We start from the raw sequence: 123814 nt of genomic DNA, 5'->3' as shown, positions 1-123814 counted from the left end.
CATGATGCATTTGTTTATTCAACAGTTAATTATACTAATACATGAAATTAAACATATTATTATTTATTATTAAATCTATGAAACAAGTTGCATAAGAAGTTGACAACCTTATCTTTGTCTGATTGTCTTGTCAACCTGTGGGTTGCATCTGGGTCCCAATTTCTGTACATGATCCCCATCCAAAGCCGAAGAAAAAAAAATAAAATAGTATTAGTGGATAATGTTTAATGTGATAGTTTATCGTTTTGTTAACTACTGAAAAAGATATTTGCATGGGGATCATTTAGCAAAATTATAAGATCAAAAAATGAATTTTTATTTGGTTTCTTCAATCATTCATATTGCATTAATAAGGAAGAGTGATGAGAGAAAATATAACAGTACTCAGTACTATATTTAGAGATCAAAGTGTTGACAATATCACATTTTTTTAAATATTTTATTTATTATATAATAAGTTAAGATCTACTATCTTAAAAAATTACTTTATCTATATGTCAGTTATTAATATACTAAAAATTATAAAATTTAAATTTAAAAATTTAAATTTAAAAAAAAATTAAGAAAATGAATCTTATAAGTAAAATTGTTAATAAAAACATGCAGCACTACCCATCCTAAATATATAAAAACAACTAATTACTATAACTATTTTGGCGTCCTCAGAGTCTAATAATATGATGGTATGGCCCAAGATTATTGTTTGGGCTTTGATACGGTACTTAGATACTCATCTATAAAGTAATTAATAAATAAAACATATAAATAAAGAGATACATTTACGTGATTCGGCACGAAAGTCTAAGCGGCCCTGGATTGCTTGAGGGTAAAATTCATTATGTTTTGGTAATGGAAAATGATAGTATGACTATTAAATATACCCACCAAATGTGCCCACTCATATATTTTTATTTTTTTATTATTTTTTTCTTAATGGTTAAGGAAGTGACTAATAGTAAATTTATATTTTTTATTCTTTTCTTATTAGTTAAGGATGTTTAAAATATTATTAAAGAAAAATAAATAAATAAAACTCATTTGTACTAATGTATACATTTGATAGTCACCCTAACATTGTCTTTTGGTGATTGTTCAATTTCTCATAGCCTCTTATAACTTCCAAGACAATAGAGAAAATAAGGTTAGGGAGAGATTGAAGGAAATACTATATATCTCTATAGAAATCTAGAGATCTCTTTTTATAGAGCTATCCAAAAAAGTAGTATAATCTTACTTATTTTTTGTCACTTTTACTTTTCTATACGTCAATCAATCTCTTTCGACTTTATCCCTTCCTTATCTTATTTTCCTTTTTTATTTTTGATAATAAACTTTCAATAGATTGAACTCTTTTTCATTTAGACCCTCGTAGAGAGACGGGAGGAAAAAAACCTACCACTCGATCAAGCTCGGTTCACTTAACATTTTCCTTTTCATTTTATATACCAAATATGAAAGATCCTATATATCTCCTAATAATAATAATATTTACTAATTCTGTAATCTCGTAAACTTAAATGCCGCAAGAACGTCAAAAAGAAATTAATTGCAAGATAAAATGTACTGTCTACGCTTTCATGATTGCTTCATCCTTCCTTATCCACTTGCCAGTAAAGACCAAGTCATAAAGAAGTAGACAATATAACTACCATCAATCCTTTTTGGTGCAAGGCAACCATCATTCACACGAAAACAAAATCAAATTTGTTACCTACTCATCAATCTTTTATTTAAAACGAAACGGTAAAACAATATTGTGGATGCCATAGAATCGGTGGATTGCAGTCAATTTCGTTGCATTTTCAATATTCGAAACCCTACTTATGCAATAATTGTTAAATATTTTAACATAGATATTAATAATTAGAGTTTTTATGATTTACGATAATAAATAATAACAGTTAAAAAACGTACTTCTCTCCATTACCGTTTGATGAAGAATCTGACTTGACTATGAGAGAATGATCACTTTAACAACTTTATCTCTAAGTGTCTCATGATGGCTAGAAACACAATAATGTTGTAAGTGAAAACCCTTAACCCTTCAGTAGTACTATCTGTAAACTTCTGTCAATCAAATAATCTAAAGACTTTATGTCTCATTGTGATTAGATGTAGAGTTAATATTATCTCATTAGAGTTAATCTTATCCTATTGTGACTCATCAATTAAGTGATAAGTATTGAACTACGCTAAACACATCAGAATATGAGTGTGCGAAACATAGAGTTTAAATAAAACTCTTACAATAATCTCTTATCATGTTCAATCTAAAAAATCCAACATAACCTTACAGCAATTATATACTTTTTATCATAATTTTATCACCTAGCTCTAATTACATTCGTTGATACGATATATTTTTAAAAATATTTATATTTAATGTGTTGACAAATAAAATTATTTAAAATGTGTCTTATTAATATATATATATATAATTAAAAAATAAAAGAAAACAAATCTAAAATGACCAATTTTATTTCTCTATAACTTAAGGCCTCATTTGGTTGTTAAACTCATATGAGTTCAGCTCAGTTCAGTCTAATTTTAATCTAAGTTTAACATCCAAACACTCAACTCTCAAATTATTAAACTCATCTCAATTCAAAACATATTTACATATGGGATCCATAACTTTTTTTCAATTCAATCCTTCTTTACATGGAGGGCCCATAACCTTTTCCAACTTCTCATAAATATATTTAAATTCATCTTAACATTTAAACACTTTTAAACTCATCTTAGATGGATCCCACAAAACTCTCTCTATCATCTCAACTCACTCTTATTTATAAAGAACTTAACTCAATTCAGTTTAACATTCAAACGTAGTTTAAATGTCCTTGTGATCACTTTCAAGGAAGATAATTTGTGTCAATTTAGAGCATGTAAATCCCGTATGATTTTTTTTTTTTAAAAAAAAAATGAATTACACCATAAAAAAGTTATTAAAAAAATCATATTTTCATGATGGAGTTTATTATTTTTTAAAAATAAATATATACAAGACTTGCGCACTAAATTCGTATATAGCATTATTCTTTCGTAAAAAGCAAGAAGATTTTTTCTAAAGCATGGTAAGACTTCTTGTAGCCAGAAACGTGATAATTATTTCGCTCTCCTTTTCTTGGTATTTTGCCATATATAACCAAACATTCTCTCACATATTATTATTGACAATCATGAATGCTCCATTGACAAGAACCGAACCCCACTTTTTCTGCTGTCACTTTCTATCGAATGTGCGTGGGCAAATTCTAAGGATGTTTACTGTTGAGATGTGGAAACATTAATAAAATCTAATGTTGAAATAAGTACGAAACCCAACACCAAAAATTCAAGCTGAACGATTTGTCGAACTGTGAAACAAAACGGTTGCGAACATTCCAAGACCGCTTTCATTAGAATATGTCGATAACCCATGTCGTCTCTCATTGTGTTTGTGTTTGTCTCCATAACTTGTTTGAGTTCTTGGTTGCTTGTTAAGTATCTCTGGCATTGATTCTTGAACCTGAATTTGTATAATGTTTGGTTTTCTTCCCGCCCCTTTTAAGTTTTTTTGGGTTTGCTCCCTTTTCTGTGTTGGATTTAGAATGGGGATGCTTGGAAAATGATATAAAATGATAAATCTGCTAATAGTAGTAGCATGGGTATTTTTCTCCATGGGCCCGGCCCGCACCTGGGGAGTCCCAAGGCCCAAGGTCTAAGTGAGCCCAGCTTGGCTTGGTCTCTTGTGGGGGAGAATTGGGCCAATACAGGCACAGGTAGGGCCACGACCCGGATCGTGTCAGAAGAAGGATAATCACATTAAATGTGCCGGCAAGGTATGCAGGCAAGAATCCCAGCAAAAGATTCAGTTCTCGACAAGGGGAGTAGCTCCATTAAATGCAATTGCCGAGCAGACTGGGGGAACGAGACCCGAGGAGGGGAAGTCAGAAACAAAAGAGGTGACACGATACCCGTAACTTCTGCCATTTTTAGGACTTTGGTCTCAACTTCTCATTTTTTAGGTTATTCCTTGGAGGGTGCTAACTTTGGCATCAGAGGTGACACGACCACCTCCTGCCACCCTTCCTTCCTTTCCACAAGTACAGGAGATTCGTCATGGCCCGGCTACTACAAAATATGCATCAACAGTTGGCGTCGTCTGTGGCATCGAAATTTATTTCGGTCTAACAGGGTCAACGTACCTTTTGTGCGCCGGCCACAACTACACAATTAAAAGCCACGATCGTAACCAGGGAAGTAAGCGACGAAGCCGCCCCAAAGGGAAAGGGGGCCTAAGCAAGCCAGGAGGGGGGAATGTGCGATGGAATAAACCCACACTGCACTGATAGATCTACCCCGCCCCCAAAACTTATCGATCGGGAAGTAGAGATTCGGGACAAGCAGAATCTAAAGCAGAGGGCGATTGACAAGCTCCTCGAACTGGTATTCTTGAATGTCTCCCACCCGAAGAGGTGACTGAGAATAAAGACGAGAATGGATAACGAAACGAGTTCCCAATTAATACAAACCCTCATCGAGCACCAGGACATATTGACTTTGTGTCATGTGGATAGCCTCGGGATCGACAGAATCAAAATCAGCATCACTGAGTGTGAGCCCCAATGCGAGGAAGGTACAGTAAAAGAGACGTAGTTTCAGCGTGGAGAAATATGTTGCAATAGTAGGGGAGGTCGATTGGCTGCTGGCCACGGGCTTCATTCAAGAAGCCCACTACCCGGAATGACTTTCCAACGTGGTCCTGGTGCAGAAGTACAACAGCAAATGGGAGATGTGCATAGATTTCACCGACCAAAACAAGGCGTACCCAAAGGACAGCCTCCCCTTGCCGCACATCGACCTAATCATCGACTCAACAACTGGGCACAAGATGCTGAGCTTTATGGATGCCTACTCTAAATACAATCAGATCCAGATAAGCCGGGATGTCGAGGAGAAGATCACCTTCATCACAGGCCAAGGTCACTACTACTACCGAGTGATGCCCTTCCACCTCAAAAATTTTAGGGCCACCTACCGGAGACAAGTAAACCGGATGTTTAAACAACAGATCGGTGGTTCTCCAATTTTATTACCTCCCAAGTGCAAGAGGTGCAGTATTGATGTGTAGTGAAGAGCCCAAGGTCGATTTCACAAGGATTAAGACAACTTATACTTCAGGACTAAAAAGAAAAGAAATGAAAGATGTATCTAACTAAGAACACCCTCTTAGTCACTGTGTTGACCAAGGAGCAGTTCTTTAATAGAGTTGCTCTCTTCCCAGTTGCCCAAAGATTCAATAGGAGTGAAGTAAGATTGGCCTTCTCGTCTATTAAATCAAATCACTAAAGAAACTAAAATAAGACTTGTATCAAACAGACTCAAGCAAATTAAATGAACGAACAAGAAATTTTGATTACTTAAAAAAAATAAACCTAAGTCTCGGGGAACCCTCTCACTGTGAATAATCTAAAGAATTTCATAATCCCACTGTCTTCTACAAATGTTAACCCAGTCTAGGGTAAAACATTTGGAAAATGGATATAATGTTCGCACAGCAAAAGAAATAATAAAAGATATTCTTAATAAATTTCTATCATTCCAATTTTGATTAACACATTCAGAGAAATGGGAACCTCACCTTTCAAGCATCCAATGTGCTCTCAATCAACGAAAGATCAAAAAAGGGTGAAAAAGAACCCCAATCCATGACTTGATTTGGGAATGATAAACAAACTTAATGAAAGAAAACAAATCACCACAATCTAGGAATCGAAACCCTTAAAAATAAACATTGCATGATGGTTTCCTTTGACTTAGGGTTCAGAAATTACTCCCTCTTCATCTCGAGATTCTCAAGTTCAACCAAACTAAAAATGAACAACATTCCTAAAGAAAACTCAAGAAAGAAAAATAAACCCTAATTTTTCTCTTTTTCTCTTGTACCCTAAAAACCACCACCACCTTCTGATTCCCCTTCCTTTGCCTTTTATCCTCACTCTTTTCATCCTTTGCCGCGCCCTTAACTGAATCCTCTCCAATTCCATCTGATTCCTTCTAGAGTGTAGAATCTCTAAGCATAATGAGGAAAGAGTTAGGTTTCGAGTAATAGAGCATCTGAGAATATCCTAAGTGTAGTACGAATGTGTAATGGGAATCCAGAGTGTGAAACGACCATATTACCCCATTTATCATTTCTTATTGACTTCGGACTATCCTTTTAGTAAAAAGTGATGTATAGGTGAGTATTTGTAGTGATTTTCAAGTCAAAAGTCTAAACTTAAATACTCACTTTCTACAATTTTTTCACTTAATCAATCGGCCGCAATGTGGAAGTATATGTTGATGACCTGTTAGTTAAAACAAAGATTTGGAGGGACATGTCGGGGACTTGAGGGAGGCCTTCGTTGTCCTCTAGAAATACAGAATGAAACTCAACCCTGTCAAATAGGCTTTTGGAGTGGGATTAAGAAAGTTCCTATGATTCATGGTCTCAAAGAGGGGCATTGAGGCTAACCTAGAGAAGATTCAGGTTGTGATCAATATGAAGTCCCCTGCACCGTCAACGAGGTACCGAGGTTGGCAAGTAGAATCACGACACTCGATCGGTTCATCTCCCTGTCGAGCGATAAATGCACACCAATCTTCCAAGTGTTATGGAAGGCCCACAAATGGAACGAAGACTGCAAGAAGGCATTCGTCTGACTCAACGAATACCTCACCAACCCACCCCTGCTAAGCCAAATGATGCTAAGGGAGACATTGTATATCTACCTATCGATAATGGTTCTCAAGGCCTATCTATTATATCAGCCACGCACTAAGAGGAGCGGAACCGAGATACTTGCAAATGGTACTACTGGAGTTCACATTCGTAGCGATCGCACACCAACCTAGTAAACTGGTCGATCTAGTTAAGTGAGTTCAATATCAACTATGCGCCCCAAACGGTGATCAAAGGGCAGGCCTTGGCAGATTTTTCTCCGAGATGACAAGACCTATCAAGGAAATGCCCCAAGGGGCAGCTAGTGGCATATCTATGTCGATGGATCAACGTGCCGAAAAAGGCAAGGGTGTAGGGGTGTATATAGTATTTGACAAGGGTAAGGAAACCTACCACTCGATTGGACTGGAATTCAAGACCACCAACAACAAAGCGGAATTTGAAGCTTTGCTAGTAGGGTCACCATCATCGGATTCCGAGGTGGTGGTGAACCAGGTCAAAAGTGCATACGTCACAAAGGGTCAGAAAAGAGAAGAGCAGAGCGGTACTTTAACTGAAGGGTCAGGACCTGGTCATTCAAGGAAGACAATCTGGTACTGAGGGGAACTGGGGTGACATCCCAGGAAAAGGAAAAACTTGGCCCGAAGTGGGAGGGGCTGTACATAATCACAGCCTATAGTAGACCTAGAGTATACTGGCTTAAGTACACCGAGGGAAAGGAGTTGCCACGCCCATGGAATGCGGGACATCTTAAAAAACATTATGTATAAAGACTATGTAAGAAGGAAGTACACCCCCCGGATTGACCCTTCAAGAAAATAGTTTTGTTACGTGCATTTCTTTGACGTATCACAGGGCTCACTCACTTTGATGCCCTTAGGGCATCCAGGCACCAACCAACGCACTCGATTTCAAATCCCACATGCTTCCTCAGTATGATGCTTCGCCCTCGTGTCTCGGTAGACAAGGGCAGGAACACCTCTCATAAGTGTCTCAGTCCCCCATCATCATCCAACACGAACGATTTTAGATCCCACCTAGACCTGTAAAGCGATGCTTCACACTCGCACCTAGGCGTCCGAACACCACCCAGCGTAGTCGATTTCAGATCCTACCTGGATCCTTAGGGTGAAGCTTCGCACTCGGGCCTCGGACGACAAGGGATAGAATAGCTCTCATAAGTGTCCCAGTCCCTCCTTGCCACCCAGCGCGATCGATTTTGAATCTCGCTTGAGTCTTTGGGGCAATGCTCTGCACTCACGCCTAGGCGTTCAGACTCAAAATGCCACCTAGCGCAGTCAATTTCACAAGGGCGATGCTCTGCCCCCATGCCTAGGCGTTCGAAAGCAACGCAATGCGATCGATTTCAAATCTCACCTAGTTCCTCACGGTCAAGCTCCGTGCTCGCTCCTCGAAGGACAAGCGAGGGAACACCTTTAGCAAGTGTCCCTGTCCCTTCTCGGCAACCAGCAGGGTCGACCACAAATCCCACCTAGTCCTTTAAGGCGATGCTCCACGCTCGTACCTAGGCGTCTGAACGCCACCCAACGTTATCGATTCCAAATCGCGCCAGGTTCCTTAAGGCGAAGCTTGTGTTTACGCCTTAGCCGACAATGAAGGGACCACCTCTCATAAGTCTCTGAGTCTCTCATCGCCTCACAGCGCAGTCGATTTTAGAGCCCACCAGGTACTTTACGAAGATGCACCGCACTCACACCTAGCCGTCCGAATGCTACCTAACGCAGTCAAATTCAGATCCCGCCTAGTCCTTTAAGGCGATGCTCCACGCTCATGCATAGGCATTTGAATGCCATCGAGTGTGGTCAATTTCAGATCCAGCCTGGTTCCTCAAGGCGAACCTCCATGCTCACGCCTAAGAGGACAAGGGAGGGAACACCTCTCATAAGTGCCCAGTCCCTCCCTGCCACCCACTGCAGTCGGTTTCAGATCTCGCCTAGTTCCTCAAGGCTAAGCTCCGCACTCACGTCTCAATGGACAAAGTAGGGAACGCCTTTCATAAGTGTCTCAGTCTTTCCTCTCCACCCAACGCAGTCGATTTCAGATCTCTGCTGGTCCTTCAGGGCTATGCTCTATGCTCACCCCTAAACATCCGAACGCAACCCTGTGTAGTGGATTTTAGATCCCACCTGGTCTTTTAGGGCGATGTTCTGCACTCGCGCCTAGGCGTTTGAACGCCACCCAGCGTGATTGATTTCATATCCTACCTACTTCCTCAGGGCAAGGCTCCACTCTTGTGCCTCAATGGATGAGGAAACACCTCTCATAAGTGTCTCAGTCCCCCTACAACCCAACAAGGTCGATTTCATATCATACCTAGTCCTCTAGAGCGATGCTCCACCCTCATGCCTAGGCATCCAAACGCCACCCAGAGCGGTCGATTTCAGGTCTCGTCTGGCCCTCTAAGGACCTTCCATGATGGGATGTGCAGTCCTAGCCTAAGGGTGCAGTTCAAAAGCTGAACAGTGAAGAAAAAGACGAATAAGCGGGAAGGAGAGCAAGAGCAAATGGCATGAGACACAAGGAAAAACTTACTACTTACATTCATTGACATCAGAGTACAAGATATAAAGCCCCTCTCCCACAGGCGGGGTAAAACAAAAATAAAATAAAGGAAAAGATAAAGATAAACCTTCAACAAACGTAAAGCCCATGCGCAAATCCCAATAAGGGATCAGGGATGGGAATTCGAAGGAAGAAAGGCATTCGGCATTAAGTCGCGACCCAGAAAGTCGAGGAAGTGTAGCGAAAAGCCATCAGGCCATAGAGATCTTAAGTCAAGATCTAGAAGATTAATCACGGGATTCTCAGGAACGAAGCGTCGCATTCTCTCCAAGCCCTCCCGATAGTCGTGACCTATTGCCCGGTTGTGAACTACCCTCGCCGCCTCCAGCTGCGGGGATATCCGTGCCTAGTCGCCCTGTGAAATGAGGAGCTCAGATATCAAGGAGGCCACTCGTGTGTCTCGGACAGTAATTTCATCCCAAGTTGAATCCAGTTCATATCTAAGGAACTTGAGCTCCTCCGCCCATGACCTAAACTCGCCCTTGAGCAACTCCCGCTCTCATATATCCCGGGATTACTGCTTCTCCAAACTCTGAAGGGACCGTTCGATCCTACGAATGACCTTATCGTGACTTTAGCAGCACTTCCTCAGTCCTGTCAACTCGGCTTCACCCTAAGCCCCTAGGCTTCACTACGACAACGACTTAGCTCCTCGCCACTACAACAGTGGCACACCCCTCACAATTTGGAACCTCACCGCCATCTGTTCAGCCACCACTCCACTAGAACCCTCCCTCGACGGTGAACCCCTAACCTAAACCTCACCACAAAGGGGTCTCAATGGCCCACCATTATCGTAGCACCCGACGATAGCCCCCTTTTCAACCCCCCCCTATGGGCTGGTTTTTCCCCCAATACGATCCTGGAGCAAGTGGGGACAAAGAAGCCCTCGCCACCTAAGACCCTTGAGCAAGTGGGCATCTCACCCAGGCATAGACCTACCCGATGTGAGAGAGAGAAAGAAAGAGAGAAAAATACTTCTTTGACCAGTCATTTATGCTTGGTGTGCCTCAACTCAGGCGTAGACTTACCCGACGTGAGCCTTCTCCCAGGTGGACAAGTTTATCGCGAAGTCCTTGTCATCAGAGGCAATCCTCCAAACGGCCCAAACAGGAAACTTCCTGAGGATCATCTCCCAAGAGGGAAACTCCCAGCCCTGCCCCGACACGAGAGAGAGAGAGAGAGAGAGAGAGAGGAAAAAACACTTCTTTGACTAGTCATTTATGGTGTTATACGCTCCAAACAAGCAATGCAGAACAAGGGACGGGACCTGAAGCTGCGTACGTTGCCCTCACGGTGCTGGATCTAGTGGTTATAGAACAAGTCCTTGGCGATCAGATCTGGATACTCTTCATCCCCATCCCGCAGCACTCTGTGCCAGACCACGCCAGTGGATGTATCCTCCAGGCGTTGGGGTGAAGCTGCGCCAAAGCCAGCCTAACAAAATCTAGGACATCTCATACCGAACGGCAGAATGGGAGTCGCAATTCATTGGAAAACATCAAACTGTATAGGGCAACCATCTCTGTGAATCCTTTCGAGCCTAGTACCCCCTGCCTAAGTTCTGGTCTCTCCAAGATGATGTAGTTGGATATCCTAAACAAGGTGCGCACAGCCTCAATATCTGCCCAAGAAATAAACGATGACCAGTGATGCCCTTCAAACTACCACAGAGCATCGCGAGGAACATTCACGAAGCCCTTCAGCCCAGACCGCACCTGAGGACTCTCAAGGCCTAAGGTCTAAGTGAGTTCAGCCTGACCCATACTCTTACAGGGGAGAATTGGGCCAATACAATCACAAACAGGGCACTGGCCTAGATCTCGTCAGAATAAGGATAACCTCATTAAATGTGTTGGCAAGGTATGCAGGAAGGAGTCACGGGGGAAGATTTAAGTTGTCAACAGGGGGGGCAGCCCCATTAAAAGTGACTGCCTGGCAAACTGGGGGAACGAAACCCAAGCAGTGGAAGTTAGAAACAAAAGAGGAAGGAAGAACGGAGATTCCATAACTTCTACCCTTTTTAGGACTTTGCGGTCAACTTCTCATTTTTTAGGTTATTCCCTAGAAGGGCCTAACTTTGGCATTAGAGGTGACACGACCATCCCCCCCGCCACCATTCCTTCCTCTCCACACGTACAAGAGATCCATCGTGGCCCGGCTCCTCTGAAACACGCATCAACAATTAGTGAAATAGTTTTTGAATATTAGTGAAATGGTTTAAATTGTGATGTCTTATGAGGTTTTGAAAAAGAAGATAAAAAACTGAATAAAAATATTATAAAATTAAAACATTTTTGTAATATAATTTTTTTAATAAAATTTTTATTTTGAGATTTAAAAAAATTGAATTGTTTTTTTAATTTAGTTTGGAAGTTTGTGAAAAAAATAATAATTAGGTAATAATTCGATGAAAAAGTTAAAAATTTGAAATTGAAAAGTAATTATATTTTAGTAATGTTTTGGAAAAAAAATGAGATGAAATCATTTGAGATTTTCAAACAACCCCTAAAATTTTCAACTCCAAAACTATAACTAACCTTATTTGGGATCAAGGGTAGGGCTCTAAACAATTGGTCGATCAGTCCACCCCTTATTCAAATAATGAGTAGGCAAGTTCAAGAGGGAATATATATATATATATATATATATATATATATATATTTATATATATAGGATTGGGGGTTGACACAACACGACCCGTTATAACACATTAAGAAATAAATTGACACGATCTGACCCGTTCCAACCCGTTTACGTTAATGGGTTGAACAGACACGGTACGACATGACACGACCCATTTGACCTGATTATAAATTTTAAATATAAATCATATCTATAAAAAAAAAAATTAACTACAAGTCTAAAATTACAATCTAAATAAATATCCACACACATTGTAACAATATATTAAAATTACATCTCATATATAATAAACAAAACACACATAGTAAATATATTAATGTTACAATCCCAAATATAATAAAAACACAAATCTAAACAAATTTAGAACTTGAAAAATGAGATAAAGTGTCCTTCGAGTCATTGCCCTTGTTATTCTCCAACTCCATTGCATCTTCAGTTAACTCATCCAATTTAACTTCTTCTTGTGTTTCTATTAAAAAAAAGACATTAGTAAAATTTTATATTATTGAAAAATTACAATCATTGATTCAATAAAATAAAAATAATTTTACCTTACTCATCGCCATATAACCAATCTTTAGTGCAAACTAATGCTTCAACAAAATAGGCTTTTAGTGCACTCCTAAACTGATCAATGATATGCCCACCAACACTAAAAGTAGATTCAGATGCAACTGTAGAAATTGGAACACTCAAAATGTCACGAGTCATACGAGCAAGATCAGGATAACGAAATTCATTTCCTTTCCAAAAGGAAAAAATATCAATCTTTGCATTTCTATCTATCCTAGGTTTATCCAAGTAAAGATCCAATTGACTTTTTTTTCATATGGGCAGAAAGTTCATTTGGTCTAAATGTGTCAAATTCATGTACACAAAAAATAAATAAAAATATTTTCAAGTCAATATGTGATATGAAACAACAATATAATATAAATCATTAAACAACAAATATTATTTGATATTACCTGCAATAAAAAATTATCATATGAAGACTGGCTTTCATCTCTACTAACAATGCTATCAGAAGTTGTGGTAGAACATGTCATTGTGAGAGCAGTAGGAGAACCATATTCCATGAAAAGAGATGACATTTTGCTCCGAACATTCATATACTCTATGAAACATTCTCCATAAAATTTTGTATAAGAAAATCAACAAAATTAAGCTTGTATCGAGGATCCAATATAACTACTATAGCCAACAACACATTGAACTCGGACCAATATTTCTCAAACTTAACAAGCATTTTACAACACATTCTCTTCATGTAGTCATCTTCACCCTCAGAGTGCCGCTTTAATATAAAATAAATCGAAAACAATGATGGAAAGTAGAGATTGGCTGTAGAGTATTTCATCCTAGAAAAATTACAGGAGGCTCCATAAAAAACTCTCAATAAATCGTTAATCTTTGGTACTCTTTCCCACTCAGATATTGATGGACAATGCTTAAAATTGAAATCAGTCAACAACAAATGAGTAAAGGCGGGACGATAGAAAATAGCACTCTCAATCATAACAAAAGTAGAATTTCATCTAGTGGGGACATCCTTTTTCAATTCTTTCTTGCTATCCAAAGACATTTGATTTGTTGAATCTATAAATTTTACTTTCCTTGTTTGTGATCATTTGACATACTTAATACTTTCACGAAATTTTTGGATAGTAACATCAATCTCTTTTAACCCATCTTGTACTACCAAATTCAAAATATGAGCCCAACAACGAATATGAAAGAACTCACCATCACAAAGAAGAGCTTTCTTAATGTTCAATTGAGTTCTTAACAACTCTACTGAAACATCATTAGAAGAAACATTGTCTAAAGTCAATGCAAAAATCTTTTGTTGAATTCCCCACTCACATAGCAAATTATAACTTTTTTCAGACAAAGATATGACATTATGTGGTGCTGGCATAAAAGAAAAGTTCAAAACCCTTTTCTGCAGAACCCAATTCTTATCCAGAAAATGTGCTATAATGCACATATAACCACTCCACAAGTCAGATGTTAGACTAATTCTACCAGGAGAATCATTTAACATGCATTTAATCTTTTTTTTTTCTCGATTATACATCTTAACCAAATCAGCCTTGGCAGTATTCCTAGAAATAATTGGAACATCTGGATGCAAATATTATAATAAAAATCTCACTCCCGAATATTCAACAAACCGAAAAGGCAATTCATGCTTCACAATGGCCGCTACCAAAATTTCTCTATATTGTTCAGTATCAAATTTAGGAGTGCTTACCGAAATATTTCCACTATTTTGTGATAACATCATCTGACCAATATCTCGTGGACTTCTCCTAGGGCATGTGTCAATGTGACGCTTCATATGTTCGGTTCCATATTTGCTTGCTGCCATGAAAGTAACTCCACACATCTTGCACTTGACTCGTGGCTTGCCATCATTGACCTCAGAACCAGGAACCATTTCAAAAAAAGCCCACACGTTTGACCGTTTCCTTCTTTTTGCTTTAACTTCCTCATTTTGAAAAATTCCGAGTCAAACAGGTCCAATTAAATCAAATCATCATTTTCACTTGCTGCCGAACTCATATGACAACAAACGACAAGAAAAAATATAAAAGTAGGACATTATAATTTACATATAAGATTTACAGAGACATATGGACAGCTGTGGTGCTAGCTGACTGAGAAATATATATGAAAATGATGGAATGTACAACTACTAGTTGATCTCCAGAAACAAATATCTGTAAATTATTGGTCTAGCAGAATTGAATAAAAAAAATGGAGTATTTGGAAATGGCCTGGAATTTTCATTTCCATATCTCAAATGAACGTGTGGCGACCCCATAGACCCAAGGCCAATCGCAATCGTGGTTCTCTACGTATTTCTTTGGCTTCATATGTTCTTTTGTATAGACTATGGTTACATGCTACACATAACACCTTCATTCACTCTTATCACTAGGATCAAGTATCAAATATCCGTAAACTATTAAATTATTTTTAATAAAAATAAGAGATAATTCAAAGATAACGCAAAACTACTACATTTACATAAATGTATAAAACGTTATATATAAGGTACTTTTAGCAAAAACATCTTACTGCCAAATCTCATTCTCAATAATTAGTAGGCTTTCTTTCGCCATGTTTTGCTTTGAAAAGGGGAGGTGACAGTGCAAAAATCAAGCACCGCCAAACAACTTTAGTTTGTAGTCGTCAAAAAAGGTTAAATTAGTCTCAAATCTATTCCAAAAACTAAGAAACAATGAGCTTAGCCATAAGTAAATTTCGTTTGGCACGGGTCTCCAAAACAGTAAAACCATAGCATACCAATGAACGGGGAAAAAGAAAGCACAGGAGAACAAATGAAGAATGTGAAATATGCATTTTCAGGCATGTAATTTGAAGAATTCGTTAAATCCTATTATTTGGTATAAAGATTATATGTTAAAACTAAAAAAAATCGAAAAGTCATTATGGTTGTGATTGTGGGGATCTCAAAAAATCTCACTGAGTACAACACAACAAATATAGTAACGAAAATCAAATCTTCTTACAGTGGGCGGCGCAGCATGGGCGACGGGTATGGTGTCAAGACCCCTTCAAAAACCGCCCTAGAACATGGTCCTAGGCATGCATGGGCTAGCCAAGGCCACCAAGGGCTCCTATGGGTTCCACACCACTATCATTTGTTTATTGATTTATTTATTTATTTTATATATTTATATTTATTAAGGGACCTATTAAGGTTTCCACTTTGTATTCTCTATAAATAGGACCCTTAGGCATTTAGTTTACATCCTTTGAACCTTTGACAAATTCTCTAAGATGATAGACTTGTTATTGAGATCATCATTCGGTGCTAGGCACTTGGGCTACTTGGGTGAAATTCATGAATCCCTAGTAGAGAATCATCACCTTGCAATTCATGAATAGGTGTGATTCAACTTATCTTGTTCTTGCAACTTGGTGCAATTCGTGAATCCAAGTTGTGTTATCTTTGTTATTTTCAAGTTCATCAATATAAGAGGTTTATTCCATCTATGTGCAATTCATGAATCATAGTGGAATTAGCTATCTTTTGTTCACTTTGTTCATCGTGTTCTTCATTTGTTCTTGTGTTCATCCCTTATCTATCCTTATTCATATATGTTTTCCATCTTGTTCATCTATACTTTCTTGCATATCTAAATATCCATACAAACCAAAAAGAGTTTCCATATTCCTTTGTTGAGTCCATTCATCTTTGTGCACTCTTGACTTGGTGGTGAAGTTGTTCATTATTGTGTCTTGAATGTTCATAGTGTTCATCCATTGTTCATTGGCATCATCCATGCATTGCCTCATTTGATCCACCCAAACACTAAGTCTCACCCACTGTAGTGTTTGCCCTAGTCCACTTTCCATAAATTACCTAGCCGCCCCTATAAAACCCAAGCCATATTTCCCACTTACCATACTCGGCCACAACCTTATCCCACATACACCACTCGACTAACTCTAGTGTTGCCCTACTTTTCATAAGAGTCCACTTCCCATAATTGCCCTTCATACCTCAAATACATTGCCCTAGCCGTGAGTCATACTTATCATAAGTGGCTTACCCATAAATCTTTCCATATCCATAAAACCCTAGTCCATATACTCTACTTACATATTCGGCTACACCAAAGTCATCCATCCATAAAACCCTAGCCGACTCACACATTGCCCCCACTCACACAAACCGTAGCCGTCCATCAAGAGATCTATTTGGCAACTACCTTAATTCAAGGAAAGTTGACTCATTCCAATCACTCATCCAATTTCTTAAATCTCTTAACTCCTTCCATAGACCTAGTCAACCAAAGACTCCAACCTCTTGCCCTACTCAAATCCAAATCCTATCTTCCTTATCTTATCCTAGCCAATCCCTAAAGTTGAGGAGCAACCCTTGACTCATTCAAACTCCATCTCATCTACTATATTCAATCTCTCAAATCTCTCATTCCCTACAGGCACTCAAGTTAACCAAAGATCTCAATCCTATCTTGCCATATTCAAATCCTATATTCCATCTCCTAATTCCAAAACTCAAGGAACAACCCTAGACTCGTTCAAATTCCATCTTATCTCCTAAATCCAATCCCTAAAATCTCTCCACTCTTCCAATCCATCTAGTCAACCAAGATCATCTTTCTATTGCCAACACCGAACCACCCTAATATTAAGGGTTACCCAACCCCAAAGTCGGCCAACCCTAGCTACCAAACCCTAGGCTCATTCTTCCACATCATTCTCAAACCCTAGCATCTCATCCAAAAACTCCAACCCTAGTTCATCTCTTCTAATCTCGAAATCATACTTAGCTACCACACAAAACCCTAGCTACATTTCACCATACCAACCCTAATCATCATCCAAGAGGCACCAACATCAAGGGCAACTCTCAAGTCATCCACATTGTATCAAACACCCATAATCCTAAGCCAATCTTCAAAGACCATGTCAACCCTAGTTCATTCCCAAAGTCCACGGCAACCCTAGTTGCCTCCAACCTGTAATCCTAGCTCATCTCATCCACTCAACCCTAGCCTCCATCATCTTGGTGCCTCACTCAAGAACAACTCTCTAGCCACCCACATTGATTTGCCTTCCCCAAACACTTAGCCTACCCAAGTTCATCATCATCTCCATCATTCCATCACTCAAACACCATCCCTTTGTTGAAGGCCAAGCAAGTTGGCAATGTCACTCAGTCATCATTCACACCAAGGCGAGCTTGTGGTCCTTAGTGTTAGGGACAAGACCGGGGTCCCTAACATGTGGGCGACGAGGCGTTGGCAGTGGGCACTGCGAATCCGTGGCTTTAAGTCTGCGTGGGCGACGAGGCGTCACCGTGAAACTGGAGGGGGGCGACGTCATCGTGAGGCGTGAAGACTGAAGAAAATTGGAGGCGACATGGCATCACCGTGAATAGGACTGGAGCCTAGAGGGGGCGGCGTGGTCGTGAGGAGTTTCTGAAGAAGAAACGTCACCGTGAGGCGTGAAGACTAAAGAAAATTGGAGGCGACGTGGCATCACCATGAAGAGGACTGGAGCCTGGAGGGGGGCAGCGTGGTCGTGAGGAGTTTCTGAAGAAGCAAGAGAGTGTGAAACTGAGGGGGGCGGCTAGTTAGATTAGAGTTAGGGTTTTTTTTTTTTTTTTTTTTTTACTTTTTTTAGTTTTAGGTTATAAGGGTATAACGGTAATTTTAAAATTTTTAACCGGTCGTAACGGGTTAACCCATTAGTGACCCGTTAAGCAATCGTGTCTTAACGGGTCAACCCGTTTTGACCCAAACTCGTTAACACTCAACTCTAACCTATTTTTATCGTGTCGTGTTTGTATTGGGTTAACGGGTCGTGTCACATATTGTCACTCATATATAAGATGGTGCCACCTCATCAAGGCAGGAGGGAAAGGTAGGCGGGCAGTTACCCCCTACCCTTATTATATAATCGGGCAAATAGGAAGCTTAGTACTAAGAGACCGTTGGTATCGAGAGCAATTATATAAATCACGTAGTTAAATGGATATATGTGGGTTGGCAACTATGTTAGCACTAATGCCTCATTTGTTATTTTTGAGATGAGATAAGTTGATTTGAAATGAAAGTTAAAAGTTAAATAAAATATTATTAAAATATTTTTTTTAATATTATTTTTGTTTTAAGATTGAAAAAAATTGAATTATTTATTTTATTTTGTGTGAAAATTTAAAAAAAAATTGTAATGATTAAATAGAATAAAATGAGTTGAGTTGAGATGAAGTTTAAAAACAAACGATACTAACATGCCACGTCAACACGTGTTTGCAAGTCTCTTTTTCTATAATGCTGGTACCATCTTTTAATTAATGTTTATTATTTTTTATATGATTTTTTTATATAACATTAAACACTCAATAAATTTTCTAGGGCTTAATATGTTTTCATTCTCACTCTGACTTTAGAATCTATTAGGGCCGGCTCAATAGGAAGGCAACTAAGGACGCCACGGCCTAAGGCCCTCACTTGAGTAGGCTCCTATAATAAATAAATAAATAAATTATGATCCTTAAAAAAGAAATTAAAAAAAAAAGAAGATAGATTGGCAAAATGATGATATAACACTTTTGAAATTTTTTTAAAATATGATGTATATTTTGATATTGATACCTTGATTTGTTTTCAATATTAAACATTAAAAGAAGTATTATGGACAAGGGAACGTAATAATTGATTAACATCAAAAGTAGATTCTCTTTCAAATTGTACCGCTATAAGAAAAACAAGTATTTATAACAAATTATTTACGACGATAATGACTATTTACGAAAAAAATATATTCATTTTGACAGAAAATAATCATCTTTACAAGAAATAAATAATTATAAATATGTAATTTTCTTAGAGTGTGTTATATTCCTTATATATATTATTAAGTAAAACAATAATGGTTGTTGCATCTCAAAAGGTTTTAATAAATTCTCATTATTTTATATATAAATATTATTATAATTTTTAAATTAAAGCTGCCTCATCATGTACTTAATATCTCGTCTTAGGCTACAAAATATTTTGAATCACCCATGAAATCTATATATCAACTATCGAAGATCCAAATCCAATTATGATCATAAGGATATAATAAGTTGATGAGAAATAAATCCAACATATTTCTATAGCTTTCGACATAAGGAATATCAAGAGAGAAATTAGACAAACATGGAAACAAATCACCCAAATAAAAAATAATTAGATATATTATTTTACAAAAGTGGAGTTTATTTATATAAAAAAAAATGTAAACAACTTATAAAAGAGTCATGTATTTAAAAAGAGTTCTATTATATATAATTATTTTTATATTTTTTTTATTGATCAAAATAACTAATTTATATAAAAATAATAATATAATTAATTATATTAATGAAGTGTATAAAAAAAATATATAAAAATGACGGTAGATAGAATTTTTTATTGGAAAAAATATATAGGAGGGCATGGAAATCGCGTGTTGGGTTCGATATAGGATAGCACGTGGTTTGAAAAGAATGAATGCGTTTCACGAGCGAAGACAAGATCTTATCCAAATTCAGGAAGCCTCCAAGAGAGTGCTGTGGATGGAGGTGATGGGAAAGTTGAAGCAATGTCTTAAATGTAATGAAGAGGGCCATCTTGACTTGCCTGCCACCATCGATAAGACGGTTGCTTTGTCACTTTCATACCCTATATAAGCCTTTTTAACTGCACTTCCTAATTCCTATAATTGGAAACTGTTTTTTATTTCCTTTTCAAACCCTTGCCGCGTTTGAATACATAAATTATTTTATTTTATTTTATTATTATAAATTTTTTAAATTTTTATATAAAATATAATATATAATTTAAGTTTATCAAATTTTAAAATAATAATAAATAAGTTTATATATATAAGTTTTATATATAATGTATAATTATGTGGAATTTTTATATATAATATATATATAATTATATATCATATATAAAATAATTTCATATTATAATTTATAAATTTTAAGAGAAAATGTTAATCTTAAATATGAACATTTGTAATTTGTTTGATCATATGCTATTAATATAATTATATATAAGATAATGTTATTATAACATAAAAGTTTAATCTTAAAAATGTAAATTTAATTGATCATATATTATATAGCTATACTAATATATAGTTTATAACTAATACTAATATATAACTATAATAATAGTCTAATATTAATATTATTATATAGTCTAATAATTTATATAGCTATACGAATATATAAGTTTATAACTAATACTAATAGTCTAATATAGACTATAATTATACTTATACTAATATATTTATACTAAATCACTATAAGTTTATAACTAATACTAATATATAACTATACTAATAGTCTAATATAGACTATAGTTATACGTATATTTAATATAGTTATACTAAATCACAAAAAGTTTATAACTAATACTAATATATAGTTTATAACTAATACTAATATATAACTATACTAAAAATCTAATATTAATACTATTATATAGTCTAATATATTATACAGCTACACTAATATATATAAGTCTGTAACTATTAACTAATACTAATAGTTTAATATAGACTATAGTTATACTTATACTAATATAGTTATACTAAATCACTAAAAATTTATAACTAATACTAATATATAACTATAGTTACTATACTAATAGTCTAATATTAATACTATTATATAGTCTAATATATTATATAACTATACTAATATATAAGTCTACAACTATTTAACTAATACTAATAGTTTAATATAGACTATAGTTATAATAAATCACTATCACTAATACTAATATATAACTATACTAATAGTCTAATATATTAGACTATAGTATATTAAATGTATTACAAATATATATATCAATGATTCAATATATATATATATATATTATATAGTCTATATATATATATTACAAATATAATATAGATTATAGTTATACTTATAATTAATATAGTTATACTAAATCACTAAAAGTTTATAACTAATACTAATATATAACTATACTAATAGTCTAATATTAATACTATTATATCGTCTAATATATTATATAGCCATACTAATATATAAGTCTCCAATTATTTAACTAATACCAATATTTTAATATAGATCATAGTTATACTTATACTAATATAGTTATACTAAATCACTAAAAGTTTATAACTAATACTAATATATAGTTTATAACTAATACTAATATATAACTATAATTACTATACTAATAGTCTAATATTAATACTATTATATAGTCTAATATATTATATAGTTATACTAATATATAAGTCTATAACTATTTAACTAATACTAATAGACTAATAGTTTATTATAGACTATAGTTATACTAATATAGTTATACTAAATGATTATAACTAATATTAATATATAACTATACTAATAGTCTATTATTAATAGTTAATACAATTATATAGTCTAATATATTAGACTATAGTATATTAAATCAATTTTCCAAACCATCAAAAAAAGTTTTAATTACCATTAAAAAAAACACATTAAAAATATTAACTCAAGAAAAAATGGCAATGTTTCCCCTATAACTAAACCCTAATTCCTAAAGTCTTATTCCCCCTCCCATATCGTTCTACATTATTCTCTCTCTCGTCCGCTCACAGCTCACTCCCTCTTCTGCGTCTCTGCCTCACGGCCTCGCCCCTTCTCACTCTCAAGTCTCTCGTCTCAATCTCATCTATTAACTCTCTCATCTCTCACTCTCTCTTCTCTCAACTCTCCCGTCTGCTCACTCTCTCGTCTATGTCTCTGCCTCGCGGCCTCGCCCTTTCTCACTCTCAACTCTCTCATCTCTCAACTCTCTCATCTCTCACTCTCTTTTCTCTCAACTCTCTTGTCCAGCACTCTCTCTTCTCTTAAGTCTCAACTCTCTCGGCCTCACTCTGTCTCTCTATCGAGTCTGTCGAGTTTGCCCAGTGCCCCCTCAAAGGTTTTTTTTTTTAAATTACATACTAGGCTTTTTGTGATTGGATTTTGTGATATTAGGGTTTTTGAATCTGCAATTTAGGATTTTTTGTAATTGTGTTTGTTATTTTGTTTGTGATATTAGGGTTTTGTAATTGGGATTGTGAAATTATTTTGAAATTATGATAGACGATATTTGTGATATTATGGTTTTTTGAATCCAAAATTTACTTTGATTGTGTTTTGTGATTGAGTTTGTGAAATTGTGTTTTATGATTGAGTTTGTGAAATTACATTGATAGGATTTGTAATTTTTCTACTTAAATAACATCTGTTCTGTTTAATGTTTATCAATTGGGATTGAGGATTTGAATAAACTGTGAAGGCTCAACAATTAAACCAGTTTTTTTTCTTATAAACAAATTTTTAATGATAAACTGTCTAAATTTCATTTTAAAAAAATCGAAAAACTAGACCGGACCGGACTGAAAACCGGTAAAACTAGAAGTACGAGTTTAGGAGGATAACCGGAGTATAATCGGTTTTAAAAAATATAAAATTAGTACATACTGATTCGGTCTTAAATTTTATCTAAAACTAGATCGGTTACGCCCTAAACATAACAATTCTCAACTTAATGTATCTGTATGTACACTTTAGCTGCAGAGAAAGTTCATTAAAATAAATTTATAAATTAATATCATGAATTACGTAAATTAAAGAATTTTTTATAGTATTTTTCGTGGATTTATATATATATATATATATACACATATATAATCTAATATATGTAGTACAGACACTAGAAATAGGGACAAACATAGATTTTCGCAACCAATTAATAAATTCATTTGGTCCCGTTCATTTCTCTTTTCCTGGCTGCACCGTCCACGTAGCTAGCCTATGTCACTGCTTTTGGTCTATTCAAATATCATATCATATACTAAAACATAATTATATATAAGCTGTAGATTCAAAGCATAGTATTGACATTAATTCGTGTTAAAGATTGCTGAACTTAAATTTTATAATGTTAATTGGCACACAGATCAAAGATCGTCACGTCAACTTGATGTTCATGTGCTAACAAATTAACTTTAGAGGAAAAAGAACTGGAAATAATTAACTTTAGGGTATGTTTTGGTATTGAATTCATCTCAGTCTATTTTAAATTAATTATTGATGATAATTTTTTTCATTTTTTATAAAAAATTAAAACATATCTCAATCTATTTTATACATTTTAATAAATTTAAATGGACTCATAAAACCTACTCAAACATCTTAATTTACTATTATTCATAGATCCATACAAATTATTTTAGATCACCTCAACACACAGTCACAACCTAATGTATGTATTTATTCGTGTCACGGAATTTGTATTACTAATATGTGTATGTGTATATATATATATATATTATGATACCCTATATGATAAGGATAAATATAGATCCCACATTATTTGAAAATGAGAAGTTCTTGCTCTTTATAAGTTTTTAATGGGTTCCAATTATATTATTGATTAATCTTTTTAAGATATGAATTATGTAGTTTGGACTTTCCATTAGAACATTACAAATAGTATCAAAATATATTTCAATTAGAAATATGGGATATGAGTTGTGCCACCTATGATAGATTGATCACTTAGGTTCTGTTTGAATATAAAAAGTGTTTTATTTTATCTCATCTTATCATTATAAATTTATTAAATTTTCACATTAAATATAATAAATAATTTAAATTTTTTAAATTTTAAAATAATAATAATATTATAAAATAATATTTTAATTGTATTTTATTTAATTTTTAATTTTTATTTCAATTTATATCATCTTAATTTAATATCAAGGGACACTTTAAAGGGAGAAAATGTGATACTCTATACCATAAGATAAGAATAAATAGTATATGAAATAACGTGCTTCAAAAAAAAAATTCTTTAAATTTTTACCGTTTAGATTTAAAAATGAGATGAGATAAATTGAATTGAGATAATTTATAAATAATAATAAAATTTATAAATTTAAATTTATAAATAAAAATAAATAATAATAAAATAAGTTGACATAGTCTCTATACAAACTGGCTCTTAATAAGATTCCAATTATATCGCTAACAGTCTAGTCTATGTTAGCCATAATAAATGATTCATAAAAATGTCACGTCGACCACCCTTCCTTCACGAGTTGGGGACGTACAAAGTCAAAAGGGAGGTGACAGGAATAACCGGAACAACTCCCAGGAAATGTGCCTAACTTTGTCCCGTCTGTCCTCGATATACTCCCATGATTTAAGAACTCGTGACTCTTCTCGGAGCACTCCAATGTATTGGTTTTATCATTTAAAAAACATCATTAAAATTTAATACATCAATTTATCTATTTTTATATTATTTAAATATTATATTTTTTAATATATTTTTTCTTATCGAGTAAAATAAAAAGTAAAAAATACAAAAAGAAATAAATAAAGAGTAAAAATAGAGAGAAATGAATTAAATATTTATACAAGTGTAAATAATATTTTATAGATTTATAAATAATACTATATCAAACTAGATATTAATTATAAAATATATAATCTATTGGATAGACTATATTGAATTATTTCCTTCAAATTTTACAAAAACATAAGTTTTACAAAAAACCATTAAGAATGTTCTTAAGGGATTGACTTGATAAAAGCTATCTTTAAAATTTGATAAAAATTACATATTTTTTATAAATTTAAAATCTCTCTAATCATAATTCTACATTAAATTAGTTAAAATAATAATATAATATTATTTTTTAATAATAATATTTTTATTTTTTTTTCATATTTTATAATTATAATAACTATATATTAATTAATAATAATATTTCTTCCTTCATATGTATTAAAATTGAACACAAAAATAAAAGAAAATGGCTTTCGAGAGAATTGAAAATCATGAGAAATGAAAATTAAAAAGCAAAACAGTTGGGTTAATTTTTACAATAAAATATCACTTTTGATGAAGAACAGTATAATTTGAAGATATACTTAAAATTACAATAACTTATAATTCAAACTTTTACTTTTTAAAAAAATCAATATAGATTATTTTATCTATATTTTTTCAAATTTTAAAAATATATTAACTTTTTGAAGAAATTAATACTAATGCTTTGATTAGAAACTAAGGTCTTGTCATATTTAAAAGGACAATTAATGAATAAAATTCTATATAATATAGTCTAGCTAATATCTTTACAAGAGAGTAGTATAACTCAAACTTGGGTTGACGCATACGTACGTTTGGGTTATATATAACTAGGTAGGTACGTATCATATTATATAAGATCGATATGTATTATGATGTTGTTGCCTAATTACTACAGGTAAGCCCTTTAAAGCCGAAAGCTTCGAGATTTTATTTTTTTTATTTTTTATTCAATATATATAATATCTATGAATTCAGCTCTGAATTATTTATTCATTAAATTCCTCCAATGATATGAGACATCAAATTATTTAATACTACGTGGTTTGCCCCTACCCAGGTTATTTAGATCTTGGCCGCGTACCCCACACCTACCTCTATAAATATATATATATATATATATATATATATATAATCGTAAAATATATAAACATCGTGTAATCATTTAAAAAAAAATGAGATCCACATATATGTGTATGTATATATATATAGAATAATTCTATATACAACTATAAAATACGTAAATGTCGTATAATTATTTTAAAAAATAATAGAGTTAATTATTAAAAAATTAATTTTTTTATATATATCTTATACTTTATTATTATTTTTTAAATAATTATCTAACAGTTACATAATTTATAATTATATATATCTTTTCTCATGTATATATATATATATATATTATATGTATTAGGCTTGGCTTTCATTTTCCTAGACGTTGAACCACCACACAAATATCTTTCATTTTCTCTCATATTTTTATCCATATTCCCTATTATCGACTACGTACAACTTTCTGTCACTTTCAGCTTGCTATCAGCTCCTAGATCTTCTAAATCCATGTAATGTTGACAGCCGCCCCAATAGGATACCATTAAATCTATTTTTAATTCTTTTTATTAAGGCTATATTTGGAAATAAATATATATATATATAATTGTTAATATTTTTAAATTATTTAATTATTATTTATAAACAGTTCAGTTCACTATTATTTATAAATTATTTATTACTATTTATAGATAATTTGAGATATTCTTAACATCTAAAAGAACTTAAGACATTCAACATACTATGATAATAGAGCATTTATGATGAAATATTTGCGATGAAAATAATTATTTGTGATGAAAATATATTCATTTTGATAAGAAATAATAATTTAAAAAAAATAATTGATCATAAATAAATAATTTTTTTATAATATATTTACATTGAAATTAACGTACTTATATATTAATTTATAGTGAGTTTCACAATATATATTATATATAATATTTACGTGAGAAATTTTTTAAATAAGGGAATTCGAGTCGTAAATATGATTAACATCACCTAATTAGGATTGCCACAATGGTGAGCCGTTGAATTTGAAGGAACCAAAGGGAATTACAAAGCTATATCCTTAACAGGAATGTATTATGCATTAATTACTGTTTGTTTTCACATTTTATATCCATAATTTTTTTTATAGAATATAAAAATATCTTTTATAAAATACATAAATATTTTTTATAAAATATAAAATATGAGATAGTGAATATCAGCTGATCGAGAGGCCGTCGTATTAAGTATTTATTAATTACGTACCTTCCCATGCATGCTTTCTTTTTTCAGTCGCTTCAAACCCCTAGCTAGCTAGCTACCTCCGCCTTAAGCCACTATTATTTTAATAGAAATGATAATAATTATACAAAGGTCACATAATTATTTAAAAAATAAATAAATAAGTACATGAGTCAAATAAAAAATATTCAAATTTTAATAATAATTTTTTTTCAAAATAATTATACTATACTTACACATTATAATTAATCTTATTTTAATTAGTTCCTCGAGAAATCAATTATTAATTACAAAAATTCGGATATGATCTGATTAATTACTAGAATTGTAACCGGATTTGAAGAATAAAAAGCATACGTTTCATTTTTAAATTCTTTTAAAGCCTTTTTTCAAAATTTAAAATGATGTCATTTTAACTATAAATCAAGTTCTTTTTAAATGTTAAGTATAATTATGGGCATCCAATATTAAATTAATACCCGCGTTATATAATCATACCCATGCACATCCGGAGAGTTAGATACGAAATCCGGATTCTCTTTGAGATTAAAAGGAACCGACATAAATGCACAACCCTAATCGTAAATGAATTGAATTTGGACTGTTTCACTTTCATTATTATTTACAAAAAGTTTATTATTATTTATAAATTATTTTTTTTTTATTATTTATTATTTTTTCACTACTATTTACATATTATTTAATATCATTTAAATGTATAAACATAACCTAATCATTATTTGAGAAATTCATTATAAATGTAGTTGTTTTTTGGAATATTGATGATGGTATTTTTAAGCAATTCAATTTAATGTACAATTATTTTATTTTGTATGAGAACAAAATTCTTTAAAATTCTTCAAAGTTTAAAGAGTATTATAATTGTTGAGAAATAATCTCACATTATATGTAGATAAGATCTTAAATATATTTATAAAGAATAAATTATAAAATTAATTTTATGAAATAAATTAAATTCATAAATTTTTTCAGTGATAAACTTATGATCATAGTAATTTATTGAGCAGAATAAGAGCAGTTGTCATATATAATTGATTCCACCATTAATTAATGTGTGTGAGTGCATCAATAATAGTAAAATAAAAACCCTGCAAACTAACCTAACTAGATCTATGTTTCATTATATATACACGTGTCATACATCCGCATGCAAAACCTTTTGAAAGGAACTTGATCTAGGTCGTCTACTCGACCTAAAAGTACTTCATGCAATGACCATCAAGAGCACGATTGAGGTATGAAAAATTTAAACCTCACCTACAAAACCCTACTAGACTGCCCGTGGATGAACTTACAGATCTATTCTTTATAATCTCAGCAATGGCAGACTTGCTTTAACTGTAAAGATATGCAATGGCTTTGCCCATCCTTATCCATACACGTCCACGTTTTGGTTTAATTTTATTTTGGAGGTGGGGAGGGACAGAAAAAAATAATAATTGTATGTACAAAATATCACATGAACAAGTGGTATTAATAAATAAGTTAGGAATCTTCAGGATGTTTATTAATATATAACTGCAGTAGGTTTGAAGAATCCATAATGGGTGCCATTTAGCTGTATTTGAGAGATGAGTCAAATTCAATTCATCTTAATTTATTTTAAATTAAATATTAATAAAATTCATTATTTTTTTAATTTTTTATAAAAAAATTAAACTCATTTTGACTTATTTCAACCTATTAAAGACTTAATCATTAATTTAAAAGTTCTAGGAATGTTGAATACTAATTTAATTAAATTTTTAAACTTCAAGATCATAACATTCTACCACGCTTTCTAATTCGACATTCATGGCAGCCTATTTTATCGATACTAATCCAATAGTAGCCTTTTTCCTTTTGGTAATTTTATTCATCTATCAGTATTCAGTGACTTAACACTATGTCTATATATAGTACCAACACATTTTAATCAAGCCTATAGGTCGCCCCTTCCTTGACTTGAACCTGTGACGTAGTCATTCCTCTGATACTAATTGTTAAAGACTCAACCATTAAATCAAAAGTTCTAAAACTGTTGCATACTGATTTGATTAAACTTTTAATTTTCAGAATCATAATATAAAAAAGTTAAACTTATCTTAATTTAAAAAAATATTTATAATAGTGGAGTGAGTAAGCGTTGCGTAATATTTTTAAAAAAATGAGTACATAAAATATTTTAAAAAAAATTAATTTTTTAATAATAAATTTTTTTTTCTCAAAACGATTTCACGAGACTTATATAATTCATAAATTATGACGATATGTAACATAACTTTTAAAAAAATTATATTATATTAATATTTAATTTTTATAATATGTTTTATTCAATTTTTTTTTTCTTATAAAATATAGTAAAACGTATCAACTATTTCAATATAATTTACCTACTTTCTTTTTTACTCAAACATTACGTTAGTGAACTTTTTTGACCGAATAAAAAATTTAAAATAAATCATAATTAGACAAAAACAAAAAAGCGTCAAAGTGACGCGAATATCGGGACTGATGCACATGCGATGTGCCACGTGTTAAAATCTCGAGGTCTTGGCGGGACAGACAGACAGACAAACAATGGTGTCGGCTTCTGGTAAAGAAAGAATGAGGACACGTGTACGGTCAAATTCGGGAGGTGAAAAAAAGGGACGCGTGGGAGAGATAACCCATACTCTAGTCAGCATAGATTTTATTTTATTTTATTTGTCGTTCGACGAGCCTATTCTGTTTTGTCGGATGACTCTCGCGTGGCCGAATGTGAGAGCCACGTGTCCATCTATGTCTAATGCCCTGGCACCTTCTACGCCCTTCTTATTCCGCCATTCACGTGACCTTGTCGCCGCCGCTTACGAAGTTTTATTAGAGTTATTTATCATTTTTTTTAATATGAAATTAAAGTTTTGATGAATTATCTATCTATTAATAACATTGGTATTGAATTAGTCAAATATTTTTTTATTTTTAAATTTAACGAATATCATCTATATTTATTTTACATTAAATTAGTTAAATTATTTTCATCTAAAATATAAACAACAGTAAATCTATTATTCTTTTTAAATATAAAAAAAACTATGGCAAGTTTAAATATATTTTTTAAGATTATTATATTATACATATGAGATTTTACCATCTATATATATATGAGATTATTATATTATAGATTGTTAGATTGTGAAAATGAAAAATTAATATGATTATTGGAAGTTATTGAAGATTATGGAAATAAAATAAAAAATAATTAAAAAAATATAAATCATAAAAAATAATAATATTTTATTATTATAGAGAGTGTGATGACTAATCTAATATAGACTTCAAGTTTTGAATGATTAGCTAAAAGTGAAAAAATTACATATTAGTTAAAATTTGAAAAATATGATGACCAATCCAATGTTAATGCTATTTAATAGTCAAATTAAAAATAGAAAAATCCACTTCATTTTGTGATTGAAAAATTCTATACACCTTTTTACTATCTTATTTTCATCCCACTAAATAAGATATAACACATTTATTATCATTAAATAATTACTTATTGCATACTTTTTTATCATTTAATAGTAATAAATATATCACATATTACTTAATATGATTAAAATATGATGAGAGTGTGGTATATACCATTACTGTTTGTGATTATAGAAAACCCCACTTCTAATAATATTATATACAATCATGTGCAAACATCACATATTTATTTTTAAAACACGTAGAATTTATTATTAAAAAATTAATTTTTTTTATATGAATTTCATATTTATTTACATTTTTTTAAAAAGAGCGTGCAACATTTGAGTACTTTATGACTATAAATATCATTTCTTTTATCTATAATAAAATTGAGATTTTCTAAACTTCTTACTAATTAGAACGTGTGAGAGATAAACAGATGAAATGAGACACATAGAATTTATTAAATATTTAATAAGAATTTATTCGAGCGAGTGTGAATATTGTGAGACCTATTTTATTTACCGACAGCTTTCACAGTCCAAACTCTTAAAATTCGGTCAACATTTCTAAAATTATCTTGCTGAAAGTAATTTTGAGCTGATTTTCGTCTGTTTGGTCATGATGGTGCAATTTTTTCCCATATTTTTCAAGTATTAAAAAATGATTTTGATGTATAACAAAAGATAAGAATCGAGAGAGTCGTGGATAAGATCACTATCTCCCAGAATTTAATTCCTACATCTAATAAACTACTTATTAACCTTAAAATACTTTATATTATACAATATAGTAATCAAAATATCAAGATGGAGTACTAATATTTATTAAATTGGTCCACTGAAAAATAAATTAACATTTTAATTAAGGTCTAACTATAGCAATCCATTAATTAATGTTAAACTTACCATCTGAAGTCATACGATCACATGAGAATCTTGGCTTAAAAAATACAAAACAAGAAAAAAAAAAAAAAAAAATCTCAAGATCAGGTGTTTGTGTTTTTTAATGCACCCTAGCTAGAGCTATCTCCTTAACCAGAATTGCCAAGTGTAGCAGGAGTTAGGCAGCAAAGGACGACAAGTTTTGGCAGAGCTTTTGAATCCTGATGCTTCTGCACGGCCTCCCGACGACACTCCTCACCCTTTTGCACATGGCCGGCTGGCCTCACTGATTACACACTAAATTAAATAATTAAGATCAATCAAAATTCTATTTTATTTTATTTCTTACTAAATGTATAATGTTTGCATGAATGATGAGTAGATAGCATTGATAATGGTCTAATCTAAATTTTGACTAAAACTTAAGATTTAATCTTTAAAGATGTTAATTTACATTAGATTAGTTATTTTAAGGTCAAAATAATAATATAATATTATATATTTTAATATTTTTTAAATACACTTCATATATTAATTAATAATTTAATTTTTATTGTCTAAACAAATTATTTCACATGAAGAATAAAAGAAGAGAAAGATAATACTTTTTAATAAAATATTTTTTTAGTTCGTGAATAGTAACTCACTAAATATGACTTTTATTTTTCATTTATTATAGCTCGTAATTTGATTTGAAGTTATTTGACTAGTCCAATGCAATTGATTTTAGAAAAATTTAGATTTAGCTGATATTTTGTTAATTCAGGACTAATGCTCTAATAAGAATAAAACAGAAAAAATAAAAAATAAAAGAAATGTAATGTTTAGTATAAGAATGAATAGAATACTATAAAAGACTATACTATAAAAGTCTTTTGTACTATTTATTAATTAAAAGATATGATTTTTCTTTTTAGTTTTGCGCTTTTTACACAATACTATAAAAGACTTGGAAAAAAGACTGTATATTTATTATTTATATTTATTATTCATGTCATCAAGTCAAGAAAATTATATATGGTTTGTATCTAAGATCAGTACTAAGGATGTATATTAACTATTCGTTTAGTAAGTAAATTCATCTCAATTTATTATTATAATTTTTTTTAAATTCTAACACAAAATATAATAAACAATTTAACTTTTTTAAATCTTAAAATAATAATAATATTAAAAAATAATATTCTAACAGTATTTTATTATCTCAGTTCAACATTCAAACGCAAAGTTAATAGATCCTCAAATCAAAAGATTTAGATCTTTGCTCTTAAATTTAAATAGGCTGGAGTATTTCAAGTAGTTTTTTTTTTTCTCCCTAAAATGGACCATATATTCACTCAACTCATATTATATGCAGCTGACCCGAAACAATAGAGAGAGTTATGTAGAGTCTATTTAAATTGAGTTTAAAGTGTATTTGAATATTAATATGAGTTTAATACTTTTTATGAAAAGTTAAAAGAAGTTATGAGGTTTACGTATAAAGATATGTTAAGTTAAAAAAAATTATGGATCTCATGTATGAGGAAATTTTAAACTGAGATGAGTTTAATAATTTAAGAATTAAATATTTAAATATTAAATTTAACTTAAAATTAGACTGAATTAAGTTTCGTTAAATTTTACATCTAATCGGAGTGACACTGTTGGACTCCCATGTACGTAGTAGCTGTTCATGAGTTGTTTGACATTTTTGGATAATAAACATCGCATAAACTAAAACTAGAATACAATATGAAGAACCAGAAGAAAGGAGCAAGTTCCAAAAGTTTGCTAAAAGATCATTTTCAACACTGTTGGATGATGATGGGGTAAATGGTTGATATGTCTTTCTTGATTAGACGTTTGGTCAGAACCTACAACTCCAATCCAAGGTGTCATTACACCTAAACAAACCCTTTCCTATATGGAGATATTTGTTTTTCGAAATTTCGGCTCACAGTATTTAGGTCTTTTTTTTTTTTTGCATAATTTAGTTATTAATTAGGACAAAACTTAATTTTTAAGCCCCGTTTGTAAAATTGAGATTAAAATTAAAAAATTAAATAAAATATTGTTAAAATATTGTTAAAATATATTTTTTAATATTATTTTTATTTTGATATTTGAAAAAATATATATTTTTTATTTTATATGAAAATTTAAAAAATTGTAAGAATTATATAGGATGAGTTGAGATGAATTGTGAAAATAAATGAGGCTTTAGGCTAGCTTGAGGAGTAAGATGAGATGAGAATTTTGTGAATAGTAATAAGATAGTTTGCATTGAGTCTTTTTTAGGTTTTAGGAAAGTAGAGAAAAAAAATTAAATAAAAAATATTATAAAATTAAAATATTGTAAGAATATAGTTTTATAAAATATTGTTAAAATATATTGTTTAATATATTTTTATTTTCACATTTGAAAAAGTATAATTTTTTATTTTATTTTGTACGAAAATTTAAGAAAATTGTAATGATTAGATGAAATGAGTTGAGATGAATTGGGAAAACAAACGAGACCTTAGGCTAGTTTGAGGAGTAAGATGAGATGAGAATTTTGTGAATAGTAATAAGATAATTTGAATTGAGTATTTTTTAGATTTTAGGAAATGAAAGAGAAAAAAATTAAATGAAAAAAAATTATAAATTAAAATATTATAAGAATCTAGTTTTGTAATATTATTTTTGTTTGGAGATTTGAAAAAGTTGGAATTGTTTCTTATTTTTTATTTAAAAATTTAAAAAAGTTCTAATGATTAGTTTGAAAAAATTATAATGATTAGTTTAAAAATTTTGTATATAAATTATGTTTGAGAATAAAATGTGATGAGATAAAATGAGATCATTTGAAAATTTTATGTCTCATCTAAGACTCCAAATAAGCCCGTATGGTTAAACAAAGTCTTTTTAGATTTTGTAGGAAAATATTTTTTTAACAAGACATAAATGAATATTATAATATTTATTATTATTTGTATAAATATTTTAGATAGTATTAAATAAATAATAAATATCTGAAGACCTATTATATTTATAGAAATATATATATATATATATATATATTTCTATTATATCTCAAGTTTATAAATTCAAACAAAAACATGAGAGGAGGGGCTCATCCTAAAAGTAACCTTCAACCATAGTTATTTTATTTCTTCTTTTATTGTTCATGGATTGGATTCTATATTCAAGTGGAATGGTTGTTTAAAAATATAAGGTCAGTGGAATGGTTCCTTTGCCTTTTTCCAACTGAAACAGGACAGGGTAAGTTTAGATGATAAGGTGGTGAGGTAAAATGACTAATGACAAGATAGCAAGGTGTTGGATTATATAATCTGTAGCGAAGATTAGACATCATGCAATGTGATAAAAGAGAGATGTCACACTCATGCTGTTGGTTTTTAATATCTATGTAGTTGGAGATTAAGGCATTAAAATATTACAATTTAGGTTGAAGATCACCATGAATGTTGCATGCTATTTTACTTAGCATTTTTTTTATTGTTTATTTTACCTAATAAAACGTTAAAAACCTCAATCTATTTAAGATTCGATGGTTAAAACTTTGTATAAAGAGGTAGAGCATCTCATTTATGTGTATATGGAGAGTCCTTTCCTCGTCTCATCTTAATAAACTCTATCGCATCATCTATTTCTTATTCCAGCTAATTTCGAGAAATTAATACACTTTTTACTCATAAGATATCAAATATTTTTTTATTTTACACCTCAAATTATTAGAATCTTCGAATTGTATTCTAAATTATTTATATTGGTCCCTATAATTAACGATCCAAAACCTATCAAAAACACCCTTCTTAATTTTCCTCACTTTTTTTGGAAGAAAAAAAGCTTAATCTAACATCAATAGCCTCAATCATCATATATATATATATATATATATATATATATATATATATATATATATATATATATATATATACAGTAGAAATGAACAAAGACCGAAGAAGAAGAGAAGGAAATGAAGCATATAGGAATGTATGCATTTGCAACAAGTGACATTTTACTCATGGTATTGATGATTTCTTGTTCAGACAATCCATCAATATTCCATTCATAAACTTTGTCAACATAGTAAGAAGATTGATTTTGAAAAACTTTTTTTTTAAACTGTAAATCAGGAGGAGTGGGCCTGGAATACCAGTTCTTCATTAGACTCATTGGTTTGGATCATTTTGAAGAGAATTTGGCGATTTTAGGTTTTAAATCAAAATCTTAAAAATTCTTTTCAAATAATTCAATATCCTTTTATTCAGAGGAGTGATCATTAGAGTACTGGTAGAAGGTTGTTCTTTCTTAAGATCATCAATCATTTGATCAATCTTATCAAGAGTCTCCGCTTGAGGGGTTTTAAAATCAATTATAGGCCGACTTGATGGTAAGACAATCAAAAGTTGTTCAACTAGTTTAACATTTTTCTGTGGCTGATCTTTGGGAGGAATCAAAGGATTTTCACATTTAAAAACATGATTTGAAGTGAAAATAGGCTTTTTAATCTTTTCTTCAATCTGATCTAATTGTTGTCCGATCGTATGAAAAGCAAGATTTACAAAGTTATTTTGGAAAATAAGCTTTTTTGTTTCTTTTAAAATCTTATCATTCTCAGAATCTCTAGAAACAGTTTTAGAGATTTTAAAAGTAGAAGTAGTTACTTCAGATCCTTTATAAGGAATGAGTAGTGTCTCTAAAGGCGGATGGCTGGATTGAACTACTATTTTACCTTCTTCACTGACAAAATCAGTTTTAACAATATTTAAAATATTTTTAGGAACATAATAATTTTCAACAAAATCAAAGAAAAGAATATGCTTTTGGAGTTTATTCATTTCTTTTTTCTATTTTCGCTTTATGCGAGCTTTTTCAGTAGCAGTAAATTTCGCATGATAGACTTTACGCTTATCATGGTTTTGTTTGGAACTATATTCATCAACAAGGGCTATTAAATCATATTGAAACAGTTTGTTTAAAATGGTCAAACTGTGATGAATAGGAGCAACCATATCTGAAGCTGTTGGTGATAAGGAGGAATTTTCTTCTTCTTTATCAGCTTCTTCTTGTATGGGTTTACCACTAGAGGATTCACACTTCTTGGTAGAATAATAAGCAAAAGTAACCTGAGAGGATGTAGAAAGTCCTTTCAATTTTAAAACAGGAGTTACTGGTTTGGCTGTTTGTACTGAATCTTCCAGAAATTGTTTGAGATGGTGGTCTCGTCTTACTGAATTATCAGAAACAGAACCAGCAAAAGGAAGATGAATGTGAATCTTTCAATTAGTGCATTCTAAAAAAGTTATTGTACTCAGTAATCCTACATTACACATTTGTTAAGTAGAAGAGTTCTTTTATTTTATTTTTTTCTTAGCAAGTATGTGGTATAGAGCTGTTGAGTAGAATTTTTCTATTTTAAAAAGTTGAAATATCCAATTGTAGTATTTCAATCAACCTAACAGACTGTATCAAAACTGTTAATTAAGGCAATTCTCGCCTTATTTGGTCAAGAAATATAGAATAGGTTGTGAGATTAATTTACTAGTGTAGAGTCTAGGGATAAATTGGGACTAGTTTATTAGGAGCATTCTCAATAGATTCTTCATTCTATTCTTTAAAATATATCACTAAAATCTATTTTTTCTATTTTAGATAATAACTTTTACAATATACTATAAATCAGTTTATTTTTTTTTCATATCATTAAAATATTATACTTTTAAATATTTTTTAAAAATGAAAAAGTATAAGAATAGAGAAATTGTTGTGGGAGAAAAAAATACAAGAAAAGAGAGAAAATAAATAAAAAATGTTTAGATTCGGCACAGTTTAGCTACATCTAGTGGCAACACTATAGAAAAATTGAAAAGAGTTTTGCTATGTACAAATAAATTTACGTACGGATTTACGTACTAATATTATTGTCTTCGTATTCTATATTCAAATTAGCATTATTTTTAATAAAATCTACTTTTTGATCAATTATATTAAATAAATACACGTATTATTATATAGAATTTCTTATAATTAGATTTTTTCAATTGAAAATAAATTTTACTATGTATAAACAAATTTATATATCAATCTACATATAAATTTAAAATATATCATCCGTTCGATTCACTTTTAGACAACTTTCCTTCAAATATCAGATAAAAATGGGTTTTATAAAACCCATTGAGGATACTCTTAGGCCCATATCTCATATCCAGTTTACATTTATTTTTGCTTTTTTATGCGGTCATGTCTGGGGCTATCCATCATCTCTCTCTCTTCTTCTTCTTCTTTTTATTTTTTATTTTTATTTTTTTAAATTAGTTTAGTTGAAATAATAAAATACAAGCATAATTATTTTGCGATCTATTTTATAACTAATCAATCTGATACGGCCAAATCAAAATAACTAAAATTACTTAAGTTTGAGAATTTTTTATTTGTTTTTAAATTACTACATATTTATTTTTTATTTTATGAATGATTATACAATATTTTCTTAAACAAAATTGCATACTTGACAAACTATAGATAGGGGAATTAAAGAGTTTGTGTGAGCCGACTATAAGGTTGGTTTAAACGTTGAGTTTAGCTCAATTAAGTTAAGTTATTTATAAATAATAATGAATTGAGTAGTAGAAAAAATTATATAAAATTTATTTAAATTGAGTTTAAAGTATGTTTAGATGTTAAGATAAATTTAGTATTTTTTATAAAAAATTGAAAAAGGTTGTGGATCCCACGCATAAAAATGTTTTAAGTTAAAAAAAATTGTGGATATTACATATAAAAATATTTTGAGTTAGGTATTTAGATGTTAGACTCAATTAAAAATTAGACTAAATTCAACTGAATTTAAAAACTAAAGGTAATTTTGTCTGAAATGAATATGGCGTAAGGGGAGAGAAGCTTAAAAAAAAAAAAAGATTTGTGCAACTTTTAAATAGACAAATTACATATAAATACTTGTTAAAAAGTAGAGCTCACCTAAAAAAAATATAAAAAAATTATTCTTTAACAATGAGATTTATTATTTTACAAAGAGATTATAAGTGTCTATTTAAGATTGATTTGTGTTACGTAGAAGCCCTATACTCAATTGAAATATGAAATATAAGAATAAAAAAATAAAATCACATATTTTTAAATAGTATATTTTTAAATAGTGTATAAAATATGAAGTTTATGTCTAGAATTTTTATTTAAGATTTGCATCTTGAATTACTTAAAAAAAAAATACAAAATACAAAAGTGTGTCCATAATCAGAATGCCAGATGGACAACATGAATGCCGCTGTCAAAGCATTACGCTGACGGGCCAGTAATTTAAAATTCACCCAATATTTTAATTTTTAACGGCAGTGGAAAATCTAGAGCTCCTAGGTTTTGAACCCAACCACGGTTAAAAATTACTTGACCACGGTTAACTCCACTCATTCCTGCAGTTTATAAACGACCAGACCATGCCGGTGATTCTGTAAACAAATCCCATCTTCTGAACCCAGAGAAAAGAAAAAATGATGCTCGGTGAACCACACCGACACAATCAAGCGATCCACGTCCCTCCTTGGCAACTTCAAGACAATCCGACGGCCGATGCTTGCCCCCCGTTCTCCTTGTCTCCCCTCTCCATCACCTCCGAAGGCAATGGCAACGGAAACGGGGGCGACTATTCACCCTACTATCTCCAAGAAGCCCTGACGGCGCTCCAGCGCTACTTGCCCTCCAACGGAGCCGACATCGAGTCGGACTCCGAAATCCTTGGCCGAGAGTCTGATGCTCCGGTTGACGCGTACTCCTGCGATCATTTCCGTATGTTCGAGTTCAAGGTGAGGCGGTGCGCACGTGGCAGGTCACATGACTGGACAGAGTGCCCGTACGCCCACCCGGGAGAGAAGGCCCGCCGGAGGGATCCGAGGAAGTATCACTATTCTGGTACGGCCTGTCCTGATTTCCGAAAGGGAAACTGTAAGAAAGGTGAGGCGTGCGAGTTCGCGCATGGCGTGTTCGAGTGCTGGCTCCACCCGGCTCGCTATCGTACGCAGCCATGCAAGGACGGGACCGGTTGTCGGAGGAGGGTCTGTTTCTTTGCTCACACCCCGGAGCAACTCAGGGTTTTGCCTCAGCAGAGTCCCAGGAGTGCGGCCAGCAACTCGGTCGAGTCCTATGATGGGTCGCCTCTGAGACAGGCTATAGAGGCATCTTGTGCGAAAACACGGACGTTTCTGTCCTCCCCTCCGTCCATTTCTCCACCAGGAACTCCTCCAGCGGACTCTCCACCTATGTCGCCCCTAACCCAGCCGTTGAGTCGGTCCCTTGGCTCGAACTCGATCAACGAAATGGTGACGTCACTGCGGAATTTACAGCTTGGGAAGATGAAGTCTTTTCCATCTTCTCGGAATGTTCCAATGGGGTCTCCCGTTTTCGGGTCTCCCAGAGGGTCTATTCTCCGACCCGGTTTCTGTAGCATGCCAACGACCCCGACCCAGGCCCCGACTCGTCCAGGAATCGGATACCTTGATTTCTGGGACCAGGGTTGGGAGGAGGAGCCGGCGATGGAGAGGGTCGAGTCCGGGAGGGATATAAGGGCTAAGATGTTTGAGAAACTGAGTAAGGAGAACTCACTGGAGAGGGTCGACCCGGGTCCGTCAAGTAATGCTCCTGATGTGGGTTGGGTTTCGGAGCTGGTAAAGTACTGAGGCAAAACTGGGGTATTTTCTCTGATGATTGATTATATTTTGGGTTGGTTAATTTGGGTGGCCTTTATTTTGTTCCTTCTCTCTCACAGACTGTGAATAGAATCTGAAGCAAGGGAGTGATGAGGAAGATGACTCAGACGATGATGATTTTGGAAGCAAACAAGTTGAAGAAGATTCTGTACTGTAAATATGTTGTTCTTTATATATATATATATAAATATTATCAGATGGTATGGGAGATGGTATTGGTGATGAGTAGAATCTCTTTTTTTGGTGGAATTTTCTGAGAAGTTCAGATTGTCAAGCAAGCAAGGAAAAGAAAAAGAAAATGGTGAAACTTTTGTTTTATTTTTTTTTGTTTTATAGGGGTAGGGAAGGAGTGGGTAATCATTTCCCGTTTTCTTTTCTATTGATCATTATTGCTATGTTTATTATTACCATCCCCACTTACTGATCTTTTCTTTTGAAATATCACATTGTAAAAATTTCTTGGCATTGTAATGCTCTTTATCCAAATGAAATTATTACTGTATTGTATATTTTACTTTTCTTTGTCAAGTTCTCTATTTTTTTCACTATCTTCTGTGATTTGTAGGTATTGAATTAAAGAATAGAGATGTGGAATTGGATCTCAATATTAGGCTGTGTTTGGTAGGAAGTTTATCTCAACCCATTAATCAGGATTAAACGGGGAAATCTTGTAGGAACTTTATCATTAAAGTGTTTCAAGTTAAAAGGAATTTCAGTTTAGGAATGGCATTTTAAGGATAAAATGATGTCTGATAATTATATTTAATAACAAAAAGTTATGATTACTCTACATTTATTTTTCTTGTTCTTCTTTTTATATATATGAAGGAGTGGATTTTCATTTACTACTACTACTACTACTTTTGATGCTAAAAACGGATTCATATTTTCAGTTATTATGTATATAATTTTGTGTGGGGGTGGGGGAAGGGGAAGTTGCCGGTGACACTCAAAAGCAAAGGTAATTTTGGACAGTCAACTTCAAAATGGATGTCGTTATTTGAGGGGACACTCGGATATGATAGGATTAGGTTTAAAGACCTGACCTTTGCTTCTCACATTTCTTCAATTTTTCTTTACTCACCTGTAAAAGTCTTTCCTTCCCTTTGGATGTGTCTGGAAAATTTGACCCCCCCCCCCTCATTCCCCACATCTCTCTCTCTGTCTCTCTCTCAATTTTATTTTTTATATATCCTAACTTTTTAGAAAAGAAACTCTTCAATTTACGTAACATTTGATAAGAAAATTATTGAAATGTAGTCCGACAAAAAAAAAAAAAGAAAAGAAAAAAAAAAGTAAAATATAAGATTTAAATAGACAAGTCTTATATAAATTGTTTATAAAAAAAAAAATAGATCCTATTAATAGAGAATATATATATATATATATATATATTTTTACCTTTTTTGTTTAAGGTGGGATTCATCTTTTTACCATATGTTCGTGTAATGTTTGTCTATTTAAAATTTGTATAAATTATTTCAAAATAATAGTACATTTGGACGTTGGGTTCGACTGCTTTTCCTAGTTTAACCCATCTATGAAGCAAAGCAAACAAACACAAGGTAGAAAAAAGATGCTTAACAACTTCCTCAATCTTGGCATAGGATTGTCATTTGTTTTTATCAGGTTGCATATTTCATCAAATTTTCACTTTTTCCCTTAAAATATAAATGATGATTCGAGAGTGCTGAAAAGTATCATATTTTTAACACGAATATGATTTTTAGCATTACTCGATATATATATATATATATATATATAATAAATTATATGGAAGGAATCTCAATTAGGAATGATAGTCATTTTATCTAATTATTATAATTTTTTTAACACGAAATATAATAAATAATTTAATTTTTTTAAATATCAAAATAATAATAATATTAAAAAATAATATTTTAACAATATTTTATTAAATTTTTAACTTTTATCTCAACTCAACGCAGCTCAACATCCAAACACAGTCTTAAAATGTTGATATATAATGTAGTTCATACAAAAATATTTTTCTTCATTCTATATATTATAATAATTAGAAATACTCAATTGATGACATTTTTACGCTGTTATTATTTAAGTTATTGATATATGAATCTACTTAAATATATCACATTAACAAATATGATTGAGGTCAAGATCTTTTAGATCAATTGGTAATACTTTGATTTTTTACTAAGAGAACCAATGATTGAATCTCTCTCCTTATGAATAAAAAAAAATATATATGATTAAGGATGATAAGATGTAGAATGAAAACTACATTGTTCTAATAATTCAAAACAGTTCTATATTCGCGGAGCCGAAAATCATGGCAAAATCCACTGGAAATAAGCCTGAAAAACGGCAATTCTCCCAAATTATATGTTATATGGGACAATATGCACTATTTGATTATGACTTATTTGACTTTAAGTTCTTATAGGGGAGACCTAAAACGGTTGGTTTATCGTTTGGCCCGTTGGAAGTGAACAAATTCACGAGGTATTAAAAGTCTTGGTAAATGTACGTCATGGCTAATCTCAGTGAAATTTGACTACAATTCCTCACCACAAGCGAAAAAAAAGTTAAGTCAAATGTTCTAAATATGTTTTGAAAAATACTATTTGTATTTAAGAAAAACTTACAAAAAAACTTAGTACTTCTCGACATGTCAGTTATTAATATGCTGGAAATTATAAAATTTGAAGTTCAAAATTTGAATTTAAAAACAAAACTGACAAAATGAGTCTGGTAAGTAAAAGTATGAGTAAAAATTATAAGTATATCTAATATTACTCAATATGTGACTAATTATTATCTAATTAAAAAACACTCAAGGATGATAGATATAGACATTAGTAGGGGAAAGATTTTCTGAATTAGTGTTCATTTTCACGGGAGATCTCTTAAGAGATATTGCAAGTTTTAATTTTAATAAGAGATGATAGATATAGACATTAGGAAAATTCTGGGGATAAAGAGTATAAGGGTCAAGAGTCTCTTAAAGTTTTAATAATCTTGACAAGAGACATTGATATAAACATTAGGAGAATTCTGGGGATAAGAGTATAAGAGTCAAGAGATATTGCAAGTTTTAATAATCTTTTAAAGTTTTTGACTAAGTTGTAAGGTTTAAAGTAGAAAACTTAGGAAAAAGCTACGGTCACCGACGGACATCCAGATGATGGATCTGACTGACGTGGCTGTAGCCATATGGCTTTTTTAATATTAAAAAAAATTATAATTTTTTTTTTAAAACACGAATTAGACTCTTCGTCTCCCATATTTTGAAACCCTAAGATTCCTTCTTTGGCCTCCTCTTCCGCATCGATTTCTAATAGGGGACCGTAACTTTTATGTTAGTTGTTTTCAGGGCCACGTAAGATAAGGAGTTTCCTTATTTTGTAAGGGTAGTTTAGTATTTTTATGTTAGTTGTTTTAGTTGAGTCGTTAGTTTATGGTTGAATGGGTTTTAGGCTGTTTGTAAGTAATGGGTTAGTGGTGTTAATGGTATGCACGAGTCCATGCGTTTAGGAAGGATGTTTTCCAATTAGCGTCTATTTATTGTAATCCAATGTTGAATGAAAATAAACTTTTAGCCCAATTTATCCGTGTGTGATTGTGGAGGCCTTTGGCTCCTTGAATTGTCAGAAAAAACACCTCTTGTTAAGTTTGTGCATAACAAATTGGTCTTAGAGCCGCGTTCCTGTGACATGACTGAGGGGACTCGGAATGCAATTAGCTGAGGCGTTGGCCTCGTTAAGGGGGGAGACCTCCTCCTTAAAGGAGGAACAAGACATACAACGTGCTTTAATGGAGGCAGTTTTACAACAAATCAGCAACTTAGTAGAGCTAGTTATGATAGCTTGGTGCAAAACTCTTCCAGATCAAATTCTAGAGAAGGATCGTTAGGTAACAACAATATGAAGATGAATATTAATCCTCTTTTTGATGGATAGGCAGAAATCTAGGCGAGAACACTTCGTTTGGATTTCCCTCGCTTTGATGGTAGATACCCTAATGAGTGGATCTTGAAAGCATATTAGTTTTTCACCTACTGCCAAACATCTCAGGATCATAAGTTTCAGATTGCCTCTTTCCATTGGAGGGAAAAGCCATGTCGTGGTACAATTAATTGATGGAGTCCAGTTTAGTAGCAAGCTGGGAAGAATTCTTGGTGGCCCTTCGCATTTGGTTTGAACCTTCAGCCTATAAAGATCTAGTGGGAGCATTCACCAAGCTTCAACAAATAGGGACTGTGGAGGAGTACCAGACTAGTTTGAGATCTTGTCCAACAAAATCCATGGGGTTAGTGAAGAATTTCGTATTAGTACTTTCTTAAGTGGATTAAGGGAGGAGCTAAGGATTATTATCATGTTTAAGCCCCTTACCCTTTCTGTTGATTTTGGACTAGCACGTCTGCAAGAAGAGGAAATTTGGAGAAGAAAACAGAGTTATAGAACCCCTAACAACCAACCCCCTTCATACCCAACTCCTACCAAACCCCCTAACTTATGACTACCTAGTCCAAACCCTATACTCAGACTTCCAGCCCGGCCCTTACAACCAACCTGAAACCTAGTGCTGCCCCAAACAGAAGAAACACTTACCCTATTAGACGTATTATCCCTAACCAGATACATGAAAGAAGAGACAAAGGATTATGTTATTACTGTGATGAGAAATACCAACTAGGGCACAAGTGTAGCAGACCAAAGCTTTATTTACTAGAGGCTATGGAGTTAGCTCAAGAAGAGGATGGAGAGGAGGAGTCATCCCATTAACTAGATCCAGAAACTGTCACAGTAGTGTAGCAGGCCGAGTTGCTGGGTATATCATTGCATGCTATAGCAGGAGCTCCATCACCAAAAACTATGGCTCCGGTTGGGTAGTGTAGTGTTTTGATAACACTCTACCACTATTCATTATTTTATCATTACTTTTCACATATTTTTCATTAATATTAACTAATATTCAATACTTTATCATTATGTTTTCATTACTATTAATAGAATATCTGAGATCACCTTACTACCCAAACGCAACCTAGATTAGTAAGGAAACTCAATCTGCACCCCGTTATTATTTTGGTTGATACTGACAGTACCTACAATCTTATAAATATAAATATAGCAAGGAGGGAGGGCTAAGCTACTAGTTGAGACCACCCAACTGGCAGTACAAGTTGCAAATGGGGAAACCCTTCCTTGCCGTGGTTGTTGTAAGGAAGTTGCTCTCACTTTATAGCAATATGATTTTGTAGCTAATCTCTATTTATTAACCTTGGGAGGATGTGACATTGTATTGGGGGTTGACTGGTTAAGGAGTTTGAGAACTATTCAGTGAAATTTTGCATATCTTAGCATGAGGTTTTTCAGTCAATGGGAAGTAGTTATTGTTATAGGGTTTGAAACCACCGGAGAATCCATTGGAGGAAGACTAGAAAATTAGCAGAGCAATCCTGGTAGGAGGTAAGGGAATTTGGCTGCAACTAGTAGAGGCATTCACTTCCAAGGGAAAAAAACTAGTTGATCCAACCATACAAGCTATCCTGGACTGTTTCTTGGTAGTGTTTGTTGAACCTAGGGGTGTTAAAAAAAATCGGTGATCCGATAAACCGGACCGAACCAGTGGGTTTGGTCCGGTCCAGTACTAGTTTTATTTTTCAAAAAACTGGTAAAAATCGGTTCGGTTTCGATTTTTCTTTTTCTAAAACTGGATCGGATTGAACCGGACCAGTTCATATATATTATAATTTTTTATATTGTATATAATTTATATGTATATAATACATAATTATATATAAAATAGTTTTTTATTATATGATAAATTACTAATTAATATAATATTAAATTTTAAAATCTTATATCACTATAGTCTATTGTATTAATAGTTATACTAATACTATATTACTATATATTATAATATACTATAATATATCACTATAGTCTATATTACAATTATAATATATATTATAATATACTACAATATATTATCACTATAGTATTATATACTATTATATATATTATATACTATAGTATATTAAAACTGAAAAACTGGATCGAACCGGACCGAAACTGGTAAAACTAGAAGTACTAGTTTAGGGAGGTAACGGGTAAGGAATCGGTTCTTAAAAATGTAAAACCGGTGCATACTGGTTTGATCCCAAATTTTATCCAAAACTGGACTAAATTGGCCCGGTTACACCCCTAGCTGAACCAACTGGACTTCCACCACCCTGGAGTCATGATCACCATATCCAGCTTCAAGAAGCATCCAAACCCGCTTGTGTAAGGCCCTACAGGTACTAATATTATCAAAAGGAAGAGATTGAGAGGTTGGTCAAAGAAATGCTTACAGTAGGGATAATTCAGCATAGTCAAAGCCCTTATTCCTTGCTAGTCCTCTTGGTAAGGAAGGTAGATGGGAGCTAACACATGTGTGTTGACTATCGGGCTATAGACAAAGACACCATTAAAGATAAGTATTCTATCCCTAACATAGATGATTTGTTAGATGAATTATATGGTGCTGAGATATTTTCTAAGCTTGACTTGCAATTAGGGTATCATCAAATCAGGATAAGGCTTGAGGATGTACTCAAAACTGTCTTTTGTACTCATGGGGGGCACTATAAATTTTTGGTAATGCCCTTTGGACTTACTAATGCACTATCAACTTTTCAAGGGTTGATGAATGAAATATTTAGGCCTTATCTACAAAAATTTGTGTTGTTTTTTTTTATTTTTTATTTTTTATTTTTTTTACGACATTCTTATCTATAGTAAAAACAGTGGGAGATCATGTGAGTCATTTGAAGGCTGTTCTAATAGTATTACAATAACATCAATTATATGCTAAAGCTACAAATTGTATATTTGGGTGTAGAGAGGTGGAATACGTTGACCATATTATCTCTAAGGATGCTTTGAAAGCAGATCCCATGAAAACTTCACCTATGATTGAGTGGCCAACTCCTAAAACACCTAAGCTTTAAGGGGGGTTTTTTAGGACTCACATGGTACTACAAAATGTTTGTGAAGGGATATGGGAGCATTGTAGCACCCCTCACGACTCTCCTCAAGAATAATTTATTTATCTGGACAAAAGAAGCAAGTCAGGCATTTACAACACTCAAAGCTACCATGGTTACTCCCCCTATACTAGGATTACCTGATTTTTCTAAGGTGTCATGGAGTGTGATGTCAAACAGTTAATGGGCTAGGAGTAGTGTTAATGCAGGATGGAAGACCATTGGCCTATCTCAGTCAGGCAATTAAGGGGAAGAATTTATTTTTGTCCACTTATCAAAAATAATTATTAGCATTAATATTGGCTATTCAGAAGTGGAGGCATTATTTGTTGGGTCATCAATTTAAGGTAAGAACAGACCAGCGGGCTCTCAAGCACCTGCTAGAATAGAGAGTGGGGACTCATTTTCACTAGAAATGGATCTTAAAATTATTGGAAGATCCAGAAGTCTTGCAATTCACAGACACAGAACCTAACATGGAAGCCAAGGCTATGAGTACAGTAAAGCTACATGGATGGAAGGGCTCTAGGAAGCATATGATCAAGACCCCTAGTTGCAGTAGCTTCTTAACCATTACCATCTAGGTGATCTTGATCCCCAAAAATATCACTCATGTGATAACTTATTATTCTATAAAGGGAGATTACACTTGGGAACCCTAGCCCAACATCAGAAGCAAATCATCCAGTAGTTTCATAATAGCCCACTTGGGGGACACACAGGTACATAGAAAACATATTCTAGAATCAAGAATGAATTTTTCTGGCATGGCATGCACGAAATGATATAAAAAAATTCATTAGAGAGTATGGTGTATGCCAAAGAAACAAAATTGAAAATCTCAACCTTGCAAGTCTCTTACAGTCCTTACCAATTCCAAGCAAGACATGAGTCGATATTAGCATGGATTTTATAGAGGGGTTGCTTCTGTCAAAGGGAAACAATGTAATTATGGTTATAGTCAACAGATTTAGCAAATACATTCACTTCCTACAATTGGCCCATCCCCACACAGTAGTGGGAGTAGACCAAGTATTCATGAATCATGTCTTCGAACTCCATACCATAGGGTATAGTCAATGACAGAGATGCCATTTACTAGTCATTTCTGAAAGGAGCTCTTCCGAGTGAGTGGCACAAAATTACTATTAAGCTTAACTTACCATCCACAAACGGATGGACAAATTGAGGTGATGAATAAGTGGTTAGAATTTTATCTCAGATGCTTTTCCAGTGACAGGCCAAAAGACTGGGTTAGATGGTTACCATTGGCAGAATGGTCTTATAATACCTTTGTGCATGCATCCACTCGACTTAGTCTGTTTGAAGTCGTGTATGGCCAGGTTCCGCCTTGTGTCCTCCCGTATGAATAGGGATCCACTATTGTAGAAGCAGTAGAAGAAGAAATGAAGAGTGGAGACTTCATCCTCAAATTGGTGCGAGAAAACCTACAAGAAAGTCAAGCAAAGGTGAAACAATATGCAAATAAGAAGAGATCAGAGAGAGAGAGTTTGACGTCGGTGATTAAGTTTATCTACGGCTAAGACCATATCGATTGATGACAGTGGCGTTGAGAAGAAATCTAAAGCTCTCCCCAAAATACTATGGGCCTTTCCAGGTTATACAAAGGATTGGGAAGGTTGCTTATAAGCTCGATCTACCGAAAAATTTCAAGATCTACCCAGTATTTCATGTATCCAACCTTAAAAAGAAGATTGGCAGTGATGTGGTCTCGATCCCTAATTTACCAGCCATTATGGAAGATGGAACCCAAAGCCCCAAACCCGAAAAGATAATAGCAAGGCATTTGAAGAAAAAGGGGGACAAAGAAGGAGCAGAGTTATTAGTACAGTGGAAGGACACGACAGAAGAGGATGTGACATGGGTGGACTTGGATGAGTTACGACGAAAGTTCCCAGACCTTGAGGGCAAGGTCTTTTGAATAAAGGGGCTGTGTAATGAGCCTAGGTCGTGATGGAGAAGTATTGTTTTCAAGGTTACGCCAGATAAGGAGTTTCTTTATTTTGTAAGGATAGTTTAGTAGTTTTATGTTAATTGTTGTAGTTGAGTCATCAGCTTATGGCTGAATGGGTCTTGGGCTATTTGTAAGTAATGGGTTAGTAGTGTTAATGGGTCTGCATGAGTCCGTGCGTTTAAGAAGGAAGTTATCCAATTAGCATCTATTTATTGTAATCCAATGTTGAATGAAAATCTTTTAGCCCAATTTATCCGTGTGTAAATTTGGAGGCCTTTGGCTCCTTGAATTGCCAGAAAAAGCATATCTTGTTAAGTTTGTGTGTAACAAGAGACACAAGTAAAGCAAAGAAATTTTGCACAAAGACACAAGTAAAGAAACACTGCTGCCGCGCGGACTGGAGGCCGGTGGCGAATGGGGTTCAGATCGAATTCCTCTATTTTGTTCATTTTTTTTATTATAATAAAATAACGTGGCACATGCCACGTCAGTCGGGAGAATGCTTGTTGACAAACATTGGTGGCTGTAGAACTACCATAAGCATATAAAGTGGGGTTAAGGTCTCCCCATATTATGGCCTCAACTTGAGAGTCTCAAGTGGGAAGAGCTAGAAGCTAGACACTAGTTGTCCCTACATTATTTATTGTTCATTTGATTCTGCTTGAAAAATTACTAAAAAAATTATAAATATTGTGAGATCTACTTTTCTGTTTACCTCTTTCACACTCTCTGCCTTAGAGTACTTCTTGACCGAAGTCTAAGATATTTAAAAATTACTTTACGTGTTTATCACTATGACTCAAGAAAGAACTTTAGGAGACTCAAATTGATCATATAAAAGATTATGAGTTACAAAGAATCATATGTATTATTTATTTGTACATTCATAAATGCAAATTGGGGAGAGTAAGTTGGGTCCCATTGATGGGTTTGAATGATCTTCTAGAAGTTTTAACAAGATTTTAAGGTCTAAAGTGAAGGAGAGATAGATTGATGAAATAGATTGTGCAGTATTAATAGCTGTCTAGGTGAATTACTCAACATTAAATGTTAAATAATTAGTTTTGCATTCAATTTACGTGGCTATCTCTTTCTAACTTTTATGTCTTAGAGAGTACAGGTAAAAAAAAAAAAAAAAAAAAAAAAGAAGAGCTCGATCTATTCCTTATTGATGAGGTTCAAACCCAATATTGTGAAGTCGGAGAATGCTAGATGCATGGTATCGATCGTTGTTACGTACCTTGAAAGAGACTTCAAAGGTGAGGGTACTGATCATGTATAATTGAAGGGCCTCTAATTATATGGTCAAAAAGCAGGCTTTGGCTTCGGCTTCACTAATACCAACTGGGATGAGGAAGTAACGTATATGCAGCCTGTTCATAGACCTGCATGATTCATTCTCTCACGGTTAGGACAAACATAATACCTAGCTAGGCTACCAGACCCTAGATTCCTACTTGGGGATAATCATCATATGGAATCTCTAATGTGTAGTGCAGAGATTTGGAAAGGAAAGAAGCGGATATATTTAATAGAAAAATTATATTTTTAAGTCATGTCAGCGTGGATGATGCATGTTTTAAAATATGATTGATTTGACATAATTTAATTAAAAATAAAATTTTCTTGTAAACCATATCTTATTAATTTATTAACTTTTCAATGCATAGTTAGTTTTAAGAGTAAATTTAAATCGAAAAATTGATTTAAATTGAACTTTGAACTATTTGGTCCGGAATCGATTCTTATATTATAAAAATTGCTCGGATTTGATTCTGTAGTTTTCAGGATTAGATCGGATCGAATCGGACCGGTTGAAAAAAAAAAATATATATAAAAATTAATATATATATTATATAAAATATTTATATATATAAGTTTTATAATTATATATTATATATATTATATATGAAATAATTTCATATTATAATTTATAAATTATAACATAAAATGTTAATATTAAATATGAATATTTGTAATTTATTTGAGCATATGTTATTAATATAATTATATATAAGATAATGTTATTATAATTTATAAAATAAAAGTTTAATCTTTAAGATGAAGATTTAATTGATCATATACTTTAAACATAATATATATATTAAATTATGAAAAATATTTTATCATAAGAAGTAACATTTTATTACATGTTTTTTACATTTTAAGAAAACCGAAAAATCAGACCGGACCGGACCGAAAATCGGTAAAACCGGAGATACTGGTTTAGGAGAGTAACTGGGGTGTAATTGGTTTTGAAAAATACAAAACTGGTACATACCGGTTCGGTTTTAGATTTTGTCCAAAACCAGACTGGACTGGACCGGTTACACCTCTAGACTTGGCTTAGTAGCATGGCCTTCTTTCAACTAATTTTATTTTAAATTTAGTTTTACTCTTCCTAAAAGTTTGTTTATTTTCTTCTCATATGGCATCAAGTCATTAACAAATAAATAAAAAATAACTTTTTAATACTTTTGATGATATTCAAAAGAACGACGAATGATATCTTTAATTAGACAAATGATATGAAATATTGGCATATGTATTGTGAATGACAAGCAAAGAAGATTTACCAAGAAAATGGGGATATGCAGTTTGATTTGCAGGCACATTGAGGTTACTGTCAACCTAAGTAATTACTAATACGTCTTGATCAATGGTTGATGTTGCCGGCCATCATGCATGTTCCCCTACTGATCAATTCCCTAACCCTAATTTTATATTTTATATATATCTATATATATATATATATATATATATATATATCCCCATGCATTATCAAAAGGATGCATGACTGATATACATTTGGTCTGTGTCTTTCAAAAACAGATTCCCTAGCTATCATCGTCATATCTTAGGCTAAAATACATTTGCTTGACTTTATATAATACATTGATTTATATACATAAACGACTAGATATAGTGTTAGAGAAAAATCAAAAGCATAAATACTTGCCGTGACTTGTGCCGATCGACCTGTTCGTATTGATGCATAATTAATAGCGGCAATTTGAATAGAAAATTGGGTCAAAATTAAATTACTTTGAAGTCTTGAGCGTAAGAGATCAACACATGATGATGCAGAAATTATAAGTCTAGTATTTATCAAATATTTAATGTTATCTACGAGAAATATTTGCAACAATTATATATAAAGGTCCTGGATTAAGAACATTAATTAATCTTTATTTGGATGAATTATTTTCAACATGAGAAAGCTGAGTCTGCTAGCTGGGACTTCACAGGTGAATAATGATAGAATTACTATCAATGTTTTGAATATCGTACGGGAGGCCGTACCGGTCAAGGCACTTGAATAAAATATTTCGATACCAATACCGTTTCGGAATAATATTTCGATACCAAAATTCTGGTAGAATCTGACTAGCTCGTTTTCTATTGCAAAATTCTGAACCAATATCAAGCTCATCATGTACTGTGATATAACGCAAGGAAATGATGAAAATGATGACGATTAACATTTAGGTGATCACCATTAATTTCCATCAACTTGTTTCCAAGTTCACAAATTTCAATTTCATTGGTAATTACTTATATATTTTCGTACCATTAATGTATATATTATACGATGATGTCTGAAATTGACGACCATATTTTAAGACCAATTAATATTGAAATTTGTTTGCCTCCAACTCCTACCCAGAAAAACAAGATCATATAATTTATAATTAGCAGCTAGCTAGCTAGCATATGGAGTCCATGCAATTTCAAGGTGGTTTGGGCCAGAGCCCACATACATAGAACGATATGAGAATTTGAGAATGATCCAATCCTGGACTGCACTATAATTAAATTGAGGTCCAACATGACATGAGTGAGTAACCCAGTGTTCTGAGTGGGGTCAACCAACAATCCAGAATCATCAAATTAACTGAGCTGCATGCCCATGATCATGTGACCTTTCATCATATATATGCAAGTATCTGAAACAGATCATAAAAGCAAACAGCATGATCACAACGTGCCAGCGGCTTTAATTTTTCTGTGTCATCGTATACAATTGATCGACGATCATTTTTGCTTTAAGAACTGTTTGGTATGGAAAAAAAATTAAAAAAATAAGTTTAAAAATTGATGTAGTTTAATTAGATTTTTTTTACCGTACTGATATTGATGAATGGTGGCCAATTGAAAAATGAATGAGAAGGCCAAAGAATGGAAATCACATGCATGCACACGTAGTATTTGTTATTATATAAATTAGACAAGAAAATAAACGATACAATAATATATAACGTGCATGCATGACAACTACGTCTACGTCTAGGCAGGTCGTTTAATAATAGGGGATAAATGAATCCACATTCATGAAAATGATCAGAAGCTTACAATTAAAACTCCTAAACTCATCTACATCAATGAAGTTTCATGCAATGCAAGAGTACCCTACCCTCGATCCCCTTTTATGTAGTTTATCCTGATGACACTACAAGAAAACTACTTATTTGTGGTCAGTTAATACCAGCGAAATGACTATTTACTGTCAAAATGATTATGTTTTGGTCACAAATAGTCTTTTCACTGCAATTAATTAGTCACAAAAGTCTATTTTTCTTGTAGTGTGATCTCTTGCTTTATGCATGGAAAGCTAGGTCATCATGTATAAAGCATGGTCGACTATGGGCTTGAGTCAGAGATGGGTTTAATTCATGTGTACGTACGTTGGGTTTATAAGTTGGTGGGTTTATATTCCCAGCAAATTAAAGCATGTATTATATATATTTTTTCTTACGTACACATATATATTTCCTTTCAAATTAACATTAATGATATGATTTATGAAAGAGGGAACAAATTAACACTGAAATGAGATCGATCAATGGGGTGCATGAGATCATATATAGGTCAGAGGTGGAAAATATTGTTACTCTTTTTTTTTTTTTCTTTTTTCAATGACTCGTATTTAAGCTTCCAATTAGTAATGAAAATATTAGTAGAATTTGCAATGGTTGTATGCTAGAAGTTGCTTGCTTCACATTGAGATAGGATCTGTTTCTAGTAAGGAAAATTATATACACAACACTACACGTGCAACATCTACATAGTGCGATGAAAGTGGAATGAGAGTGTGGTGTATAACATTACTCTTTTGGTAATTACATTTTCTTTTATTTTTTTTTCAGATTTCATCTTCTATATACCTATTACTGCAGAGATTTTCCGAAGAGGTAATAATTAAGCTAGTCTGTGAATGCTATATATATACTATAAGAGAAGTGCTAGAGACACAAAAAGACCATACAAAAGTAAACTCATATAGTGATCACATGGATTTATCTGATTCGTTAAATCTATTTTATGATAAATATAATCTAACATACCACATCAAATCACGTCATTTTATGGATCTACTTTTATATAATTATTTTGTGGATAAAATATTTCTCATACTACAAATAAGTTCGTGAATGCTAGATAAAAGCAATATAAATGACAAATTGCTCTAAGTGATCATGATCTTTGTATTAATCAATGGCCTATTATGTTTGAGATGATGAAATAGTAAATCTTGGGTTTGACTTCGATTCCAAATTTATATATAGATAGAACAGAACAAAACCATAAAATTTATCATGTCAAGTTGATCATGACCAAATTGGTTCAAATTCAAATAAAGTTTGCTACAAAATAAAAATAAAAACACATATAGTGTAACGTTCTATACTCGGAAGTTCAATGAGTTAGTTCCTGTCACTTAAAATCGTCTTCCAACCACATAGTATATATACTCCAAAATTCTCTATCAAACATATACTCATTGTTTCATATTAACTACTCCAGTATAATTAATATAAGACATCATAAAGTCTCAAAACATCCCAATAACCCAAGTCAACAGAACAAAAAAATCTACAAAATACAATTTTCCAGTAATATTTCCTCTATATACTTAATCCACTATACTCACTTAGTCATGTCCATGCTTCATATCCTTGATCCTTAGTTGAAACATCAAAATTATATGAAAATATTGTGGAGATAAGGGGTGAATTATCAACAACTCAATAAGCAGAGAATATATACTAGTATGTAAACATGATTTTTTTCACATAGTTCGGAATACAAAGCAAAACATTTTTAATTTCAGAGTGCGGAATCAAAACATGTTCTCAAAATATCAGAACGACAGTTCAGAAATATTCATATTGAAAAAATCATTTGGCATAACATAACTGAACATCATCATCATATCATATTGTATCAGAGCATCATATTAGAATAGAGGCCATGCGTGAATGGTAGCTTCCGGTTTCACATTCATGAAGATTGGTCGTTACTTTGGTTTAGTGAACATATAAATAGGAGAGGACGGTTGGTTGTGTGCATGGGCTGAACATAGGTTTGTTGTGTTTTGCAATTTCCTTAATTTGTGTGGAGAGGTTGGGTGAGGATTGGAGTAACCTGTGGCAACCCTACATTTTGATTGAAGATGATACATGAATGAGACTATTAGCTGGAACACAATCTATACGTACTCGGGTGACGGGTCTAGGTATTTTTATAGCACACAGGTTGGGCCTTTCTCATGAGTTGAGTATTTAATGGGTTGAACTATGATATAGGGTTTGTGTATAATTTTATGGGCTAATTCACTTAATAAGTCTAACAGACCATCTTAAATTTCAAAATGTGCCCAACTTGTCCAATGATGGTTTTGACTTATAAAATAATAGTTGCCCCTATCACCAATTAAATAGGGCTCACTTGGTCGTAAATATTTTAATGGGCTTTTTTCCAATTATTGAGCCCAGTAAAACTCTTATAATCTACCACAATAATTTATGGGTTCGGTGTCTTTTCAATATTACCTGACTAATCTAATTTGAGCTTCTATAAATATTCACCCATTGATATTCTCAAAACTCAACATGAACTACACCTTCACAACTTTAAAAGTAAAATTTCAGGCATATGGGCTAGTTAAATTTCAATAAAATAAATTTGCAAACTTATCTAATATGGCCCAATAATTTAAAAATTAGTTTGATATAGAATTAGTTTTTTTCCTAATAAATATCGCATGATCAGGTCGTCACATATAGAATTAGTTTGATGGATGAGAGTGGTGAATATTAGCATAGAAGAAATTACTGTCAAACCGTAGGCACTGTAGACAACTCTGGTTGTTATTCTCTCAAGTTTTGTAACTGTTTTTTATTCTCTTCTGATGCTTTGCATCCTGTACACATTGTGTATAAATATACATGAAAATGTAATGGAAACCGCAACAGAGAAATCAGGCAAAGATGCCTTTCTGATATGGTATCAGAGCATCACGACTCATTGTCCCTCTGATCCATGGCACCTTCTCCCTCTCCAAATCCTTCCATTGCCCCTCCCTTCTCACATCTTGTTACCACTAAGCTCACAACAAAAAACTATACCTTATGGAAAGTGCAGATTAGTGCTTACCTTCGGGGCCAAGATCTCTACCAATATGTAGATGGCACCTTTCCATGTCCAACTGAATTTCTGCCCAACCAATCCAACTCTGCTCCTCAAATCAACCCAAAGTTTTCCTCATGGAAACGGACGGATCAACTCATCCTTAGCATTTTATTTTCATCAATCTTTGAATCTGTACTCGGCCATGTCCTTTCTTCAAACACCTCCCATGCTCTTTGGCTCTCTCTTGCTTCCATGTTCACATCACACTCACAAGCCAAGCAGTTTCAGGTGCGGTTCCAACTTGCTAACCTCAAACGTGGTGATCAAACCATTACAGATTATTTTGGAAAGGTGCGTGCTCTAGTAGACATCCTTGCGACAACAGGTACACCCTTACCTGATCTTGACTTTGTCACTTATCTTCTCACTGGACTTGGCTCTGCATATGAGGCGTTTATCACCTCTGTGACCACAAGGGCTGAGCTCATCTCCTCAAATGAGCTTTATCAATTGTTACTTGTTCAAGAAAGTAGACTCTCACACACTGCACAGAGTACTACCTCTCTCGACCCTTCAGCTCATCTTACCACAACTAGTAGCCGTGGTAGAGGCTTTTTTTGTGGAGGTCGTAATGGACGAAGTGGGAGAGGCAGGTCCAACTTTGTCAATCGAGGTGGTAGAACCTTCACACCATCTAGGCAATCAAACCAGTAGTACAGTCAAAGACCAACGTGCCAAGTATGTAACAGATTTGGCCATGTAGCTTTGCAGTGTAGATATCCGTTTGATCACAGTTATCAATATGGTGCTCCTCCTTCTTTCTCTGCAAATTTCACAAGCCCAAGCACTTTCGACGCCACATGGTACCCAGACTCTGCTGTAACTCATCACATAAATCATGACTTCTCAAACCTCAACCTCTCCTCTGAACAGTATGATGGTAGTGAACAGATTCGTATTGGTGATGGTTCAGGACTGTCCATACAAAATATTGGTGACTCTTCTCTTTCCTCCCCTCCATCTTCCTTTCTTCTTCGCAACTTACTTCATGTTCCCAGCATTACCAAAAATTTAATTTCAGTGTCAAAATTTTGTGGTGATAATTCTTGTTATTTCGAGTTTCATACCTTTCATTTTTCTCGACGGGGAAGCTCCTCCTCACAGGGCCAATCCATGATGGTCTCTATGTTTTCCCTTCTGCCATGGCCTCTACTTCTTCTCCATCTGCTCATTTAGGCGAGAAAACATCAGTTGCTCAGTGACATCATCGATTGGGTCATCCCTCACTCACTTTGTTTTCTCGCATTTTGCACACAAACTATTTGAAGTCTTCTCCCATAGCAAGCAACTTCAAATGCACCGACTGCCCTCTAGCCAAAAGTCATCAACTCCCCTTCTCCACTAGTTGGGCCTCTTCTACTAAGCCATTGGAATTAACTTGTGCTGACCTCTGGGGTCCAGCTCCTTTTGTTTCTAGAAATGGATATAAGTATTATCTTTCTTTTGTTGATCACTTCACTCGGTTTACTTGGTTTTTTCCTTTAAAATTAAAATCCGAAGTCTTCAATATATTCTTTACTTTTTTACCATATATTGAACGATTATTCAATACTAAACTTATCACACTCCAAATCGATGGGGGTGGTGAATTTAAACCGCTCACTCCGTTGTGTCAAAAACTTAGTATCCATCACTGTTTTTCATGCCCTCATACACATCAACAAAATGGGCTCGTTGAAAGAAAACACGGGCATATAGTTGAGACTGGGCTTGCTCTTTTGGCCCACGCATCTCTTCCGTTTCATTTTTGGGCTGAAACTTTTGACACGACAGTTTACCTTATCAATCTACTGCTGTCACCAACTCTCAAGAATCAATCCCCATTTTTTAAAGTTTATCATCATAATCCAGATTACAATTTTGTAAAGGTGTTTGGGTGTGAATGTTATCCAAACTTACGTCCCTACAATAAACACAAATTAAACTACAGGTCAACCTCTTGTCTGTTTCTGGGATACAGTTCTACGCATAAAGGATATAAGTGTTTAGACACTAAGACCAATAGACTGTATATCTCACAGGATGTAATTTTTCATGAACATTCCTTTCCATATTCACGAAATCGGACCTCAAGCTTGTCTGTCCAAACAACTGACCAATCTTCCTCTCCGGCCCATCTTCCCATTTTATCACCCTCCATTCTTGGCCCAAGCCCAGGCCCATTGTCCTTTTCTGCTCCCAATTTGCCTTCGTCTTCATCCAGACCTTCTTCATCCCCTCCTCGCAACCTGCCAAACTCATCTTTTTCTTCTCAATCAGTCACCACATCTCCCAGTCTACCTCCACCTCGTTCGCCGATAATCACAAGAGCTCAAACAAATTCTTCTCGTCCCCTCATTCGTATGGATGGAACCTGTAACGCCCGTCCTTGTGGTAAGACTTTTTATAAAATGATTTTAGAAAGGATGACAGGAATTACCGTTCGATTTAAAACTTTTTGCTTCCATACCCAGGATGCAAGACTTTACGTTATAAAATAAAATGTGCTTTGAGAATAAAAGAGGTTTACAGCGGAAAACATCAATTTTAACAATAAAAGGCTTTTCATATATTTAAACACTCATGCCTATACTTCCGTACTCTTTCCCATGGGCCGTGTCTGTCCTGAAGCGTACTTCTCATTCAGTTCCTATGGGGGGAGGGGCATACATAAAAACTAAAATGAGTCGATGACTCGTAAGCATTATTTCATACAATTAAAATATAATAACATAGGTTTTCATTCATGCATTCATCATTCCGTACATACTATACGTACATGCATACATGTATACGTGCGTTCGTTTGAAAACATCATTGGACGAGGTTTTTCTTTAAAAATGGTTTTCTCTTCATAAAACGTATCTCCCGTTAGTGCCTTCATTTCTTCAAGAATGCAATGCATTCATACATTCTTTCTTATTACTTTCATTGGCCGGTACACACTGTTATGCCCCGTGTGCTGGGGTTATTAATCTTCTTTCGGACCCGGACTCCGCCCATGGCCATGGGTTGGGAATCCCTTTTCAGTCAGAGGGCAGAACTGGGTGCACTACTGGTACTACTTACCGGGCATTGCAATCTGCCCATTCATTGGTACCCTTTCCATTCATTCATATGGGCGTTATGTATTTTCATACATTAAACGTTCAGTCCTTTCATTCAGTTCAGTTCTTTCAGTCATTTCTTTCAGTTCAGTCATTTCAGTCCTTTTTCAGTTCATGGAAAAATGTCATTTAAAAGCATGGGCTTGAACATCATCTTTCATGGCTTCCGTAAAACAATAGTTCATGGCATCCATAAAAGCATCAGTTTGTAGGGACCTTTTAAACAATATACTTTCTTCGCGTCGTTTAAAGCATCAATTAAAGCAACATTATTTTTCTTAGAAAATACATATAATAGATACAGGGTATAGTCATCCATTCACATGCGTACAATTAATACTTTGGGTGCATAAAAATGGGTTGCCAAGGAGGGGCTGTACATACGTATACCTTTAAACACTTATACTTAGCATGTTTTCCGTAAAACATTTTTCGTGTCGTTTCATAAGGAAAAGAGTTTCATTTTCGTTTCTGGTAGTTTAAAAAACTCTAGAAGAGTATGAACGTAATACTTACTTGGACTCCATGCTACTTTCATATCATGCAGTCCATTCATGTACGTGTCAGATGGAAACCTACATGCATATACATAACCTTAGCGTCATTCTCTATCTAATGCATAAGCAACTTAAACTATAAATAGAGCTACACTTCACTTGGAACACTCTCATTTTATCCCGTGCTCTTACGTGCCCTTTACTATGCTAAAACCTTAGGGGATCACTTACAGTCACTACCTTTTCCAAACTTGACGTTCTACTACAAGTGCTTATCCACTAAAGCGAACCCATGATTCGCCTTAGGATTAAGACACTAAAACCTTCGTCTTACTCTTCTTATTGACTACATTCTGACGCATAATTTCTACAGACGGAATCACGCATCCCAATCCTAAACAATACACCTGTCACTACCTTCATCTACCTTAGCCCATACTAAATCCTTATTCTCATTCATACAAGCCACACGACTCTAAACCAACTCAGAGGCTTAAGCACCGTGTAACTATGCTTAGGACAAATTATCCATTACATATGGTGAATCCGTTCGGTACACGTGTCTCACCAGTTTACACATGTATCTTATCTTTTTATCACCTAAGATCAACATATAATACGTTGATCACATGCTCGTACGGACAAGCGCCATACTCCAATACCAACCTTCTCTTAACCCGGCTAGTATGACTCTTCATGCTACCCGTCTCTTTTGACAGTTCATCCCAACACTTAACATGACAAGTCTCTGTTCACCACTGCACCTTATGTCACGTCATATAGCTCGAGACTACTCCCAAGTTACACCGCGACCGTGTCACATCAACTGACATCCCGCTACGTCATTTATATGCCAACTCCTAACTCATCACGAGTATGATCCCTCACGTACTCCTGTCACATTGTGACATCTCGTCTCGTTCTTGCTACGCTATTCCCACACTAACTTCTCACCCATCACAAGCACGACTGTTGGTAACCGTGTCACTTCCTGACATTCCCCAGTCATGCTTCCGCTGCGCACTCTTACACTTGTTTTGTCACTTCACCCATACTCCTAGCCATGAGTCAACTTCACAGTGACACCTGTCACCTCAGACTACAGGCTACATCATAATTACTTCGGGACACTGTTTCACAGTTCCTGACACTATTCACCACGCTCTACGCCCATCAACTACACAACCGTCCTTATCTCTGTGACACGCCATACGATGTATCGCTTTACCTCATGGAGTACATGTGGCGCCCCCAATCCCCCTTATATAAATACACAGGGATTGAGACACCAGGATGGTGACAACACGGTCACACATCCCAACGAAGTGCCAGTGTGTGTACATGCAACAGTGTACAAATAAAATAACGCAGCGGATAGTCAACTAAGTACCAGAATTTATTTACAATCAAACATCAGTAAAGATTTAAATAGCAGTTATACAGTCATCCATAAAATAATTTACAATAGTTCCAGATATACAAACGAGTGATCCCAGATCACTCCTCAGGCAGAGCCGTCTCCTCAGGCTCGCCCTCCTCCTCCTCAGCATCAAAATATGCGTTACCACAAAATGGTATCGCAGGTAAGTATAACCCAAACAACAACGTAATATAAAATGCATTAAATGCAACTAACATGCATGCACATGAAAAATATGCATTTTCCACAAAACATCATTTTCCCCGAAAATGATAATTTTCCAACACACACCAAAATCCCATTTTGGCCCAAATTATCCGTAAAACATTTTCCCAGAAAATGATTTACCCAAAATTCAACTCGCACTATTTTCCCAGAAAATAGTGCATTAATTCCAAATGCACCATGCATTATTTCCATATGCACCATGGCCTCCCCTATGGACCATCCGCACGTCCTGGCTTCGTAGCGGTGCTCAGTTCCTCGCCCAGCGCGTACATGGCCAAGCACCCACACTACGCAACGAGCGATGCCCAGTTCCGCGCCCAGCACGTACGTGGCCAGACATCCTCTAGTCCCCGCCAGCATAAGGACCACGGAGTCGGCACGAGACCATCTCGTCCGATCCCATTGTCGCCCGGCGACAATCCAGGGGACGTTACTCAGTATATTCCGCTCCCGAGTAACCAGAGGAGCTCCACCGAGTTAATGCCCCATCTCGGCTTGGGGTCGTGATACACATGCACCAAAAATATTATCACATAAAATCATAGCTTTTCAAAGCACATGAACATGAATGCAATACACAAAAACCCAGTTTTCTTTTACAAACATGATCATGCATGAAATGATGAAATGCACATGTACCAACACAATATCCAAACCAACAATTACCAATCCAATCAAATCCAACCAAACAACTCCAATCACAAATCCATCCGACCCCCGAACTCCTCGGACTCAGTCCGGCATGCCAAAATACAATGAAATGGGTTAGTGCAAAAATACATTTAAATTACGAAAGTTCTTTGGAGAAATACTTACAGTGCAATATAATAATTTCCGGAGGATCACGAAGCTGCAAGTGGTGATGTCTGAGCAACACCACAGTGTAAAATACACTGTGGCCGTGGGTCACAGATACCCACTTTTCAACGAGGACAAACGAAGACCCAAAAATGGTAGGGTAGGGCCTAGAGAGGTCGGTGAAGCTAGTGGTGGCGGTGGTTTGCCGTGGGTGGCGGCGCAAGGGGTGGTTTTAGGCCAAAAATGCACAAATCGGAAATGGGCTTGGTGGGGCTTCACCGGTGACGGATCGGAGCTGGGGTTGGGTCCAATGGGTTGCCAAGAGGTCGGGGATGAAGTGGTAGAAAGATGGTGGCCGAAGGTGGCGCGACGGCGGCGCAATGGTGCATGGAACGCCGCGGCTTCAATGGGTTCGTGGTGGTTAACAGCGGCGATGGAGGAGCTGGAAATGGAGGGGGGTGATCGCCGGCGGCAGGGGGAGCGGAGGAGCCGGGCGGTGTTGACCACCGCCGGCGCATGGCGGCGGGCTGGGGGAGAGAGGAATGCACGGCGAGAGAGAGAGAGAGAGAGAGAGAGAGAGAGAGAGAGAGAGTCGCGCACCGGGGAGGAAACCGGGAAGAAAAAAAAAAGAAAAAAAAGAAAAGAAAAGAAGAAAAGAAAAAGAAAAGGAAAAGAAAAATAGAGGGAAAAGAAATGAGGTCCAATCCTCATAACTTGGGTCACAAAAATGATCCAACGGAAACGATTTCAAAACCTCAAGTTAAATAAAATAATTTAAACGTAATGGTAAAGTCAAATTGAAATAATTAAATCCCACAGTAATTAAATAAATATTAAAAGCAATTTAAATGCATAACAATAAATAAATATTAAGAAAGCACATAAAAATAATTTTCACCAAATTAAAATCATAGAAATAAACTCATTAAAAATCCAACCAATTTTAAAATACGAGAATAAAATTTAAATAAATAAAAATAATCCTTTAGTAAAAATACACTAAAATGCGGGGTGTTACAGTACACTCCTCATGTACTCCCTTCACACACACTATGACACATCACCATTACGGCATACACGTCATATGGTGCATCACTCCATCACATAGAGTACACTCCATGTGTACTTCTTTCACACACACTATGCCATATTACCACTACAGTATACCAGCCATATGGCGCATCACTCCATCACATGAAGTACACTCCAAGTGTACTCCCTTCGCACACGATCCGCCACACAGAGTACACTCCACACGTACTCTTCCCAATCCACACAACGCCACGTCACCATTACAGCACATACTCCACAACCACATTACACAACACACTTCCCAACTATGCCCAACACTTCACTACACTGAATGCTCAACACTTCATTACACAGAACATCACATCTCCATACTTCACAGCAACTCCACAATACTAACAGCACAGTCCATAACCTAATCAATCAATTAATAACATAAATAACGAGAGATAGAGGGTTATACCATCGACGGGATAACCCATGCGTTGCTCGCTGATCGTCACAGCTGACGACATTGGAAGGGTCGTACGTGGTGGCTAACTCACGTACGGTGGCTATTTGGGCATTTGGATAGCTAAGTGTGGTCTTGGAAGGGCTCATGGTGGCCTCGTGGTGGTGGTGAGGGGCGGTACATAGCGTATCTAGCCGTGTACAGTGGCGGTTAGCCACGTACAGTAGCTGTCTTGGCCATTGGAGGTGGCTAGAGGTGCAAGTCTGGGCGTAGAAGGGTCGGGTCGTGGTCTTGGAGTGGTGGTCTCGTGGTGGTGCCGAGGTGGCACACATCAGAGACACGGTGGCTCGTGGAGGGGTTGAGGTCGTGGGTTTCAACTATGGAAATGGAGAGGGAAGACTTGGTTGGTCATGGCTGGCCATGGAGGAGTTGAGTGAGGTGTTGGGAGGCAAGTGGTGGCGTCTGGGAGGTGGCACAGCGGCCTATCACGGCGGATCTAAGCCAACGGGTGGAGAGGAGCCGTGGGAGAGAGAGAGGGCTTGAGAGAGGTGGAGGCCTTGGCTGGCTTGGAGGAGCTCTTGGAGGAGTCACTGTGCCCAGGGCTACAACTGGCGCATGGCGGCGCTAAGGCAGTCAGTGGCCTTGAAGCCGTGTGAAACCCATTTATGGGTTGGGTGCGTGCGTGTGACGGAGGGGGAGAGGAAGGTTGCCGTGGCTTGGGTTCCATGGGAAGAGTTCATCGGTGAAAGGGGAGGTCGTTGGTGGCGGTGCAGTGTGGTGGCCTAGGTGGTCGCGTACAGGGGTTGCGCACGGTGAAACCGTGCGTGAGAGTTTGCGTGCGTGCGTGGGAGAGAGTGGCCGTGAGGTGGAGGCTGGCTTCGACGGTGGGAGGTCGCAGGCGTGAGGGGAAGCTGCCGGTGGTAGAAGTGAGACCGTGCGCTGCCGGGTTGGAGGGGGAAGAATCTGGTGAGAGGGAGAGGCATATGTCATACGCTAGGGGAGAGGGAGGAGAGAGAAAGGGGAGGGAAAAGTGAGGGAGAAGAGAGAGGGGTCTGGGTATTTAATCAAGTCCCTTCATCTTGGGTTCTACAAAACGATCTAACAGTAGGAAATTAAAACACTGATTTGAAAATGTGCAAACATTAACTTAATTAAAGCACTGAAAGGAATTAAGGTAAAATATTATTTAAAATAAACTTTAGTTTATAAAATAATATTCATTCATCATTAATAAAATGATGAAGTCTTAGTTAATATCTTTAAAAGAATAAAACCATTTAATTTAATTAGAGTTTTAAACATAATTTAAATCCCATAATCTTTTAAATAACTGGAATCATTTTAATAAATAATATTAAAATAATTTTCGACAATTATAATATTTTTGGAGCTCTTAAAAAATATTATAATTGTCGAATTTAAAATCAAGCTTTGTTCAAAAACACTGGAAATACCTCATATAAATATTTCTAGCGCATTTAAAACACTGGGTGTATTTTAGAAATCACATAGTATATTTGAAAACACGCTATCAGGGTTCGACACGCATAAGGAGGCTCGCAGTCATTAGAGAGAAGGGGCAGACTGTTGCATAATTTCCATCCTCAAAATTTGCTTATGTCAGAAAGAATGAGCGTACCTAAGAAGGAAAGAGCGTGGTGTTACAGAACCATCCCATACCCCCCACAGCATTGTCTCACTGCCTCAGTATTAATTCCCGAAACCCCTACCAGCTACTCTGCGGCGTCCAAAATTCCACAATGGCGTGAGGCCATGCACTAGGAATATAATGCCTTGGTCCAAAATAAAACTTGGATCTTAGTTCCTCCAGACCCTTCCCATAATATACTTGGTTGCAGGTGGATCTACCGAACCAAACTCATGCCGATGGATCGATTGAACGGCAAAAGGTGAGGCTAGTTGTGAAAAGGTATGATCAGCAACCTGGAATTGATTTTCACGAGACTTTCAGCCCAGTGGTAAAATCTCCCACCATCCGATTGATTTTATCAATAGCAGTTTCTCGTGGGTGGCCCTTGCGGCAAATAGACATTCAAAATGCTTTTCTCCTTGGAATTCTTCATGACAAGGTATTTATGCGACAACCTCAGGGCTTCATAGATCCTCTGCATCCTACTCATATTTGTAGATTAAATAAAGCCATCTACGGCCTCCAGCAGGCCCCTCGGGCATGGTTTGCCCAATTGAGTTCTTGGCTTCTTAACTACGATTTCACAGCCTCTCAAGCAGATCCCTCACTATTTACTCTTAGCCGTGGTGATCTTCACATATTTCTTCTTGTGTATGTTGACGACTTTGTTATTACTTCCTCTGATGTCTTTGTTGTTGACATTCTGATCCGAGACTTGAGCACTGCCTTCCCTGTTAAGGACTTAGGTCCTCTGTCATATTTTCTTGGCTTAGAAATTAACTACTTGTCTGATGGCTTTATTACTTTCTCAACGAAAGTATATCGACGAATCGCTACTTCGCAGTAAGATGCTGAATGCCAAGCCAGTAATGTCGCCCATGGCAGTCTCTTTAAAACTGTCAAAGTTTGATTTACCATGTTTTGATGATGTTACACTTTTTAGAAGCATTGTTGGAGGATTACAATACTTGTCCCATACCAGGCCCGATATCTTCTTTGCGGTTAATAAAGTGTGTCAATTCATGCACACACCTAAGCTGCCTCATTGGGTTGCAGTAAAAAGAATTCTGAGATATTTAAAAGCCACCCTAAACCATGGACTCTTTTTCTCTTTCAAGTCTTCCTTCCAGTTGCAAGCATATCCTGATGCCGATTGGGGTGGATGCCCCGACGATCAGAGATCTACTGGTGGTTTTTTGTATATTTCTTGGTAAACATCTTATTTCATGGAACTCCAAGAAGCAACAGACTGTTGCAAGGTCAAGTACTGAGGCTGAGAATAAATCAGTTGCCTCATCTATAGCTGAATTAATTTGGCGTCAAAATCTTCTACGTGAACTTGGTATGTCCCTTCCTCAAGCTCCAACACCATGGTGTGACAATATTGGAGCTACTTATTTGGCTGCTAATCCCTTCTATCACTCAAAAACGAAGCATATGGACATTGATGTGCACTTTGTAAGAGAGAAAGTTGCTGCCAAAACACTCAATATCTCCTTCATCAGCTCCAGAGATCAACTGGCAAATGTCTTTACAAAGCCATTAGTAGCTGAAACATTCTTCAAACATCGGACGAGTCTCAATGTTGTTGACACCCCCTTGAACTCGAGGGGGCATATTAGCATAGAAGAAATTATTGTCAAGCCGTAGGCACTGTAGACAACACTGGTTGTTATTCTCTCAAGTTTTGTAACTGTTTTTTATTCTCTTCTGATGCCTTTGCATCCTGTACACATTGTGCATAAATATACATGGAAATGTAATGGAAACCGCGATAGAGAAATCAGGCAAAGATGTCTTTCTGATAGTGAATGTAAACAAGTCGATCGATCAAGCTAAACTGAATAGTAGATGGCCAAAGGTTGGATTGTTTAGTTTTTATTGTATACGACCCGAGCTCGTACTTATCAACAAGTCATATTTTATATATATTCACAAACAACTCACTTATTTTTAAATGAACTTGAACTTGTTCACGAGTTATTTGATTTTAATAACATGATTTATTGTTTATAATATTTATTAACTTTATTTACAAATTCCAATAAACAAATTTTGGGTTTTATAAATATCTTTACAAATTATAGATATATATACATCAATGATTATATTTGTAAGGATTCAAACAATATGTATGATATTATAATGAATATGATTTCTTCTTATATCTTTTAAATACTTAAGTGGCCATTTTTATTGTAAATTTAAAAAACTATAAAGAATCATAAATAGAAAGTTATTCGAGATTTATTTGAGTTGTCTCGTTTAATAATTCATTGATCTTTTGACATTCATAAATGTCGACTCTTTTAATATGCAAATCTAGTCGAAGTCGAACTTAACCGACCCAATCCCAAACATTTGTTAAATGAATTTGTTTATTTACAACCCCATACAAGAGACGTAGACGAGTTTGTTCGACGATTTTAGGCACCCCGGCCCGCGCGCGGCCTGCTACCTCTCTTTAAAGAGAGAGAAAAATAAAAATAAAAACATACAAACATTATATATAGGAATTTATTATACATTAGTTACTATTCATTCTCACATTTCAAATTTATAGATTTTTCATATTATAAAAATATTTTTTATAGAATATGAAAATATTTTTTATAAAATATAGAGCGCGAGATTATGAATAATAGAAGAAAAGTTTTTCATAGATATAAGTTCGTACCTTTAATAGGTTCCTATTTGACGGTAAAAGCATGAAATCTGTGTGCTTCCTCAAGCACCAACAATATTGACTGGGCCCGATCTATCTCTTAAACTTATAATGGAAGCCAACAAATTGGTTGAATAGTTTAAAGAAAAAGGTTAAAATGGAGGTCGGACCAAGTCAAACTTCCAAAAGCTCTACTTATCCATCTTCAAAACCATATTGCAGTATGCTCACTTCTGCAATCATCGATCTCTCTGTCTCTGTCTCTGTCTCTGTCTGTCTCCCTTAAGGTTTGCTTTTTCTACTGTTTAATTAATCTAGTGAGGTAATTGAACATGGGCAGAGCTCCATGTTGTGACAAAGCCAACGTGAAAAAGGGCCTTGGTCCCCTGAAGAAGATGCCACTCTAAAGGACTACCTCGAGAAACATGGCACTGGTGGAAATTGGATTGCTTTGCCTCACAAAGCAGGTCTCTCCGTTCATGTCCTTTCTCCTTTCCTCATGATCTCTTTCCAGGCCACAGAATATGATGTTTTTCTTAATTATTTCTTGTGCCTTATCTTTTCCCCTCTTTCAAAGAAACTAGCATATCTTCGTTATTCTATGAACGTTTCCTCCAAACCCCTTTCACCCTAAAGATGTTTCTTCTATGTTTCAGGCCTTAAACGCTGTGGTAAGAGCTGCCGGCTCAGATGGCTGAATTATCTCAGGCCAGACATCAGGCGTGGAAGCTTTACTGAGGAGGAAGACAAAATTATCTGCACTCTCTATGGTAGCATTGGAAGCAGGCAAGTCAATTGATCGATCACTTTTTATTTCCTAAAATAATTTTAATATAGTAGTGTTTTACGAATACATATTATGTTCTTGGGATCGAATAGGTGGTCTGTTATGGCTTCCCAACTGCCGGGTAGAACAGACAATGATATTAAGAACTACTGGAACACCAAGTTGAAGAAAAAGGTATTGTTGGCAGGAAATACTAATTGTGATCCCAAGAGTACTGACAATAACAATGAGAATACTAACAATATCAGTCATCTCAACTTGGCACAGTTTTGGGCTTCAATTAATCCTGCTGCTGAAACCTATGATTATGGGAACTCAGCATGTTTTGATACAAATTCCCATATATTCCCATATCCAGCAGACGACAACATGATGCAAAATTGTGATTTCCATGGTCTTGTTTCGGATCAAAGTCATGATCATGAGCTTATTTCAAGGCATATGCAAGTTTCAGATTTTCACAGTACAAGTCATGAGAATTACAGCACTAGTACTACAATATCATCTCGGGATCACCTGTCTGGAACTCTTTCAACTTCATCTACGTTGGCTTTGGAGACATGGTCCGGCATTAATAATGGAGGTGGAATACTCAAACAGGACGGAGTTAGTCTGGACTTTGAGTTTGACTCCCATATAAATGATGATGATGAATTTCTCAATGGTTTTGGATTTCAGGAAAAGATTGCTCCATACTTGGGCAACTCTCCCTAGATTATTACTTTGCCGGCTAGCTAATAGTACTTTATTCTGGACATTAACCTATCAAAATGTACCAAACTGACCACAATTTGAAAATTGAGAAAAATAAATAGGCAAGTAGCTTTTAGATGCTGTTTTAGGGTGCTGTTTTGTCCAGATGTTAGATCGATGTATGTAGGAAATTGGTGAAGATTATTATATATAATATTATACTACATTATATATGGAGAAGTCTATCATGTGGGCGCAGGGAGAAGCCTAGCTAGCTAACTTATTCTGTTAATTTAAGTTTGTTTAGTTGCATATAAGTGTGTGCGCATATATATATATATATATATATATATATATATATATATATTTGGGGTGAAGTGTTCATGATGAATGTGAAAGATGTGGTCAGCAATCTTTGTTAATTTGCTTGACTGGTCAGTGGTCACGAAAGGTGCATTGCCCTCTTGCCAATTCAAACATGAAGAAAAGAATACGTACGTCTCCATCTGACAAAACCCTTATTTCTCTCTCTCTCTCTCTCTCTCTCTCTCAGAGGGTACGTTAGAGATTCATCAGATCATATATATAAGCAATCTTATTATCACGTCAAGATATGCATGCATGTTAAATTGTCTCAGAAATTCTGGTTGTAGGCGTACAAGTCACATGGACTGCATGGTTTAGTACCTTAGGATACTAATATATACACATAATATATACCCTTTGCAGAGATGTGTAAATTGCAGCTGATTGATCATGAATATATGCGATGAAGCAATCCCATTTATTTCCATTGAAGTGGCCCAAAATACATCATAAATATAATCAGCAGAAAGTAGTACTAGCGCAGCATCATAACCTGTTTGCTGTTAACAATGGCTAGCTAGCTAGAGCTGTTTTAATTACCTCATGCTTCTTTACAAGTTGCCTGACTCCTCATGCTTGAGACACGAGGAATTACCTTCCGGGCTTTTTCTTTAACAAGTTGTGGAAATTGATCATCTTGGAAGATACGCCAAAGCAGTTCAATTTTTCTTTTCCTTTTAACGTATCTTATTCTGGTACTAGTAGCTGTGTACTTTATCAGCTAACTCCATTTTTGGCAATAAAGCATTTAGTACATGCAGGTATACAGTTCCAGCTTTTTAGTTTGAGAGTAAAGGGCTCGTGATTTAGTTATAGATGAGATGAGAAATTTATTAATAATAATGAGATAATTTATGAATAATAGTGAAATATTTTAAGTTAAGATTTTTATGAGATTTTGAGAGATGAGAGAGAAAATATTGAATAAAAAAATATAAATTTAAAATAGGGTTAGAATATAATTTTTTAATATAATTTTTGTTTTGAGATTTGAAAAAGTTGAATTGTTTTTTAATTACGTTTTGTTTGGAGGTTTGAAAAAATTGTAATGATTATATGAAAATTTGAAATTGAAATATATTTGAACGGTGTTTGGATGTTGAGATGATATGATCAGATGATTTCAAAGGTTTATGAAATCAAACCAAACCTTAATCAAAATAAAAAACTAGAGGAATATTTATGAAGCATGAAAAAACAAAACCGATGGTAAATGAACAATAATATTCTACTTATTAAATATTGTTCATATATTTAATTAAATGATTAAATTCATCCATTTCCATCATAAGTTCTTGCGATAATTAGTAAATGATCATCACGAATCATGTATACAAAAGAATTTAATCAGAAATTTCACTACTGCAGTCGTAGTATGATCATGACACATGCATGAATTCAGAGTACAAACAGTGCTCAAGAAATCATGTATCATGTTCATATTCTCTGACTAATTATGCAATACAAGACTATATATTCTGTGAAGCTTAGCTAGAGAGTTCTGCCAATAATATTCATATACCAATATTTCATTTATCAAGATTAATTTATATCCAATTTGGTTGCAATAGTCTTCGAATTAAGCTGCATTTTCGTAGGTCAGGATTTTGGGCTGAGCCTTTTCAAAAAGCAGTACTACTTCACGCAAATAGTCAGTTTGAACGTACGACATTTCAAGAGTGAGAACTGAGAGGCCAATTAGCATTGTAGGGGAAGGATCGTAATCTAGAAATTTAGAGGGCTTTGTGATAATATTGGCAAGCATTTTAATATGGAATGTGATGGCCATCTGCCTTTTTTGCAACGACTGTACTTGAAAAAATAATGTCCAAAAAAATTGCTAGCTTTTGATCATTTCATTATTGGCATTGCAGGGGGACCAGAAAAAAAAAATAAAAAAAATAAAAAAGCTATACAAAATATTGCAAAGCATAGAGTTCATTCATGTGTGTGTCCTCGAGTCAAGAGCTCTAGGCTTTTTGTCAACTCCTTAAAGCTTTTTTATGCTCCCCCACCCTCTTGATCAGCTTCCATGAACTTTCTTGCATGGGGTATCTTTTAAGTATTCAGACCATCCCACTCTTGACTTTTTTTCCCCATTTTCGTTTCCTTTTTGGGTTGATGAGCATGCACTTCTTGACTTAAATTTCATTCAAATCTATGAACATTTTGAACTAATTAAGCCTATGATCATGAGCATGCCCAATCTTGTCCTTTTGGTGGATAGGCATGCCCTTCTCTACCAAGATAGCTGCCACATGTCCCTTTTGAATTAGTTACTTAATCATCACTTATGATCTGTAAGCACATTAAAATCAATTAGAAGTAGAAGACTAAAAAGAAAAAGAAAGTCCTCCTCATTCGAACCAATTTTTTTTTTCCTTCATTCTCGTCTCATTTTCTTCTTAAACATCAATCAAATACAAATATGCATTTTTTAATTTACAATCTTCACTTTTTTCATTTAATTATTACTTAATCATTACAATTTTTTCAGACTTCCAAACGAAATACAAAAAATAATTTAAAATTTTCAAATTCTAAAATAAAAATTATATTACAAAATTATATTCTAATAATATTTTAACTTTATAATATTTTAACTCAAACTATTTCAATACTATTCACAAATTTTTCATATTGTCTCAACATCCAAATGATGCCTTAATTAACCCCTCGGCTTCACCCATATATGAATGAGTTCAAGTGAATTACTCAAGACAGCCTTGCTTGCTTGTTCTATATATTCACGAAATATATGCGCTTTGGATCCTAGGTCGAAAAATGTTCTTAATTCAGTCTTTACTGTAATTTATAATGCTAGCTAGCTAGTTAGCTAGATGTCGATGGATGGCTCGAAAGTATTCATTTTTGGCAGTACAACATGAGTAGTAGTGATCAATAGCTCAACCTCCAAGAATCAATAATGATCCATGTTAATAATTGTTTTCATTTTAAAAGTGGGCCTGAATTGAGATAGCTAGATACCAACATATACCACTCATTTTTCATTCTTCATTTTTTTTTTCTTTTTTACAGGGAATCTCTTTAAAATAAAGCCTTTCAAACTCATCCTTACAGATCAGTAAATCTCGATCCCGTATACCACATCTTCATAAGTTTTCCATACACGAAACTGGATAAATCACTGATTTTGTCGGGGTGTGGCCCCAAAGAATTATTTGCACAAAAAAAATTATATATACCACATATACCACTCGATCATTTTTCATGCTTCATTTACTAATTAGAAAGTACGTACTTTGCCAACAAAAATATTATAGAACATGAACTCATGCATGCAGCCAAATGGAGGAAAATTATATATACAAACTCCCCACAAATTATTATGTAATCTGTAATATCTCCTAGTTTGTTAATTTCAGCAGTGTTTCCCCTTTGCAAGTTAAAGAAATTGACACAAATACCCTTGATAAAAATGAGAAAAGTAAAAATGGAAAGAAATTATACATGGGTGAGGGTGGATTCCGGACCCTAGCTCCCAAGGTCGTTATAGGGTGGCCTAGAAGCCAGTCCACGATGGGTGCATGGCATGCCTCGTGAGCGCAGACCCATTTCCACCCATGCAGTGGTGGCTTGTCAAACAGTTAATTTCCTGCATGTACAAGCCATCTTGAATAGGTCGATCCACCGTGAGGTCGCAATATATAATTAGGTCACCAAGTGAGCGGCGGTCTCTTCCAGGGGTGGGTTGCTGGCCACCGGCCTACCACTCGCCCCGTTGCAGCCACCTGATCTACACCTAGTGCAATATTGGATCCAGGCCACCCCCATGCATGCATGCAGGTAACTATGTAGGATCGATCCAACTCTTTTTTTCAGCTTTTTAATTTTAATTGTATTCGATTACTTTTCTAGGTATTTAAGTTTTTAATTTTATTATATTTTTGTATTCATTTTTACAAAAAATTTATTTTTTGAGAATTTTTAGGAGTAATTTGTCTTTCAAAAGAGAAACTTTGTTGGTAGTCTGGAGAGGGACATTGCTGGAATTAATTAAAGTTTGAACGATATTGCATAAAAAGGTACTGCTGTTACTATATATGCTGCCCAGGCCGTTTGACCGGTGGTCGTGCCCTTAGTACAAATTGCATCTTTTAATTTTTTTAAAATATTTTTTAAACATCTATAAATATTTATTTTTTTAAAAATATCAATACACTAATAGTACTCATGACTTCCTTAACCATTAAGATAAAAAAAAATACATAAACGGTCAAATTAAGAAGACAAACTCAACCGAAAGAGTATCATTTTTCTTGCATGAAATGGCATCATAGTTTAATGGTAGTTTGTGCATTTTTCCCTATAAATAAATTATAAAAGAATCATTTTTGACATGAACAAACAAAAGTAATCACACGTACGTTTGAAACTCCTAAAAAAGAAATTATAGAAAAGGTAGATCATATATGTATATAGTCGTGATAGTCAGCACATACGTATTTGCTGAGGAGCAGTGCTAAATGATCTCCCGAGAGATGTAGCCCGAAAGTTTACCGAACAGGCAAAAAGTATTTTTTTATTTTTTATTTTTTTTATTTCATATATTTTTTTAATCATCATAAAAATTTATAAAAAAAATAAAAAAAATTCACAACATCATTAAAAAACATTTATTTAATCATTAAATAATAAAAAAAAAGATTTCGGAACACATCTTCGGGACATTTAGCATTTTTGTTTGCTGAGATTCCAGCAGTATTGAAAACTGGTAGGTTTAACTGATTCTTTGTTTAGAGTAGATTAGTTTAAGTAGCAAGCTGGTCAACCACCCTGCATGCACGTACGTAGATACTTTGAACCATGGAAGTATGCTCAAGATAAGTTAGCTTGCTTTAGGCAGTATTAGACTTTTAATTTTGTGTAGTTCTACTACTGTTCTTATTTTAATATAGCTTAATTTAGGGTCATATAGTTTTTTAAAAAAGCTTGATTTTAGAATTTGTGTAACCCCCAAGTCTCTCCCTTAGTATATATAGGGTAAGTACATATATATTTCTCTTATGAAAGCTGCACCCTTTGAGTGGTGAAAGAGAGTTATCCCAAAAAAAAAAAAAAAGTTTTTTCCCGATGATCTAGGCCGAATCTTACCGAGCGGATTGGAGTTTGCCCTTATGCCCACCAAGTCCATGCTATTTATATAGTCATGTTGACCGATCAGCCACTAAAAATGGTCTTATATAAATGGGACACATCGATCGAGGAGTCTCGTCCAATGATCAATCGAGTTGGGTGAATTTGATATCAATTAGTATTGCTAGAGAACAAAGATCAACGGACAAATTGCGGCTGATTTCATGGCAAGATTTATGGTCAAGAGAAGTTAGATAATAAAAAGGAACAGACTGTGTGTTGAGATTAACCAGTTATAGCGGTTAATTTGAAGTATAAAAGTGGAAGCAAACAAAAAGAAATAACGACAATCACACAAACAGAATACTAAGATTTAAGTAGTTTAGCTTAAAGAAAGCCCACGTTCATTGATGGAGTCGGTGTCAATGAACTCACTATCAAACAAAGGTAGAATACAAGGGATCAATCACAAAATCCTTAATCTCAAAGTCTCAATACACTCAATGAACTCTCAGGAATCTCATAAAAGGACTTCTCTCTCTCTTTTCTGGCTATTCAAAAGTACAAGATAATTGCTACATACATAAAGAGATTACATAAAATAAACCCACAAATTGATGTGGTTTCATCGGATTTGTTAGATTTACTTTACAATAAAAGTAATTTTACAATTTAACGTATTACATCAAGCCACATCAGTTTGTGAGTTTACTTTTGTGTAATCCATTTTTGTCTAAAGTGTTTCTCAAAGTACAATACAAGGAAAATTAAGCATGTATTTATATTGAAATAGCGCGGAACCCTATTTTACGAACATTCACTCGAGCAGAGTGTCGAGTGAGGCTAAAGAGAACATTAGCTCTAGCACTTGCTCGAGCTGAGTGTCGAGTGAACTTTCTGCCTAGATAGTAAGAGTCGAGCGAATAATCTGGTCTTGCTCGAATTGACTATCAAGTAATTGTCGATCTAATAATCTGTCTGAAGCTTAGCTCGAGTGAAGAATCTGGAGTGACACTTTTTCAACAAGCATCAAGCCACACTCAACAAATTTCCATCTTGGCTTGAATTCCTTCAAGCCTAAACAAAATTCATCAAACCAAGAGCCGGCCCATTCCACCAAATCCCCTAAAGGAATCACAAACCCTGAACACCAATCAAGTTCAAACAAAGGTTGAGCTTGTATACAGGAGCTGGCTTCATCATCATATTTGCTAGATTCTTAGTGGTAGCAATCTTCTGAATTGTTATCACACCTCTTGTAATAACCTCTCAAAGAAAATTATACCTGACACCAATGTGCTTGGTTTCCTCATTATACATTTTATTTATAGTCAAATTTATTGCGCTCTGGCTGTCACAAAACATAGAAATTTCATCTTGTTGTAGTCCTAAGTCACTGATCAAACATTTCAACCAAATGGTCTCCTTCATTGCTTTTGTTGCTGCCATGTATTCTACTTTTATAGTTGACAAAGCAACAGTGGATTGTAGCATTGCTTTCCAACTAATAGAAGAGCCACACAAAGTGAACATATGCCCTGTCGGTGATCTTCTCTTGTCTATGTCCCCAGCATAATCACAATCAACATAACAATAACCCTTGAGCTGAAATCAGTTTCTTTACTTGGAAAAAAAAAACAACTAAGCCAATGTTCGAAGTACCTTTCAAATACATGAGTACCCATTTCATAGCCTGCTAATGAACCTTACTTGGATTAGCCATATACCTGCTAACAACGCTCACTGCCTGTGACATTTCTGGACGAGTACAAATTATTGCATACATAATACTGCCCACTGCACTGGAATATGGAACACTTGATATGAATTGTACCTCTTCGCCAGTATGAGGAGATAGGGATGCTGAAAGTTTAAAAAGTGTAGTAAGAGGTATACTTACTGGTTTGGAATTAGACATTTCAAATCTTTCAAGAACTTTCTCAATATACTTTCCTGGGACAAGTACAACTTTCCAGCTTTCCTATCTCTTTTGGATTGCCATCCTCCAAATCTTCTTTATGGCACCCAAATCTTTCATTTTGAACTCATTACTGAGTTGATTTTTCAACAAGCTAACATCAGACATGTCTTTGGTAGCAATAAGCATATCATCAATTTAGAATAGCAAATAAATAAAAGACCTATTAGACAACTGTCTGTGGTAAACACAACTATCATTGCTACTTTTCAAATAACCATGATTAATCATAAAAGTCTCAAAACACTTATACCATTGCCTCAGAGATTGCTTCAAACCATATAATGATTTTTCAATTTGCACACATGATCTTATTTACCTTCAACAATGAATTCCTCTGGTTGATGCATATAAATGGTCGCCTCAAACTCACCATGTGAAAAAGCTATTTTAACATCAAGTTGTTATAGCTCAAGATCAAACAAAGCAACCATGGCAAGCAACATGCGAATTGAACTGTGTTTCAAAATTAGAGAGAAAACTTCATTGAAGTCCCACCTTTTCTCTGATTATAGCCCTTTACAACTAAATATGCCTTGTACCTTGCATCTGCAACATCTTGGATTTTTCTTTTCTCTTAAAGACCCATTTGCAACCCACAATCTTTGTCTTCTTAGGCAACTTAACCAAATCTCAAGTTTGGTTCTTATGAAGAGAATCAACCTCTTCAGTCATCACTGTGTACCACACTGTGTAGACTCATTACTTTTGACAGCTTCTGAATAAGTGGAGGGCTTCTGACCATCAATGTCCTTTGCCGTAGCAAGTGCATATATCACCATGTTTGCATAAGCATATCTCTGCGGTGGCTTGATCTGCCTCATCTATCTATTAGTAACTATATTGTAGTCTTACTCACCTTGTGCGCCACTATCAGAATCAGAATCAGAATCATCAGCTATAACATGATCTTAAGTGCCACTTGGCACCCCTTGTGAAACTTCGACTTGCAACTCCACCTCTCAACAAATCTCCACCTTAGCTTGAATTCCGTCAAGTCTAACCAAAATCCATCAAACAAATAACCAACCCCTCCACCAAATCTCTTAAGGGAATCACAAATCCCAAACACCAATCAAGTCGTTTGGGCTTGTACACTGGAACTCGCTTTGTCATCATATCCATTGGATTCTCAGTATTAGCAATTTGCTTAATTTCTATTACACCCTCTGTAACAACCTCCCAAAGAAAATGATACATGACATTAATGTGCTTGGTTCTTTTATGATACATTTGATTTTTGGTCAAATATATTGCATTTTGGCTGTCACAAAACACTAAAATTCCATCTTGCTTTAGTTCCAAATCACTGATTAGACCTTTCAACCAAATGGCTTCCTTCACAACCACTGCTGTTCTTATATATTCTGCTTCTATAGTTGATAAAGTAACAGTTGATTGTAGTGTTGCTTTCCAACTAATAGTAGAACCACACAAAGTAAAAACATGCACAGTCAATGATCTTCTCTTATCTAAGTCTCCAGCATAATCAAAATTAATATAACCAACAACCCTAGAACGGAAATATGTTTCTCTATCAAAGATTAAGCCAAAATTTGAAATCCCTTTCAAATACCTAAGTATTCATTTCATAGTTTGTCAATGAGCTTTACCCAAATTAGCCATGTATCTGTTAACAATGCTCACTGCTTGTGAAATGTTTGGATGAACACAAATAATTGCATACATAATATTGCCCACTACATTGGAATTTGGAACACTAGCCATGAATGGTTTCTCCTCGTCTGTCTAAGGAGATAGGGATGTTGAAAGTTTAAAATATGTAGCAAGTGGTGTACTTACTGGTTTGGAATTAGACATTCCAAATCTCTCAAGAACTTTCTCATGTACTTTGCTTGGGACAAGTACAATTTTCGACTTTTCTATCTCTCTGGATCTCCATCTCCAAAATCTTCTTTGCAGTACCTAAATTTTACTTTTCAAACTCATTACTGAGTTGGGTTTTCAACAAGCTAACATTAGACATGTCTTTGGCAGCAATAAACATATCATCAACATAAAGTATCAAATAAATGAAAGACTCATCAGACAAATGCATGTGGTAGACACAACTATCATAGCTACTCCTCAAATAACCATGATCAATCATAAAAGAATCAAAACGCTTATACCATCACCTCAGAGACTACTTCAAACCATACAATAATTTCTTCAATCTGCGTACATGATCTTCTTTACATTCAACAATGAACTACATTCAACAATGAACCCCTCTGATTGATGCATGTAAATGGTTTTTTCAGCTCACCATGCAAGAGCGCTATTTTAACATTAAGTTGTTGTAGCTCATGCCACCATAGTACGTAACACTCTGATTGAGCTGTATTTCACAACTAGAGAGAAAAATTCATTGAAGTCCACACCTTCTCTCTGACTGTACCCTTTTGCAACTAAGCATGCCTTGTACCTTGCATCTGCAACACCCTGGATTCCTTTTTTTCTATTGAAAACCCATTTACAACCAACAATCTTGGTCTTCTTAGGCAACTTAATCAAATCACAGGTTTGGTTATTGTGAACAGACTCAATCTCTTCAGTCATTGCTACGCATCAATGTGTAGACTACTTACTATTGACAACTTTTGAATAACTAGAAGACTCCTAACCAACAATGCCCTCTGTCGTAATAGGTGCATACATCACCATGTCTATATGAGCATATCTATGAGGTAGTTTGATCTGCCTCCTCTGTCTACCAGTAGCTATACTGTAGTCTTGCTCACCTTGTGTGCCACTATCAAAATCAGAATCATGCTCATTAGCAATAGCATGATCTTGGCTAGACAAACTTCAACCTGCAACTCCACCTTCTTGCCATTACCATGCTCTTCACCTGTAGACACTGTAAACTACTTTTTCGGATTAAGCATGGATTGTCATCAAATACAACATCCCAGCTTATTACAAATTTGGGTGATTTAGGATCAGTACACCACAACCTGAATTATTTCACCCCACTGGCATATCCAATGAATATGTCATTCTTTGCCCTTAGCTCAAGTTTTCCTTCATTAACATGAAAATATGTAGGACAACAAAAAATTCTCAAATTTAAATAATCAGCAGGAGTACCAGACCATGCCTCATTTGGAGTTTTCAATTCAATAGTTTTGGCTAGAGAGCGATTAACCAAATAGCAAGTTGTATGATTGCTTTAGCCCAAAAATCTTTATATAAGCCTACATTCAAAACGATATTACGGGCTCTCTCCAAGAGAGTATTATTTATCCGTTCAGCTACTTCATTTTGTTGTGGAGTGTGTCTAACTGTACGGTGTCTAACAATACCTTCATTTTTGTAGAATTTATCAAACTCATCTCCACAAAATTTCATTTCATTCTTAGTTCGAAGTTGCTTTACCTTCTTACCTGTCTGATTTTCAATCAAAGCCTTCCACTGTTTAAAGTCAACAAATACATCGCTATTTTGTTTTAGAAAATAAACTCAAATATTTCTTGAATAATCATTAATAAATGTAAGTAAATTCTGAGTACCACATTTTGATGGAACAGGAGATGAACCTCAAAGATCTTAATGAATATAGTCCACACTACTTTTGGTTATGTGAACACTTATAGTAAACTGAACTCTGATCACACAACAGACCATGTTTACTCAAAATAGACATCCCATTTTCACTCATATGACCTAAACACATGTGTCACAAATGGGTAGTGTTTGAGTCTAGATCATCTGAAACAGACACTGCAGCTGCACCTATCACTGTATTGCTTTGAAGAAAATAAAGATCATTAGTCTTATCTCCTTTCATTACAATCATGGAGCCCTTATTGACTCTAATAGCTCCACCTTCACTTGTGTGCCAAAAACCCAGAGAATCTAGAGTGCCCAAAGAAATAAGATTTTTTTTTCAAATCTGGGATATGTCGAATGTTAGATAAAGTTATGATAATCCCATCAAATATCTTAATCCTAACTGAACCAATCCCATTAGTTTTATAGGCCATATCATTCCCCATCAGAATGAAACCGATGTTGACTAGTTTATAGGAAGTGAACCAGTCTCTCTTGGGACACATAAAAAGTACAAGCTGAGTCCATAACCCAATTGTCACCAAAGCAACTATTAGGGCCACTAATTGCTAAGACAATATGTGAGCCGTTAGACTTATCATCTGCAATGCTAACGACATTAGAGGAACTAGTACTTTCCTCTTGATTCTTCAGTCTAGGACACTCATTTTTGTAATGACCAAATTTGTGACAGTAATGACACTTAACATTTTTCTTGTTAAACTTTGACTGTAAACTACCCCTAGATTTACACCTACTCTTCTCTAAATTCCTTTCATTGGATCTACTCCTACTAGAGGAACCCTTACAAATAAACCACTAGCTTGATTATCTACGCTCTTCAAATTCAAATTAGTTCTCAATTCCTTAGAATTCAAAGTAGATTTCACATCTATAAAGAAAATAGTATATTTACCGTATAATAATGAATTTACAAAATTATCAAACGACATAGGCAACGAACACAAAACAATTAAGACTTGATATTCTTCTTCAAGCTTAATGTCAATATTCCTCATATCCATAATAATTTTATTAAATTCATTTAGGTGTTCTGAGATAGGAGTACCTTCCTTCATTTTGAGCAAGTATAATCGTTGCTTCAGATACAAACGGTTTGTGAGCGACTTCTTCATATACAGGCTCTTAAGTTTCTTCCACAGACCAACAACGGTCTCCTCATTAGCAATCTCTTGCAAAACTTCATCTGATAGTGATAACAGAATAACACTATGTGATTTCTCTTATTCTTCTCTTGTCAAGACAGGAGAATCATCTGACATCTTCTCATCCAAGACCTTTGAAAAACATTATTATCGTAGTAGAATGCAATGAAATATCTTCTCTCTCTCTCTCTCTCTCTCTCTCTCTCTCCCTATTTCTGTATTCTAGCTACTTAAAAATACAATACAATGAAAATTAAGCATGTATTTATATTAAAATGACGCAAAACCTTATTTTACAAACAAACAGTCGCTCAAGCGAGACTCAAGCGAACATTAGGTCTGGCACTCACTCGAGCTAAGTGTCGAGAGAGTATTGATCGAACTTTTTTTCTGGATCTCATTAGAGCTGAGTGTCGAGCAAGAGTTGAGCGAACAATCTGTAAGGGTCCCGTTCAAGCTGACTATCAAGCAACTGTCGATCTAACAATTTGCCTGAAACTTTGCTCGAGCAGCAGGGCAACTACTTAAGCGAATAACCTGGAGTGATGATTTTTCAATGGGGATCAAGCCACACTCAACACTATGGATGTCAACACAAGTACTCCTTAAACAAGCAAATGGGGTGATCCCATTCTTAAGCTTTTCAGAGAATAAAAAGGAAACTAGCTAGGAAGGTCAAAGTTAGAGTGAAAGGTATATATTTGATTGATTGAATCATGTACATATATATATCCATGTAGCTTCAACTATCTTAGGTTGTAATCGAGCCGAGTCGAGCCGGTATTTGGCTTGCCAAGCTCGACTCAACTCAAAAAGTCCGAGCTCGAGATTTTTTATTTAATCTTTGTTTAAGCTCAACTCGGTAAGCTAAATTCTCAACTCGAGCTCGAGTTGAGCCGACTCGAGTTTTTTATTTATTTATTTATTTTTGAATACAATTTAATAGTTAATAAATTAGATAAATAAAAAATAAAAAATCTAATATTGAATTTGTAAAACTAATAAGGATTATAAGGTTTTAAAAATTTATAAATAATTAATATCTAACTAGTTGATATTTATCCATAATAACAATATATTATATACCTAAATAAATTATTAATACATACACATAATATGATATCATATATCTATTTCATATATGGTTCCCATATACTAGTATATGAAATTATTAAATCTTATCGATTAATTATTGTACAAATTATAAAATATAGTTATGAAGTATATTCAATATATAGGCATAAGTAATTAGGTTATATATTATATATTTAATTTTAAAAGTGCTATGCTTATATTATTAGCTAATACATACATATATATTTCTATGTATATATACATAAGTGAATGTATATATTTATCAATGTATGAATGAGCTTTATTCGAGTTGAGCTAACGAGTTGACTTGAGCATAAACGAGTAGGCCTCAATGAGTCTTAGACGAGTCGAGTCGAGTTTTGTTGGGTATGTGTCATTTACTAATCGAACGGGTATCTCCTTTCACAGGCAAGCTTTTTTTTCACCAGTCAAGTTTGATTTGAGTTTAACCAGGCGAGTACCGAGCGGGCTATCAAATAGACTAGTTCATTTACAGCTCTAATCATCTACACATTTGTTTCCTTTCGGCGTATGAAGTTTTCATATATTAATCTGAGATCTTGATCATGAGAATATGTTGAAAATATTTTAAATATTACGCATTGGCCTACAAGGCCTTTTTAGCAAAGACAAGCATGCAAAAGGATGCACAAGATCTCGTAAAAAATGCAACAAGTGCCAAAACTCTTCAAAAATGCGAAAGGAGTTTGCAAAAAGGGTTGCAAGATCTTCACCGGCCTTCACACAATAAGGGGTCGATATTATCTGAATCCTTACTCAAAGAAAGAAACAAATGAAGTTTGTTACAGTAGTTACTGATTACATCACCAAATAAGTGGAGGTTGAATTACCTGCATATATGCTACTCATGTGACAAAGAAGAATATCTAAAATTTGTTCCAAGAATCCATTGGAATTGAAGTAGTAGGGTTTATATACCCGGATCCATAACTAGATCCGGGCAGATAATCGCCTGAATTCACTCAGATTTTTGAGTTTCGTACTAAAAAAAAAAAAAAAAAAAATTGGTCCAAATGCACACCCCTATGAAGTAGTAATAATAGTGTAGATGAATTATCTAGTGGGCCATGAGACGGCCATATTAATCTAGGAAAGAACTCTAAAGAACTTGTAGTGAATTGTCAAGTCCTACAAGACTTAAAGACTCGTTTGGTTATACAGATGAGATAAAATGAGATAAAATGAAAGTTAAATAAAATATTGTTAGAATATAATTTTTTAATATAATTTTTATTTTGAAATTTGAAAAAATTGAGTTGTCTATTATATTTTATGTGAAAATTTAAAAAAATTGTAATAATTAAATGAGATGAGATGAAATGAGATGATTTGTATAACCAAACGAATCTTAAAGTAAAATTAGTTCAGTTAAGAGATTCGGTTTTATGGTTAGTCACAACCATTTCCACACAAGATCGAGTTGAGGGTAACCTAAGATCCAACCGGAAAAGCCCATACAAAGTAGGCAGTTTTGATTGCCCAAAGACCTTGAGACTTTGGATTTCAAAGTGCTTCATCACCTATATTAGAATGCCACTTTTAAAAACGAGAGAAGCAATTTTGCTTTCGTATTGATCATTAGGGGTGTTCATCTGGGTTCCGACCCAGGAACCCGGGTAAACCTGGACCGGAACCCGGATTTCAAACCCGGGCCGGAACCCGAGCCGGATTGATCCGGGTCAGACCCGGGCCGGAACCCGGATGGATCCGAGTTTTTGAAACCCAGAAATCTGGGTTCCGAGTTGTACCCAGCTTTTTTTTTTTTCCCAGTAAAAGCCTTTATTTGATTAAAAATATTTCTGTTCTAAAAGCTCAATTAGCAAAACACAAAACTTCAAATATGATGAGAATGGATTCTTTTCTTTTTTTTTTTTTTTTTTCCAAATACACCCACACTAACAAATATTTTGTAGAGTTTTCATTCAAATACATATCCATAGATAGCCACTTCTCTTAGCAAAATTAATAAACAAGAACATACAATAAAAATCTTGCCCAACTTTCTAGTTTTTTATATTTGAGAAGACATATATGTACCATATAACTATCTTAATTAACCTAATAACAACATAGTGCATGGTGACTTTGTATATATTAAAGCATTAACCACTTATAGTGCATGCCAATATAAAACCGAAAGGCCATGCAACTCTCATCAACATTAATATATAGAGAGTTTCTCTAGCTCCTCATTTAAGATCAAAGAGGAGTTTGCTGAGGTTGTGGCTTGCACTGACTAAAAGGCATTTTCTTCTAAACTTCACCATGATGACGAAATTCTTTTTTTTTTCCTGTTGGGTTGATCGCAAGGTACCAGTTTCTGAGAAAAAAAAAAAAAAAAAAAAGAAAAAGAAAAAGAAAGTCTTCAGAGTTCAACATCAATATATGCATTAAGGTAAAGGTACGGTAGGAAAACAAGTTAGCAGGATATGAGAAGAACAACGAAACAAACAAATGCCATGTCCTTGTTTTCCCTACCTTGATGCTCTTTCTCAATAGTTGCCTATGATGCTCATACAATAGAATGGAAACCAAACCATGTTGGATTCACATGGCTAAGAGTGATTCTTTTTTATTATTAGAAATATCATCTCCTTTGAATCCACCGCATTTACCTACCCTGCAATTGCCCATCTCCGTGCCACAGCTGGACTATTATCCATTTACTACTCAATGTGCAGAATGCAGAGAGAGAGTGCAGTAATGTCTAGTACATACCCCATACTAAGTAATCCTAAGGATAAAAATCTCAAGTGCTTAAATACCACACAGTAATCATCACAAGGGCCTGAGTCTAGATCCTCAAAGGAATCATCATCATCATCACCATCAAACTTTTCCTAAAAATATGTTGGAACCCAAAGGCCCCATTTTTTTTTTCCAAACTCTACCCTGAACACAACTAATTTAAAAAAAAAAATCTAGAAATATATATGTTATCAGATATAACAGATCTTCCAAATAATAATAACCGACGGCTTTAGCATTTTGTAGCTAAATAGATCTAAACAGATACTCCTCAAACATTCAAATAGATCGACCATAAAAATACTCCTCAAACATTCAAACATTCTCAAAAAAAAAAAAAAAAAATCCAAAATCAACAAAGAGAGAACAAAACATACCCAAACAGAAATCCGTTCTAATATCTTGGATCCCAAGCTCAAGCACTTCCACCATTCGGCATCGCAGATAGTAGAGAGAGAGATAAAGCAGATGAGAGAGTGATTTCAGGAGGGACTAGGGCATCGCAGACGCAGACGCAGACCCAGACGTAGACGCAGGCACAGAGCAGAGCGAGAGAGAGAGTAGATGAGAGAAAGGAATCGAGGGGAGGGAGGCGTAGGGCATCGCACTTCGCAGAGGAGGGGGAGAGAGAGAGAGAGAGAGTTGAGTGTGATTCGGAGGGGGGGCTAGGGTTTTCGATGGTTTTATATGTAAACCAGGGTACCGAGTTTAAAACCGGTATCCGGGTGTCAAAAACCGCATCCAGGCCGGATGGGCCCGGGTTTTAAAAAGCTGGTACCGGCCAGGGTGTATTCCGGGCCGGAACCCGATTATCCTGGTTCCGGACCGGGCCGGGAAAAAATCCGGCCTGGATGAACAGTCTTACTGATCAAGTGTACTGCTTGATTTTTATTTTTTTTTTCTTTTGTGTACTTGGTGATTTAAAAATTGATTTTAGGTGTATTGATATATTTTTTTAAATATTTAAATATATTAAAAAAATGTGAATAGAAAAAAAAAAGTAAAAACAACTGGCGGTAAGACTGAGTGCCGCTCTTTAAAAAATACTATATCTAGTATTTTATCGAGTAGTTGTATATAAAAAAAACTCAAAATTACTTATCACCTAAGAACGTGCTTGAGATGCTACGTGTGGTTTGGATTCGAAGATGAGTTGAAATGTATTGTGAATAGTAGTAAAATTTGTGAGTTAAAATTGATGAATAGTAGTGAGATAAGTTAAGATGAATTGAAATGAGTTGAGATGACTTGCGAATACAAACCGGGCTAAATGTCTCAAAACTAGACTTGTTACCTGTTCTATATGGGCTTCTAGTTGCCCTCTTCACACCTCGCCCTAGCCTGAGGTAGGTGGCCACCTTATTCGTTTTGCTCATTCTTGTTTACTGGATGAAAAATGTTACGATTGGGTACCGATATATATATTTTTTTATTTAGTGATTAAAGAAGTATTTTTTAGTGATATTGTGAATTTTTTTGAAAAAAAATATATTTAAGAATATAAAAAAAATGAATGAAAATAAAATTGTTCTCTCGAGACGGGTCTCGTACTACATCCTCGGCACTGCTCTTATTGGACATATAGATTTTTCAATCTCCCACTAGTAGATCAGAACCATAATTAAGATCAAAACACAAAAAAATAAGATTCAAAACGCGAAACAAAGATGTAACTTGAAAGAACAAATCCGACACAATAACACAAAAAAAGATCAAAGTGAGAATGCAAATCTAGCTCGATCTAGAAGACTGATCTCTAGCAAAAGAGACTTGAGGCCATGGTCATAGCCATGGGTTTTGCATAGTTCTATTGAGGAGGAGGAGGAGGAGGAGGAATTGATGGGCAATTGGGATAAGAGAGAAGTGAGGAGAGAAAGTAAAATATCTTTCCAGATGTTCGGAAATACGGGGTGGATTGTCTGTTCCCCTAGCAATCCTCAACATCACTCGATGTGTTCTTTTTTTCGACTCTTCTCGTATGCTTTTTTTTTTTTTTAAGGAATGCTTGATGTTTAAATAATGGAAAACGCTAGTCTGCCGCCCATAATGTACCGCTCGGTTTGATCGCTTGGTCAAATTTATTTATTTTTTTATTTTATTGAATGATGAAGTAAGTGATTTTAAATGTAGTGGTATATTTTTTTTATTTTTTAAAAATATTTAAATATATTAAAAAAATATGAAAAGAAAAATGAAAGGAAAAAAAAAATTAAAAATGCTGTGCGGTACACTTGAGCGGGCTACTCTGGACGGCAGAGTAGCCCGACTCTTAAATAATTGTCAATTTTACAAAAATAATATTAAAAAGTTATATTATAACAATATTTTATTTAATTTTTAATTTTCATCTCATCTGTATAACTAAACAAGACCTTACTATTTCTAAACTAACGTGGCAACCAACATACATTAGTAAGGCTGCGTTTGGATATTGAAATGAGTTAAATTGAGTTGAGATGATAAAATATTGTTAGAATATTATTTTTAATATTATTAATATTTTAGAATTTAAAAAAATTATAATGATGAGTTGAGATGTGTTTAGATTCCAAACATATCCTAAGTGTTACCTAATCCATACTGTAAGGGAATCGGGAGTGTTCAATAATTTTCCCATAAGCAAATATATGCATGAAAAATGATATAATAACAATTATATCACAATCTATTTATAATTAAATGTTAAATAATTATTTTTTTCATGTATTTTAAACTGTTGCTAGTACAATATGTATATATATATATATATATTTTACAGTAAAAACAAATCTACTTTCATTAATGCTTAACCATACAATAATTTTGAATGAGAGTGAAAGGAAATAATTTTTTAATGTAAAGTTGCAGATAAACTGTAGAGTAGCACTTGGTGTTTATGATTTGAGTAATGTTATATATGGTTTTGGAGTGTATAAGTATTGTGTATTTATTTTAAAAAAAAGTGAGATTTATTGTTAAAAAATTAATTTTTTTCATATTAGTTCTGTATTTATTTATTTTTTATTGCATGACATTTATGCAATTACGGTTATAACTATTATTTTTCTTATCATTTTACCCATATTCGCATGGCATACAGTCTCTAAATAGAAATTACTCATACAAACTCATATAATTATGCTATAAAAAAATTAAAATTATAATAATATCAATTTTTTTAAATGAAAAAGGCATGCATATATAGTCCCGGAATGCAAATAGAGTACTGAGTGGGACTGCGCATGCGAGTAATTCAACCTTATATATACGTAGACAGCAATATCCACCCTTTTCCCGCCTAATCAGAAGGTTCTGATTTCGCACAGAACACTGCTTGAGAGCCTTCTTGGACACTCTTGTTTCTATCTGAGCCGTCGTCGTCGTCTTCGTCGCGAAACGATCCGAACGGTCCATTGCAATGGTAGTTTAATCATTCCCTCTAAACCCCAATTTAATCTCTCGTCTCTACTATTTTGCCTTGGTATATCTGATCCTGACCATGCCATCAGATCCGTATCTTCTACCTATGTTACTTGTTTTGACTTAATATTTTCTTCTCTTGTCTTCTTTTTTTTTTTTTTTTTTTTTTTTTGGGGGGGGGGGGGGGGTGGTTGTGGTCGGGCGGATGAGTATATTTTCAATTTTTTGAGCTTTTCGTGAAATTTTTTTAATATATTGTAGATTATGGTCTGTGAGATTCAATTATAAATCTATAAACCCTAGCGTTGATTCCTCGGCTCATGCATTACTGCTCTGTTTGGTTACTCGCAGAGGAATGCAGCAATTTTTTTTTAATTTGTTTGAGTCTGTTAGAAGTATAATTAAGATTAAATTTGAAGTGAAATTGACAAATTTTCTCGGACTACCAAACATAGGCGTACAGAATTACATTGTTTTAAGTTATGGATGCATTTAAAATTAAGTGTGTTATAAATGGAAGAATAACTGAGAAAAATGAGAGCGCCCCTTCCCTATCTGTGAAAACGATTATCATTTTCAGGACTACATATATTTAGCATGTCATTTACAATTTTTTTCTGTTGGTTCTACCTTTTTTCCCCTCAACATATTGCTATAGCTTGTTATTTTGCTAGCCATGATTTCTTATTTGCATAACAATGCTTGATTCTTGTTGTAGTCTAAGAAACGGGGTCTTTCATTGGAAGAGAAGCGTGAGAAGATGCTTCAAATATTCTATGAATCTCAAGACTTCTTCCTTGTGAGTACACTGGATTGCTTTTTTAGTCGAGTATGCAGTACTGTTTCTTTCTTTCATGTTTTCGTAGCCTTATGGAAAATATCTATACTAAAAAAGATGACCATCAAAGGATGGAAAGTTTGTGTTTATTAAGTTGACTTATGAACTTATTCGTTGTATCATTTGATCGCCTTAGTTTCAAGCTTTGGTTCCACAAGGGTATTCTTACATTCTCTTTCAACTAAATTGTTGAATTATATACCATTACGTGGAAAACTGCAACATTTATATGCTTTCTTGATGATTTCAGCTTAAGGAGCTTGAGAAGTTGGGCCCCAGGAAAGGGGTGATTACTCAGTCTGTGAAAGATGTCGTCCAAAGTTTAGTGGATGATGACCTTGTTTCAAAAGACAAGATAGGAACCTCCGTAAGTAAACATTTTTAGAGGGGATGTTAAAACTGAAGTTTCATATCTTTGCGTATGTAGCTCTGTTGTAGAGATATCATGTGTGCACAAGCGAATTTTGCAGACGAAGTTGTTCTATACAACTGTCAATGATAATTTTATTTCGTCAGTAACTATCAAATGATATTACAATATTACATAGACAATTTATCCCATCATTTTAGAGTGCTAATAATTTTGAAATACCAGGTGTATTTTTGGAGCCTTCCTAGCTGTGCTGGAAATCAGGTGAGGATTTAATTGCTGTATTTGTTAACCTCAATTTTGGTGCTTTGAATTGGTGTCCCATATTCTAATACATGTTGATGTAACAAATTCATTGAACTTTGCCGATACTTTTGACCAGCTTAGGAATGTGTATCGCAAACTTGAATCTGATCTCCAAAGCAGTAAGAAGCGGCTTGCGGAACTAGTTGACCAATGTGATGCATTAAAGAAGGGACGAGAGGAATCTGTAAGTCCATTTCATCTCATTCTTAAAAGGGCAAGGATGGAGTGTCATGTCCTTGTATCTGACTAGAAAGCTTTACCAGGATGAACGTGAGAAGGCCTTAGCTGAGCTAAAAGCCATAGAGAAAAAGCATAATATGCTGAAGGTTGGATTGGATCCTGTTCCTTTGTAATGACTAATGCATCAAGAAACATGTATTTTTTTATTCAAGCTTGTGATTACAAGTCTTTTACATTATCAGGATGAGATGTGTCAGTATGCAGATAATGATCCAGCTGCTTTTGAAGCAATGAGTTAAGAAATTCTTATAATCCCAGTTGATACAAAAACAGTATATTTTTAACTTTATCAAATCTAGGAATTGACTTAACTGATGATATTGTGTACTGATCGTTTTAAAAATTTAACGGCAGAGGATGCAATTGAAGTGGCCCATGCAGCAGCTAACAGATGGACAGGTTTACCTTCTACGCCTATGTTTTCTCCCTTGTTTTTTCTTTTTTGTTTTCTTACTTGGATGTTTTTGGTTCCTATAGATTGTGAACTTTAACTGCAACTTTTTGTTTTTATTTTTATGGGCTAAAACTCCACAGATAACATCTTCACACTGCGGCAATGGTGTTCAAACAACTTTCCCCAGGCCAAAGAACAGCTTGAAAACATGTATAAGGAGGTACATTGCCTGATTTCTTCATTATGCATATTGTGTATTTGCAAACGGTACAGATAAATAAAACACCTCGTTGCCACTTAGGTGTTGGATGGTGTTGTTCATTGTTTGTGGGCTTGTTTCCTCAAATCGTGTTAGTTCGTGCAATAAGCTTATATAGCCATGATACCTACTAACTACCCACAGTGTTTGGGCATCCACATTTTTTACTAGCTTTTTTTCATAAAGGAAAAAAGAAAGACTGGAGCCAACTCCAATATATGTCTCTCGGATTGCATGAATGCATCCTACATGTCAACCTAAAAGAAAACCCAGTAAATCTTTTTTTTGTAATGAAGATCAGGCACCTTTGTGTTCTGGTCATTCCCCATAAATTGGACTAAAACCTTTTTTTTTTTTTTTTTTTTTTTTTTTTTTAAGGATAATAACTTTTTCCATAATTGGGGAGAGCAATAGCATGTGCTTAAGACCAGTAGCCTTATTTGGTGAGTTTCTCTTCTCTCCTTTCTGATGTATTTGCTATTAAATCTAATTGCAGGTTGGAATATCTGACGATTTCGACTATCTGGAGCTATCAGCAGTTCCACTAAGCTGAGGTGGTGATTAGATGCTTGAGGAATTCTAACTCCTAAAGCTATGGGAGTTATGGCTTATATTTTCTTTTGACGAGTTTCTCACAACTAGAATGCAGATTGACATCCAGCCTTGTGACAGTTTCCCAAATGAGTGCTGCTGTTCTGCTTAATGCTTTATGAAATCAGAATGTTGAGCTAAAAATAGGTTTTGATGCTCGAAAAAATAGTGTCCGATTCCCGTGTCGCAGAACTATTCTGTGGAGGATTTTTGATTAAATGGGAAATCTCTTGTTTCCGATGGCAGCTTCTTTTCTCATTTGCTCTCTAACCTTAATAAAAAAAGGAAATGAGCTTAATTTTAAGATCTTGATATGCCCACAACCTCTAAACAGCATCTGTTGCAAATTCTTTTCCATAATGGTATTGATTAATACATGTTGTGTTCATGCCAGCTCATTGCTAAGTTAACATCGAGCTGCCCAGTCCCAACTTTCTATTATTCTTTGCTGTTGCTTTAATAGACATCAAAGATAATATCGAGCTGTCCCTAACTCGTTTGTTTTCGTAATTTATCTCATCTAATTATTACAATTTTTTCAACTTTTCATATAAAATAAATAATTTAATTTTTTCAAATTTTAAAATAAAAATAATATTAAAAAATATATTTTAATAATATTTTTTTTAATTTTTAATTTTATTCTCAATTTATATCATCTGTCAAAATAAATGAGGTTAAACTTAAAGCCCTTCGTCCCTCTTGAATTCTGAGACGAGGTAAAACTTAACGCCCTTCGTCCCTCTTGAATTCTGAGACCAGGCCAAAGCAACGACCAAGTAGTCTGTTGTATATTTAAATTTTTCTTTATTTTTTTACCCATGTGGCCGTATTAAAGTAAAAAGGAGGTGTCTTTCGTTGTAAGAGGTCTTGTCTCTGTAGACAGCTCGACAATGCGTGGAGAGTGAACGTGCACCCACATATGCCGGTACACATGGAATAATCTAAAGACCCAAAATATATGGGTCTAAAAGCCTTGTTTTATAACAGCAATTATAAGCCAGATTGGCCTTCTATTTAATGAAGATTCTCCCAGCCCGAAGACTTTTGCCTCTCTCTCTCTCTCTATCTCTCTCTCTCTCTCTTCCTCTTTATAAATGCTAAAGGCAAATCAAATCAAACACATTGAAGTGCTGAAGGAGTTCTGGTTTTTTAAGTCATATATAGAAGAAAGAAATCCCAAATAGGAGTTTTAGATTCAATTACAATGGAGATGTTGAGGGTTCAGTTGCTAGTAATGGCCTCTTTTGCACTTGTATTATTGACAATGGGGATGCCTTCCATCCATGCCCAGAGCCTTGCACCTGCGCCTGGCCCTTCATGTCGTGGTCTGCTCCCTCCCTTTCTGTCACACACACTGCAAATACATGTTATTAAGAAGGGGATTGAATTGTTCATAGTTTCTTTTTGGGTGGTGTTTGTAAAGCAGTCTGATATGGTTGGTTATGGATGTTAATTTTGCAGGGGTAGCATTAGCAATTGACCAAGGAATTGCGTACGTGCTGATGGCTGTTGCTCTGCTACTTACGTATATGATTCATTGAGAACTCTTCAATCTCATGCTTGCAACCTATTCTTTCATCTTGTATTACCATTTGTGTACACCCCTATTCTTTCCAATTTGAAGATTCTTTTTTTTTCCTTCTTCTTTTCCCATCCTTTTCTGTGAATCTCTCTCTCTCTCTCCCTCCATTTGTTTTTTTTTTTTTTTTCCAATTATTATTTTTTTTCCACTTCTATGTTACCCCGTCGTTACTCATTAGTCATCACCCATTTGTGCGTTTTCAAAGTCCCACCATAATTGAAAACCTGTACTATTCTTTTTTTTCTTCTAAGAACCGACAGTCAATTTTGCGTGCATTTCAAATATCTGAATGTAATCCAACTTAGAGCATTGGAATCGGTCTAACTAAAGTTATTTCTAAAATTTAGCTAAAATTACACGTCTTGTATAAAATCAAAATTATTCAAGATATAACCTTATATTAGCCAAAAAAATAATATTTTTTTAATTTTTCTTTTCATATTTTATAATTACACTAACTATATATTAATTAATAATTTAACTTTTAATTAATTTATTGTTTCCCAACTATTTGATTTTTTTTTTCAACCTAATTATCCAACATATATCACATCTACAATTCTTGTGAGCAATGTCTTTGTCTTCTAATAGCAACTCATACTCGTTCATCATGTCCAATAAAACTTAGTGCAAATATGAAAATTTTGTATCATGCTAATCTGTAAAAATCTGTATCATAATAATTTGGAAAAATCCTCTTTTTTTGATTTCCTCTTAAGGGAGAAATGCAAGCATAAAACCTATAATCAAATACGAGAGAGGGAGGGTGAGAGAGAGAGAGAGAGAGGAGAGGGTTGAGCAGTAAAAATTTTGGAATAAAAAATTCCTTTTGATATGAACAGTAACTCACAAACTTGAAAAAAAATTTGGAATTACTGTAGCTCAAAAGTGGAGTTGAGGAGTTTTGACTACTCCAATTCCGACCATTTCAGTTATAGTTAGGCAAAATTTGGAGATACACTGATATTTGACTAAGTCAATGCTCGTGCTCTTAAAATGTATTATGCAGATCTCTCTCCAAAGTCTTTTTTTTCCATATTACTAGTTGAGAATAGCACATGCAATGCATGCGCTTAACTCTCCACTCGATAAATGTGTCAAATTTAATTGAGTAAATAAATGCTAAAAAATTATAATATGCATGTCTAGAATGGTCTAACAAGAACCCATGACAAAGTGAAAAACTATAGTCTAATAGGATGGAAAAATGCAATAGCACGGAAAAAAAATATGACGGAAAAATGCAATAGAACAGAAAATGCAACGGGATGAAAAAATTAAGATAGGACGAAAAAATGCAACAAGACGGAAAAATACCATAGGCGACAAAATGTGACAAGATGAAAAAATGAAAATATAACTGAAAAATGCAACATAACAGAGAAATGAAGATAGTACTGAAAAATGGGATAGGACTGAAAAATGCTAGAGGACGAAAAAATAAAGATAGGACCGTAAAAGTCAGAGTATGGAAAAAATGCAAAATGACGGACAAATAAAGATGCGAAGAAAAAACAATAAATGAAAAAAATTACACAGGATAGAAAAATGCTATAGAACGGAAAAATGAAGATTGGATGGAAAGAAAGGAGATAAGACTGAAAAAATGCAATAGGTCGGAAAGAGAAGATGGGACGAGAAATGGAAATAGGACCAAAAAATGAAGATAAGATAGACAACTGCAATCAAACGGGCAAATGAAGATAAAACGGAAAATGCAACAAGACAGGGAATGCAAGCACTTTCGCTTTCCACTTTGCTCACTAGGTTGGTGAACACTTTGAAACCTAGGGTGCTTGCCTAATGTATGAGCACTTTGCCTTCCAAAGTGATCACCTGGGGTATAAGCACTTTGCTTCTTCTGGTGCTCGATCGGGATTCGAGCAATTTGGCTTTAGCAGTGCTTACCTTGGTGCGAGTACTTCGCCTTCTTTTGGGGTGCTTGCCTTAAGTGCAAGCACTTTGCCTCCCGAGTACTGGCCTAGGTTGCTTGTCTAGGTTCAAGTACTTTGCTTCATGTGGTGCTTGCTTGAGATACGAGCACTTCGCCTCACAGGAGTTCTAATTTGGAGTACAAGCACTTTGTTTCTTGTGGTGTTCAACCGAGGTACAAGCACTTTGCCTTTAGCAGTGCTTGCCTTGGGTACAAGCACATTGCATGTTTGAGAGCCAAGCTTCCACATGATCCCACTTTGCTTACCCCTAGGTTTGAGCACTCGATGCTCACCCTAGGTTCGAATACTTGTGAGATTGTTTGATCGAGGGTCGTTCTTTGCATATTCGGGAGTCGAGTTCCCACGTGATCCCACTTTACTTGCCTCAGGGTTTGAGCCCTTGGGCCCCGTTTGGTTGATAGACTTAACTGAGATTAACTCAGTTCAGTCTAATTTTAAGCTGAGTCTAACATCCAAACACTCAATTCTCAAATTACTAAACTCATCTCAACTCAAAACATTTTTACACGTGGAATCCACAACATTTTTCAATTCAACACTTTTTTACACGCGTGACCCACAACCTTTTTCAACTTCCCATAAATATATCTAAATTTATCTTAACATCTAAACACATTTAAACTCATCTTAAGTAGACCCTACAAAACTCACTTCACCATCTCAACTCACTACTATTCATAAAGAACTCAACTCAACATCCAAACGCAGCCTTTGTGTTTGCCCCAGGGTCTGAACACTGATAAAAATTGATTGGATCACGTGGTCCTCTCCTTGCCCCCATGCTCGCCTGACCATAGGAACAAAGGTAAGCGAAGTGCTCAAAACATCGGCGGGCTCAGCGACAAGACAAAAGGTTGCATGTAAGAAAGGGACTTGCTAAAATAACAAGACAAAATAACAAGACAAAAGGCTGAACATAAAGAAGGGGCTGATAGCAAGGGTACCGACGCTACATAACACAATGTCACTTATTTATCGCAAATCATAACTATTAAAGTAATCAACACACAGTTTTTAGTCTGAACAACCACAAGAAAAACACGAATTTTGAGACTAAACTTGCTCTTTATCATAAATATAGAAATGCCTGACCAACTCTTTAGTTTGAGAAATATTTTATCTACAAAAAGATTTCGCAAAAGTAAAACAACAAATTGATATGATTTGTTTTAGTTCATCAGGTTGCAAAGCTCTTTTATGTATAAAGCAAATCAAATGTATTACATCCCATATCACTTTTCCTATTTCATTCATCTCCTCCACCAATAAAAATGGGAAAGATATAGGTGCTCTTGCCTCATGGAGCGAGAGATAGCATTTCACACACGCAAGAAATACGTGCTGTTAAAGAAGGGGAAATATCAAACAGTCCTATAAACTGCATGTTTGAGTGCCTGGCCAATGCAGAGGCAGATGAGATGGGCTCCTTTTCCAAGAAGTACTACTTGCCACTACGCGTCTTCTAAATGCATAATCTAACCCCCCCAATGTTTAACCTCAATAAATTTTCCCCCTTTTCAAAAAAGCATAATATTCATTCTAGCTAAGCAATAATTCAAGCAAATCCAAGGTTGACAGCAACAAGGTGGTACTTTCTTCATTTTATATATGAATATGGCTCTCAGATGGGTAAGATTCCTTGAATATAATACATGGGAGATATTCAGTAAGCTCTCAGATATGGTCCACAGAATATTGGAAAATGAAAATTTGAAAAAGAAAATAAAAGAAGAGTTGTTTGGAACTTTGGAAGCTCCATAAGGTAGATTACAAATTTCAGAATGGTGACTTTCCTTTTATTTGATGCCACCTTTATATACATTGTCTGCTTACCAATATTCCATACAGAAATCAGAACGCATGAAAGAGTAGTAATCTCCATCAAACAATCAAGCAATCCGTTACATAGACTCCAGACATTAAATACATGAGCAATATCTGCAAAATTCTGACCAATAAACTCACTATTAGAAGCCAAAAGAGAAAAAAATACTTAAAACTGCATACAATGTAGATTTGTTTCAATTGTTATTAGAATGGCCTTTCCAACTTGGAAAAAGTAGCATTGTCTACCACTCGTAGTTCTATTCTAGACTATACAAACTGAACACCAACCAACTACAATACTTCATGCACTACGGAATGAGCAACAGATAATTCAGAAGTATATTTTTTCTTTATGAGTAATTTAGAAGATGTATAATAGAAATTGATATATCATATTACAAGAAAAGTAAAATATGCATTGTCAAAGTGGATGAATCAATTTACTTAAAGAAAAGAAAAAAGTGGATGAATCATATCAGAAGAGAAAAAGGGACCTGCTTAAAGTGCCATCTCAGCCTGTAGTGCAGCCAGTTCATCTTCCTCAGCAGTACGTTTTGGAGTAGGACGGTTTCGTTGCGGACCTGCTGGGGCCTGCACTGGAGCTGCAGGAGCAGTGGTTGCAGGCTGAAGAAGTTGTTCTTCCAGCTCAGCGCCTTCCAGCTCTTCAAGTTCAGCTTCCAATTCATCCTGCAATTACAAAAACATTTAGGTATCGTTTGGATTCGAAGACGAGTTGAGATGAGTTGTAAATAGTAGTGAGATGAGTTATGAATAGTAGTGAGATTTATGAGTTAAAATTGATGAATAATAATGAATAGTAGTGAGATGAGTTGAAATGAGTTGAGATGACTTGCGAATACAAACTGGCCTTTAGACTCTCCAGCAGAAATAACAGGGCTCAAGAAATTGATAAACCAAAGAATGCCCTTTTTTGTAGGGGATTGAAAATGAATCAAGAGATCATTAACCTCATCAAAATCAGCGGCTGCACCAATTGGTGCTGACAATGCTTCCTGAATCTGTTTCATGTTTTCAGTCTGCTCATTGATCTCATCCATGGTCTTGTCCACATCATCAATATTCCTGTTCAATGAGAAGATGGTTGCTATTAGTTCAACCAAGGTGCTACTTTGATTACCACAACAAAAACTTTTAAGCAGAACAGTTAGCTATTTAGTTACATAAATTAGGTCAGAGGCTGTAGTCCTAATATACTTTTTACTTATCAAGTGAGCACCGCAGGAATGACTAGAAACCATTCCAATAATAATCATTTGTGAAAGCTTCATGAAAGTATTTAAGGGGAAGCACGATTCCATTGAGGTTTATGATATACATATAGACAGCTTCTGAGCTAAAATGCAAGTTGCATATTAGACCATGAATTGAAACATAGTCAGGGTCAACAGAGTTGTCCCAAAATGCATAAACAAAGTAGTAGCAATTTAAGAAGGAAATTGAAGGACCAATGCAGAGTAGACCCGGAAAATGCTACATACGTTGCTTTCTGCATTGCCTTCATTGCAGAAGCTCCAGTTCTCAATGCATCTACAGTCTCAGTGGTGGCCTTTGCCCCTTCTAACATTATCATCTGCAACATTGATATACCAGCAATTTCATCCCAACAACAAACATAAAGCAGATCAGGCTCTTCCACCCTCCTCCCTTTCTCTCTCCTTTTTCATACTCTCTAAAAATAACATAACAAGCACACCTGATCATGGATACGCAATTGAAAGTTTCCAAGCTGCTCCACTTGCTGTTCATACAACCTCTTTCTCTTCAAACATTGTATAGCCGCTGCACGACATGATAAGTTAGAATTCCACCATCTAAGAATTAATGAGAAAATGTGAATAATACTGTAAAAAAATCTAGTCATTGAAAATCTAAAATACTAAAATTCAAACATGCCAATGTTTACAAATCTCTAAGAAAAATAGTGACTGTAAACTACAACAGTATTTATTGGAGATCCTCAAAGTGAAGTTCCTCAAACATCATTGGCTTTCAGGGCCAGATACCCGATCATGCATTTTGATTCTAAATCAAATTCCCTTACAGTACAAGAACAGGATCCACATAATAAAACCACAGGAACGTAAAACCAGAAGCACGTGGCTTTAGTGTGCCAAGTCTATCAGCAAGGTAGTAAACTAGTAACGATTCCTATTATATCATTTAGGAAGTCAACTCTTAACTAATTATACTAAAAAAATGCAACTACAACTTCCTTCGCTGGAAAATTAACGGAATTCCGTACATAATAGTTCAAGAAAAAAATCCAACAATAGAAAATTTTAGATTCTACAGATAAACAAGAATGTGCTATCCGAGCATACCCCTTTTGTTCTTTGCTCTGGTGAACTCCTTGGCCTTTTCAACCTCTGCAGCAGCTTTTTTTATAAGTACTTTCTCCTTTTTCTCTAGCATTTCAAGTGTCTACATAGTTCAGGGATCAAAGAGTTCAAACAAATCAGTCATCGATGTTTATTTAAAATAAATGAAAAATTATTAATCAAATACAAAAAAAGCGATAGTGCAAGTGGCAAACCAATCTCACAATTGAAGTGATAATGCACTACCAAAAAAATTTCCGCTTTACCTATGAATCAACCTATTTCTTCAAATTCAATTCAAGAGCCTTACTTGTTGTATGTTAAGCAAAAACCGATAATAAGGGGGTGAACATTAACAAATTTTAATATATTTTTTTCCTCCACAAAATCTGCTATTTTTGAAACAGGCAGAATTGATCACATAGTTCAAATACATAAAAAAAAAAAGCAGTAAATTGTATGAATTCCTTTTTGATGACGAGGACCCTGGAGACCATCCAAACACAATGTGTCTTTTACCAGGTTAGACTATGAAACAATGTAATGTGTCCACATCACACATATCAGGTAAATCATTGGCTTTTCACCAATGGGGATGTGGCCCCTAAAAGTTGTTTGCACCCAAGGGTTTGAACAGCGATGGATCATTGCATAAAACAGAACATTCACTAACCTATTTCTGAGTCTAGGTTTCCCTGGCATCTTCTTGTGAAAAATGTAGAATCAGCTTCATTATCATCTTTGCTACTTAGGAATTCATGCTCTTAATTTATTAATAAGTAAGAATATTCATCTTCTTCAAGTTTTCAGCACTTGATGCAAATCAGTTAACATCTCACAAAATCCATAACAGTTCCTTCAGAAAAAGTAATCAATTTGATGGACGGTAACATCAAACCATAAAATGCTGGAACTAAAGAAAATCTATGTGGGTGCAGTGGGCCCCAGAAGATGGGGCCGCCCATCTGTAAGGATAATGGGCAGATTTTCCAACCATTACTTCAGGCAGGTGGATTCTGAAATGATTTTAGGAAAGACAGACAGGTCAAAACTCAGCCCATTAGTCACCTATCAGCTTGTCTTATTTAATATATAAAAAAATAACGATTTTATTTTGAAAAAACTAAAGTTAAGCAAATTGAAATTTGAGACCCATTTTAAATCTCAGACATTCTCTCTCTTCTTCTTCGCCTTGTGGCTTGTTTGATTTGGCTTACTCGATCTAAATTGTTTGATTTAGGGATTATTTTTGGGGATGATTGATCTTAAATATGAGGTTTTATTTTACAACGGGTGAAGCAGATAATTTTCAACCGGGGGGGGGGGGGGGGGGGGGGGGGGGGGGGGAGGGGGGGGGCACTGGGAGAGAGAGAGAGAGTGAGAATTTTCATGCTCTAGGCGGCGGCATATGAGCAAGGGGTGGACAACGAGCTGGCTCATCCAGGCTGAGCCTTGCCATGGGGGGCAGGGGTAACACTTGTAATCTCTTTGTATTATTAGGGAGTTCCAAGGTACGAAAACGTTGTATATCTATCCTGTTACATTATGCAATAACATTAGAAAGTAGTGTTCATGTAAACAATATCATGGCCACTTTATCTATAATGAGTACTTAATAATTTTCCAATCTATGGTCTTCTATCTCTAAACAAATCTCTCGTCGATAAATACCTACCTTACCACAGTAACTATAATCTGATTCCGTTAAAGAAAAAGCATACATAAATAACCATTCTAACTTACAACATTACGAACAGACAAAAAAAAAAAGTATACGAATAAATCAAATAGTTAATAAATTGGCAATCGCGATCATACCTCGTTTAGTTTGTCTAGCGTGGCTAGAGCATTCGTTTCCTGCTTTGGCTTGCCGAAGATCCGGCTAAACATGGTTGATCCTCACCAATTGAACCACCTCGATCTTCTGCACCACTCAACAAAAGGAAAAAAAAAAAGAAAAAAGAGTAAATAATAATCAACGAGATGGTTCATCTCATCTCGAATAGAACAGAAAAACTAGTAATTCGAGAACTGATCTTTCAAAAGATAAACGGTGCAAGTAAAATTGAAACTTGTGTGATTCAGAGGCGAATCAGAGATTATATTGAAGAGAAAAGGATCATATCTATAAAATTTAGACATGTACTGACCCTTGAAAATTGAGGATAGGAGTTCGAGGGAGATGATTCAGAATGATCGATTAGGGTTTTGGATCGATGAATTATCTGTTAGAGAGAGATTAGTTTCTTCTAGGTTTCTTAAGCGTGTTGGAGATTGAGGGCCAGACGCGGGTGGGAAGCTGCTTTGCCTTTTCTTCACGTCGTTTTCTTTTCTTTTCTGTTTGTTTTTTTCCCCTTTTTTCTCTTGCGCTTGATGGCGAGATGAGATTATATAATTTTATATTCAAATTAAATAAAATATTATTTTTTAATATTATTATTATTTTTAAATTTAAAAAAAATTAAATTATTTATTATAATTTTTATAAAAATTTGAGAAAGTTATAATAATGAGGTGAGATTCTATTTATATATCCAAACTAGAGAGTCAGCCACTTACTACTTCCAAAATTCAAAAAGAAAAATTCTATTTATCACAAACATATAATTTATTATTTTCATTTACTTTCATCACAGTGTATTGATTGAATATTACTCATTAAACATTAGATGCGGTTTGAATAATGAAATGAGATTAGATAGTTTTAAATGAAAATTAAAAATTAAATAAAATATTATTAGAATATTAATTTTTAATATTATTATTATTTTAGAATTTGAAAAAGTTAAATTATTTATTATATTTTGTATAAAATTTTGAAAAAATTATAATGATGAGATGATGAGCTAAATGAAAATATATTACATAGCAATTTCCCTTTATCTATCTCTCTCATTTTAAATTAGAAAACTTGAACAAAATCTCAAAAGGATAGATCCCGTTTTGATTCGGAAAATATTTCATCTAATCACATCTCATCATTATAATTTTTTCAAATTCTCTCACAAAATATAATAAAAAATTTAACTTTTTTAAATCTCAATTCATAATTTTCAAATTTCAAAACAATAATAATTTTAAAAAATAATATTCTAACAATATTTTTTTCAACTTTCATCTTTTATCTAAAATCATTTCATATCATATCTAAATTCAAATCAGCCTAACTTGTCCCATAGTTTTACCCCGAGTTTTGATCGTTCCTATATTTTATTTTATTTTACTTAATGATTAAAAAAGTGACTATTAATAAATTTATGAATTTTTTAAAATGTTTAAAATTTAAAAAAAAAAATGATTCAAAGAAAGAAGAAAAAAATAAAATTTGCATTAGGGGTCACGGTCAGCGCTACACGCTGGATGACCTAGTAGCCGATGTATAAAATATTTCTATTTAAAAATTTATATTTTCTAGTATAAGAGGATCATTTATAAACTAAAGTTAAATATAAAAGAAATAAAAAAAAGTACGGGTAAGCAATCGGAAATAATTTCCATAAAAGCGTTGCTACTCTGCCACTTGAGTAGCGCCGCTCCAGATTACTGCAAGGCCAAATTGGCCATTTTATTTTTATTTATTTTTTTTATTCATATTTTTTTATTATTTTAAAAGATATAAAAAAAATATCAATACATTAATAGTTACTTCCTTAACTGTTAAGTAAAAAAAAAATTAATATAAAAGAGGTGTCAAAAAGATGTGTCAAATTTAGGTGTCAAAGTAGCATTTTCCTTTCTATAAATATAATAGCGCCTTACTCATTGATAATCGAACCGAAGGAGCTTAAACAACAAGTCGTTGTCACTCGCTCAAGTCTAAGAGCATTGACATTAGACTCATCAAATGAGTGTCATCTTCAAAATTTGATAAATTCATGTTTAAAATCACTACATTGAATTCAGCATACACTAAAATTTTCAACTTTGAGCTATAGTACATTTAAGTTCATCTCTAAATTTGAAGACTAATTATTCACACTCTATAACTATTATTTTATTTACTTAAATTACTGTTTTCCAATTTTGAGCCACAATATATTTAAGTTGGGAAATAATAATTTAAGTATCAAATTAAATTATTAATTAATATATAGTTTATGTAATTGTAAAATATGAAAAAATAAATAAATTAAAAATATACTTATTAAAAAAATAATATTATATTATTATTTTAACTAATACATTATACAATAGTTAATCCAGTGTAGGATTATGGTTAGAGAAATTTTAAATTTATGAAAAATATGTACTTTTCATTAAATTTTAGAAATAAATTTGATGAAACCATTGCTAATACTCTAACCCCACTAAAAAATTCCCTGGATCTTTAGGCTCAAGACTAAGCCCAGGAACACAAACTATTTTATTTTATTTCAAAATTTCTTATAATTTTCTTTCTAAATATCACTCAAATATAAACACTTTTCAATTTCAAATTTTAAACTTTTCATTTAATCATTACAACTTTCTCAAGCTTCCAAACAAAACATAAAAAATAATACAACATTTTAAAATTTTTTTAAAAAATTATATTATAACAATATTTTAATATTTTAATTCTATTTTTTTCCTCTCATTTTTTAAAATTCAATAAAATATCTTACCTCAAACTATTTTACTATTATTTACAAATTATTTCAGTATTATTCACAGAATCATTATCTCATCTCATTCTCTAAATATTGCCTAAATCAACCACAAACACTACCCACATTGCGTATTTGTAAAGAGAAGAGATATGCCTTTTCCATTAGCAATGGTTTAGGTAAAGGCAAATGTAAAATTTAGCTAAAATCACATATTTTACTTTTTGTCTGTCATTCAAGAGAGATTCTCATATTAGATTATTTATATATTAACTAAAATAATAATAATAAAATATTATTTTTTAATAATAATAAGTTTTTTCTAATTTTTTTTATATTTTATAATTATACTGATCATATGTAAATTAATAATTTAATTTTTAATTAAATTATTGTTCTTGTGGCTTACCTTCCATTGAGAGAGAGAAAGTGAGAGGAGAGACAAAAAGTGATAAAATAATTAATAGATAGTCAACTGTACTTATTCAAATATGTAAAAACATTATAGTTTGTAAGTAAAAAATTTGCATTTAACTCGTCCAAGTTCCAATGCAATAAATTTAATGAGATTGTTAGCCATTTGCATTGGTGCTTACCTCCCACCATTACAAGTGATCGACATTCAAATATGATTTCTATGAATAGTGCTATATAGTGGTTATTGTAGTGTGTGCACACATTGCACATACTACGTGATTGTTTCTGGTGTTTTATTTTTTTTCCCTCATTTTATCTCTCTCTTTCCTCTCTGGCCCGATTCTTCTCCACGCCCGATTCACCTTCAGCCCAGTTCGGTGTCGTTGTGCGCCGTCTAGCCTCATCGCCACTACTGACGACTCCACCTCACGCCGGCGATCAAACCAGTCACCACCGATCTCCCCCACGTGTAACTCTCTCTCTCTCTCTCCCCTACGGTAACCCAACCGAAATGAATTTCACCCATTTCTCTCCACTTGTGCTGCCGTACGCGGCCACCCAAGCCACCGCATCTCCACCACCTCACACCGACGACCACCTCTCGCAGACCTAGCCACCACGAACCTCCCTCTCCCTCTTTATCGCACACATGCAAATTACCCATAAAATGGGTTTCACATGAGCTCGGGACCACCGAAGGCCTTATCGCCGCCATGCGTCGGTTCTAGCCCTACCAAGCAGCTTCCCTGACCACTGTGACTCCTCACCGAGCACCTCCGAGCCAGCCAAGCCCTCCACCTCTCTCTCGATCTCTCTGGCTCGCCCTCCACGTCTCTCTCGCTCTCCACCTCTCATCCATCAGCTCTCTCTCTCAGTCCGGTTTGGATGATGTGTGGGAGATGTGTAGTTTGGATGATGTCACATCATGTATACAATGGATGTAGCCAAATAGTAACTTCTCCCAAGATTATTTCAATTTCCATACATGGTCTTAATTAAAAAATAAATAAAAATGAAATCTTCAGATTTGACCATTAATTTCGTTGATTCACTGGCTTCTTGTTTTGGGAGAGAGAGTACATCTTATCTTCCCTCTTTTTTCGGGTCAAATACTCTACCCACTTTATCCTACTTCGTCTTGCGTTAACAACTACATTGTATAGTTTCATTTTCAATGTTTGACTTTTGGACTTAGAAAATGATAAACACGAGTTATTTTTCACAATATTAATCATAGCTATATTTTAAAATAAAGAATAGTTTAATAAAATATTTTATAAAAGTAACACTATTTTATAAAAATATCTTTATTTTAAAATATGTACTATGAAATATATAGTAAAATATATCGTGTAGATATTATTATTACATATAAGCAATGTTAAATACAGTCTTAGAAAATACAAATATCGTAGATTTCTTTTGAAAAAAAAAAGTAGAATCTATCATTAAAAAAATAATTTTTTTTATATAAGTCTTAAATTTATTCACTTTTTTCAAAATGAATATGTATAATGTGGCGCCCCCAATCCCCCTTATAAAAAATACACAGGGATCGAGACGCCAGGATGGTGACAACACGGTCACACATCCCAACGAAGTGCCAGTGTGTGTAAATGCAACAGTGTTCAAATAAAATAACGCAGCGGATAGTCAACTAAGTACCAGAATTTAATTACAATCAAACATCAGTAAAGATTTAAATAGCAGTTATACAGTCATCCATAAAATAATTTACAATAGTTTAAAAGCTACAAACGAGTGATCCCAGATCACTCCTCAGGCGGAGCCGTCTCCTCAGGCTCGCCCTCCTCCTCCTCATCAGCATCAAAATCTGCGACACCACAAAATGGTCTCGCAGGTAAGTATAACCCAAACAACGACGTAATACAAAATGCATTAAATGCAACTAACATGCATGCACATGAAAACATGCATTTTTCCACAAAACATCATTTTTCCCGAAAATGATAAATTTCCAACACACACCAAAATCCCATTTTGGTCCAAATTATCCGTAAATCATTTTCCCAGAAAATGATTTACCCAAAAATCAACTCGCACTATTTTCCCAGAAAATAGTGCATTAATCCCAAATGCACCATGCATTATTTCCATATGCACCATGGCCTCCCCTATGGACCATCCGCACGTCCTGGCTTCGCAGCGGTGCTCAGTTCCGCGCCCAGCGCGTACATGGCCAAGCACTCACACTACGCAACGAGCGATGCCCAGTTCCGCGCCCAGCGCGTACGTGGCCAGACATCCTCTAGTCCCCGCCAGCAGAAGGACCACGGAGTCGACACGAGACCATCTCGTCCGATCCCATTGTCGCCCGGCGACAACCCAGGGGACGTTACTCAGTATATTCCGCTCCCGAGTAACCAGAGGAGCTCCACCGAGTTAATGCCCCATCTCGGCTTGGGGTCGTGATACACACGCACCAAAAATATCATCACATAAAATCATAGCTTTTCAAATCACATGAACATGAATGCAATACACGAAAACCTAGTTTTCTTTTACAAACATGATCATGCATGAAATAATGAAATGCACATGTACCAACACAATATCCAAACCAACAAATCCAACCAACCCATCAACAACAAATATCCAATCAACCAAATCAACCAAACAACTCCAATCACAAATCCATCCGACCCCCGAACTCCTCGGACTCAGTCCGGCATGCCAAAAACACAGTGAAATGGGTTAGCGCAAAAATACATTTAAATTACGAAAGTTCTTTGGAGAAATACTGCGCCGGCGGCGGGCTGGGGGAGAGATGGATGCACGGCGAGAGAGAGAGTGAGAGGGAGCTGGGTCCGCGCGCGGGGGAGGGGAAATAAGGAGGAAAAAAAGAAAAGAAAAAAAAAGAAAAGAAAGAAAAGAAAAGAAAAGGAAAAGAAAAAATAGAGGGAAAAGAAATGAGGTCCAATCCTCATAACTTGGGTCACAAAAATGATCCAACGGAAACGATTTTAAAACCACAAGTTAAATAAAATAATTTAAACGTAATGGTAAAGTCAAATTGAAATAATTAAATTCCACAGTAATTAATTTAAATATTAAAAGCAATTTAAATGCATAATAATAAATAAATATTAAGAAAGCATATAAAAATTAATTTCCACCAATTAAAATCATAGAAATAAACTCATTAAAAATCCAACCAATTTAAAATAAGAGAAATTATTTTAATTACATAAAAATAATTCCTTCAGTAAAAATACACTAAAATACAGGGTGTTACATCCTCCCCCCCTTAAAAAAAATTTCGTCCTCGAAATTGGCAAGGTCAACATTAAGACTAAGACAGAGATAAGATTCAACTAAGAGCACATACCGCCAAAATAGACAGCAAGGCCACTCTATAAGCAACAAGCGCAACCTTCTCTACGATCTGAAAATGGCCAACACATCTTGGACATCAACAATCGCCCAAATTGAGTTCGTCCCACTAGGAGTCCTCGGCAACCCTACCACAAAATCCATAGAAATATCATCCCACTTCCACTCTGGAATAGGGAGAGGTTGAAGTCTACCTTGATGCTCAACCTTAACTAGACGGCACGTGGCACATTCCTCAATGAGCATGGCAATATCCAATATACTCGTTTTAGTCCCCCAATGACACATCACGACCAGTATTACTAGAGTGACTGCTATCCAAAAATCTCATTTCCTCGAGAACCTTAATACAACATCCAATAAATTCCAATGATCAAAAGCCCTTACAATAATATGTGCCAACTGCAATCAACTCCTATGCTCCAACTTCTAAACCTTTATTGAATTCTACTATTGGAAACCTAATAGCCACTTCCAATGTTAACCATCAATAACAAATTGCACAACCAAATGATTAATCTCCAATTACAAATATCTTCTCAAAATTCAAGTCACCGTTAATTCTTCAAATCAGCACAACTTGAATTCCTGACTACAACAAAAATACCACGCTTCTGCTGCGCACTCTGATTCGCCACATGCATAAAACATTACGTCCTCATGAAACTAACACCAAGAGTACAAGGTGGCTCCATTCCTACTAACCAAAACCCTTATCATAATTTGGTAGAAAAAACACTCTCTCTCCCAAACCACAAGTTATAACTCAAATTCCTCAATTAACTTCTGCTGCCTTGATCAAAATCAAATTCTATAAAATACAACCATGATCAAAGACAGAAACCCAATATCAAACAACCTCAGCATCCCAAATTGAAAATAAACAACCTCAACCCAAAATACACTCATCTCCTCTAAGATAAGAAACATACTTTAAAAGACTCAATTCCAACCTAGCGAATCAAAAAAGAGTGCCTAGAGACTTCTACCTAACAACCTAAACCCGAAAGCTCACCATCTACATTCTAAACATCATCTAATCTAACGGTGACTAAACTCACAACGAACCACCATTGACTTCACCAAAACATTAACAAAACTTCCTCGGTAACTCGCCCACCTATTTCTACTCCAATAAGCTAGTATTAACACAACTAGTTCCTTCAATAGCACATCACTATTAACCTCAGGGCAAACCATACTGATCAAATCTTCAATCTACCCAAAGCCATTGCAAAGCACCCAAGGATCCTAATGCTTTATTACCCCCACATACTTGATCATATTATCCACTGTTGATGCCTAAGCTTCAAATATCTTTTCATATACCATACGTGACATCCCATCAATCTCTCTTCAAGTTAAATAACAATGTCCTTCATTCAACCAACTAGATGCTCAAACTCCAAAAGAAAGTATAACCTTAAAATTTAAATTCCTAGGTAACCTCAAGTCACAATTAATTCCTGAAAATAATCACAATAACTATTCCCAACCATGATTCATTGAGTAACCCACTTCAATTGCACACTTCGATCAACTCCCCAAAAACTCCAAGCCAAAGTCTCTTGAATTACTACTATTGTGTTGACTCCTCTTCCACACCAACCAAAACCACTTCTTTCAAACCAAAATGAGACTAGGACCTATACTCTCCGAAATCCATAACCACTCACCACTACTATACATCAATCTTACGCACCCTTAGCCAAAACCAATAATCCTCCGAACGTGCAAGTGATCCTCATTACCATTTCCATCACTAAACCTATATCCTCGAAATCAATAAGAATCATTTCTTAAATCGTCACTATCTATTATCCTTAAAATTGGTATAAATTAAATCCTCAACCTGACACTGTAACCTCATGCTAAAAATAATTATTAACCGAACTAGATCAATATCTTCCATCTCCAAAGAAATTCTCCCCTAAAAATTCTCATATCAGTAACTTAACTCAGATCAATCCTATTTTAATTCAGCCGTTCAACTCTGCAATTCTAAAACCTTAACCCAGATATAAATCATTTCCTGAAATCCTCAAGATCGATGAACTCAAATCTAAAACATTCGCCTTATAAAACTTGTAAATTCTAAAACCCCAAATGTTATCAAATTGCTTATCGAGGTCGGCAAGATCAAAAACTTCTAGTCTAAGTAATCTCTTAATTGCTTGTTGAACCTACCAGCTTAAATCCCATTAACTTATTTTCAAAAAACTATGGGGCCACAAACCTTAGATGAACTTCTCATAAATCTAACATTGACATTCGTTGAACTTACAACCCCCTACCCCAAAGACTCATTACCTAAATTCTACGGAACCTAAATCCTCAATTATCCTAAGCAATTAAAAACTATTCCCCTCCTTAGCAGCAACTTGAATACCTAATCCAAAGAGTTCTCCCAGATCCTGATATTCGAGCCTTGATATTAAAACAACCAATCACCAAGAGTTCAGGCCTACTATACCAATATTTAAGCCTAACAATGGCCTTCTCAGTCGTACCATCTTCCTGTCATAACATAACCCTTAACCCGCCTTTCAATTTCGAACAAAACCAAATAAAATTCCATAAATAAAATAACATACGACAAAATGCATAAAACCAATGAAGTAGTTCACCATAAAATAAAACAATTAAATTAAAATGACATACAAATAAATAAATAAACAATGAAATTATTATACAATAAAATAAATAAACAACAGAATTATTATACAATAAAATAAATAAAGCCAATAAAACCATACTCAACCAAGGGTAAACACTAATTAAAGCAATAAAATCAAATAAATCAAATAACATCAATTAACATAAAATAAAATAGCAATAAACTCATAATATAAAATAAATAACTTAACTTACACCACTTAAACAAAAATTTTATTATTTTAAAATAATAAAAATAATTTTATGGTACTATCCTAAGGGACATGTGGTTTTACCCAGAGCCGAACTGCTCTGATACCACCTGTGGCGCCCCCAATCCCCCTTATAAAAAATACACAGGGATCGAGACGCCAGGATGGTGACAACACGGTCACACATCCCAACGAAGTGCCAGTGTGTGTAAATGCAACAGTGTTCAAATAAAATAACGCAGCGGATAGTCAACTAAGTACCAGAATTTAATTACAATCAAACATCAGTAAAGATTTAAATAGCAGTTATACAGTCATCCATAAAATAATTTACAATAGTTTAAAAGCTACAAACGAGTGATCCCAGATCACTCCTCAGGCGGAGCCGTCTCCTCAGGCTCGCCCTCCTCCTCCTCATCAGCATCAAAATCTGCGACACCACAAAATGGTCTCGCAGGTAAGTATAACCCAAACAACGACGTAATACAAAATGCATTAAATGCAACTAACATGCATGCACATGAAAACATGCATTTTTCCACAAAACATCATTTTTCCCGAAAATGATAAATTTCCAACACACACCAAAATCCCATTTTGGTCCAAATTATCCGTAAATCATTTTCCCAGAAAATGATTTACCCAAAAATCAACTCGCACTATTTTCCCAGAAAATAGTGCATTAATCCCAAATGCACCATGCATTATTTCCATATGCACCATGGCCTCCCCTATGGACCATCCGCACGTCCTGGCTTCGCAGCGGTGCTCAGTTCCGCGCCCAGCGCGTACATGGCCAAGCACTCACACTACGCAACGAGCGATGCCCAGTTCCGCGCCCAGCGCGTACGTGGCCAGACATCCTCTAGTCCCCGCCAGCAGAAGGACCACGGAGTCGACACGAGACCATCTCGTCCGATCCCATTGTCGCCCGGCGACAACCCAGGGGACGTTACTCAGTATATTCCGCTCCCGAGTAACCAGAGGAGCTCCACCGAGTTAATGCCCCATCTCGGCTTGGGGTCGTGATACACACGCACCAAAAATATCATCACATAAAATCATAGCTTTTCAAATCACATGAACATGAATGCAATACACGAAAACCTAGTTTTCTTTTACAAACATGATCATGCATGAAATAATGAAATGCACATGTACCAACACAATATCCAAACCAACAAATCCAACCAACCCATCAACAACAAATATCCAATCAACCAAATCAACCAAACAACTCCAATCACAAATCCATCCGACCCCCGAACTCCTCGGACTCAGTCCGGCATGCCAAAAACACAGTGAAATGGGTTAGCGCAAAAATACATTTAAATTACGAAAGTTCTTTGGAGAAATACTTACAGTGCAATATAATAATTTTCCGAGGATCGCGAAGTAGAAAAAGGCGACGTTTGAGCAACACCACAGTGTAAAATACACTGTGGCCGTGGGTCACAAATACCCATTTTTCAACGAGGACAAACGAAGACCCAAGATTGATAGGGTAGGGCCTAGGGAGGTCGGTGAAGCTAGTGGTGGTGGTGGTTTGCCGTGGGTGGCGGCGCAAGGGGCGGTTTTAGGCCAAAAATGTGCAAATCGGAGATGGACTTGGTGGGGCTTCACCGGTGACGGATCGGAGCTGGGGTTGGGTCCAATGGGTTGCCAAGAGGTCGAGGATGAAGTGGTAGGAAGATGGTGGCCGGAGGTGGCGCGACGGCGGCGCTGGAACGAAAGTGACGCCGCGGCTTGAATGGGCTCGTGGTGGCTAACGGCGGCGCGAATGGAGCTGGAAACGGAGGTGTGGCGTCGCCGGTGGCTGGGGAAGCTGGGGAGCCGGGCGGTGTCGACCACCGCCGGCGCACGGCGGCGGGCTGGGGGAGAGATGGATGCACGGCGAGAGAGAGAGTGAGAGGGAGCTGGGTCCGCGCGCGGGGGAGGGGAAATAAGGAGGAAAAAAAGAAAAGAAAAAAAAGAAAAGAAAGAAAAGAAAAGAAAAGGAAAAGAAAAAATAGAGGGAAAAGAAATGAGGTCCAATCCTCATAACTTGGGTCACAAAAATGATCCAACGGAAACGATTTTAAAACCACAAGTTAAATAAAATAATTTAAACGTAATGGTAAAGTCAAATTGAAATAATTAAATTCCACAGTAATTAATTTAAATATTAAAAGCAATTTAAATGCATAATAATAAATAAATATTAAGAAAGCATATAAAAATTAATTTCCACCAATTAAAATCATAGAAATAAACTCATTAAAAATCCAACCAATTTAAAATAAGAGAAATTATTTTAATTACATAAAAATAATTCCTTCAGTAAAAATACACTAAAATACAGGGTGTTACATATAATTTACACGTATTAAAGCTACAAATATCATTTCTTTTTCATTAAAAATGTTCTTACTTTTGATGAGATAAATAGTTATCTTCCAAATATATATTTACTAGATTATGAAGTATCGTATCTGTATTTTATATATTGTGCTAAAAAAAATAAGTTGGCTAGTTTCAATTCCGATGTTGTACTACTACTTTCGATCATGTTTGTGAATAGTAGTAAGATAATTTGTAAATAGTTGTGAAATAGCTTGAGTTGAGTATTTTTTAAATTTTAAAAAATGAGGGAAAAATTAAATAAAAAATAGTATAAAGTTAAATTATTTTTAGAATATAGTTTTATAAAATTATTTTTGTTTGACGATTTGAAAAATTTGTAATGATTAATTTGAAAATATTGATACGTGTTTGAGTGATGTTTAGAAAGGAGATACGATGAAAATTTTGAAATGACAAGCCCTAAGTCTCTTTGCCTAGGTAAGGAATTCCAGTCTCTCAATTTTCTCCGTAGAGTATCAACATGGTAGAAGAAGACTGGCGGAAGAGGAGCAAGTGATCCAACTACCAGAGAATGTAGTAACTGAATCTATAGTCAGAGGAGAGCAGTAGTGTTTATTGGCCATGATCATCTTTAATAGAGGAGTGAATAAAGAAGCTTTTAGGTCCACACTGTCACTGGTTGTGGAAACCAGAAGGGTGAATCATATTCAAAGAGATAATGGACAATCGATTCTTCATTAAATTTCAATTGGTTGGTGATAAAGAAAAGATCATGCTAGGACGACCATTAGTGGCAGAATCAATAATTTTTTTTAGGGGCCAACTTTTATATCGCACGATATGTTTATGTAAAATTTTTATGTATATTGAAACTTTACAAAATTTTAAAAAGTATATGAAAATAAAGAAATTATAAAGTTTTTTGGGCGGCCAATGAAATTATGAATAAGATTTAGGGTCTATTTTAAATTTTAAAAAGTAGCCCCTAAATGTAGATTTGCCACTGACTACCATGGTCAGTTGACAGGTCCCTTGTTGCTATCCAGGACTTTGAAGAAAATATTTCTCAAGTGAGTTCTCTTTCTCTCATGAACCCTTTGGATAGGGTTGTAATCAGACCGGGGGGGTCATGGTTTCGGTTTACCATTTTTGCCGGACTGGACTGATTATCCCTATAGACTGGACCGGACCGTTAGCTATTAGTCCGGTCGGTCAAATCGGTCCGATTCAGTCTATAAACATTTTGTTTTTCTTTTCTTTTTTGACTGATAAATTAATACAAAAAATTAATTAAATTAGAATTAAATGAGCTCTTTAAATTGGATATGTAACTAACTCATTAAAAAAAATTAATTATAATTATATTTATGATGTTAATAGTTACTAATTTAGTACTTTAGTATTCATAATAGCCTATATTAAAATTCTAACATTTTATATATGGTTAATGATTTTATTATCTATAGATTATTCATACTTACTTGCAGCTTAGCTATCTAAAAAAAAATTACCTAATTACTTTAATTAAGTAATTATCACATGATTTATCATATGATATATTAGTTAATTGATAGCATATATTATTTTATATTTTATAAAGTCAATGATGATAGATTAGATGAAAGTTATATAATTAACTTATACAACTACTATATAAAATAATTTATTATATATAAAAAAATTTTATATGTAAATATTTTGGTCCGATCCAGTCTAAAAAAATCACACTCCGGGACTAGACCGAAAATTGAATTTCTCATACAACATGGACAGAGACTGACCAAAATGATTTTCGGTCTGGTCTAGTCTGAACTGTACTTTTTGATTTTTTCGGTCCGAACCTAAAATCTTTCAACCCTACTTTTGGGTACAATTCATAACTTACCATATGGAGCTATGTCCAAAGAAGTTGGTGAACAAATAGGATCTGCAATCGGTAAAGTTCTATCGGTCGATGTGGAGAAAGAAAAATTGAGATTGGGAAAATTCCTTAAGAATCAGAATTATTGTGGACATATCAAAACCTCTTGCTCGAGGGGAAATAGATTAATATTGGTGGAAAGTTACGTTGCATTGCACTTAAGTATGAAAGACGTAAAACTTGTGTTTCAAATGTGGAATCCTGAAGAACAATGGAAGTGGATGCCTTTCTCTTAAATTTGGAACTCAGTCTGCTGAAGATCCACAACAACAATATGGCCCTTGGTGAAGAGCACATCCGCTGAAATTCAACTCAAATGGCTCTAAAAAATATCGAGGCAAGTCAAAAAGTTCTCATCAATAGCCACAGCGGCAGCAGTCACCGGAGAGAGGAGATAGCAGTGGCGCCAGTTTAGGAAAGGAGAAATTTGTAACGCAAAGTGAGGCACAGTCCAATGAAGATAATCCAAATTGAGAAATTATAGTTGCAGTCGTGAATGTGTAAGCGTCGTGCATCACTTTTAAAAAAAGTGAATAAATACGGAACTCACATGAAAAAAAAAATTTAATTTTTTAATAATGAACTTACTCTTTTTCAAAATGACTGGACAACGCTTACACACTTATAACTGTATGTAACATTACTCATCCTAATTTAGTGCTCGAGAATTCTATAGAAAGTCAAACCAACGGTTATGGAAAGAAGGATAGATTCTCAAAAGGAAATATTCTTTATAAAGAGGAGTCCCCAAGATAAGATAGCATATATTTGATTTCTCTTTCTCTATCAATCTTCGACATAAATATGTAATAGATGATAAATTGTGAAACTTCGGATTAGTTAGCACATCAACTTCAAGATACTTCAATTGAAACTTTAAATTAATTTTTTCGTTTTCAGAAAAATCAAGATGATAATACTTTTCTGCAAAACAATAGATATTATCAATATTAATTGAATTTATAAGTATTATTTGGATCCAAAGCTGACTTAAGGATTAAAAGCTTTGTCGCTTCTTCACCAAACTTACTGTCAAGCTCTTGCATTTGAAAATCTATAATAGCATTAAATATTTCAAAATGATAATGATGCTCTATTGTAATGTGATATCGTATGTCAAACTGTGTAACAAGTAGTGGCAGGACTATCACTATGTATGTAGGCAACTAGACTATTATAATGTTATTGTTACTGTAGCTTGTAGAAGAGCTATAGTTTGCACCTAAACTTTGCTTCAAGACAACACATAAGTCCATGATCAAAAACTCTCATTTTTTATCTTTTGGCAAATGGTAAGGACAAGACTTTTAGCATTAGAAAGTTAGAAACTGCAGAAATGTAGGCGACAGTAGGTAGAGGAGAAGAGAACCATCCCACTTCCCTTTTTTATTTTTATTGATAGTAAAAACATATCATCATGTTATTAGATCATTTTATTTTATGTAATATGTATTTTATTTATTTTATTTTTAAATCGGATTATTTTTTTTAAATTAAACTTATAAGTAATTAATTTATAAGATTAAAATAATTTTGTAGAAGGGAGATATAATTTTTTAGAAAAGGAACCAACACAAGATGAAATTAATATCATCTTATTAAATCATAACAAATTAATATATATTTATTTTTTTCAAACTTTTGAGGGGCCACCTGCCCCTTCATATTTCCGCCACTGAATATGATTAAAAAAATGTACATTAAAAAAGTTTGTAATCATCGTATGAGAGAAACTTTAATCGTTATCTAAAACACAACGTCATATTGACATATAGAAGATAATGATAAATTATCTATAGTTATTTTAATGGTGACATGTTGTACTGTTGTCCGCACGTGAGGTGGGGTCGCTTTCTTCGGATATTTTCACTGGTCGTATGGGTAGTTTCCATTTTCAAAAATTATATTCATTATTTTTATACATCCAACATCACTTTTTTTTTTTATTATTTTTTTTTGTCAAATATATATTATGTATATGATGGATAGAAAAATTTTAATTAATTTAAAAAGAATTTAAAATTAAAAATTAAAAAATTAAAAAAAAAATGTAGTGCGTAGTTTTGGAGATATTAATAAAGCTATTCCACTTCAAACTCCCGACTCTCCAGTCCACCTTTGGCTTCGTTGTTTCGTTGCCATTATACACATCGACCAAACCTCCGCATTCTCTTCCAGATTCAATCTCAAGTCCCCGTGACTTTCTCCCTGGAATTCATGGGTTTCTCCAAATGGATCTCTCTGGTTTTCATTCTCCATGAGTCTCTTGCACTACCCGTTTTTTCAAAGTCCTCTCTGAGCCCCGAAGATTCAGCTCAAATCCCAGTGAACTTCCTTGACTTTGCGAAAAGGCCAGAGCTTTCTGATTGGATGGTAGATATTAGGAGGAAGATACACGAGAACCCAGAACTTGGGTTTCAGGAATTTGAGACCAGTAAATTTATCAGAGCCGAGCTTGACAAGATGGGAATTGCCTACAAATACCCATTTGCTGAAACAGGTTTTGTTGGCTATATCGGAACCGGTTCACCGCCTTTTGTCGCCATTCGAGCGGATATGGATGCTCTCGCTATTCAGGTTTGTTTCAATGGGACTTCTTTGTTTTTTGCTGGCTTCTTGTTTTTGATTCTCTAAATGGCATTATTATGTGAAAGATTTGGCTATTTGGTCGTATGATTGCAATATGCTTATTGATCTCGGTGATTGCCATGTACCTGTGTGATGTTCGAAATTGAGGATTCCTGATTATTTTGGTGAATATAATTTGGAGAGGAAACCTTTTGGAAAATGATGGGATTCTGGTTGTTACAGGAGAGTGTAGAGTGGGAGTACAAAAGTAAAGTTCCTGGGAAGATGCATGCATGTGGGCATGATGCCCATATTTCCATGCTTCTTGGTGCTGCAAGGATTCTTCAAGAGCATCGCGACGAGTTACAGGTTCCTTTCGTACTTGCATGCGGATACCTTTGCCTTTGCTCTTTTCACTATTCACTTTATTTTAACTAATTCTCATGACAGCTATTATGCATCAGTCTCTTCATTGAGATGGATTTTCTGCTTTTCATATTGAATAACCTTTATACATTCAAGTGATGGAAAAACGTACTTCATTTTATGTAAACGTAGGCTGCGCTCATTGACTCATGGCTCTACATAACGAATTATTATCTCCCCTGTTTGGTTATGCACTACACGGAGCCAAGTTTCTGCTTTCCAATATTACCGGTTATGTTGCTTTAGAATTATTGCAGTATGTGTGTTTTCTCCAGAAGAAAGTTTCTAAAAAAATTTGTTCTGTTTATGAAAGGGAACGGTTGTCCTTGTTTTCCAACCAGCTGAGGAAGGAGGTGGTGGAGCAAAGAAAATGTTAGATGATGGAGCACTGGAGCATGTTGATGCCATTTTTGGGCTGCATGTTTCTTCTCGTTTTCCTGTTGGTGCAGTGGCCTCCAGGTCTGGACCTCTATTGGCCGCGAGTGGTTTCTTTGAGGCAGTAATTAGTGGAAAGGGAGGTCATGCAGCCATTCCCCAGCACACAATAGACCCAATCTTAGCAGCTTCCAACGTAGTTGTTAGTTTGCAACATCTTGTTTCCCGGGAAGCCGATCCCTTGGATTCACAGGTTCTCTCTCTCTCTCATGCTCACAAACACATTTTTCTGGGGTAAGTCACACTTGAAAATTTTATTTCATTGTAGCAATCTTTTTTTTTTGGTCGTGTGCAAATTCTATAAAAAAAAACTTAAAAAATCCATTGAAAAGGTTGGTTCCCCTTGTGTTTCATTGTGGTTTCAGCATCCGATATTTGTTTCACACACATTTCATGGGTAAAGAAACATAGCCTGATTAGATTACTTCCTATTGGCACATATCTATACCAACTGCACTCAAGGGAATATATTAGTCCAATGCGATTTCATCAGGTATCCTCCGCCCCCACCAATTATGGTTTTCATATCTGGTAAATGTCTGTGCAAATTGTTTAAAAAATTTAAAAAATCCGTTGAAGAGGTTGGTACCCCCATGTGTTGCATCGTGGTTTCAGCCTCTGCTATTAGTTTCTCACAGGAAAAAATGCATAGGTAAACAATATTGCCTGATTACTTCCTATTGCTACAAACTGCAATCAGGGGAATATATGCCTTGTAAAAAGCATATTGTTGTACTTTTTTTCTTTGCAAATGAAATGAATCTATCTTGTAAGTGCATGGCATCACTTTCGGAATTTCAACTTCCAATTTATTCTTTGCAATAATTACATATCAAAAAAGAATTATTCTTTGCAATAATTTCTTTAGATCTCATCAAGCATTGACATTCGCTTTCCCATTTAAAAACTAATGGATTTTTTTTTTGGTATGTTATAGGCGTTGCCAGTCATTCTCTTTAGTGAATGAGCCAATCAATAACCCTAAAGACAGTTCTTGAGAAGCCTCTGTAGAGTGGCCTCTTAATTGCTTTCTGGCTGTTTAATTGAACTTCTAATCACAAAAGCATAACTTGCAGGTAGTTACTGTTGCTAAGTTTGAAGGAGGTGGCGCATTCAATGTTATTCCAGATTCTGTTACAATTGGTGGAACTTTCAGGGCATTTTCAAAAGAAAGCTTTATCCAACTTAAACATAGAATTGAAGAGGTAAACTTCTTGAATGCTACTTTTGATGGCCTTTATTTGTGGCAACCAGTATGCCCTTTTATATTCTGTTTCCCCTTGCCTGGACCGGAGGGTCGGCACCACAACTTGTGTACCTGTCCCACTTGCCGTTCCCAAGTTTTAAGAGATGTGTGAATAGGCTAGCTGGTGCCTCGAACAATATGGGTTTCTATTCTCGGTGGTGAAAAGTTAGCCAGCATGCAAGAGAAATGGGCAAGTTGCAATATTTTTTTCCTTTTGATAAATTATATTTTGCATCTCCGATCTACCATGTTTTTTCAATTTTTATCATAACTAGCCAAAACTTGTAGTTGGCACTTAAACTATCAATTTTAGCCAATTAGCATCCCCTATTAAGATTTGATTCATAAAATCAATGAAAAATAGGACATGTAGTACAATCTTTAAGCAAGGGTGAAAACTGCCAAAATTTTGTAATTTAGGGTGCATTAGGGATGGAAAGAAAGGGGACAGGGGCCAAAAATATTGAACCCCCATTGGCTCCCAAAATGATTTTTAAAGAATTTATATTTGGCCCCTCAAAATATTTCAAAGTTATCTTTATCCCCAAAAATTTAAAAAAATTGTATTTGACCTGCATGCTGTATATCTATATTAGTGAGCCAAAAAAATATATATTTCCCTTTGAAGTTATGGTAATATTTTCTACATCTTTAATTCAGTTTATAATACTATTTTTTGTATCACTAGCATGGAAAAATATATATTACAAAATAAGTAAAAAAAAAAATATTTAGTTATCATAATATTATTTGGACTCCCTCTAAAGACAAGTTCCTAGTGCCTACTGGGGTTGCATATTACAAAACGGTGGTAGTTTAGGATGGAAAGTATAATCTTCCTTTTCTGTTTTTAACCTTCTCTCTATATTTTGGGTGATTGTTTGGCTAGATGTTGGGGTCACTCTCCTTGTTATAATAGAATGTGTATTGTGTATGTCGACTTCTATGCTTAATGTTAATTATCTTAAAATGCATCTATGCATGGTATAGGTCATCACAAAACAAGCCAGCGTACAAAGGTGCAATGCAACTGTCATTTTTAATGAAAATGAAAAGCCCTTTTTCCCAGTGACTGTAAATGACAAAGATCTGCACAAGTACTTTCGGGAAGTTGCGGGGGACATGCTAGGCACCCAGAACGTAAAAGAAATGCAACCACTGATGGGATCAGAAGACTTCTCATTTTATACAGAGGTGATTCCAGGATACTTCTTCTTCATTGGGATGAAGAATGAGACTCAAGGACAGTTTGAAGAAGGGCATTCCCCCTACTTTAGGGTTAATGAGGATGTGCTTCCATACGGAGCTGCACTACATGCATCATTAGCCACGAGGTACCTCCTTGAAAATCAACCCAAAGCTAATCCACCAAAGGGGAGCTTTCGTGATGAACTGTGAAGCGCCAAAGAAAGCATGTGAGTCAATTCTTTTATTTGTAATATATTGAGCAACTTGTTTGGGTTGAATATCAAAAGCTGAGTTATGCATTGATATCTTATAAGCTAACAGTTGCTGGTTCTTTATACAATTTTATCAGTTATGCAACTGATAAGATAACTGCACGGGAATTCAAAATAAACACTGAAACAGAGAAGGAAAAGTGATACGAGGAGACTGCAGATGTAATGCCCTTGATTGAGTATGGGACGGTGATGAATGAGATCTCATGTTGTCTAGAAAGGAGATGTAATGCCCCAAATGAAGGCCCAAGTCATATGGCCTATAATCTAAAATGACTAATCAACAATACAATTGGAGTTCCATTGAAACATTAAAAAAAGCAAGAACTTCTTATTCCCAAGTAATGTGGGATCATACACCACCTATTCTTATCACTTATCAGAATAGGGTATCACGGGAGAAGTTCGTACGATTTACAATAACTTCAAGGAATTTCAGTTGTGAACTTGACTAGTATTTTTGAAGTTTGAGTTTAGACATGGCTTGAGTTTTAATTGGATTGTTACAGCAGAAATTAAGCATTTGAGGTGTTGGTTATTGCGTGAGTGACTGACACGCTTATGTTGCTATTCAGGTGGTTTATGGCTCACAGTGCTGGGACTGGAGCCAAGCCTTGCTCTTAACGATATGAAGCATTTGCACAATTTTGAATTGTATGTAAATTTGATAGAAGAAACAGCAATAGTGGTGTATTTGAGTTATTATCTATATTTTAAGACAATCTATCTCAAGTTGAATGTGCTTATATTTTATATCGTATGCTTCTCATGGTTCATACTTTGGGATGACTGATTAGATCATTTGGTTATTTCTTATGAATTGGATCCATTTGCTATTTCAAGATTGAAGGGTTTGGTTTAAACTTCAATTGGTGTTCAAGATTTTTACGTTTTCAGCCATTTATGCATTGTTCAATTGGTGTAACCGAATCATTTGAGGTATAAGGACCTTACGTGTGGGATTATGGAAGAATAGAAGAAAGAGTTCAGAGGATATTAAAACCTTGCTAGATTTAAAGTGAGAGATTCTCCCGAGAAGAGAATTTAACATGATTTTTCATGTGGCAGCAAGGTTTGTTACAAAACTTTCCCAGGATGTATATAGTGTGGCTCCCGTTAGAGATTAGCTTCGAGTGATATTAGACTATCTAGAATTTCTTGTTTAAAAGCTTTTTTTTTTTTTTTATGTAAACTTTTTTAAAATATAGAATCTTTTTTACTCTCGAGAAAAGTTGAGTGGTACGTGGATGGACGGAGTTAAAAAAAACTAAATTTACATTATTTTCTTGAATCTTTTCCATTTAATAAACAAGTGTCTCGCTAGCATACATCTCGGGTGTACTTGGAGTGCACCGTTTATGCTTTTTAATCAAACTTCTATCAGTTATAGGAAAATACAATTTGGCAGCAAAAACTACAACAATATATGCATCATTTTAAGCACCAGTATCGCTTTTCCAAACCAAATCTTCTTTGTTTGCCTCTCGACCTTTAAAATGATTAGATGAAAGCCTTCACAAAGAGTGTTAAACATCTATTATGAGAGAGAGAGAGAGAGAGAGAGAGAGAGACCACTGGAGTCTTCAAAGTTGATGAATGAGAGTTTGTTTTCTTCTATTTGCTGCATTTCAATCGTTAAGACACTGACCTTAAAATCCAACCAGTAACTTGTAATGAAGTGGTCATTTCAATTGCACCTAGCTATTCATTCCATAATGAAAACAAAACTCTCTTTCATGTCAACCATACGTCCATAACATCATCAAAAGCACAGTAAATTTAAGAAAGACACAGCACCCACAGATAAATCACATCATTTTCAGGTTAATTAACCAATTAGGCAAAATTCCATCATAATGATAATCCAGTAGACAACTCCGAAAACTCACATCAGCATCAGGGTCTTCAATAACATTGAAATTCATCCAAGAAAAAAGAAAAGAGGAAAAAATAAGCAAAACTTTAACCTAAAGAGCTCCTCATCCCCTCAGAGCATTCTTCACTTCTCCGACGAGTTGGGTCCCCTCTTCTTGCCGAATCCAACAACTAAAATCATCCAAAAAACACGGATAGTTCCC

The 123814-nt window shown here is 34.5% G+C and overlaps 5 protein-coding genes, 1 long non-coding RNA gene and 1 pseudogene across 7 annotated transcripts in view; 5 read left to right on the top strand and 2 right to left on the bottom strand.

Moving 5' to 3' along the window:
- The first annotated feature begins 38824 nt into the window (after positions 1–38824).
- Positions 38825–40725, top strand: LOC121252597 (zinc finger CCCH domain-containing protein 20-like). The gene is made up of 2 exons (XM_041152319.1): positions 38825–40174; positions 40276–40725. Exons 1-2 carry the CDS (start codon positions 39005–39007, stop codon positions 40291–40293), a joined length of 1188 nt encoding a protein of 395 aa, XP_041008253.1. The 5' UTR covers positions 38825–39004; the 3' UTR covers positions 40294–40725.
- A 27956-nt stretch (positions 40726–68681) lies between these two features.
- On the top strand, positions 68682–70247 carry LOC121251532 (annotated as a pseudogene).
- An 18981-nt stretch (positions 70248–89228) lies between these two features.
- Positions 89229–92652, top strand: LOC121251531 (meiotic nuclear division protein 1 homolog). Its single transcript, XM_041150802.1, has 10 exons — positions 89229–89410; positions 90128–90208; positions 90498–90614; positions 90843–90881; positions 91000–91107; positions 91187–91249; positions 91346–91397; positions 91518–91562; positions 91698–91777; positions 92313–92652. Exons 1-10 carry the CDS (start codon positions 89408–89410, stop codon positions 92367–92369), a joined length of 645 nt encoding a protein of 214 aa, XP_041006736.1. The 5' UTR covers positions 89229–89407; the 3' UTR covers positions 92370–92652.
- A 581-nt stretch (positions 92653–93233) lies between these two features.
- On the top strand, positions 93234–93962 carry LOC121251529. Its single transcript, XR_005938043.1, has 2 exons — positions 93234–93735; positions 93872–93962. It is a non-coding gene; the product is annotated as an uncharacterized LOC121251529 (long non-coding RNA).
- A 3556-nt stretch (positions 93963–97518) lies between these two features.
- Positions 97519–102479, bottom strand: LOC121251528 (vacuolar protein sorting-associated protein 32 homolog 2-like). Of its 2 annotated transcripts, none has more exons than XM_041150801.1 (8): positions 102264–102479; positions 101932–102037; positions 100117–100216; positions 99489–99574; positions 99274–99365; positions 98743–98857; positions 98269–98461; positions 97519–97885 (listed from the first exon to the last, which is right to left on the bottom strand). In XM_041150801.1, exons 2-7 carry the CDS (start codon positions 102001–102003, stop codon positions 98273–98275), a joined length of 654 nt encoding a protein of 217 aa, XP_041006735.1. In that variant the 5' UTR covers positions 102004–102037; positions 102264–102479; the 3' UTR covers positions 97519–97885; positions 98269–98272. The 2 variants fall into 2 exon arrangements, with proteins under 2 accessions (XP_041006735.1, XP_041006734.1); XM_041150800.1 differs by having other exon boundaries at positions 97519–97895; positions 102264–102455.
- A 15214-nt stretch (positions 102480–117693) lies between these two features.
- Positions 117694–122468, top strand: LOC121251527 (IAA-amino acid hydrolase ILR1-like 4). The gene is made up of 6 exons (XM_041150799.1): positions 117694–118178; positions 118413–118538; positions 118909–119223; positions 120107–120235; positions 121267–121691; positions 122312–122468. The coding sequence occupies exons 1-5, from the start codon at positions 117819–117821 to the stop codon at positions 121672–121674; spliced, it is 1338 nt and encodes a 445-aa protein (XP_041006733.1). The 5' UTR covers positions 117694–117818; the 3' UTR covers positions 121675–121691; positions 122312–122468.
- A 1069-nt stretch (positions 122469–123537) lies between these two features.
- Positions 123538–123814, bottom strand: part of LOC121251526 (40S ribosomal protein S30) — an 884-nt gene continuing 607 nt past the window's right edge. The window contains exon 3 of the mRNA XM_041150798.1: positions 123538–123782. Coding sequence (XP_041006732.1) covers positions 123736–123782 — 47 coding nt within the window. The 3' untranslated portion in view covers positions 123538–123735. The remainder of the gene's footprint in view (positions 123783–123814) is intronic.

The sequence above is a fragment of the Juglans microcarpa x Juglans regia genome, chromosome 2S, assembly GCF_004785595.1.
Source record: "Juglans microcarpa x Juglans regia isolate MS1-56 chromosome 2S, Jm3101_v1.0, whole genome shotgun sequence".
NCBI classification, from domain to species: domain Eukaryota; kingdom Viridiplantae; phylum Streptophyta; class Magnoliopsida; order Fagales; family Juglandaceae; genus Juglans; species Juglans microcarpa x Juglans regia.
The sequence above is the reverse complement of the archived record's forward strand: the minus strand, read 5'-3'. Positions and strand labels throughout refer to the sequence as shown.

Bases quoted from the DNA above. Each gene is read 5' to 3' on its own strand.
- LOC121252597 (XM_041152319.1), top strand. From the start codon at position 39,005: ATGATGCTCGGTGAACCACACCGACACAATCAAGCGATCCACGTCCCT.
- LOC121251528 (XM_041150801.1), bottom strand. From the start codon at position 102,003: ATGTTTAGCCGGATCTTCGGCAAGCCAAAGCAGGAAACGAATGCTCTA. The intron at 99,366-99,488 runs GTGTGCTTGTTA...TCAATGTTGCAG, and splicing joins AATTGCGTATCCATGATCAG to ATGATAATGTTAGAAGGGGC. The intron at 98,462-98,742 runs GTTAATGATCTC...TTGTAATTGCAG, and splicing joins CAGCCGCTGATTTTGATGAG to GATGAATTGGAAGCTGAACT.
- LOC121251531 (XM_041150802.1), top strand. The intron at 90,882-90,999 runs GTGAGGATTTAA...ACTTTTGACCAG, and splicing joins CTAGCTGTGCTGGAAATCAG to CTTAGGAATGTGTATCGCAA. The intron at 91,250-91,345 runs GTTGGATTGGAT...TTACATTATCAG, and splicing joins AAAAGCATAATATGCTGAAG to GATGAGATGTGTCAGTATGC.
- LOC121251527 (XM_041150799.1), top strand. From the start codon at position 117,819: ATGGGTTTCTCCAAATGGATCTCTCTGGTTTTCATTCTCCATGAGTCT. The intron at 118,179-118,412 runs GTTTGTTTCAAT...TGGTTGTTACAG, and splicing joins TGGATGCTCTCGCTATTCAG to GAGAGTGTAGAGTGGGAGTA. The intron at 118,539-118,908 runs GTTCCTTTCGTA...TGTTTATGAAAG, and splicing joins AGCATCGCGACGAGTTACAG to GGAACGGTTGTCCTTGTTTT.